The 142935-nt window shown below is 44.1% G+C and overlaps 1 protein-coding gene across 2 annotated transcripts; it reads right to left on the minus strand.

Moving 5' to 3' along the window:
• Nucleotides 1-50790: 50790 nt before the first annotated feature.
• REEP2 (receptor accessory protein 2) lies at nucleotides 50791-121280 on the minus strand. Of its 2 annotated transcripts, none has more exons than XM_069764315.1 (8): nucleotides 121118-121262; nucleotides 87641-87713; nucleotides 85811-85887; nucleotides 81846-81966; nucleotides 80749-80862; nucleotides 68984-69131; nucleotides 53347-53486; nucleotides 50791-52245 (listed from the first exon to the last, which is right to left on the minus strand). In XM_069764315.1, exons 1-8 carry the CDS (start codon nucleotides 121147-121149, stop codon nucleotides 52171-52173), a joined length of 780 nt encoding a protein of 259 aa, XP_069620416.1. In that variant the 5' UTR covers nucleotides 121150-121262; the 3' UTR covers nucleotides 50791-52170. The 2 variants fall into 2 exon arrangements, with proteins under 2 accessions (XP_069620416.1, XP_069620417.1); XM_069764316.1 differs by having other exon boundaries at nucleotides 52088-52245; nucleotides 53347-53504; nucleotides 121118-121280.
• Nucleotides 121281-142935: the final 21655 nt, after the last annotated feature.

Raw genomic sequence — 142935 nt, forward strand, 5'->3', positions numbered from 1 at the left:
ATTTGCTACTGAGCTGCCAGGTCGTGTGTTTCCTGTCTCAGTGGGCTGCACTATTGCAGGCCTTCATCTGTGTTCTGTTTGTGTATTCGTGTCCGTTCCTGTCTGTACTCTGGTCTATGTTCGTCCCTGCTCCTTCTTTGTCATTAGTCATTTCCCACTCTGCTGTGTGTACCTCTGCCTTATCTTTCTGCTCTGTTCGCCACTGTCTGTGGCTCTGCTTCTCTCTGCTCAGTTCTACCACAACCTGTGGTTCTGTGTCTCTCAGCTTTTCTCTCAGCTCTGCTCTCTGACCTTGCTCCGCTCTCTGTGGCTTTGCTCTACGGCTCCGCTCCTTGCGGTTCCTCCTGGCACCGCTCCTTGCGGTTCTACGTCTTTAGCTCTTGGCGGTCTCCAGCGTCTCAGCTCTTGGCTCCGCCTCCAGCGTCTCCGCTCTTGGCTCCGACTCCAGCGTCTCCGCTCTTGGCTCCGCCTCCAGCGACTCTGCTCTTGGCTCCGCCTCCAGCGACTCCGCTCTTGGCTCTGCCTCCAGCATCTCCGCTCTTGGCTCCGCCTCCAGCGTCTCTGCTCTTGGCTCCGCCTCCTCCTTCTCTACTCTCTGCTCTGCCTTCTCCTTCTCTGCTCATAGCTCCACCTTCTACTCGTACTCCGCCTCCTGCGATTCAGCTTTGCTTCCACTCTTGCTCTATCTTTATTCTGCAACTTTCCATACAGGTCTCTACCTATTCCTTTATATTCTCCAGTCTGAACAGGTTCTTACCTGTTTCCACACATCCATCTGAATACCAGTTCCTACCAGAGTATTAGTCCTGTCTACCAGTGCCAGCCGCACCCATCTGCCTGTCTGTATCTCCGTCAAGCCAGTCCGCCCGTCAGGGCCTCTGCCATACCTGTCTGTCAGCCAGTATCACAGCCGTGCCTGCCCGTTTCTTGTCCCCGGTGGGATCAGCATCCACAGTCCGACTCCACCCTGGAGTGGTACCTGGTAGCTTCCTATTGCACAAGTCTGACCTCACCATCAGAGGCTCCAGCGAACACCTAGGAAGCTACTTAGTTACGCCCCTTCCAGGGAAGTTCGGTCTGTGGTCCAGTGGGGCCACACCCCCAGGTGCCCATGCCAACCAGTCTCGGCGCGAGCGTTACAGGTACCATGTGACCGCTGAACACAGGAAGAAGCTGCCCGGCGACCATCGGACATGCAGGGACAGCGCCAGGAGCAGGTGAGTATGTCACCGCGCCGCTCCCCCGCCGCTCCCCCCCCCCCGCTTACAATGACTCGAGTATAAGCCGAGAGGGTCACTTTCAGCCCAAAAAAGTGGGCTGAAAATCTCGGCTTATACTTGAGTATATACGATATATATATAAATAAATATATATATATATATATATATATATATATATATAATTGTCTAAGGTCCACTTCCGTCTGTTTGTATGTTTGCCTGTAACGGAAATCCCACGTCGCTGATTGGTTGCTCCCAGGATTTAAACACTGCTTCACTTTTCACTTTTTACTATTGATGCTGCCTATGCAGCATAAATAGTAAAAAGATATAATGTTAAAAATAATTTTTTTAAAAATTGTGATATTCTCACCTCCGGCGTCCCCGGCAGCTTTTCCCGCTCCTTGCGATGCTCCGGTCCCAGTAATGCTTTGCGGTAATGACCCCAGAGACCGCTACGTCATCACGGGTTATTGTCGCAAAGTATCAGTGGGAACGGACCTGGTGGGAGCTGGATCCGGGCGGCTTCCGGAAGGTGAGTAGATAACTATTTTTTATTTTAATTCTTTTTTTTAACAGGGATATGGTGCCCACACTGCTATATACTATGTGGCTGTGTTATATACTACGTGGGCTGTGCTATATACTATGTGGCTGCTATATACTATGTGGCTGTGCTATCTACTGTGTGGCTGTGCTATATACTATGTGGCTGTGCTATATACTACGTGGCTGTGCTATATACTACGTGAGCTGTGTTATATACTACGTGGCTGTGCTATATACTACATGGGCTGTGTTATATACTACGTGGGCTGTGCTATGTACTACGTGGGCTGTGTTATATATATACTAGCTGAAGAGCCTGGTGCTGCCTGGGCATAGTAAATATCTGTAGTTAGTTATAGCACCTCACTGACCTCACTGACTATATTTGACCATAGGATGAATAGTATATACATGATCTCATTTATATGGTACAAATAAGTGGTGCTTATAAGAAAGGATGTTATACCCATACATGTTATTGTGACTTACTTGGGCAAGTGGAGGACATATCCTATGGGCAAGTATAGTCATTTTGCTATCAGGTCAGATTAATATTGAGGATCTGAGAGGCCAGTAGTACCTTTTTGTCACCCCAAAAATCGTATATAACTGACTAGATGACTGGAGGGGAGTATGGAGCGTGGCACTGACTGCGGGGAGGAAAGAGCGGCCATATTGCCATCGGACTGTGGCCGTTGCTGATTGGTCGTGGGCGTTTTGCCACGACCAATCAGCGACTTGGATTCCATGACAGACAGAGGCCGTGACCAATGAATATCCGTGACAGAAGGACAGACAGACAGAAAGACGGAAGTGACCGTTAGACAATTATATAGTATATATATATATATATATATATATATACCTTTTTTTCTAGAGATTTAATAACAGTGTTGACACATCAAAGTTGCATCTTTTCTTCCCATTTGAGGCTATGTCAGAATTGAGTTTTTTTTTGCTTTTCTTAATCTAAAATTGGATTTTGTAAAAAGAAAATATATATATATATATAATTACACATTTCACAAATTTTTCAACAAATTTTTCAGTATTTTACATAAAGCAATTGTCATCCACACACTGGACAATGAGCTTAGGTGCACACTAGGCTAAACCAGACTCGTTAAAGAGGCATTTGTTCCATTCCTTTACCTGTTGATAGTTCAAGTACAGAATATGTGGGAATAAAAATAGAAAAAGTTAATTGACTAACTGTTCTGCTTCTGCCATCTAGTGGCTGAAAATAACATTGACAGACAGAATACAATTACACCAACAAATAAATAGCTAACTACTGAAAAATAGGAAAATAGTGATACATACTTGCAATAGATAATATATAAAAAAAATATATATAAAAAAGTCCATTAGTGCTAGAGCTCCTTTTACTGTAGTTTATAAAGAAACCACATATTCTACACAGAAACAGCTGATTTTGGAGGTATCTCCTAACATAGTGAGATGATAAAAGAATAATCTAGCAGGGTCACGTGAGAGGCCTCAAATAGCCAGAATTGTAAGCTGATATGGGCTAACATGAACTCTCCGTGCATTAAATGGACTATCATTCATCTGAATTGCTTCTTTTTGATACTACATTTATCCCACTAAATTGTCCAATATTGTTGGTTTAGAAGCTTTATGGTCATATTGGGGCATTACTGGAGGAGGGTGAGTGTTAAATGAACTCTAATCAGTCACATTATCATTCTCCCCACTCATACCTTGCAATCAGCATATTGTTGAGGACCATATATAGAAATAGAGGTTCTCTAAACCAAATAACCCCCTTAAGGGGAATAATTTCTTCATGACTCCACATTTGGCAATCAGACTAGTTCACTGTCTAGTTCAATGTCTCATCACAGAATCTAGTTCTCATAATCTGTAATGATATTTTTTTAAGAAAAGCATCCAGGCCCTCGTTCTACTTTTGTAGTGAATCAACCATTACATCAGATAGCAGTGAGTCCCATAGTCTTACTGCTCTTAGAGTAAAAAGTCACCATCACTGATGATTAAACCTTTTTTACTCAAGACGTTTCTGGTCATGGTTGCATACCTTGGTGTAAAAAGTTCATCAGAAAGAGCTGGGCACTATCCCTTCATATATATTTGTACATTATAATAGGTTCGCCCCTATGTCTTTGTTTTTTCCAAACTGAATAACCCCAAGTTTAATAACTCAGGTCTCAGGGGTCCTGGCTTGTCAGTGCGGTCACCGGGGCTGCGCGCTCAGGTCACTGTAAGGGGATATGTCTTCTCTGATTACGGAGGCTTCCAAGTCCACACTCTCACATCCAGCCTTCACAACGGCTAGCATCTCAGCCTCAGTGCCCTCACGGGGAGCACTCTCTTTCGGGGAGCGCGACGCTGCAGCCTGCTCTCTCTCTGGCACGCTGTCCCCTCTGTCCCGCGCACTCTGCTGTCCCGCTCTTTTCTGACCACACCCCTCTCTCTTCCTCTCTGCCCCCAGCAGTCACATGGTCCCTTCTGTCCAGGGCAGAAAGTCTTCCCCCCAACAACCCAGTTGTCTGACTAAAGGTACCTTCACACATAACGATTTCGTTAACGATATCGTTGCAACGTCATGCTTTTTGTGACGTAGCAACGATATCGTTAACAAAATCGTTATGTGTGACAGCGACCAACGATCAGGCCCCTGCTGGGAGATCGTTGGTCGCTGGGGAATGATCAGGACCTTTTTTTTGTCACTGATCACCCCCTGTCATCACTGGATCGGCGTGTGTGACGCCGATCCAGCGATGTGTTCACTTGTAACCAGGGTAAACATCGGGTTACTAAGCGCAGGGCCGCGCTTAGTAACCCGATATTTACCCTGGTTACCATTGTAAAAGTTAAAAAAAAAAAAACAGTACATACTCACATTCCGATGTCTGTCACGTCCCCCGCCGTCAGCTTCCCTGCACTGACTGTCAGCGCCGGTCGTAAAGCAGAGCACAGCGGTGATGTTAGGTCAAAATGGCCATGTGAGGGCTTGTTTTTGCGGGACAAGTTGTACTTTCGAACAACATTATTGGTTTTAACATATAGTGTGCTGAAAAATGGGAAAAAATCCAAGTGTGATGAAATTGAAAAAAAAAGTGCAATTCCACAGTTTTCTTTTTTTTTACCATGTTCACTAAAGGCTAACACTGGCCTGCCATTATGATTCTCCAGGTCTCCAAACATTTCTAAGTTCTTCTTTATTTAAATGGTGAAAAAAAAATTCCAAAGTTTGTAAAAAAAAAAGGCGCCATTTTCTGAGACCTGTAGCGTCATTTTTCGTGATCTGGGTGAAGGCTTATTTTTTGCCCACCAAACTGATATTTTTATTGATACCATTTTGGTATAGAGCTTATCATTTGATCGCCCGTTATTGCATTTTATCGCAATGTAGCGGAGACCAATAAAAACCTAATTCTGGCGCTTTTAATTTTTTTCTCGTTACGCCATTTAGCGATTGAGTTATTTTTTTATATTGATAGATCAGGCGATTGTAAATACAGTGATACCAAATATATGTATTTTTTTATTGCTTTAGTTTGAATGATGCGAAAGGAGGTTGATTTAAGCTTTTATATTTTTTTAAATATATTTAACCCCTTCAAGACCCAGCCTATTTTGACCTTAAAGACCTTGCCGTTTTTTGCAATTCTGACCAGTGTCCCTTTATGAGGTAATAACTCAGGAACGCTTCAACGGATCCTAGCGGTTCTGAGATTGTTTTTTCGTGACATATTGGGCTTCATGTTAGTGGTAAATTTAGGTCAATAAATTCTGCATTTATTTGTGATAAACACGGAAATTTGGCGAAAATTTTGAAAATTTCGCAATTTTCACATTTTGAATTTTTATTCTGTTAAACCAGAGAGATATGTGACACAAAATAGTTAATAAATAACATTTCCCACATGTTTACTTTACATCAGCACAATTTTGGAAACAAAATTTTTTTTTGTTAGGAAGTTATAAGGGTTAAAATTCGACCAGCGATTTGTCATTTTTACAACGAAATTTACAAAACCATTTTTTTTAGGGACCACCTCACATTTGAAGTCAGTTTGAGGGGTCTATATGGCTGAAAATACCCAAAAGTGACACCATTCTAAAAACTGCACCCCTCAAGGTACTCAAAACCACATTCAAGAAGTTTATTAACCCTTCAGGTGCTTCACAGCAGCAGAAGCAACATGGAAGGAAAAAATGAACATTTAACTTTTTAGTCACAAAAATTATCTTTTAGCAACAATTTTTTTATTTTCCCAATGGTAAAAGGAGAAACTGAACCACGAAAGTTGTTGTCCAATTTGTCCTGAGTACGCTGATACCTCATATGTGGGGGTAAACCACTGTTTGGGCGCACGGCAGGGCTTGGAAGGGAAGGAGCGCCATTTGACTTTTTGAATCAAAAATTGGCTCCACTCTTTAGCGGACACCATGTCACGTTTGGAGAGCCCCCGTGTGCCTAAAAATTGGAGCTCCCCCACAAGTGACCCCATTTTGGAAACTAGACGCCCCAAGGAACTTATCTAGATGCATAGTGAGCACTTTGAACCCCCAGGTGCTTCACAAATTGATCCGTAAAAATGAAAAAGTACTTTTTTTTCACAAAAAAATTCTTTTAGCCTCAATTTTTTCATTTTCACATGGGCAACAGGATAAAATGGATCCTAAAATGTGTTGGGCAATTTCTCCTGAGTACACCAATACCTCACATGTGGAGGTAAACCACTGTTTGGGCACATGGTAAGGCTCGGAAGGGAAGGAGCGCCATTTGACTTTTTGAATGAAAAATTATTTCCATCGTTAGCGGACACCATGTCGCGTTTGGATAGCTCCTGTGTGCCTAAACATTGGCGCTCCCCCACAAGTGACCCCATTTTGGAAACTAGACCCCCCAAGGAACTAATTTAGATGCCTAGTGAGCACTTTAAACCCTCAGGTGCTTCACAAATTGATCTGTAAAAATGAAAAAGTACTTTTTTTTCACAAAAAAATTCTTTTCGCCTCAATTTTTTCATTTTCACATGGGCAGTAGGATAAAATGGATCATAAAATTTGTTGGGCAATTTCTCCTGAGTACGCCGATACCTCATATGTGGGGGTAAACCACTGTTTGGGCACTCGGCAGGGCTCGGAAGAGAAGGCGCGCCATTTGACTTTTTGAATGGAAAATTAGCTCCAATTGTTAGCGGACACCATGTCGCGTTTGGAGAGCCCCTGTGTGCCTAAACATTGGAGCTCCCGCACAAGTGACCCCATTTTGGAAACTAGACCCCCCAAGGAACTTATCTAGATGCATATTGAGCACTTTAAACCCCCAGGTGCTTCACAGAAGTTTATAACGCAGAGCCATGAAAATAAAAAATAATTTTTCTTTCCTCAAAAATGATTTTTTAGCCTGGAATTTCCTATTTTGCCAAGGATAATAGGAGAAATTGGACCCCAAATATTGTTGTCCAGTTTGTCCTGAGTACGCTGATACCCCATATGTGGGGGTAAACCACTGTTTGGGCGCACGGCAGGGCTCGGAAGGGATGGCACGCCATTTGGCTTTTTAAATGGAAAATTAGCTCCAATCATTAGCGGACACCATGTCACGTTTGGAGAGCCCCTGTGTGCCTAAACATTGGAGATCCCCCAGAAATGACACCATTTTAGAAACTAGACCCCCAAAGGAACTAATCTAGATGTGTGGTGAGGACTTTGAACCCCCAAGTGCTTCACAGAAGTTTATAACGCAGAGCCATGAAAAAAAAAAAAAAAATTATTTTCTCAAAAATGATCTTTTAGCCTGCAATTTTTTATTTTCCCAAGGGTAACAGGAGAAATTTGACCCCAAAAGTTGTTGTCCAGTTTCTCCTGAGTACGCTGATACCCCATATGTGGGGGTAAATCACTGTTTGGGCACATGCCGGGGCTCGGAAGTGAAGTAGTGACGTTTTGAAATGCAGACTTTGATGGAATGCTCTGTGGGCGTCACGTTGCGTTTGCAGAGCCCCTGATGTGGCTTAACAGTAGAAACCCCCCACAAGTGACCCCATTTTGGAAACTAGACCCCCAAAGGAACTTATCTAGATGTGTGGTGAGCACTTTGAACCCCCAAGTGCTTCATAGAAGTTTATAATGCAGAGCCGTGAAAATAATAAATACGTTTTCTTTCCTCAAAAATAATTATTTAGCCCAGAGTTTTTTAATTTTCCCAAGGGTAACAGGAGAAATTTGACCCCAATATTTGTTGTCCAGTTTCTCCTGAGTACGGTGATACCCGATATGTGGGGGTAAACTACTGTTTGGGCACATGCCGGGGCTTGGAATTGAAGTAGTGACGTTTTGAAATGCAGACTTTGATGGAATGCTCTGCGGGCGTCACGTTGCGTTTGCAGAGCCCCTGATGTGCCTAAACAGTAGAAACCCCCCACAAGTGACCCCATTTTGGAAACTAGACCCTGAAAGGAACTTATCTAGATGTGTGGTGAGCACTTTGAACCCCCAAGTGCTTCATAGAAGTTTATAATGCAGAGCCGTGAAAATAATAAATACGTTTTCTTTCCTCAAAAATAATTATTTAGCCCAGAATTTTTTATTTTCCCAAGGGTTACAGGAGAAATTGGACCCCAAAAGTTGTTGTCCAGTTTCTCCTGAGTACGCTGATACCCCATATGTGGGGGTAAACCACTGTTTGGGCACACGTCGGGGCTCAGAAGGGAAGTAGTGACTTTTGAAATGCAGACTTTGATGGAATGGTCTGCGGGTGTCACGTTGCGTTTGCAGAGCCCCTGGTGTGCCTAAACAGTAGAAACCCCCCACAAGTGACCCCATTTTAGAAACTAGACCCCCCAAGGAACTTATCTAGATATGTGGTGAGCACTTTGAACCCCCAAGTGCTTCACAGACGTTTACAACACAGAGCCGTGAAAATAAAAAATCATTTTTCTTTCCTCAAAAATTATGTTTTAGCAAGCATTTTTTTAGATTCACAAGGGTAACAGGAGAAATTGGACCCCAGTAATTGTTGCGCAGTTTGTCCTGAGTATGCTGGTACCCCATATGTGGGGGTAAACCACTGTTTGGGCACACGTCAGGGCTCGGAAGTGAGGGAGCACCATTTGACTTTTTGAATACGAGATTGGCTGGAATCAATGGTGGCGCCATGTTGCGTTTGGAGACCCCTGATGTGCCTAAACAGTGGTAACCCCTCAATTCTAACTCCAACACTAACCCCAACACACCCCTAACCCTAATCCCAACTGTAGCCATAATCCTAATCACAACCCTAACCCCAACACACCCCTAACCCTAATCCCAACTGTAGCCATAATCCTAATCACAACCCTAACCCCAACACACCCCTAACCACAACACTAATTCCAACCCTAACCCTAAGGCTATGTGCCCACGTTGCGGATTCGTGTGAGATATTTCCGCACCATTTTTGAAAAATCTGCGGGTAAAAGGCACTGTGTTTTACCTGCGGATTTTCCGCGGATTTCCAGTGTTTTTTGTGCGGATTTCACCTGCGGATTCCTATTGAGGAACAGGTGTAAAACGCTGCGGAATCCGCACAAAGAATTCACATGCTGCGGAAAATACAACGCAGCGTTCCCGCGCGGTATTTTCCGCATCACGGGCACAGCGGATTTGGTTTTTCATATGTTTACATGGTACTGTAAACCTGATGGAACACTGCTGCGAATCCGCAGCCAAATCCGCACCGTGTGCACATAGCCTAATTCTAAAGGTATGTGCACACGCTGCGGATCCGCAGCAGTTTCCCATGAGTGTACAGTTCAATGTAAACCTATGGGAAACAAAAATCGCTGTACACATGCTGCGGAAAAACTGCACGGAAACGCAGCGGTTTACATTCCGCAGCATGTCACTTCTTTGTGCGGATTCCGCAGCGGTTTTACAACTGCTCCAATAGAAAATCGCAATTGTAAAACCGCAGTGAAATGCGCAGAAAAAAACGCGGTAAATCCGCCATAAATCCGCAGCGGTTTAGCACTGCGGATTTATCAAATCCGCAGCGGAAAAATCCGCAGAGGACCAGAATACGTGTGCACATTCCTAACCCTAACCCTAGCCCTAACCCTAGCCCTAACCCTACCCCTAACCCTACCCCTAACCCTAACCCTACCCCTACCCCTAACCCTAACCCTAACCCTAACCCTACCCCTAACCCTACCCCTACCCCTAACCCTACCCCTAACCCTACCCCTAACCCTACCCCTAACCCTAACCCTATTCTAACATTAGTGGAAAAAAAAAAATTTCTTTATTTTTTTATTGTCCCTACCTATGGGGGTGACAAAGGGGGGGGGTCATTTATTATTTTTTTTATTTTGATCACTGAGATAGATTATATCTCAGTGATCAAAATGCACTTTGGAACGAATCTGCCGGCCGGCAGATTCGGCGGGCGCACTGCACATGCGCCCGCCATTTTGGAAGATGGCGGCGCCCGGGAGAAGACGGACGGGACCACGGCTGGATCGGTAAGTATGATAGGGTGGGGGGGGACCACGGGGGGGGGGATCGGAGCACGGGGGGGGGGATCGGAGCACGGGGGGGGAATCGGAGCGCGGGAGGGGTGGAACGGAGCGCGGGGGGCGTGGAACGGAGCACGGGGGGGCTGGAACGGAGCACGGGGGGGTGGAACGGAGCACGGGGGGGGGTGGATCGGAGTGCAGGGGGGGTGATTGGAGCACGGGGGGGTGATTGGAGCACGGGGGGAGCGGACACGAGCACGGGGGGGAGCGGAGCACAGGGCGGAGGGGAGCCGGAGCAGTGTACCGGCCAGATCGGGGGGGTGGGGGGGCGATCGGAGGGGTGGGGTGGGGGCACACTAGTATTTCCAGCCATGGCCGATGATATTGCAGCATCGGCCATGGCTGGATTGTAATATTTCACCCGTTATAATGGGTGAAATATTACAAATCGCTCTGATTGGCAGTTTCACTTTCAACAGCCAATCAGAGCGATCGTAGCCACGAGGGGGTGAAGCCACCCCCCCTGGGCTAAACTACCACTCCCCCTGTCCCTGCAGATCGGGTGAAATGGGAGTTAACCCTTTCACCCGATCTGCAGGGACGCGATCTTTCCATGACGCCGCATAGGCGTCATGGGTCGGATTGGCACCGACTTTCATGACGCCTACGTGGCGTCAAAGGTCGGGAAGGGGTTAAAAAAAAATTTTTTTTTACTTTTTGCATGCTTCAATTGTCTCCATAGGAGACTAGAAGCTGCAATACTTCAATCGCTTCTGCTACATACAATCGATGATCAGATCACCTGTGTGTAGCAGAAATGCTCACTTGCTATGAGCGCTGACCACCAGGCAGCGCTCATAGCAATCTGGCAATGACAACCACAGAGGTCTGCTGCAGACCTCTGGTTGTCATTCCGACCCATCGGTGACTTGCGATCATGCAACAGGGTCATCGATGGGCAGGATTAATGATGAACTTCCAGTAAGCACGAGTTAAATGCCGCATTCAAGAGGTGGACAGCGTCATTTAAATAGCTGACAGCTGTGGGTAGATCGTGATTCCACCCGCGGCTGTTGTAGACACATGTCAGCTGTATAGATCAGCTGTCATGTACCCAGAAAGATGCGGGCTCTGGCGCTGAGCAGGGCAGTTGTCCGACGTGGGCACACTATTACACCCAATGTTGCAAAGGGATTAAGATCACTCCACAGGTGTTCAATTGGATTTAGCTCTGGACTCGCTTCAGACCTCTCCAGCACTTTGCTTCAATCCATTCCTGGATGCTTCTTGAAGTATTGGGGTCACTGTCCTGCTGGAAGACCCATGACGTAAAACACAAAGCCAGCTGTCTGACACTGGACACTATATTAAGACTCAAAATTATTTGGTATTCATCAAATTTCATAATGCCTTGCATACAGGCAAGGCACCCAGTGCCAGAGGCAGCAAAACAACTCCAAAACATCTTTGAACCTCCACTGTATTTGACTGTAGGTACTGTGTTCTTTTCTTTGTATGCAAATTGCCTCTTCAGAGAAAAAGAGGATCTTGAACTCTATAGCGACACCTGCTGGAAGTAGCAATCCTACAAGTCACACTCAACCCTTTACCGAGTCTTGCAATATGACTTAGGCCTCATTCCATTTTCGATAACCAGTAGAATGATGTGCTTTACCAAAAAGTTCTCTCTTGGTCTCATCTGTTTACAAGACGCTTTTTCAGACGAATTTAGGCTTACTCAGGTACAGTGGGGTCCTCCTGGGTCTCCTGCCTTTGCGTTTCATTTCATTCAAATGTTGACAGATAGGGTGCATCAGTGTCAGCGCAAATTGAGCCTACATAATAGCTTGACTTTCTTTGGAACTTGAATGGTGCTGCTTATCAACCACCTGGACTATCCTGCGTTGCAACTTTTCATCAATTTTTCTCTGCCATACACGTCCAAAGAGATTAATTACAGTGCCATTGGACAATGGAACATCAAGATCTCTGAAGATAGACTTGAAAAATATCAACAACCTCAATGTTACAAGTCCCAAGTCCTCAGACAGTTTTCTTCTCCTCTTTCTGTTCTCCATTCTTAGTGTGAAACACAATTCAAAGATTGAGTCAACTTCTCCCCTTTTTAACTGGTTTCAGTGTGATTTTTATATTGCTCACACCAGTTTGAACAAGCATCACATGCTTGAAACAAAGTTTTTTTTATCCACTATTTTGGAATACTCCCAACAATTTTATTAAGGCCATTTTGAGGTTTTGTGTGAAATTGTGTCCAGTTTGCCTTCTTTTCTCTTTTTTGTGTTGCTAAAATACATAAAAAGGATATAAACATGTGTATAATAAAACATGTGTAAATGCAATAATTTTCTGGAACAATGTCAAGGTTAACAACACTTTCGTCCATGACTGTATAACATATCCACGGCCTTACCAAGCTAAAGTCTGGAACAGGACAGGAGAAATCCCTCATAAACCCATATCGATACTGGGTTATGAGGTTATGTTTAGCACGCTACTCCAGGATTGCATCTCCCCGAAAACACTCAAAGATTTTGCCCACATTAAAGGTTAAACTTAACAGTCTATAATTTTCAGGCTCAGATTTTGTCCCCTTTTTGAATTTTGGCACATTTACTATGTGTCCGCACTGTGGTACAGATGCTGTTATTACTGAACCCTTAAATATTAGAAACAATTGTCTTTCTACTTACAGTATTTAATTTCTGTAGTACACTGGGGTGTATGTGTGGCACCCCTAGGGGTATTTGCCACAAAAATAGTTACTGACAGTAAGTACAAATACTAAAATAGCAAGACTGCACTACCACCTCCGGCCAGAAGGGGGAGCTCCAGAGACTCCCCTTGATCCATTCTGGTCTGAGAGAAGAAATGGCAGTTGGGCTAAGGAGCTGAAAGTGAGAGGTCATACAGTTGAATCTCTAACAGCCCTGTGACTGTTACCAGGCCTAAATCACCGGCCTGAGGAGAAGAGGGATAGAGAAAAAGGACATTGTGAGAACCGGGTAGCATTAATCACTACCCAGAACAGGCGCAAAGACGGATACCGGATCCGTGGCTGTATTCATTATATATAATACAGCAACCGGAAAAACGTGAGGTGATATCAGCTTCACTAGGGCCGGACGCAGCAACAGACACAGAGTTCAGCGGTACTCCCAGAGGGGGTAAACCGATAAAAGGACTCGGGTTGCCCGTCGAACCAGGACCCGGAGGGGACAGATTGGGCCGGCAGCCAGTTCACATACAGCAGCAGGGCCACACAGAAATTGCGCACAATAAGAGGCGAAGACCCCGGCAGGGTCAAAGTAACTCAGAGTTCCCATACAGACTCCGGTGACAGGACTGGTTGTAAATCCTTTTATGTTAAAGTAAACTGGTTAAACGTTTCAGTGCCTCAGTCTTTCATTTGGACAATAGCCATCTATCCAGGATCGGGATCGTCACCGCTGGGAGAACCTGCTGCTGATCAAGTAAGTGCCTGTCCCCTCATGATACCCCTTACACTGTGCATTGCCTGAGGCCACAGCACCGGGTCAAGCCACCCGTGACATCCCCCTCAAGAGACAGACTCCTTTGGTCCGGTGCTGGGTATCCCGGTCTCCTGGGCGTCACAATTGGCGTCACGAACAGGATCTAGCCAGCCCGTATACCGGGTATTGTGTGCCGTGATTGGAGCCCAAAACTGTGAAAACTGGGATGAAAAATCTTGAAAATTGACTTTATTAAAGAAAAATCCATTCCCCATTGAAAACTATTGAAAGTGACTTTTCCCCATTGGTTATAATGGAGTAAAGATGGCCGCCATCCCCTGAGGTAATCACTTCATAACCGTTAGGCACGAGACTGTTAATTGAGCTACGCCATCACCTGAGCCCCAGTCTAACTGAAAAACTTCAGAATCCGCCATTACAGAGCGCGGTGGGTGGGAGCAGCAGGGGGCGTGTCATTGTGGGCGGCACCAAGCTGAGCGCTCTGACATCAGAGCAAGGGGAAAATCGATCCTGCTGCATAGCGGAACGAATCTACACTATCCCGACGGAAGCGGAGGACCGGAAGGGTCCGGATTAACTAAGGGGGCACAGTATGTCGCAGCACGGAGACGCCGCAGCACCCGGCAACGCTAATGCAGCTAAAAGACAGAGTGTCAATAGAGAGTCCAGCAGCGCAGCGGTGCAAGGAGTGGCGCCCATCATGCCGGTGCTGATGCCATATACCCCGGGTGGCCCATGGCTTCCAATGTATGAAGGTGAGCCTAATACCCTTGACGATTTCAGAGAAAAGATGCTGGCCCATTTTGACATGTTCCCTGTGGGTGAAGTTCAGCGTGTTAGTCTCCTGATGATGCAGTTAAGTGGCCATGCTAAGCGAGAAGTCACAGCATGGGCAGCTGATCTAAAAGGCACTGTTGAACGCATATTTGCTGGATTAAAAGCTACATTTGAAACCACGGCCAGCAGCAAAGCTAAAATACGATTCTTTAATTGCAAACAAAAAGCTAATGAGGGCGTGAGAGACTTTGCCTTAAACCTGCAGGAAGCCCTTAAATCACTTACACTGGCTGAACCCATTTTTAACACCGGAGCGGATAAACTGCTAAGAGATCAATTTATTGAGGGACTCTACACCCCTTCTCACCGGGGGCATGTGAGCATGCTTGTTTTTAAGAACCCTGAATTGACATTTGCCCAATTAAAGGAGAGCGCTATACGTCTCCAGCTGGCAGAGGCATCTCGGGATCAGGATCCTGCGCAACCCATGGCAGAGGCACCTCAACAACAGGGAGTGCCAGTGACATCAGCTATGTCTGGGGCCATTGCTAAGCCCCTGGGGCCCAGTACTAATGAGGCTCTTCAACAAAAGCTTGACTCTTTATCTGATGTTGTTGCTTCAATGGCTAAAACCATGCAGGAGATGAGAGGACACAAGATGGAGTTGGCAAACTGTAGAGAGGATGTTCCATGGATGAGACCCCGGAGATACCCGACATGGAGAGGACGACCCCGCGACCGCTACCAACCGGATGGACAGCCCATTTGCCGCCGTTGCCAGCAGCCGGGCCACTTTGCACGAGATTGTGATTTAAACGGGAATCCCCTGGGAATGCGGGCCGCTTCGCAGGAATGAACTTTCAAGGCCCAACACCCTGGCACGACAGGTACATCGGAGGACGACCCATTATCCCTATCGTGCTGGACGGAATTCCCCTCAACGCTTTGCTGGACACAGGTTCCCAGATTTCATCTATACCGTATATCCTTTATAAGAGGTACTGGGCTGATGCAGATATTGATAAAGGGCCCTCTGATGTTGAACTAGATATATGGGCCAGTAATGGTAAGTTGGTACCGAAACTAGGATTCAGGGAGATGACCATAAAGATTGGTAAAGTAGAACTGAAGAAACAGGGTATAATTGTTGTTGATGTTGACCGGCGGAACTGTGAACCAACTGTATTGATAGGAATGAATGTGTTAGAGAACTGCTTTTCCGAAGTCATTTCTGTCTTACAGCAAATTGCTGAAACTGCCCAATCCTGCCAGCAGAGAGTTCTCCGGAGGGAAATAAAAGTATTGATGTTAAGGCAACAGGTAGAAGTTGCAGGTGGAGAAATCGGCAGTGTGAGGGTAAGTGATCCAACGTCTATTGTAATCCCACCAAAAACAGAAATGCTGGTATGGTGTAGAGCAGCCATTGGTACTAAGGGACGAGATTATCAAGCCTTAATAGAACCAGTGTACACCGACAGCAGGCCCACTATACTCACAGCACGAGGGATAGTCGAGGTACACCGGGGACGAGTGCCGGTACGACTTTTGAACTGTGGAGAGGAAGAGGTCACTTTGCCAAGGTATGCTACAATGGCAAAGCTATATACTGTTGACAACAATGCCATCACAACCATTGAGCCCTTAGAACCAACCTGTCAGGTGGAAGGCAATGGCTCAGATGGAGAAATGGAGGATTGGTGCCAACAGCTACACGTGGGCATAAATTCAACACCTACCCATCAAAAACAAGGGGTGTATAGGCTAGTGACGGAATATGAACAAGTCTTCAGTAAACACCCATTGGACTTCGGACGGATAGAAGGGGTAGAACACACAATCCCCACAGGGGACCATCCCCCAATAAAAGAAAGATATAGACCCATACCGCCCGCTCACTATCAATGTGCAAAAGATATGCTGAGGGAAATGAAACAGGCCGGGGTAATAAGAGACAGCTGTAGCCCCTGGGCGGCCCCTCTAGTGATTGTCAAAAAAAAGGACGGAACCATGAGAATGTGCGTAGACTACCGGAAGATTAATAACATCACCCATAAAGACGCCTACCCCTTGCCTAGGATAGAAGAGTCCTTAACTGCTTTGAAATCTGCTAATTATTTTTCCACCTTAGACTTAACAAGCGGGTATTGGCAAGTCCCTGTGGCTGAGAGAGATAAGGAAAAGACGGCATTCACCACACCAATGGGTCTATGTGAATTTAATCGCATGCCGTTCGGACTCTGCAATGCATCCGGTACCTTCCAGCGGCTGATGGAATGCTGCCTCGGACACAAGAACTTCGAGACCGTCCTCCTGTACCTAGATGATGTGATCGTCTACTCAAAGACTTACGAACAACACTTAATAGACCTGGCAGAAGTGTTCGAAGCCTTATCCAGGTATGGCATGAAAGTCAAGCCATCCAAATGTCACCTTCTCAAGCCAAAGGTACAGTACCTGGGACACATCGTGAGTTCGGAGGGAGTAGCACCAGATCCCGAGAAAATAAGCGCCATAAGGGATTGGCCAAGACCTACCAGCGCAAAAGAAGTGAGACAATTCCTGGGATTGGTGGGTTACTATCGCAGATTTATAAAAGGATTTACCAAGTTGGCAGCACCCTTGCAAGACACCTTGGTAGGGCAGACGAAGAAACCTTCAAACCGAAACCCTCCTTTTCAGTGGAACGACGAAAGGGAAGACTCCTTTGAACAACTAAAGAAGGCACTAACTGGAGAAGAGGTTCTGGCATACCCAGATTACCATCAACCTTTCATCCTCTACACCGATGCCAGTAATGTGGGACTAGGAGCGGTGCTGTCACAAAAGCAAGAAGGTCGGGAGAAAGTCATCGCCTTTGCAAGTAGAAAGCTCCGGCCTACTGAAAGAAATTCAGAAAATTACAGCTCCTTCAAATTGGAACTACTGGCAGTAGTTTGGGCTGTGACGGAGCGTTTCAAACACTATCTGGCCGCTGCAGAATTTATTGTCTATACTGACAACAATCCGTTGACCCACCTGGACACAGCCAAATTAGGTGCGTTAGAACAGCGATGGATAGCCCGGTTATCTAATTACAACTTCATAATCAAGTATCGAGCAGGTCGCAAGAATGGAAATGCCGATGCCCTATCCCGGATGCCACACTTGAGAGATGTAGAAGAGGAAACGGGGGAGCTTGAAGAAATTGAACTACCAGCCTTCCATCGTCCCAAGGCAAAACATCATCAGTCAAGTACCTATCAGAAACAACAAGAGGTGAATTTTAATCCGTTAGCACACCATAGATGGGCTGACACCCAAGACAGCAATCCGGCTGTGAAGTTGGTGAAGGAACTGTTGACTGAGCAAAGTGCATATCCCGATGAGGATGCCCCAGAAGAGACGCATCAACTCTGGAAAGAGAGAGGCAAAATGTTCCTGTATCAAGGGAAGCTCTGTAGAAGATACACCAATCCGAAAACACATGAATTGGTTTGGCAGATTATTGTGCCTAAACAAGATGTGAAGATGGTCCTCGAAGCTTACCATAATGGTGCTGGTCACTTCGGTTGGAAAAAGTTAGAAGTACTTCTAAGAGAAAGATTTTATTGGGTCGGGATGAGAAAATCAATCGAACAGTGGTGCAGAAATTGTGGCCCGTGCAACCTCAGAAGAAACGATCAAAAGAACCAAAGAGCACCACTGCAGCCCATAATCACCAAACAACCACTTGAACTTGTAGCCATGGACCACGTGAAGTTGACACCAAGCCGGTCCGGCTATGTCTATGCCTTGACCATCGTGGACCATTATTCACGTTTCTTGGTAGTAGTACCCGTAAAAGATCTGACAGCAAAAACAGCAGCCAAAGCGTTCCAAACGTACTTTTGTAGACCCCATGGATATCCGGAACAGGTTCTCACCGACCAAGGTACAGCCTTTGAATCAGAGATCTTCAGAGAATTCTGTAATATGTATGGTTGCAAAAAGATCCGGACGACGGCCTATCATCCACAAACAAACGGCTTATGCGAGAAGATGAACCATATTGTAATAGACCTACTAAAGACTTTACCTGAGACAGAAAGGAATCAATGGCCAGAGAAATTGCCTGACTTGGTGGATCTGTATAATCATGTCCCGGTGAGCTCCACCAACTGCACCCCAGCTTACCTTATGCGTGCAAGACCCGGCCAATTACCAATCGATCTAGAAATGGGAATTCTGAAACCAGACGCAGAAGTTCAAGACTCCAATTGGGATATCATACGGCAAAAGCAGTATCGCCAAGTGCAAGAGAGTGTGGAAAGAAGCCTTCAGCAAACTAGAGAAAGACAAGAGCGAACTTTCAACCAGAATGCTCTAGCGACCCCATTAAGACCGGGTGACCAAGTGCTCAAGAGAAATCGTCGAACCAATAAACTGGACAATCAGTGGGAAGCCGTACCCTACACAGTTTTACCAACAAGAGTGGATAATCCTAAAATGTGTCTCATTAGCAAAAACGGAGGCTTAACATCTGTACTAGTGTCAAGAGACAATCTTAAATTGTGTCCGGAAGCATTGAAAGAGCCAGACGTTGTCCAGCCAGAACCAGAAGTTATTCAACCCATACAGGTTCAACCAGTAAAGGAAAAAGAAGAGGAAGTGTATCACACCTGTATAGGAGACTTTCCCAAAACCCTACTAACATACCATGGTGCAGTAGTGGTTCCCATGGTGGCCTTTTACCCAACACCGAACCCAATACCAGAAGTCCCAAGACAGGAAGAGGCTGACCCCGTACTACAGGAGGTTCCAGGCCAGGAAGAACAGATTCCTGGTCAGAGTAATCCCATTCACGGTGGACTTGCCAACTCCATAGTCGTGGAATTATCTTTAGCAGAGCGGGCAGATACTACATCCGCAGTAGACAGTAGTACACCACATGAAGAGACACCGCTATTACGTAGATCACAGCGTAGTACCCAGGGTCAATTACCGGCCAGGTATGCAGATTACCAACTATAAAGCTCATAATGTGAATTGTATATATGTTATGCCGTATATAGTTAAACAGAAAATGTAGTATAGTCATTGTTATCAGTCTGCAACGTTTAAGCCCAGTGCCTACAGAGACTTGTCTGTATGAACTTATTGCATATTCTTGAACTTTTTATCAGCCCGGAGGCACTAAATCAAAGCTCCGGAAAGACGGCTTTTTGAACTTTGCTTTTTGCTCTTTTTGAACTTTCTTTAGACTTTATATTGATAACTCCGTTGGAAAAATGGAACTAAATTCCTGGACACAAAGTGCAGTGCCTTTCCTAGTACCTTCAAGGATAGAACTGTATTAATAGACGCTATTTGAAGTGACTTTTTACAGAACTCTATTTTTGTTTCCTTGAGTGGTTTTTGTAACTTTTCATTTTTAAGACTCTGTACATATTAATTGTTATTTCAAAATGTTATCGTCCCACAGTCCCGGAGTACTGTTCTTAACTAAGGGGGAATGTGGCACCCCTAGGGGTATTTGCCACAAAAATAGTTACTGACAGTAAGTACAAATACTAAAATAGCAAGACTGCACTACCACCTCCGGCCAGAAGGGGGAGCTCCAGAGACTCCCCTTGATCCATTCTGGTCTGAGAGAAGAAATGGCAGTTGGGCTAAGGAGCTGAAAGTGAGAGGTCATACAGTTGAATCTCTAACAGCCCTGTGACTGTTACCAGGCCTAAATCACCGGCCTGAGGAGAAGAGGGATAGAGAAAAAGGACATTGTGAGAACCGGGTAGCATTAATCACTACCCAGAACAGGCGCAAAGACGGATACCGGATCCGTGGCTGTATTCATTATATATAATACAGCAACCGGAAAAACGTGAGGTGATATCAGCTTCACTAGGGCCGGACGCAGCAACAGACACAGAGTTCAGCGGTACTCCCAGAGGGGGTAAACCGATAAAAGGACTCGGGTTGCCCGTCGAACCAGGACCCGGAGGGGACAGATTGGGCCGGCAGCCAGTTCACATACAGCAGCAGGGCCACACAGAAATTGCGCACAATAAGAGGCGAAGACCCCGGCAGGGTCAAAGTAACTCAGAGTTCCCATACAGACTCCGGTGACAGGACTGGTTGTAAATCCTTTTATGTTAAAGTAAACTGGTTAAACGTTTCAGTGCCTCAGTCTTTCATTTGGACAATAGCCATCTATCCAGGATCGGGATCGTCACCGCTGGGAGAACCTGCTGCTGATCAAGTAAGTGCCTGTCCCCTCATGATACCCCTTACACTGTGCATTGCCTGAGGCCACAGCACCGGGTCAAGCCACCCGTGACATCCCCCTCAAGAGACAGACTCCATTGGTCCGGTGCTGGGTATCCCGGTCTCCTGGGCGTCACATATGACATTCATGCTGGGTGATTTGTCTAGTTCAATGTTTTTTGAGGTGGTGCTATACTTCCTTCTGAGTTAAGTAGGATACATTTAATTGAGAATTTATGGTATCCCTGATCAAGTCATGTGTCATGGGATTTTACTATATACTGTAGAGAAAAAGACATTTAGTAGATTGATCTTTCCTTCATCATCTTCCATAAATTCTCCCAAACTATTTTTGAGCAGACCAACACTCATTTTTGAGTCTCTTGCTGTATATGTATAATTGAAGAATATGTTTGGTTTATTTTTACTTTCTTTGGCAGTGAATCTGTCTTAGAATTTGCAGCATTTTATTATACACAATTAATCTTTTTTTCTGCAATTATTAAATGCCTTGTCATTGCTACCCTCGTGCTTTAACTCTCTACACAATTTTTTTTGCCATTTATTGCACCCTTTACAGCGCTTTTTAGGCAAAGTGTTTTTTCCCTATTCATAGCTTGTGTATACCCATAGGGTATATCTTGGGCACAGATCTTGTTCATGATGGTTCTAAAAGTGTCCAATTTTTGTTTGCGTATTTTTATTTTTAAGGACATTGTCCCAGTTTATGGCACTAAGATTACCTCTAGTCCAATGGAAATTTACCCTCCTGAAGTTTAGCATCCTTGTAGCCACTGTGCTGTACATCTTATTATAAAAGAACACTTATTGTTTATTTTTTCTGTCTGACCATGTGATGAAAATTAGGTCCAAATATGCCCCTTATTTTTGGGTTCTGCCCTGGTTGTGAAAGGTAATTGCATTTTATTATTGCAAGCAACCTGTTTTCTTTGCTGGACCTGCAGGTTTTTGCTCCCTTATATACATCAGTGTACTTGAAGTCCCCCATAATTAAACATCCATGAGTTATATTTTCTGCTTCTTCCATTATACTTGGAGACTTCTAACAAACCCCTATCAGTATTTTATTATTCTTTCTCCCTCCTCTTATCTCTACAGGATGGGTTTTAGGGAAGATTTCACAAACAAACCCCTTCCGCTTGCTTATTTGTACAGTCATTGTTAAACAACCTGCATCCCTATAAATTAACAACTCAGTCACAGCTGATGTCCAGATTCCTCCATCTTGTTGGTGAAGCTTCTGGCATTAGTGTACATGCATCTTATGTAATTTTTCTGTTTCACAGCCACCCCTACTTGCATTACTTTGGCCCAGGTCACTGACTACACTTCCTTCCCCTCATGTACTGTACAGTAATTGCCCTCCCCCAGTCCTTCCTTTAAACATTCCTACCTTCTTGCAATTCTTTACCCAAGCCCAGCTGTAGCCTCGCCATTGAGGTGCAGCACCTAGAACTGGTAACCAACAGAGAAGTCAGCCCAGTTGCCCAGGAACCCAAAACCTTCCTTCTGACTCCAATTCCTGAGTTTATTCACCTCCATAATCTCCCACTGCCTCCCTCCCATGGAACAGGTAGTATTTCAGAGATTATCATCTTAGATCATTGGTTCTGATGTGCACCATGACCACTGGGTCCTCCCCAGCCCCTCCTGTCAACTTTTAAGCCAATTGCCATGAAGACAACACAGCTTGACGATCCCGTTCTTTGTGGCAGATTGCTCCATCTATTCCTCTAAAAATTGAATTTCCCACTACCAGGACCTTTCTGACCTGCCCTGTGCTCCTGTTCTTCTCCTTACTGGAGCAGACACTCCCCTGACTTTTAGAAGGTTATTTGGTTGGCAAACATTATGACCAAGCACTTGGTCCCTTCACTAATGAGCAGTTTCAGGTACTGATACATCATCCTACATGGGTGAGAAGAGTTATAAATATCCTTGTTTCTTTAGTAAATTAAGTAATCAGTTCATTCTGATGATAATACCTTGATTGGATTTGAAAGCCAACACTCCTTCCACTTTTATTAAAGGGAACCTGTCACCCCGAAAATCGCGGGTGAGGTAATTCCACCGGCATCAGGGGCTTATCTGCAGCATTCTGTAATGCTGTAGATAAGCCCCCGATGTTACCTGAAAGAGGAGAAAAAGACGTTAGATTATACTCACCCAGGGGCGGTCCCGCTGCTGGTCAGGTCAGATGGGTGTCTCTGGTCCGCTGCGGCGCCTCCCATCTTCATTACAAGACGTCCTCTTCTGATCTTCAGCCACGGCTCCGGCGCAGGCGTACTTTGCTCTGCCCTCTTGAGGGCAGAGGATAGTACTGCAGTGCGCAGGCGCCGGAAAGGTCAGAGGCCCGGCGCCTGCGCACTGCAGTACTTTGTCTGCCCTCAACAGGGCAGAGCAAAGTACGCCTGCGCCGGAGCCGTGGCTGAAGATCAGAAGAGGACGTCTTGTAATGAAGATGGGAGGCGCCGGAGCGGACCGGAGACGCCCATCCGACCTGACCAGCAGCGGGACCGCCCCTGGGTGACTATAATATAATGTCTTTTTCTCCTTTTTCAGGTAACATCGGGGGCTTATCTACAACATTACAGAATGCTGCAGATAAGCCCCTGATGCCGGTGGACTTACCTCACCCGCGATTTTCAGGGTGACAGGTTCCCTTTAAAGAGATTATGCACTACTTTATCACTGAACAAAGACTGATCAGTGCCTGTGCTGCATTCCATAAAGGAATATATAACCCCCTGACATCCCTTGTATAACATCAAAAACCTTTTGAAACTCTCCCATGCTCTATGTAAATCCTGCCAGTCCGGTCTGGTCAGTGTTCTTGCTGTGGCGTCTATCCCTCCCCCGGCTTCTAATCGCCATCTCAGTCCTTTGATCAATCAGGAATGCCAGAATAACTGCTAATCTCACCTCTACAGGGTGCAATTGATACCAACATACATTATTTGGAGTAGATGGCAACATTTTTCCATTCAAATAATAATGGATGTCCCGATTGTTAGCAGCATGCTAAAGTATAATGAGTGCACATATATCTGGCTGTATGCATTAATAACTTTCACATAACACAAACAGCATTAGCCGGATTTTATTTCTCCCAATACCACAAGCTAGTCTATGCAATCACCCTCACTCTGCTTGATCCGAGGCAGAATTCTTCCCTGTCCATGGTACTGAAGCATAAAAACTACTGTCTATTGTCATTGTATCACGGTTTTTAATCTTTCTGGCACAGTTATTCTCAATAAAATACTAAAAATAAATCTACTTATTGGGTAATTTCCTCTAAAGTGCTGCTGTTCTCGTGGTGTCGGCACTTGCAGTCCCAGTGCTTACGTCCGGTTGCTGTGGCACATGAGGTGAGCGCCCAATCAGCACTGCTGTCTGTGAACCCACCTTCAGATAAATCGAAAATGAAGAGGAAGTCCTGGCTGCAGCTGATCCCTTGCATCTTCTTCCTACTTACTCAATTCGATAGGAGCTGGGTACAGTGATGCCAGTGCTGATTGGGCACCGGCATCATGTGTCACAACAACAGCACAGGAACAAAGGGAGACAGAGTGCCGACAACGTTGGAATGGTGCAGGCACGGGAGGAGAGTATAAGCTTTATTATTTTATAGGGGCCAAGCATGGCAAACGAGAAGTAGAGAACAACTTCTTTAACTGAACTAGGAATGGAAAGGAAGGGAGGGAACGTGCCAGATGACTATTCCCCTCCCCCATTCCCTTATCTCTTTTAAACTAGGTTTTCGCAGAAATATCAAAGCATTCCAGAGTAAAAAAAAGTATGAAGAAATAGAAAGGTCCAACTTCCGTGACAAAGGACACTATAGTGTTCGAAAAGTGTTGCTGCATTCACTGATGTGTTCACTGATGTGCTACATCAGTGCGTTACCAGTGCGCATGTTTCTGACATGGGTTTTGGCCGCAGCATTGTTTCCGGTGCCTAGCTGTGATGGATGCGGGTCAGTGACGTCATTGGAGATTTCCCCATGACCCACGCCGCCATGTTGGCGCCAGATGTGTTGTGATTTGCAGTGCCCATTCTGTTGATTACATGCGCCACCACATGGGAACACCTAGAGGGATATAAAAGCTGGATATCTGGGACATTTAGCTCATATTGGCCCAAGGAAGCTGAAAGCGAAACGCGCGTCGGGGCATGTGTGCACCTATGGAAAAGGATATGGGTAAGAATATATAATTGGAACACTGGTTCTTTTTACATGAGGTTGTTGTTTACTATGGGGCCTGTGACCGGCTCTGAACTGAGGGATATACTCAGTAGGGGAGTATTACCGTTTTGGATATTATGCACTGGCACTTTACTGTTGTAATATTGTTGGTTATATTGAAAAACCTCCCCCTGCTTTATTACCTCTGTGCCCATACCCTGCTTCTGTGGTGCAACACTTTTCCTCATGGGTGCACCTCTACCGTATATTCAAATAGCTGTTTGTGATATTTTGACATTGCCATTTGACTGTATTTTATGGTAATTTTGTATTATAATTAAAATATACTCTTTTCTCTAGTACATTTTCTGTGATTTATATGCTTCAATTTATGTATTCTACGCTCACTGATGCCATGTAATTTTTATTGTCACTAATAAATTGAAGCCTTCACGGAAGCTGTACCTATCTATTTCTTCTTTGTTCTCTTCAAGTAGCCCCTTGGAGTCCATTCTTCAACACGCTAGACGGGGTGAGCTGTTTTTTCTAAAAAAAAAAAATGCATGTTGCATATAGTAATTTTGATTCTCCATTTTGAATTGACTCATATGGTGCTTATTCCATATTTTTTCTTCAATTTCACAGCTAGCACTTTTCGCATCCTGTACCTGGTACAGATGGACATATTATTTACATGCACCCTCGTTTATTAGGAGCTAACAATATTTCGGGAAATTTGGTATGCGTGCATAGAGACTCAAGATGTTCCAAGGGATGAAAATTAGGTGCATGCCATCACACGAGGCTCTTATGACTTAGACTTGTAAAGGATCCCCTCGATCATTGATTTTATTGGTACATTTGGCACAAGGGCTCAATGGACTTTAACTCTCCAAGATTTGATACACAGTCAAGTGACTACTTTTATTCTGTTTTTTCTTACTTATACATACAGTATATAGTTATTCATCAATGGGAACACTGTTAGCGTAAAAGAAAATTTTGTATATTTGGATAATATTTAGTAAAGTCACTTGTTTCACTTGGTTCTGTTCTTTTAATCTACTGTAAAACAGATTGCCACAATCAGGGAACCAGTTCTTAAAGCACCACTCCTGTGGTTTTGCTTTTTTAATTGCAGTGCTGGAGTGGAGCATCTAATCTAAGGTTCCTGTCCCTACTCTCCTACTTACCTGCCGCTGTATTCATCTATTGCCGCCACTCCCATCAGTCTCCAGCAGGTTGTGAGCTACCAGATCACTCCAGTGTTTCTGGGCGAGAGCTGGAGGTTAGTACTCAATATACAGGTCCTTCTCAAAAAATTAGCATATAGTGTTAAATTTCATTATTTACCATAATGTAATGATTACAATTAAACTTTCATATATTATAGATTCATTATCCACCAACTGAAATTTGTCAGGTCTTTTATTGTTTTAATACTGATGATTTTGGCATACAACTCCTGATAACCCAAAAAACCTGTCTCAATAAATTAGCATATCAAGAAAAGTTTCTCTAAATGACCTATTACCCTAATCTTCTGAATCAACTAATTAACTCTAAACACATGCAAAAGATACCTGAGGCTTTTATAAACTCCCTGCCTGGTTCATTACTCAAAACCCCCATCATGGGTAAGACTAGCGACCTGACAGATGTCAAGAAGGCCATCATTGACACCCTCAAGCAAGAGGGTAAGACCCAGAAAGAAATTTCTCAACAAATAGGCTGTTCCCAGAGTGCTGTATCAAGGCACCTCAATGGTAAGTCTGTTGGAAGGAAACAATGTGGCAGAAAACGCTGTACAACGAGAAGACGAGACCGGACCCTGAGGAAGATTGTGGAGAAGGACCGATTCCAGACCTTGGGGAACCTGAGGAAGCAGTGGACTGAGTCTGGTGTGGAAACATCCAGAGCCACCGTGCACAGGCGTGTGCAGGAAATGGGCTACAGGTGCCGCATTCCCCAGGTAAAGCCACTTTTGAGCTACAGAGAAGCAGCACTGGACTGTTGCTAAGTGGTCCCAAGTACTTTTTTCTGATGAAAGCAAATTTTGCATGTCATTCGGAAATCAAGGTGCCAGAGTCTGGAGGAAGACTGGGGAGAAGGAAATGCCAAAATGCCTGAAGTCCAGTGTCAAGTACCCACAGTCAGTGATGGTGTGGGGTGCCATGTCAGCTGCTGGTGTTGGTCCACTGTGTTTCATCAAGGGCAGGGTCAATGCAGCTAGCTATCAGGAGATTTTGGAGCACTTCATGCTTCCATCGGCTGAAATGCTTTATGGAGATGAAGATTTCATTTTTCAGCACGACCTGGCACCTGCTCACAGTGCCAAAACCACTGGTAAATGGTTTACTGACCATGGTATTACTGTGCTCAATTGGCCTGCCAACTCTCCTGACCTGAACCCCATAGAGAATCTGTGGGATATTGTGAAGAGAAAGTTGAGAGACGCAAGACCCAACACTCTGGATGAGCTTAAGGCCGCTATTGAAGCATACTGGGCCTCCATAACATCTCAGCAGTGTCACAGGCTGATTGCCTCCATGCCACGCCGCATTGAAGCAGTCATTTCTGCCAAAGGATTCCCGACCAAGTATTGAGTGCATAACTGAACATTATTATTTGTTGGTTTTTTTGTTTGTTATTAAAAAACACTTTTATTTGATTGGATGGGTGAAATATGCTAATTTATTGAGACAGGTTTTTTGGGTTATCAGGAGTTGTATGCCAAAATCATCAGTATTAAAACAATAAAAGACCTGACAAATTTCAGTTGGTGGATAATGAATCTATAATATATGAAAGTTTAATTGTAATCATTACATTATGGTAAATAATGAAATTTAACACTATATGCTAATTTTTTGAGAAGGACCTGTAAATCTATGATAACCATGTTCTGGCTCTCATAGACTTGCATTGAGAGCTTGTGACGTAACTTCTGATTTCCAGTGAGATGTTGCGTCCACAAAATGGTGCCACGGGACCAAAATGGTACCACGAAAAGGAGAAGATAGCGATGGGTAAGTATAATAGTAGGGGAAGGGACTTTACATTAGAAGCACCACTCCAGCGCTGAAAAAAAATGCTGGAGTGTTTTAATTCATGTTGCTCTTAGATCCCTATTTTTTTTTTATAATTAAGCCTACTAAATAACCGAGTGTCCTTAAAAAGCTTAAGATCAAAAACGAAAAGGATCACATTCTGAGATGACATAACCTTTACTTACAAAGGTCTTATTCCTTTTTATAGATTGGCTTCTTGTATCCGTTCAAGCAATTCCATCTCTTGTTATAGTCAAACATATAGCTTACAGATATCCAGAACACAATACAGTTATGGCACAATTTTTTGCTCTCTCCATCACCTCAAACCCTAGAAGATAAGACTTAACATAATCCTCTTAAAAGAGTGAATTTTCCTGGCTAAAATATCCAAAGATTCTACATTATAGCAATATTAAACTGAACTCACAACTTACATGGGTTTTATAAGACCATCACAAGGGGCCAAATTTCCCAAGAGTCAGATTTGAGGAAACAAAAGAAAGCCATTACTCAGCTAGCATTAGAGACACAGCTGTCTATATTAAGCTGGGAACACAGCCAATGGCCTGGTCATTCTGGGCCCTCTTCTATTTTGAGGACTGCTGGTACATAGCGAGGTGAGATACTAGAGTTAGCTACCATTGTCGCAGTGAGATTACCTTTACGCTTTTTTGATAAAAATATCATTTTACATGTATTGCTACTTCCTTTTTACTTGCTGCAGGATATCTATTCATAGTTTTTATTAAAGGTTATATGGGTACACACACTAATATGATATTGGACTTAGGAATACGTTCTTATGCCCTCTGAAAAGATGAATATCACCATCAAGGAAAACAAAAGGCGTCCATTTGAACTGCATTTGTCTCAGTTTAACGAATGGCTCCGTCAGGGACATGTCTAAATTCTGACTGATGAATGCAGTATGTAACAAGCCTTAAGGTACCGTCACATTAAGCGACGCTGCAGCGATATAGACGATGCCGATCGCTGGAGCGTCGCTGTTTAGGTTGCTATAGAGACGTCAAACACTGTAACAGCAGAACGATGCAGGAGCGATCCAGTGACGTACTTATCGTTCTCGCTGGTTGTTCGCTCCATGGAAAACCATTGCAGGCATCGTTGCTTTTGCTGTCAAACATGACGAATCACGCCGACCTGACGACCAAATAAAGTTCCGGACTTTCAGCAACGACCAGCGATGTCACAGCAGGATCCTGATCGCTGCTGCGTGTCAAACACAACGAGATCACTATCCAGGACGCTGCAACATCACGGATCGTTGTCGTTCTCGTTGGTAAGTTGCTTAATGTGACGGTACCTTTAGAGGTTGTGAACCAGAACAGACCCTGCAGTACACTGATTAGGGAAAAAAAAGAGCTCATCATACAGCTTAATCTTCTCTTTACTTCAACCACAGAAACAGCTCTCCAAATTGGCTTAATCCACTTACTTCAAACTGGCTAAAAGCTGGACAAGCTTCTATTGGCAAAACAGAGCAAGAGCTAAAGGTTAAACATAGTTCGTTCCTTTAGATCCAATATTGGATCTTTTACTTCAAATCCTATTAAAAGGTTTCAAATCTTCACAGATTTTATAGTTGCCTATACCGAATCCAGACTTTCTAAAATCATTAAATCTTCTGGAACTTACCACAACACAAAAACAGGTATATGTGCATTAAAAATCTCAAATATCCTTTGTATTACAGAAAAAAATGTTTATCTACCCTGGTCTATCCCCAAAATGTTTTCTGTAATGACATTTTAACTAACAAGACGATAGCAAACTAATTTATAAGTGCCCCTAAGCCAAAAATGACCATAAAAATTACACTGTTCTACAGCCAAATTGGATCAGAGACAAAAACAGTTGAATTGAATTAATTTTGTGGTGCTGAAAACAAACATTATGCTTAAATTTAACTGGCTCTAATTTTCAAGATCCAGAAAAGGTTATAATTACTTTCTTGAGGCCTATAGACAAATTGTTTCTTTATTATTTCATCATCATTATTGCATTGTTAGTAGCGAGCCTATTACATCTATTGAGCCTTCAGTATTCTATCATCTTATTGTGACCTATTAAAAAATGGCAACTTCGCTCCAATTACGCAATCTTAAACTTGACTGCCATGATAAGGAAAGCCTACAACCTGTATTTTGGCTGCAGAACAGGAGATCATCACAATGGTTGGGCTCCACACATGCTGCAATAGATGATATACATATCATCTTACTCAGTGGGAAGAGGCAAGGATCTGGAGAGAGCCAACCAATCACAGCCAATTGTCATTTCTCCATGATGCCCCCTTCCCCCCATTAGAAAGAAGTTTCAAGGAAGAAGTGGACTTTACAGGATCCATACCTTCCATCTACAATATACCCAGTACCAAATACAGAAAACTGCTGGCTCCAAAAGCATCACAAACATTTTCAGTAAAGTGCGAAAGAAGTGTGCTTGGTGTCATGAAACATTTGTCTCTCAAGACCCCGACTTTCAACCTCAACTGAACCACCCCTTATAACACATACTGAATAGAATGATTGTGTTAGAGATTTGGATCTGCCCAGGAGTAAAGGTACCTTCACACATAACGATTTCGTTAACGATATCGTTGCTTTTTGTGACGTAGCAACGATATTGTTAACGAAATCGTTATGCGTGACAGCGACCAACGATCAGGCTCCTGCTGGGAGATCGTTGGTCGCTGGGAATGATCAGGACCTTTTTTTTGGTCGCTGATCACCCGCTGTCATCGCTGAATCGGCGTGTGTGACGCCGATCCAGCGATGTGTTCACTGGTAACCAGGGTAAACATCGGGTTACTAAGCGCAGGGCCGCGCTTAGTAACCCGATATTTACCCTGGTTACCATTGTAAAAGTAAAAAAAAAAAAAAAACAGTACATACTCACATTCCTGCCAAGTCTCCCGGCGTCAGCTTCCCGCACTGTGTCAGCGCCGGCCGGCCGTAAAGCAGAGCACAGCGGTGACGTCACCGCTCTGCTTTACGGCCGGCACTGACAGTGCAGGGAAGCTGACGCTGGGGGACATGACAGGAATGTGAGTATGTAGTGTTTTTTTTTTTTACTTTTACAATGGTAACCAGGGTAAACATCCCTTTGCTAATCGCGGTCCTGCGCTTAGTAACCCAATGTTTACCCTGGTTACCCGGGGACTTCGGCATCGTTGGTCGCTGGAGAGCTGTCTGTGTGACAGCTCTCCAGCGACCACACAACGACTTACCAACGATCACGGCCAGGTCGTATCGCTGGTCGTGATCGTTGGTAAATCGATTAGTGCAACGGTACCTTTAGGCTGAGCTCTTAGGTTCCAGACTACAGCAGTGGAATATCTTAGCGGGAGTTCAGATTTCTTTGTTCTGCATCTGTGATAAAGAGTTTGTCCCATACTTCTTCATGGAAGGCATTCTTGTGGCATGCAACAACATCCATCAACAATTTAATAGTAGCTCTGAAAAAAAGTCATATTGGACAGCATGTGACTTAAATATGAGTGTCTGAGCAAAGGGTCTGAATACTTATAACCATGTGATTTTTTTTTTTTCTTTATTAAATTTGCAAACATGTCTACATTTCTGTTTTTTTCAGTCAATATGGGGTGCAGAGTGTACATTAATGAGAAAAAGTGAACATTTTTGAATTTACAAAATGGCTGCAATGAAACTAAGAAAGAAAAGTTTAAAGGGGTCTGAATACTGTCCGTACCCAATGTATATTCAGAGTAACATTTGCTGTGGATTCAGACGGGTTCACACTTTCCTTTAGCTTTATTTGTAATGCAACTTGTATTCTATAAAGTCTTTGTAAGGCTACATGCCCACGATCAGAAATAGCGTTCGGATTACTGCACTTGTGTTTAGGTACATGCGGGTTTACCCAATGTAATGACATTCTATTATTAACTATACGCAATTTGTATAAATCCCATCACTGTGTTTGCAATATAGAATGCAGCGAAAATATGCCACGTCGAAAACGCTGCTATTCCTGATCGTGGGCACATAGCCTAACATCTCATCACATTTATCCCTAACATCTTAGGAATCAATAGAATATAGAAATTAGTATATTCAGAGAAGAAATTCTTCTTGGCCTTACCAAACCCATAACCTACCGTTCCAATAACAGCTTAAGTCTTTTGCAGTTGTTTTTGGATTCTAGAATGGTCGTCAAAATAATTAAAACAACCATTTTTTTGCAACAGGGAAGGTACCTTCACACTAAACGACGCTGCAGCGATCCAGACAACGATCCCGATCGCTGCAGCGTCGCTGTTTGGTCGCTGGAGAGCTGTCACACAGACAGCTCTCCAGCGACCAACGATGCCGGTAACCAGGGTAAACATTGGGTTACTAAACGCACGGCCGCGCTTAGTAACCCGATGTTTACCATGGTTACCATCCTAAAAGTTAAAAAAAACAAACGTTTCATACTTACCTTCAGCTGTCTGTCCCCGGCGCTCTGCTTCTCTGTACTGGCTGTGAGCACAGCGGCCAGAAAGCAGAGCGGTGACGTCACCGCTCTGCTTTCCGGCCGCTGTGCTCACAGCCAGTGCAGGAGGAGTGCAGAGAAGCTGAGCGCCGGGGACAGACAGCGGTAGGTCAGTATGTACTGTTTGTTTTTTTTTACTTTTACGCTGGTAACCAGGGTAAACATCGGGTTACTAAGTGCGGCCCTGCGCTTAGTAACCCGATGTTTACCCTGGTTACCAGTGAAGACATCGCTGGATCGGTGTCACACACGCCGATCCAGCGATGTCAGCGGGAGATCCAGCGACGAAATAAAGTTCTGGACTTTCTTCAGCGACCAACGATCTCCCAGCAGGGGCCTGATTGTTGGTCGCTGTCACACATAACGATTTCCTTAACGATATCGTTGTTACGTCACAAAAAGCAACGATATCGTTATGTGTGAAGGTACCTTAAAGGGAGGGTGCCGTGATTTTAGTTTTTGTATTAATAATTATTGATTATATAATCAATTATTTTTAATACAAAAGTAAATGTAGTACTTTAATACTTTTTTATTTATTCATTTTTACTTTTGCCACTGGAGGCCGCCATTTTCATTAGTGTGGGTGTAAGTGTCTGGACACGACACTTGCACACCTCACTTACGGCAGCCATGGGCATAGGCGCCAACAGTCGGGCTCCGACCGCTCCTCCTGCCTCTCAGCTGTGACTTGGGCACGCCCACTGGGCTGCTACGTCACAGCTGTGAGAGGAGATCGCGGCCATTTTGTTTTTTCCCTCTGTCATCGCACACACAGCTCAGTGTGTGCGATCATAGCAGGAGCTGCCAGGGAGAAGCTGCTGCTGGGAGCGAGGGTCGGGGTGAGTATCTGCAGCCAGGAGATGTGATTGCAGCCTGTACTTAGTATTACAGCACAGGCTGCAATCACTGCTCACTGCCGACCTGTTCTGAGCAGGGAGATGTCACACTGCTCTGCCCTGAACATGACTCAGCACTTCCTGGAAGAGGACTGAAGGTACGTACAGAGTTGTTATTTTCTTATGCATCTTCCACTGCTACCTGTCCCTATATACCACTGCTACCAGCCCCTATATACCACTGCTACCTGCCCCTATATACCACTGCTACCTGCCCCTATATACCACTGCTACTAGCCCCTATATACCACTGCTACTAGCCCCTATATACCACTGCTACTAGCCCCTATATACCACTGCTACTAGCCCCTATATACCACTGCTACTAGCCCCTATATACCACTGCTACCTGCTCCTATATACCACTGCTACCTGTCCCTATATACCACTGCTACCAGCCCCTATATACCACTGCTACCAGCCCCTATATACCACTGCTACTAGCCCCTATATACCACTGCTACCTGCTCCTATATACCACTGCTACTAGCCCCTATATACCACTGCTACTAGCCCCTATATACCACTGCTACTAGCCCCTATATACCACTGCTACCTGCTCCTATATACCACTGCTACTAGCCCCTATATACCACTGCTACTAGCCCCTATATACCACTGCTACCAGCCCCTATATACCACTGCTGCCTGCCTCTATATACCATCTACCACTGCTGCCTGCCTCTATATACCATCTACCACTGCTGCCTGCCTCTATATACCATCTACCACTGCTGCCTGCCTCTATATACCATCTACGACTGCTGCCTGCCTCTATATACCATCTACCACTGCTACCTCTGTCCTGTGTAGCTAATCTAGTCCTGTGTAGCTAATCCTGTCCTGTGTACAGTATCACACAAGATAGGATTAGATACACGGCGCAGCACAGTATCACACAGGACAGGATTAGATACACGGCTCAGCAGTCAGTATCTAATCCTCTCCTATGCACTCCTCTCCTCCCTGCGTGTCTTTCCCCATTGTGGTTTATTATTTTTGTTGTGAGAGATGAAGGAGTCGAGGATTATGCGTTCGGTATGGTATAAAAAAGATTAATAAAGGACTTTATTCTGGCCGAGTCTTTATTTACAATACATGTGAGATCTATGTGGCGGCATTATGGGTGATCTATATGGCGGTATTATGTGAGAAGCATATGGTGGTATGTGAGAACACTGGCGGTATTATGTGTGATCTATATGGTGGTATGTGAGAACACTAGCGGTATTATGTGTGATCTATATGGTGGTATGTGAGAACACTGGCGGTATTATGTGTGATCTATATGGCGGTATGTGAGAACACTGGCAGTATTATGTGTGATCTATATGGCGGTATGTGAGAACACTGGTGGTATTATGTGTGATCTATATGGTGGTATTATGTGAGAACACTGGTGGTATTATGTGTGATCTATATGGTGGTATTATGTGAGAACTGTATGACAGTATTGTATGATCTATTTGATAGTATTGTGTGTGATCTATATGGCGGTATTATGCGAGAACACTATGGCAGTATTATCTTCAGAAAGCGGACCCATTCTATGGTGGTTCTGGCTGAGCACCTGCACGTGGGTCTGGGGTAATAGAGGGGACAGCATGACCTCCAGTTAGGTGTAGTCAGGGGAAGGCTGGTGAGGTAGCTGAAGAGAGGGGTCTCATTTTTATCGTTACTATATGGCTACATTTCCTTCCCAGCGTCACCCCGACTGCGCTTGTCACCTCGCTTTCACATATTGTCAGGACAGGATGGAGAAGACAGGATCTGAGGAGGGGAATGGGGTCTGCATGCAAAGTCTGGATCAGACCAGGCCATCAATCCGCAGAAATGTTTCCTGGATTTCTGTGGAGCAGACGGTCCATCCATGTGTATAAAAGACAGCGCTCTATGTACAATCCCTGGCTGCTCCGCGCACCAAACAGGGGGCCCCTATAGACCAGCACACTGCTCTCCTGAAATACTTTGTGCTGCTGTCACCCTGCTCCCTCCACCACATATCTCCCAGAATCCTTTTGCTGCCTGCCATCCTCGGTGACTGTCTACTTGTCAGTATAAGGCTGCCTTCACACTATCATTATTTGGTTTGTATTTTACCTCAGTATTTGTAGCCAAAACCAGGAGTGGGTGATAAATACAGAAGTGGTGCATATGTTTCTATTATACTTTTCCTCTATTTGTTCCACTCCTGGTTTTTGCTTACAAATACTGAGGTAAAATACTGACCAAATACTGATAGTGTGACGGCAGCCATACTCTGCAGTCACCAACAAAATGGCTGCTCACTGGGTTCCTGAATATCATCCTCTCTTATCCTTTAGCAAACACCCAGAAGGGGAGGAGAGGAGACATCACACACGTCAGCAGACTCCGCCCATAATTACTGCAGTGCAGTAATGTGAGCTAGTTGTACACTAGGTTTTTCTGAAATTTCAGCAGCTGCTCCCCCTAGTGTTAAAAAGTGGAAATTCCAAAACTTTTCAAATTATTTTTCATATTTTACTAAATTATAAACAAATGATAATATTTTTTAAGAAAATGTAATCATTAATTCTTTACATTTTTACAATTTCTGAAAAAAAATTTTTTTTGATGGCACCTTCCCTTTAACTCCTACCTAAAAGTTAGATTAGATTTCAAGCAAATCCTTTCCTATCCACATAAAAAACTACCAAGTATTAAAATGTTTACAAGCGGATTTACTCATGTCCCCTTTTTATCTTTTAGCAAAATGTAAACAGACTTGAAAATGTAAAATGTCAATACTATCCTAAATTCTGTTTCTTTTCATACGCCTCCGATTTACCATTTACCCTCAGATATGAAGGACCTACAGAAAAGGTCTTTTGAAGTATTAACCCCTTAGTGACAGAGCCAATTTGGTACTTAATGACCGAGCCAATTTTTACAATTCTGACCACTGTCACTTTATGAGGTTATAACTCTGGAACGCTTGAACGGATCCCGCTGATTCTGAGATTGTTTTTTCGTGACATATTGTACTTCATGTTAGTGGTAACATTTCTTCGATATTTCTTGCGATTATTTATGAAAAAAATGGAAATATGGCAAAAAAATTTAAAATTTTGCAATTTTCAAACTTTGTATTTTTATGCCCTTAAATCAGAGAGATATGTCACGAAAAATAGTTAATAAATAACATTTCCCACATGTCTACTTTACATCAGCACAATTTTGGAAACAAAATTTTTTTTTGTTAGGGAGTTATAAGGGTTAAAAGTTGACCAGCAATTTCTCATTTTTACAACACCATTTTTTTTTTAGGGACCACATCACATTTGAAGTCATTTTGAGGGGTCTATATGATAGAAAATACCCAAGTGTGACACCATTCTAAAAACTACACCCCTCAAGGTTCTCAAAACCACATTCAAGAAGTTTATTAACCCTTTACGTGCTTCACAGGAACTGAAACAATGTGGAAGGAAAAAATGAACATTTAACTTTTTTTTGCAAACATCTTAATTCAGAACCATTTTTTTTATTTTCACAAGTGTAAAAACAGAAATGTAACCATAAATTTTGTTATGCAATTTCTCCTGAATACGCCAATACCCCATATGTGGGGGTAAACCACTTTTTGGGCGCACCGCAGAACTTAGAAGTGAAGGAGCGCCGTTTGACTTTTTCAATGCAGAATTGGCTGGAATTGAGATCGGACGCCATGTCACGTTTAGAGAGCCCCTGATGTGCCTAAACAGTGGAAACTCCCCACAAGTGACACCATTTTGCAAACTAGACCCCTTAAGGAACTTATCTAGATGTGTGGTGAGCACTTTGAACCCCCAAGTGCTTCACAGAAGTTTATAATGTAGAGCCGTAAAAATAAAAATAAAAAATTGCATTTGTTTACACAAAAATGATCTTTTTGCCCACAAATTCTTATTTTCACAAGGGTAATAGGAGAAAGTAGACCACAAAAGTTGTTGTGCAATTTCTCCTGAATACGTCGATACCCCATATGTGGGGGTAAACCACTTTTTGGGCGCACCGCAGAGCTTGGAATTGAAGGAGCGCCGTTTTACTTTTTCAATGTAGAATTGGCTGGAATTGAAATCGGACGCCATGTCGCGTTTGGAGAGCCCCTGATGTGCCTAAACAGTAGAAACCCTCCACAAGTGACCCCATTTTGGAAACTAGACCCCCCATGGAACTTATCTAGATGTGTGGTGAGAACTTTGAATGCCCAAGTGCTTCACAGAAGTTTAGAATGCAGAGTCATGAAAATAAAAAATATTTCTTTTTTGCACAAAAAAGATTTTTTAGCCCCCAAGTTTTTATTTTCACAAGGGTAACAAGAGAAATTGGACCCCAAAAGTTGTTGTCCAATTTATCCCGAGTAGGCTGATGCACCATATATGGGGGTAAACCACTGTTTGGGCGCACGGCAGAGCTCGGAAGGGAAGGAGCGCCTTTTGGAATGCATACTTTGATAGAATGGACTGTGGGCGTTATGTTGCGATTGCAGAGCCCCTGATGTACCTAAACAGTAGTAACCCCCCACAAGTGACCCCATTTTGGAAACTAGACCCCCAAAGGAACTTATCTAGATGTGTGGTGAGAACTTTGAATGCCCAAGTGCTTCACAGAAGTTTAGAATGCAGAGTCATGAAAATAAAAAATATTTTTTTTCCACAAAGATTTTGTAGCCCCCAAGTTTTTATTTTCACAAGGGTAATAGGAGAAATTGGACCCCAAAAGTTGTTGTCCAATTTATCCAGAGTACGCTGATGCCCCATATGTGTGGGTAACCCACTGTTTGGGCGCATGGCAGAGCTCAGAGGGGAGGGAGCACCATTTGACTTTTTGAGCGCAAAATTGGCTGTCGTGTTTGGAAACCCCCTGATGTACCTAAACAGTGGAAACCCCCCAATTCTAACTCCAACCCTAACCCCAACACACCCCTAACCCTAATCCCAACCCGATCCATAATCCTAATCACAACCCTAACGATAATCACAACCCTTACCCCAAAACAACCCTAATGTCAAACCTAACCATAGTAACGAAAAAGAAAATCCAGCTCACCATAGTAACAGTTCCACTCGGAGCACGGAAACGCTGTGTCAAGGCGTGGGGAATCCAAAAAGCAAAAAAAGAATATCCAGCTCAACGAGACAGTGAAAAGTAAAAACTTGGTACTTTATTCACTTCATATAGAAGCAGAGGATAAAAACATCAGCACAATAAGGATAAAAACACTATCTATCTACGCGTTTCAGGTGGCTGATTAAGGGTGCTTTGCCACCTGAAACGCGTAGATAGATAGTGTTTTTATCCTTATTGTGCTGATGTTTTTATCCTCTGCTTCTATATGAAGTGAATAAAGTACCAAGTTTTTACTTTTCACTGTCTCGTTGAGCTGGATATTCTTTTTTGGTTTTTAAACCTAACCATAACCCTAATCAAAACCCTAAATCCAACACACCCCTAATCCTAATCTCAACCCTAACCTCAAACCTAACCCTAATCCCAATACACCCCTAATCCCAAACCTATCCCTAATCCCATGCGTAACCCTAATGCCAACCCTAACCCCAATACCAAACCCTAATCCCAACTCTAACCCTAACTTTAGCCGCAACCCTAGCCCTAAATTTAGCCCCAACCCTAAGGCTACTTTCACACTTGCGTCGTTTGGCATCCGTCGCAATCCGTCGTTTTGGACAAAAAAACGGATCAGGCAAATGTGCCCGCAGGATGCGTTTTTTGCCCATAGACTTGTATTGCTGACGGATCGCAACGGATGGCCACACGTCGCGTCCATCGTGCACTGGATCAGTTGTGTTTTGGCGGACTGTCGGCACAAAAAAAGTTCAATGTAACGGTTTTTTTTGTACGTCGCGTCCGCCACTTCCGACCGCACATGCGTGGCTGTAACTCCGCCCCCTCCTCCCCAGGACATAGATTGGGCAGCGGATGTGTTGAAAAACTGCATCTGCTGCCCACGTTGTGCACAATTTTCACGTGCGTCGGTATGTCGAGCCGACGCATTGCGACGGCCTCGTACCGATGCAAGTGTGAAAGAAGCCTAACCCTAAATTTAGCCCCAACCCTAACCCTAAATTTAGCCCCAACCCTAACCCTAAATTTAGCCCCAACCCCAACCCTAAATTTAGCCCTAACCCTAAACCTAAATTTAGCCCCAACCCTAACCCTAATTTTAGCCCCAACTGCTTTCTCCTGCCGGCCGGCAGATGGCGGGCGCACTGCGCATGCGCCCGCTATTTTGTTTCCAAAAGAAGACGCCGGCGGCCAGAAGAAGCAGGAGGACCCAGGGACATCGGTGAGTATAATAGGGTCCCCGAATCCCCCTATTTCTCTGTCCTCTGATGTGCGATCACATCAGAGGACAGAGAATTACACATCGCTTTTTTTTTTGCGACCACTGGTTAACAGTTAATTACCGGCGATTACAAAACAGGGGTCGGTATAACCGACCCCGATCATGTTCTTTGGGGTCTCGGCTACCCCCGGCAGCCGAGACCCCAAATATCCTCCCGGTGCCGGCCGGCGGGGGCACTGCGCATGCGCCCATTTTTTTGCCAGAAAAAGATGGCGGCGCCCATCGGGAGCCACGAGGAGCACCGGGGGAGACAGGTGAGTATCGGGGGGTTATCGGGGACCCCTTTTCTCTGTCCTCTGATGTACGATCATATCGGAGGACAGAGAAACTAAAAGGGCATTTTTTTTTTTTTGCGATCGCCGGTAAACGGTTAATTACTGGCGATAGCAAAAGCGGGGTCGGTAAAAACCCCGAATCATGTTCTCTGGGGTCTCGGCTACCCCCAGCAGCCGAGACCCCGGAGAAAATCGGACTCTGGGGGGCGCTATTTACTTTTTCCACAGTGCCGTTAATTAACGGCGCTGTGGTTTAAGTACCCTTAACTGCCGCCGTTAAAAGGCGTATCGGCGGTCGTTAAGGGGTTAAAAAACAAAACAAAAAAACTTTACTTTATTCACCTGCTCGCTGGTTATTTTTTTCGTTTCCAGTCTCGAAGAGCCATAACTTTTTATTTTTTCTAGAATGGCCATACTAAAGCATGTTTTGGTGGAACGAGCTGTATTTATGACCATATCATTTTCCATGTAACATTTACTAGCTCTCATAAAAACTTATTGGCAATTCATGATTGCCTGATGGGGAGGGGTAATAAATGGTCCTCCCCCTTTTGACTGCTTGAATGCCAAGTACTTTACTGACAGTGGCATCAGAGGGGTTAGATTTAGAGAATCTAAGTTCTCTCTGATTCAGACAGTTGCAGGCAGGTTTTGGCTGTATAACATTTCTTTATACACTCTGTGTGACATGTAAAGTACATAATGTACATGTAAGTCACATGTTGGGAAGCAAACATGTTGTTTCACAGTCTGATGCTTCATTAGTGAAGAATTGGAATCCACCCTCCTCTCACCTGTCAATATGACTGCATTATTCTGGGATAACCCACCTCTACCATGCCTACCACTCCCCTGGATCAATATATTTTCCTAATTTGAAGAAAATCCTGATTCGCATATACAATGCTGCCCACATTTCATCTGTTATTACCTATAATCCATTATCAGTCTTTCCTCCTGGTAACTTTACCTATTTGTAAAGTCAACCTCCTTGAAAAGGACAATCTCATTGTTATTTGCCACCATTAATCAACTGATCCCCATCTGCTCTATGCTACCATTCATGCAAGGATGGGAACAGTACTGCAACATACATGGGTCCCTTTCCAGATTGCACCATTGCTACACAATTATTACTAAAGGAAGGAATCAAGTAATCATTGCAGAAGCTTCTGTTAAAATTCTTCATAGAACCTACTTAGTTATTTTTTATAGCGCCATTTATTCCATGGTGCTTTACATGTGTGGAGGGGTATACATAATAAAAACAAGTACAATAATCTTGAACAATACAAGTCACGACTGGTACATTAGTGGAGAGGACCCTACTCGCAAGGGCTCACAATCTACTGTACAAGGGATGGGTGAGGATACAGTAGGCGAGGGTTGAACTGGTCGTGCAGTGGCTTTAGTCGACCTGTGGTTGCATATACATGGGTAGTTCCCATACACTAATTCTTATCTAACGCCTCTCAAGCTTTAGTCACACTAAACGACTTACCAACGATCACGACCAGTGATACGACCTAGCCGTGATCGTTGGTAAGTCGTTGTGTGGTCGCTGGGGAGCTGTCACACAGCTCTCTCCAGCGACCAACGATCAGGGGAACAACTTCGGCATCGTTGAAACTGTCTTCAACGATGCCGAAGTCCCCCTGCAGCACCCGGGTAATCAAGGTAAACATCGGGTCAGTAAGTGCAGGGCCACGCTTAGTAACCCGATATTTACCCTGGTTACCATTGTAAAAGTAAAAAAAAAAAAAAAAGAAAACGCTACATACTCACATTCCGATGTCTGTCACGTCCCCCGCCGGCGTCCACAGGGTTAAAACTACTTTCGGCAAGAGCGCTGCTAATGCACGCGCTGCTGCCGAGAGCTTCCCTGCACTGACTGTGTCAGCGCCGGCAGTAACAGCGGTGACGTCACCGCTGTGCTCTGCTTTACGGCCGGCGCTGACACAGTCAGTGCAGGGAAGCTCTCGGCCGGAGCGCGTGCATTAGCAGCGCTCCTGCCGAAAGCAGTTTTAACCCTGTGGACGCTGGGGGACGTGACAGACATCAGAATGTGAGTATGTAGTGTTTGTTTTTTTTTACTTTTACAATGGTAACCAGGGTAAATATCGGGTTACTAAGCGCGGCCCTGCGCTTAGTAACTCGATATTTACCTTGGTTACAGGTGAACACATCGCTAGATCGGCGTCACACACGCCGATCCAGCGATGACAGCGGGTGATCAGCGACCAAAAAACGGTCCTGATCATTCCCCAACGACCAATGATCTCCCAGCAGGAGCCTGATAGTTGGTCGCTGTCACAAATAACGAGATCGTTAGCGGGATCGTTGCTACGTCACCAAAAGCGTTGCCGTTGCAACGATATCGTTAATGATATCGTTATGTGTGACTCCAGCTTCACAGTTGTTTTAGGAGTGTGTAAATACAAGCTCTTTGGTGCATGTGCAGTGCCTATAACCCAAAGAGACATGTTACAAAAGACCTAGGAGGCTCTTGTTGGAGGATTAGCAAAAATTGTTACCTATTTGACCTCTGAGAAGTATTTGAATCTAAAGCTTAGGAGAATTAGAATCGGAAATGCTCAGATAAGAGAAGAGGTAATCTAACCAGCAATAAGGTGCAGTTAAGGCTGAAGAAAAGTACGGTAAGTCATGGAATACTTATATAATTAAAATTAAAAGACTGTTTATAAAACAGATTCTTGGCCATTTAATTTTTTAACTGTCCATACAGAAAATGTGACGGCTGCAAATATGAAATATCTTCTATCTTAATATAAAGGAGTAAAATATAATTCTAATTATATGTGGTTCGTCATTGATGTCAAAAGTGCACATTAAGCAGCTGGAAAGCAAATGTATAAATGAGATTTCAGAGTTCAACTTGTGTCACCTACCCATAGGATAGATGATAATGTCTAATCACTGGGGGTCTGGCTGCAGAGACCCACACCGATTATGAGAATGGAGTGGTAGTGAGCATGTGCAACCACCACTTTTATAAACAACGAATGGTGCAGTGGCCTCATATGCTCACTAGCATTCTGTTCACACACAGGAATTTGGAGACCACATTCTCATGATCCACCTATTCTGTGGATAAGCGATATACGATATTGTATAGGCTGAGGAAACTGAAGGAAAAAGAGCATTTAAGAAATCATTTTGACATGAAGACTCAAATTCTCCTGATCTATAGTACATATAATCTGAACTAGTGATTGACGAACCCTTGGATGTTCATGTCCGACTGACCATAGGCACCATAGCAGTACTCAAACCTGGACCCCATTCAGATGAATAGGGGGAGCCGAATATCCGCTGTTTGCCATGCTGTCATTTGCATGCAATATGGCCACTGATTGGCGGAAAGATTAGGACCGTTACGTGAGAACTTTTTCAAGCAGCGAGCAGTGCCGTAAGTTCATCCGGGTTCAGCTATGAACTCCATCAAACTTTCTCACAGGAGCTCAGCGCTAGAAACTGACAGGAGCGATAACGCCCCTGTCAGTGTAAGCCGCATGATGGGGTGAGCAGTCACTAATGTAACTGCTCTCCAAATCATCCATATCGTCATGGGACAGTATGGATTAGCTGCATTTTAGACAGGTGTTTTAACAGAGGACATGGACTTTAGTGGATTAGGTGTAAGGCAAGTATATGGTTGTTTATTTTTTTTATTTATTTATTTTTTAGAGGTGACAATGGCTTCAATGGAATGGGTATAAGGGGAATATAACTACCATATGTTATTTTTCAATACATTTGTAAAACAGGGTGCGAATTTTTAGACTTTATTCTGGGTGTTTATTTACAATATGACTATGGGGTTCGTAATGGAGAGCTGTCTTATAGACGCCTCTCCATTACACACCCCTGGGCTTGATGTCACCTGACAATACAAAGGTGACATCAACCCCACAAATATTATCCCACTTGCCACCGCCATAGGGCAAGTGGGAAGAGCCAGGCAAAGCGCCAAAATTTGCGCATCTAATAGATGTGCCTTTTCTGAGGCGCCTGGGGAATGCTATTTTTAGGCTGCAGGGCGAATATCAATGGCCCCTTATTAGCCTGAGATTGCTAGCCCCCAGCTGTCTGCTTTACCTTTGCTGGTTATCAAAATCACGGGGTACCCCAAGCCATTTTAAATATTTAAATAATTTAATACATTTAAAAAAAAATTAAAAACAAAAAGCATGGGGACCCCCCTCTATCCTCGACATCCAGCCATGATAAAGCTGACAGCTGAGGATTGCAGCCTGCAGCTATCAGTTTTGCCATGCTAATTATCAAAACAAGAACAGACCCCACACCATTTTTTTATTATTATTTAGCGCAGGCTGATAAATACTCCCTTCAGCAGCGCCTGCTCTCGCTGTTATCAGTGACAACAGGCGTAGGTTGATGGGAGTAGTACCACCATCAGGCGACTCTTCTGTGACCGGCTCACCGCAGCGCTCTGACTGCGCCGATCAGAGACGGCGGTGTCTCTCGCACTGTCATACAGACGACAGCGTGGGAAACATCCGATGTTCAGTGTACCGAACCCCGAGAGTAACATGGACTTCCTGGAGAATTTTGTGCTTGGAGTCCATGCCAGAACAGTAGGTGTTCGGTACGGACACCAAACATTACTGTTCAGGTTTGCGCCCATTACTATCTGCTACGTTTTAGCACTGAATCATTTTTTTTGTAATTTCTCTAGTTTAAAAAATAAAAGAGCACTCATCAAAACTCATGTTGTACCTAATGCAGGGCCTACAGCTTATATAAACCTGAAACCTCGACCATAATGCATATTTGGCCCACTTTTGAAGATTAGTTCTCCACAGGGATATAGAGGTAACAGTTAGAATTGAATAATAAGCAAATATCATCTTGGAAATAGGAGCAAACAGCTACCAAACAGCTAGATTCAAAAATCAGAATACTGTGCATTTATAGAGGTGCAGGAATCAAAAGCAGTAGGAGAGCTTGGTAGGAGTGGTGCTTAGGCAGTGGAAAAGGTTCTGTTGGTATGTGAGGTAGAAATCAAATAGGTAAACACCACTGTTACATTATGGTGGTCCCTTCCAAATACGACCTGGAAGGAAAATGTGGTGAACATAAATGGCTGAATACAAGAGTGTTGTCTAATTTCCATTTTTCCAACGGAGACATAGCGCACTGACACACAGAATGTATTTACAATTAGGAAACACAACAATACTAAAATGTAACAGTTGTTCATCATTTTATTGTTTACATTCTTCAGTTTTTTCACTTCTGATTGCTCGTAATGCATTCAATATGCACACATTCCTTTATTATACCAAGAAATTATTGGAATCACAAAAGGAAGAAAGTATCATTTTCACAGTAACATCAGTGCATGAAAAGAGCTCTGTGTTCATAGCAGTCATAGTGATATCAGTGTCAGCATATATCATATCCACCCTGGCGAACCATCTTTTATACATGCATCAATAACACGTGAACTACGGTCATCTCTTCGGTAGTGCTGAAGTTACAATCAAGTAACATGAAAAAAAGAAACAAACAGCACATTCAGTGTGATGTTTTTAGAGGTCACAAAATACATTAAGTGATGGTGGGGGAGTGACCCCATAACACCAAGTCTTGGCACAATATCCAAAATGACAATAGCTGCTTGGAACATATCCAGTTTTTTATAGATGGATTCTTGTGACTCCCTGACGTTTATTGTGTTACTCTATAATAGGCTATTGTTAGATCATCTACTTAATCTAAAGCACAATGGACTATTAAATATCAGTTCCCTACCATCCATTTCTGTCACTCTTTGTCACCACGAACTCTCAGTCCATTTTTTTTTAGGCACCAGCTTAATGTAGATAAGAAAGAAAGGTCTTCCAGAATTCATTATGTGTTTTGTCATTATTCATACCAATATGTTTCACTGGCCTAAGTAAAAAATAAAATACCTTGAAGATGTCAGTTAGCAAACCTTTCTTTTTTTGTTCAGATACATGGGTCTTGGTCTTGTGGCAATAGTTCAAACATCATTAGCTGTTAAAGGGGTTGTCTACTCCTAAAGAAATTTCTGTCAAGCACCGCTGCTTGCTGAATGCTAACACTGCGTAACGTACACACTGTTAGGATTCAGCTCCATTTGCTGGTTCGAGTGCTCAAGTGACTGCAAGTGTGGGATTTGCTTACTTACGGTCATGTGCCAACTAGACTGTCATCTGCTTCTCAGAAGAGACTCTAGTGGGCACATGACAGCAAGTAAGCAAATCTCTTTTTGAGAGATACTACAAGTATCCTACTTGCATGTGACGGCTGCTTGAATCAGTAAACGGTGCCCAATCCTAACATGGTGTATATTACTGTACATGCGGTTAGGATTCGGCAAGCTGCAGTGCTTATTGGAAATGTCCCTAGAGCTGGACAATCCCTTTAAATTTTCAGGACATTCTGTGCCCTGTTGTGAAAGGTAATTCAGTACCACAATGGACATAGAGGTCAGAACACATACAGTGACCTGACAATAACCCAAAAACATAGAACGAGCTCTGAGACGTGGGAACTCTGCTGACCGCAATCCCTAATCCTCTCCAATCACACTAGAAGCAGCCGTGGATTGCGCCTAACGCTACCTATGCAACTCGGCACAGCCTGAGAAACTAGATAACCTGAAGAAAGAAAATAAGCCTACCTTGCCTCAGAGAAATACCCCAAAGGAAAAGGCAGCCCCCACATATAATGACTGTGAGTAAAGATGAAAAGACAAACGTAGAGATGAAATAGATTTAGCAAAGTGAGGCCCGACTTTCTGAACAGAGCGAGGATAGGAAAGGTAACTTTGCGGTCAACACAAAACCCTACAAAAACCACGCAAAGGGGGCAAAAAGACCCTCCGTACCGAACTAACGGCACGGAGGTACACCCTCTGCGTCCCAGAGCTTCCAGCAAGCAGGAAAAAACAAATAGACAAGCTGGACAGAAAAAACAGCAAACAAAATAGCAAAGCGGAACTTAGCTATGCAGAGCAGCAGGCCACAGGAACGATCCAGGAGGAAACAGGTCCAATACTAGAACATTGACTGGAGGCCAGGATCAAAGCACTAGGTGGAGTTAAATAGAGCAGCACCTAACGACTTCGCCACATCACCTGAGGAAGGAAACTCAGAAGCCGCAGTACCACTTTCCTCCACCAACGGAAGCTCACAGAGAGAATCAGCCGAAGTACCACTTGTGACCACAGGAGGGAGCTCTGCCACAGAATTCACAACAGTGCCCCCGAAAACACTACCAATATATACGTACATATTTTTTTATTAGCACGTATTTTTTGTTGCTATATTATATAATAAAAGAAATGCAAACATAGCACACAGTGCAAATTACCAGTGAATAGTCATGGGGAGTGGCGCCAATCCTCTGAAGAGTAGGTCCAATCAGTCCCATTTCAGGCCCTTAAGCAAGGAATGCTGGCTTTCTCAATCACCCAAAAAGAATTAGGAACAGCCAGTGTAAGTCTTCAGGACACGAGCACCATCCCAATGTCCCTATAGTGGTAATTTGCATACAGCGCATGTTATGTTACCTCAAATCCTGGCCATTAGAGCGGAATATCAGTGGGATCATTCAGCCGGCACACACACAGTAAAAGTACACCAGCTCATGAGAACCATGTAGTTCTCCGAACATACTGTAGTCAACACCATTGGTGGGCAGAGATCTGGCCATGTGGCTGCACCCTATAACACAGGGTATTACGGGGTGCAACATCTTTTAGTATACAGTACAGCAATAAAGAAAATATTTAGGGGTGGAAATTTCCTTACAGGTTGTGTGTGATGATCTGGATGTATAAAGGTCAGGGATTTGTTCACTGTACGTGTGGCTGAGATGGTGATCTCACAGCTCTGCTCATTCAATCCACCAACTTTTCCCTGGTAATGATCCAGCAGTACTCTCATATACATTGTGAGTCACAAGGCATTAGAGTGAAGGGGACATCAGTTGCTTCGAAATGTTCATCCAGGGAGACTAGTGTGATCAGCTTACTATTGCTAGTTACTGGAAGAAACTTCTACCTCAGCGGTGGTATATCAATGGGAGTAGGCATCAACAGCTAATAGTCATATCATACCAAGTGTCATGGCAAATGTCTGGATTGGAATGGTGGTGACTTACATAATGCATGGGTTGCATCATTGGTATATCTGCAGTCCGGCTCGGATACTCAGTGTGTCGTGACCACATATTCAGACAATGACCGCATCATGAATACAGAATGAAATTAAAATGTGCTGTATATTGCATACAATGTATGAGAAGAATGAACATCAGGAAGAAGAAAAGTTCCCCATCGCCTCCTCCTGGAGTTTCGGGGTTTCTCCTTTTATCAAAACCCCATCTTGGTCTCCCATCACGCCAATACTAAATGTAAACTAAAAAATCAAAATACTAGCAACACTGCAGTGAATAGCTGTCGTTTAGTAAAGCCTTTCTATAAAAAGAAAAAAAAATTAGAAAAACATTTCTGGAATGTTAAAAAGAGTGACTCTGGAAACACAAATAATAAGAACTCCCTATCTACCCATTAATGCCTATGTATAATGACCATATGATAATCCAAAACCTAGTCAAAATAAAAAGCGTTAATAAATTAAAAAAAAAAAATCAATAAATACACAGTAAAATTACTTTATACAATCAAAAGTGCAACTAATCAAATCAAATATCGTGACCCAGCTACTGAATCCGGTAAACATCTTGACAGCAAATTTGCAGAGCAGAGGAATCAGCAGCAGGTGGGCTCCAAGGAGCTTAACAATCAAGGGCTTACCGGCCCTTCTTACTCATGTAAGACTATATATGTGATTGCACAACCTCTAAGAACAGAAGTGACCGTACTCAGCATCTGTGGTATATTGGACAACGTACTGAACTGACAGATCTAGTAACAAGTGAACGGCAAGCGGTCAGTGTGTAAGGATTGCGGAAGTCATGTATTAAGGCTTTTATAGATGTACATATGAAGTGAAGCAACTAAGTGCACATTTGTGACTAGGGAAGAGAGGGGAAATCCAGCCTCCAAGTTATTCTGAAAAAAATCCAAAAAGGTTTCCTGTAGTAAAAACAAACTGCTGCAACTATACAACAGCACAATGAGGGACGCAAACGCATTTCAGACAGGGTATAAGTCAATACAATAAATATTGCATGGCTGCGACAGTTTTTCATGTTTTTTTCTACAACAAAAATTGTTGGATTTTATCAGAATATCTTGGAGGCTGGACTTCCAGTCTTCCATCTTCATTGTTGCATCACGAGTTTTCATGCCTCTGGATTGTGGGTGCGTGGATTCTCCTCCTCTTCTACATATTTGTGAATAGTGTGTGGAACGGACAATCTGCTTATCTGTTCCGTTTCAGGAACAAATGGAATAAGTGCACACAGGAGCAGTGATTATTATGGGTTCTGCTTGGTGTCTATTTTTTACAAGGGGGAAGAAAAAAAAAAAAAAAAAGGATTCATCCATGCAGAACTTTTTCTTCCATTCTAAAAGACGGAACCCAGATGGACCCATAATAATCAATGAGGCCCCTACTCTGTTTGGATAATTGACCCAACACATCACTTATTCTGCTTGTGAGCACAGTCTAAAGGTACCGTCACATTTAGCGACGCTGCAGCGATCTAGACAACGATCCCGATCGCTGCAGCGTCGCTGTGTGGTCGCTGGAGAGCTGTCACACAGACAGCTCTCCAGCGACCAACGATGCCGAAGTCCCCGGGTAACCAGGATAAACATCGGGTTACTAAGCGCAGGGCCGCGCTTAGTAACCCGATGTTTACCCTGGTTACCAGTGTAAATGTAAAAAAAAAAACCAAACACTACATACTTACATTCCGGTGTCTGTCCTCCGGCGCTGTGCATCTCTGCACTGACTGTGAGCGCCAGCCGGAAAGCACAGCGGTGACGTCACCGCTGTGCTCTGCTTTCCGGCCGGCGCTTACACAGTGCAGAGAAGCACAGCGCCGGGGGACAGACACCGGAATGTAAGTATGTAGCCTTTGTTTTTTTTTACGTTTACGCTGGTAACCAGGGTAAACGTCGGGTTACTTAGCGCGGCCCTGCGCTTAGTAACCCGATGTTTACCCTGGTTACCAGTGAAGACATCGCTGAATCGGCATCACACATGCCGATTCAGCGATGTCTGCGGGAGATCCAGCGACGAAATAAAGTTCTGGACTTTCTGCTCCGACCAACGATGTCACAGCAGGATCCAGATCGCTGCTGCGTGTCAAACACAACGATATCGCTAGCCAGGACGCTGCAACGTCACGGATCGCTAGCAATATCGTTCAGTGTGAAGGTACCTTAAGTATCACCTCTACGCCATCTTATTTTCTTGAGCAAAGATGGGAGATTAATGGGCATGACAACAATACGTGTATATACCATGTCCCAGACTCTCAACTCACGATTTACAGAATAATGAGGCATGGCAATACATCTTGTAGACTAGGAACAGGTATGGACATACTGCGGTAACATCTGCTTTTCAATGCTCGGCTGATCCATCTCACGCCATTATACCGGTAGAATGTGGCACTGCCTGGATTATTCCAAAAGTAACTAAAAGCAAAGTATTGATTCTTTGTCTTAATCCACACTACATATTAAGGTTTTTTTTTCGCTTTCATTTTCAGTATAAAATATAGTGTTTACTTCCAATCAGGCTGCATACAAAGGCAAGTGGCAAGCTGTCATTTCTAACCAGGCATACCTACAATCTAGCAACTAATTTAGGAGGAGCAGTGTCGGTCCAGCTTCACAAAGACTATGTAACTATTGGTGGCAGCATTATTTTAAGCAACGTGGAAAATGGAGAAGTGCGGGACATTTTATAAACCGTATAAAGTGAATGTAAACACTAATGCAATTGTCAAAGATCAGTGAAAGACTTCTCAAGCGCAGTTTTGGAAAAAACTGTTCTTTGAAGTATGAACATCAGCAACCTTTGAACAGTACTGCCCCCATAGGCCTGCTCACCACCTGAAAAATCACCTTATCGTAGATGTCATCTAATCTAGTAAGAGTAAAAATATTTATATTTACACTTTTTTTTAATTAAGTTCTCTCAACATTCATAGGTTTCCATCCACCAGAAACCAAGGATTCTGTAGACCAACAACCCTGCAATGTTTAGGGCTTTCATGCCATATTCTCCGATGTTCTCGTTGGTCGCCTATTTAATATACTGTATGTACCTGTGGTTTCTCAACATTGGATGCTGACACAGCCATCCTTGTTGACCTGCAATGTAGTTATTTATCAGAATTAATTTATTTTCTGACCACAATATTGAGTCTTCTATAAGTCACCAACCTTGCTGTACCTGCCATGTTGGTAGGAAATAGACCCCTGATTCTGTCACTTGCTATAATCCAGCATAAAAGGATTCCAGTTCATTGAAAACTATTAAGTATTCATGTATAAATGACTGCCAGGGTCGTTTAGTCTCATCTATACTCTTCTCACTATTTCTTGTGTAGGAACACACTAAAAGCTTTAAGGATAGGTAAGGGATAGAGACAAAATGGCTATCATTTCTAGAAGAAAAAAAAAGTGGCTACTTATTATTTGCACAATTGAGGCCACTGTAAACTGTAACTGTTAGCAGAATACTGAGCACCTATTGCAGTCGTTCACACAAGCCCCATAGATAATTCAGCAGCCTGGGGAGACAGAGTTACAAGTTTGTCTTTTATACGATGCATTATTACTATTTTTCTCGCTAATTTTTATGTACAGATTTTTGTCCATTGAGAAGTCAGTACTGGATGTGAATCTCAGCATAATTAAAAATATCTCAAGACTTGCACATTCTAGAGTGGCTCGATCAAATATATAATTATATGATTTTAATAAACAACCCATGTTGTCTTTTGCGAAATACTGACCCCTGGATGTGGAGAGCTCCTATAAGTAGTCGCCGTTGCTACTAAAGCAAACAGTCCTCCAAAGAGTTTTAAATCAGCAGCGTAAAGGTAAAATCTGGACAGAGACAGGTGTTCATGCCGACTCTCCAGGCACAGCGGTTCCGGTAGTTTTCTTCTTGGGGCGCACCTTTACAGTCTTGGCTTGTGGCTGTTTCAGAAACACAGATGTTTGACTCATCATTTGCAGCAATACATCACACAGGCAGTCCAAAAACATACAAAGTGTATATAGGTTTTGTTTCTATTGTTCATCTGCTTCCTAAAAGCAAAGTTACCCAATTTCTAAATAAAAGTCATTAAAAGTTGCTTTTTGTTTGTTTTGTTTTTTACAATATTACTGCTGTTGAATTTATGGCAAGTCCTTTATTTAGCCAAGTGGTTTGCAAACATGTTACAGGTCTGTCAGAGCTCCTGAAAACTCAATGTGCTCGTCCTCACCTTTCTCTCAGTGTTTAAGATAGCAGCAGAGAGGGAGGACAGGGGTAGTAGATAGGAAGGGTGGAGAAAAAAGGCCACAGAAAAGAGGAAATCAAAGCAAATAGCATGCTAGAAGCTATAATGATATATTTTTGCTACCGAAAACCTCAATACCCTTCAGCCACAGACTTCATATCCAGCCTATATTACTGGGAGAAAAACTCCAACAAGAGAAATATCTCCCACAGTCAGGCGGCAAACTGGAGATCAGGGGGTCTAAAAATGAACGAAGGATTGAAGATTGCAGACTTAAACTTAGTGATAATCTTTAGTTAATAAAATTGCACTAACATGTAAAAATGTTTGTGTCAACAGGAGCCCAAAGTCTTTAAGGCTTGAAAAATCAATTAGATAACCTTGGGTTCTTTCAACCAGTTTCCAGAAGCCTCCTTATCTTTCCCTACAGAATGTTAATATGCATAGCAGGAACACCGTGATCTAAAAGGTCCTCAGCAATTACATCTAGGGGCAGCGAGCCAACAGCAGTGTTTCCTGCCTCCATAAAAATCTGCGCACCAAAATTGACAGAGCACGCATCCATACTGCTAAAGGGCGATGGGGTAAAAGAGTGCACCTTGGGCACAAGAGATTGAACAGGGCGAAATGCAATCAGGCTCATCCTTCTTTCTCCTGGGGAGAGATGGAAAAGGGACTTTGGGACAGTTAAAAATCTTTCTTCTCTAAAATAGAACACAAAGCCTTTGCTTTGTGCAGCAGGTAGCTATAAGATCTAGGACATGCACAAGAATACAAAGTTTTGCAACACACACACCTCGACTTTTGTAGCTTTCTTGACACTTTTGACGCTTGCGGTACGTTTTGGTGCTTTTTCAACAGGATCTTCATCTGATGGTTCTGATTTCACATCTGAATGGTCTACATCTGACTTTACTTGTCGTTGTTCTTCAGTAACTAAACAGGTGGAGGGGGCTGCACACAAAAAGAAAACGTCAGGTCTGGCGTACAGCTAGTGTAAAAACACAACTTTGGGTACATGAATGACTTCGAGGATGGAACTACATGGAACACATCTGCTGAACCTTAAAGGAAGTAAAAGGGAAATGACTGAACTCTAAATGTAAGTCTTTGGCCTCTAAACGAGGTTTACAGGCCATAAGTGACAGTCACAATGTACTATACATGACTAAGTGTTATGCTATAGATAGCATCTAACTTACATCACTGTTCAGCCTGTGACATTATCGTGTAGGACATAGAATGGTAAAGTGTTAAAACAACTGGAACAGAAACTTCAAAATGTCAATAAGGCCAAACAAGTGTTCCTAGAAGAAAAATATGAGGTTTTTTTTAGAAGGGAATAAAGTACCGTAAGCAGAACATCTATTTTCTAAAATATAAGCCGTGCTATGGAGGTATGCCAATGGTAGTAATAGGGAGAGGAGATGATCTCTAAATTATATGAAAGGTCATTTAACTTCTGTCCCCCCAACCTCCCATAGAAAAGGAGTTAATATTGGCAGCTGTTATGGCAATAAAAGATTATTTTCAGCAGTGAACTTCCTGTGATCACTTAATAGTAGTGATGAACGAGTATGCTCTTTGCTTGGGTGTTCTCCAAGTATTTCGGAGAGCTCGGGGATTTAGTTTATGTCAACGCAGCTGCACGATTTGTGGCTGCTAGACAGCCTGAACACATGTGGGAATTCTCTAACAAACAGGCAACCCCCACATGTATTCAGGCTGTCTAGCAGCCACAAATCGTGCAGCTGCGTTGACAAACTAAATCCCCGAGCGCGCCAAAATATTTGGAGACCACCCGAGCACGCTCGGAAAAACCCGAGCAATGAGCATACTCGTTCATTACTACTTAATAGTTGATAATATTTGTTTGGAATAATATGAATGTAGCACACCAGCATTTTTTGTTATCTCCTCCTTTAGCCATATATCTATCAAAAGCACACAGTGCATTAAAATACTTTCCCATTGCTGCCCTCTTCTGTTTCTAGAGCTGCTCCGGTCCTCCACCAGTTCTGACCAGTCGGCTCACACTGTGCCTTCAGGGTGGTCTGGACGTCACTTTGTCAATGTAAGCCTATAAGTGACGGGCCTTCATAGACTTACATCATAAAGGCAATTAACAGACTTAGGTGTGAGCCAGCTAGTCAGAACAGGGGTCAGATGATGTAGAAGAGGACCAAAAAGGTGCTGGAAGCGGTAGAAGACCACAAGCAGGTATGTATGGCTAAGTATTTTGTATGCATGCACTGTTCACATAAAGGATGAGATAAAAAGTAAAAATGTTGGAGGGCTACTTTAATTATTTTCCACATTATGTGGCACCAGGATTCCTGAGCATCGCTACATGTTGCATTATAGGGTAAAGGGTCTTAAGTTAAAAAACAAACACTAAAGACTCCCATATACATTAGACTAAGGTTGGCCTGACCCACAAATATTGGCTGTATCGGCCGAAGTGTGTGAGGAATTCCAGACTCTTTGCTGGCAGATGAAGTCAAGGGAGAGAAGGATTGGGCAGTTTGAATTTTAAAGGGGTATTCCCATCTACAAGATCATATTCAAATATGTAGTAGGTGTAATAATAATATTAGCAAATACCTCCAATTAGAAATGTAGTATAGCTTTTCTGATTCCATATGTCTCTTATGCAGGGCATTGCAGGACCTTAGATGTCCATGGTTATGACCAATAGCAACTAGCTAACTAATTGTAACTATATCAGTGGTCGTAACCATGGATACCCAAGGTCCTGCAATGACTGCACATGAGGAAAGAGACATAGCAAATAAGAAAAACTATACTACATTTCTAATTGCAGGTATTTGCTAATATTTTTATTATTACACCTAACACATATTGGGATAGGATCTTGGAGATGGGAATACCCCTTTAAAGCGTATTGTTATTCAGCAGGTAAGTCACTATCCACTTTAAAAACACATGAACATTCCGGCCACATTCATGTGTAGGGGAGTTAGGATAGTTGTAGTAATGGGGTGCTCACTGTTTAGGAGTTTGGTGCTCTGAAGAAAAATTGAGGTTCAGGAGATTCATCTACCTTCTCCTTTCAGCAGACTTTCACCCATACATATACCTACTAAGCCCTTTGTCCTCAACTCTCATGCAATTATTCAGCTAGATAGGTGTGACTTCCACCTCCTCATTGCACAATACTTCAGGATTATAAGCACTAATGAAATGACAGAGGTTTTCTTGAACTTATATTATCAGGATTATTAATGTCAATTAATCACTAGCATTTCTTCACTGTCTATTTATTTTGGACCCATCTACAATTTGTCTTATTCATTATTTTATGATTTATTACTGATAATATCGCATATGATTGCATGCAGATACATCTTGAAAAAGGCAACTAGATGCGGAAACGTCGATGAAAATTATCTGTATTCATATGGGTCTGAACATTTTTTTCCTGTTATCTTTTGTGTGAATAAACCTTAATTTTTTGAGTGCCGAAGATTTCTACTTTCTAGGGGAGTTAAGAGAGATATCTGATGGCCAAATGAGAGCTCAGCCATCAGCTATCATATGTGTATAGCCAGCTATTGTGCATAGACCTGTTGGGGGACAGACAGGTCCTGTTGTACTGCATCTCCATGGCCAGATTTTCTTTCCTAGAAAAAATTCTAACATATGGTTCCACAACAGCCAATGGGCATGGGAGAAGGCCACCAAAAGGAATGGAAAAATAAGGAATTAATTTTTTACTTTACATCTCCAAGAAATGAGGACAGTCAATCATCTTCCTATCTTGGACACTAGTATCCAGATACTCCTCTAGTTCTATGACATAGATGGATTGTGTGCAGAGCTTAGAGTGTGAGAAATAAGCCAATAAAAAATATAACCTTTATTACTATTTATTTAAAAAGTAACAAACGTCAAATGGAATAAAAAGATGTCTTTTGCAAGTGCTGTAACAGACACCTCACACATGATAAAAAGATGGACGGTACCAGCATGTTATGCAATAGACATCAATGGACAAGCCTAGCTACACTACCATTCTAAATTTTAGGGTCACCCAGACAATTTTGTGTTTTCCATGAAAACTCATACTTTTATTAATCAAATGAGTTGCCAAATGAATTTCAAATCTAGTCCAGACATTGACAAGGTTAAAAAAAAAGATTTTTATTTGAAATTAAAAATTTCTCCTTCGAACTTTGCTTTCGTCAAAGAATGCTCCCTTTGCAGCAATTACAGCATTGCAGTCCTTTGGCATTCTAGCAGTTGATTTGCTGAGGTAATCTGGGGAAATTTCACCCCATGCATCCAGAAGCCCCTCTCACAAGTTGGTTTGGCTTGATGGCCACTTTTTGCGTACCATACAGTCAAACTGCTCCCACAACATCTCAATGGGTTTAAGATCTGGTGACTGCGCTGGCCACTCCATTGCAGATAGAATACCAGCTGCCTGCTTCTTCCCTAAATAGTTCCTACATAATTTGGAGGTGTGCTTTGGGTCATTGTCCTGTTGTAGGATGAAATTGGCTCCAATCAAGTGCTGTCCACAGGGTATGGCATTGCAAAATGGAGTGATAGCCTTCCTTATTCAAAATCCTGTTTACATTGTACAAATCTCCCACTTTACCAGCACCAAACCCACCCCAGACCATCACATTACCTCCACCATGCTTGAAAGATAGTGTTAGGCACTCTTCCAGCATCTTTTCAGTTGTTCTGTGTCTCACAAATGTTCTTCTGTGTGATCCAAACACCTCAAACTTGGATTAGTCTGTCCATAACACTTTTTTCCAATCTTCCTCTGTCCAATGTCTGTGTTCTTTTGCCCATATTAATCTTTTCCTTTTATTAGCCAGTCTCAGATATGGCTTTTTCTTTGCCACTCTGCCCTGAAGGCCAGCAACCCAGAGTCACCTCTTCACTGTAGACGTTGACACTGGCGTTTTGAAGGTACTATTTAATGAAGCTGCCAGTTGAGGACCTGTGACGCGTCGATTTCTCAAACTATAGACTCTAATGTATTTGTCTTGTTGCTCGGTTGTGCAGCGGGGCCACCCACTTCTCTTTCTACTCTGGTTAGAGCCTGTTTGTGCTCTCCTCTGAAGGGAGTAGTACACACTTTTGGAGGAAATCTTCAGTTTCTTGGCAATTTCTCACATCGAATAGCCTTCATTTCTAAGAACAAGAATAGACTGTCGAGTTTCACATGAAAATTCTTTTTTTCTGGCCATTTTGAGAGTTTAATGGAACCAACAAATGTAATGCTCCAGATTCTCAACTAGCTCAAAGGAAGGTCAGGTTTATAGGTTCTCGAATCAGCCAAACTGTTTTCAGCTGTGCTAACATACTTGCACAAGGTTTTTCAAGGGTATTCTAACCATCCATTAGCCTTCTAACACAGTTCACAAACACAAAGTACCATAAGAACACTGGAGTGATGGTTGTTGGAAATGGGCCTCTATACACCTATGAACATATTGTATTACAAACCAAACGTTTGCAGCTATCATATACATTGTTAATGTGGTAAATGACTAGAGTGCATTTCTGAATCATTTAATGTTAGCTTCATTGGAAAAAACTGTGCTTTTCTTTCACAAATAAGGAAATTTCTAAGTGACCCTAAACTTTTACACGGTAGTGTAAGTCACCTCCCCCTCTCAGGTCAATAGAGAGCAATGAGGCACTAAAGTTGTACAAACATGTTTAAAGTGTGTTAATAGTTAAAGGGAATGACAAGTTTCGGAGGGGTTCTTAAACCAAATAGGCAACGGTGGTCAGACAAAAACTCAGTAATGAATAAACGTCCCTAATAAAACATCAGAAGGCCATGACTACCATAATCTGATGTAATAGACACATAAAACACACAGATTATACACATTTCTCACTAAACAGAGAGAGAAAAGGGGATTGACAGTGGTCAGAAGTCCCTTAGAGATTATACTCAATATTTAGTGACCATGCAGCATGAAAATAAACAGGTTTATTTTATTATCACACGTTTGTACATCAAATTTGTTCCCTACTCCCCTTGGGAAGGGGGAGACTCAAGTAAGGTTGTCCATAAATACCAAATGCAGCATATGCAGGTACATCTTTTTATCGTATGTGAGGTGTCTGTTGCAACACTAACAAAAGACATCTTTTTATGGTAAGAGGTTCAATTGCAGCTCTTGCAAAAAAAAGTTTGGCATTTGTTACGTTTTAATTAGGAATAAAAGTTACATTTTATTGGGTTATTTATCACACTCTCTGCTGCGCCGTAACGGAATAATGAGATTTACCATGTGAGTATCACAAATTTACTACTGCTATCTATGACATAGCTGGATTGGTGCACAAGCTGGCAGGGCCACAAGTTCCCATGTTGAGCTTGTGGTTAGTCAATCAATCAAACATAAATGAACTTTGCGAACACATTTTCATCAGGATGAAGGAATTCCCCCCCCTTTTTTTTTGTTTACTATAAAGCTTATTCTCATTTAAGAATATTTAATTATTCATGACTAGCTTAATATTCAAGTAGAATAAATCAGATTAGCTCAAACATATTAACAAATAAATTTACACAGATTCCAAGGATGCGGAGAAGACAAAAGAAAAAGGGTAATGTTGCATCTGTTCAACAAATGTCCACATACCATAACTAGTATATAAATATTCGCCTTTCAAAACGTCTTATATGTTAAAGCATTTCAAAGTCATACATATGATCATTAAGATGTATGGGGACAGCAAAGCAAGATATTAAAGGCTATTCCCATCTCCAAGATCCTATCCCAATATTTAGTGGGTGTAATGATATTAGCAAATGCTTCCAATTAGAAATGTAGTATTGTTCTTCTGATAAGCTATGTGGCTTACCTCATGCCCAAGACATTGCAGTAGCTTAGAAATGTCACTTACCCCAATGCCCTACACATGGTGTAAGCAGCACAGCGAATCAGAAGAACTATACTACATTCCTAATTGGAGGCATTTGCTAACATTATTGTTACATGTTACGGAACCCCACAGCACCTAGAATATGTTGAGTTATATGTATGTATAATAGGTTCCATGTGAGATGCATCAGCCCACAGGCTGCGCCCCTGAGCAGAGGGGACAAGATATCCCGCTTCTGTCCTCCCCCCACCTTTGTAATTCCCACAGTAAATATCGGCAGGCTCCGGCCCCCTGCGGCTATTGTAATGTATGTCTGGCCTGCTGCTTTTCTATTGGTCTGCCCTCTATATCTGTGTGATATAATCTGTGTCCTGTGAATAAAGTGTTGTCAGACTGGAAATACGTGGAGAAGCAGTGAGATTTTATATGCGCCCATGTAACCATGCAATTCCAGCCAGCGTCCTTCATTCAGACTCCAGCCAAAGCAGAGTGGACTTCCTGAAACACGGGGTGGTACTGAAAGAGGTACCCCAGCACAGTTTTCCCCGTTACAATTATTATTAATAAGAATAAATATTATTACTATTATTACATCATTTACATATTGGGATAGGATCTTGGAGATGGGAATACCCCTTTAATGGTTCAGAATACCATTGTTCCAGGTGCAGGATAACATATATTGGTGCCCAAAACAGAGATGGCAAAATTCATCATGAACCTTTTCCCAGCAGAAATTAATTGCTTTCATACACTTAGATATCTGGGAAACGCATACGCAGCAATTTCCTTGTATATTTCTACCATCAGAATTATTCAATTTTCAACCCGATGTGAGGAAGTAACACTCTACACTTAATATACTAGACTTTTCCACAACATCAATCTGGCTATAGAAAAGGCTTGAGACACAAAATCCATAGCGTCCTGCAATGGGCAATGACATTGGATTTTACATTCACTGGTTATTTTTGTGCAGAAATTCTTTATTCATTATTGAAATATGGAAAGCAGAATGGCTTACAATAGATTTTGTAACACAGGGAGTGCACAGTACGTGAGGGAAGACTCCACACACACACACACATATATGCACTCCTCAACATGGATATGGCCACAATAAAAAGCAATGGTTGAGGAACTTTTGGAATCGCAGGACCGAGAGACACATTAACGATATGGAAATAGTGTAAAAAAAATGGAACCAATATTTTCAAAATACGGTATCTTGATTTACTCAGCACAGAGTACAGTAGAGTTCAAAATAACAGCGGTGTGTTCAAATACATGACTTACTCACAAAATCTTTCTACCAGTTTTTATTTCCAGCATTGGGAACATTGCACGCCGTTTTCTAATTCAAAACATGAGGAGAAATGTATTTAATTTTTAACTACTTTGCAGAAAATAAAAAATGAACATTGGGCTGTTCTATAAAAAAAAAATAGTGTCTGCATTTGTCTTTACAAACTCATAATATGTACTTTTATTGAGGATTTCAGATTCCTGTGAATCACTAACCTAATATTTAGTTGCATACCCACAGGTTTTTTTTAGACCTGCTTCACATCTATGTTGCATAGAGTCAACAAACTTCTGGCACCTGTTACCTGTTATTCCAGCCCAGGATGCTTTGACAATATCCACCAATTTTCTGGCATTTGTTGGCTTTGCCTCAGAAACTGAATTTTTTATGTCACCCCACAAATGTTCTATCGGATTAAAGGGAACCTGTCACCCCCAAAATGGAAGGTGAGCTAAGCCCACCGGCATCAGGGGCTTATCTACAGCATTCTGTAATGCTGTAGATAAGCCCCCGATGTAACCTGAAAGATGAGAAAAAGAGGTTATTATACTCACCCAGGGGCGGTCCCGCTGCGGTCTGGTCTGATGGGTGCCACAGTCCAGGGCCTCCCATCTTCTTACGATGACGTCCTCTTCTGGTCTTCACGCTGCGGCTCTGGCGCAGGCGTACTTTGTCTGCCCTGTTGAGGGCAGAGCAAAGTACTGCAGTGTGCAGGCACTGGGCCTCTCTGACCTTTCCGATGCCTGCGCACTGCTGTACTTTGCTCTGCCCTCAACAGGGCAGACAAAGTACGCCTGCACTTGAGCCGCAGCGTGAAGACAAGAAGAGGACGTCATCCTATGAAGATGGGAGGCCCCAGACCACAACGCCCATCGGATTGGACCGCCCGCCCAGGTGAGTATAATCTAACCTCTTTTTCTCATCTTTCAGGTTATATCGGGGGCTTATCTACAGCATTCCAGAATGCTGTAGATAAGCCCCTGATTCCGGTGTGCTTAGCTCACCTTCGATTTTGATGTTGACAGGTTCCCTTTAAGGTCTGGAGATTGGACCATAACCTCAGCTTTGTTGGACTGGAACCAAGATTTTGCTCGTTTACTGATGTGTTTAGGGTTGTTGTCTTGATGAAACACCTATTTCAAGGGCAAATCTTCAGCATAAAGGTACCGTCACACTCAGCGACGCTGCAGCGATATAGACAACGAGCCGATCGCTGCAGCGTCGCTGTTTAGGTCGCTGTAGAGACGTCAAACACAGCAGCTCCAGAACGATGCAGGAGCGATCCAGTGACGTAACGGTGACTCACTTATTGTTTTCGCTGGTTGTTCGCTCCATGTAAAACATTGCTGGCATTGTTGCTTCTGAGGTCAAACATGACGATACACGCCGACCTGACGACCAAATAAAGTTCTGGACTTCTAGCTCCGACCAGCGATGGCACAGAGGGATCCAGATCGCTGCTGCATGTCAAACACAACAAGATCGCTATCCAGGACGCTGCAACGTCACGGATCGTTGTCGTTCTCGTTGTAAAGTTGCTGAGTGTCAAGGTACCTTTAGACAACATGACCTCTTCAAGTATTTTAATATATGCAAACTGGTCCATGATCCCTGGTATGTGGTAAATAGGTCCGGCACCGTAGTAAGAGAAACATGCCCATATCATGATGCATGTTTCTTCATTTCTCTTTAGGTCAGTTTATTTATTTTTTGGCAAATTGTATCCGCTTCAGTACGTCTTTTTTTTTTTTACCGTGGGACTTTGCGGGGACTTCTTGCTAAGTTTAGCGTCACACAGGAGTCTTCTGTCACAGTACTCACAGGTAACTTGAGACTGTCTTTGACCATCCTGGAGCTGACCATTGGCTGAACCTTGCAATTCTGGCTATTCTTCCATCCATTCGAATGGTAGTCTTCTGTTTTCTTCCACGTCTCTCTGGTTTGGCTTTCCATGTTAAAGTATTGGAGATCATTTTAGCCGAACAGCCTATCATTGTCTGCATTTATAAGTTTTACCCTCTCCACAACTATTTAGTCAAAGTACACTGTTCTTCTGAACACCGTCTCGAACGACCCATATTTCTCATGCTTTCATGGAGAAATGCATGTTAAAGGTGTCCTTGCTTCACCATTAAATAAAGGCCTCCTGACTCACATCTGTTTCTTCACAGAATGATTGACCTCACTAAATGAACTCCACGCTGCTATTATTTTAACCCCTTTATGACCGGGGGATTTTTCGTTTTTCCGTGTTCGTTTTTCGCTCCCCTCCTTCCCAGAGCCATAACTTTATTTTTCTGTCAATTTGGCCATGTGACGGCTTATTTTTTGCGGGACGAGTTGTACTTTTGAACAACATCATTGGTTTTAGCATGTCGTGTACTAGAAAACGGGAAAAAAATTCCAAGTGCGGTGAAATTGCAAAAAAAGTGCAATCCCACATTGGTTTTTTGTTTGGCTTTTTTGCTAGGTTCACTAAATGCTAAAACTGACCTGCCATTATGATTCTCCAGGTCATTACGAGTTCATAGACACCAAACATGACTAGGTTATTTTTTATCTAAGTGGTGAAAAAAAATTCCGAACTTTGCTAAAAAAAAAAAAAATTGCGCCATTTTCCGATACTCGTAGCGTCTCCATTTTTCATCATCTGGGGTCGGTTGAGGGCTTATTTTTTGCGTGCCGAGATGACGTTTTTAATGATAGCATTTCGGTGCAGATACGTTCTTTTGATCGCCCGTTATTGCATTTTAATGCAATGTCGCGGCGACCAAAAAAACGTAATTCTGGCGTTTCGAATTTTTTTCCCGCTACGCTGTTTAGCGATCAGGTTAATACTTTTTTTTAATTGATAGATCGGGCGATTCTGAGCGCGGCGATACCAAATATGCGTAGATTTGATATTTTTTTTATTGATTTATTTTGATTGGGGCGAAAGGGGGGTGATTTAAACTTTTATGTTTTTTTTATTTTTTTCACATTTTTTTAAACTTTTTTTTTTTAACTTTTGCCATGCTTCAATAGCCTCCATGAGAGGCTAGAAGCAGGCATAGCACGATCGGCTCTGCTACATAGCAGCGATCTGCTGATCGCTGCTATGTAGCAGAATTGCACGTGTGCTGTGAGCGCCGACCACAGAGTGGCGCTCACAGCGACGGGCAATCAGTAACCATAGAGGTCTCAAGGACCTCTATGGTTACCATTCACAAGCATCGCCGACCCCCGATCATGTGACGGGGGTCGGCGATGACGTCATTTCCGGCCGCCCGGCCGGAAGCGGTAGTTAAATGCCGCTGTCTGCGTTTGACAGCGGCATTTAACTAGTTAATAGGTGCGGGCAGATCGCGATTCTGCCCGCGCCTATTACGGGCACATGTCAGCTGTTCAAAACAGCTGACATGTCCCGGCTTTGGTGCGGGCTCACCGCGGAGCCCTGCATCAAAGCAGGGGAGCCGGCATCGGACGGTATAGTACGTCCGATGCCGGTAAGGGGTTAAACACCTCCCCTCTTTCAATTAATTATTCTAATACCCAGACTCAAAAACCAGCGGATCATGAATGCCGAGTCTGTTTGGTTTTCTTAAAATCTACTGCATCAAATGGTAAATTGTTTGACATGTGGTAATATAATTTATACCAAAAACAATGATTAATCTGGTTAGTCATATTGGACTGCTATTATTTTGAACACTACTGTATGAGCACCACGTGCAGAAATACATGCATTTACACCAGGGCCATATTTGCCACTAGGCACTTGAGGGCACGTGCCTAGGGTGGGGACGATGCAGGGGGGCGGCACCTGAGCAAGGTTTTTTTTTAAAGTTCTGGGTCACCTCCCGCCTTTCCCCCCGCCCTGCCTGCCTCCCACCCACCCTCCTTGAAGACGATACTCACCCTGCTCCAGCGATGCCTGGTCTCAGCATCTGTAGCGCGTCCTGAGTGAGAGGTCACGTGGTACCGCTCATTAAGGTCATGAATATGTGCATATTCATGACCTTAATGAGCGGTACCACATGACCGCTCACTCAGGAAGAAGGTGCTGCCGCGCGGTGTGAGACAGGTGAGTATTAGGGACGGGGGGGGTGAAAGAGGACGGGGAGCCCGGGGCAGAGCCATGGGAGAGGGAGCGTGGGGGGTGGAGAGGTGAGCCATGCATACAGGGGGGGGGGGGGGAGGGGGGAATTATGAGCCATGTATACAAGAGGTGGGGGGGAATTATGAGCCATGCATGCAGGAGGGGGACTGTGGTGGAATATGAGCCATGCATACAGGGGGGGGGGGGAATTATGAGCCATGCATACAGGAGGGGGGGAGAATTATGAGCCATGCATACAGGAGGGGGGGGGGGATTATGAGCCATGCATACAGGGGGGGTGGAATATGAGCCATGCATACAGGAGGGGGGGGGGAATTATGAGCCATGCATACAGGAGGGGGTGGTGGAATATGAGCCATGCATACAGGAGGGGGGGGGGATTATGAGCCATGCATACAGGGGGGGATTATGAGCCATGCATACAGGGGGGAAATATGAGCCATCATACAGGAGGGGGGGGGGGAATATGAGCCATGCATACAGGAGGGGGAGGGGGGAATATGAGCCATGCATACAGGAGGAGGGGAGGAATATGAGCCATGCATATGGGATGGGAGGGAGATGAGCCACGTATTCAAGATGGGAGGGGGGCATTATACAGTATTGAGCATCATGTGGGGTCATTATACAGTATGGAGCATCATGTGGTGTCATACAGTATGGAGCATCATGTGGGGTCATTATACAGTATGGAGCATCATGTGGGGTCATTATACAGTATGGAGCATCATGCGGGGTCATTATACAGTATGGAGCATCATGCGGGGTCATTATACAGTATGGAGCATCATGCGGGGTCATTATACAGTATGGAGCATCATGCGGGGGTCATTATACAGTATGGAGCATCATGTGGGGTCATTATATAGTATGGAGCATCATGTGTGGCCATTATACAGTATGGAGCACTGTGTGGTCATATTTATTTTTGTTTATAATTATTGTATATGAAACAGTGTGATCAGCAGTGCTAAATGGGTGTGGTTGGGACGTGGATATGGGTGTGACTAGTTGTGAAATGGGTGTGCGCCGCAAACTTTATACCTCTTTCCCTTCTTCAAAAGTTGGGAGGTATGGTACCACATTTGCCAGATCACGGCAAGTGCCACAAATCCCATGGGGAATGAATGAGGCCAAACACAGTGTTGCCGTAAGTGATCCGTTACACGGCAGATGCAGAAAGACTGCCCGATCTGCTGCAAAAGGCTACTGTCACATCAGCGATTCTTGCCAAAGTCTATGCCGATAGTGTCATACTCACCAATGGGGGAGGCAGCACTAAAAGTGCCTAGGGCAGTAGAAACTCTAAATACGGCCCTGATTTACACACCTTGGCTGCTTTGAATGAGGTTATTAACGGTTGTCTGAAGAATACCCTTGGGCACGCAAATGATTTTTTTTTTTACTTTCTTATTTAATGCCATTAATTTACACAGCACTTTACAGACTTTATCATCCCTGTCTTCACTGTTGATCACAACCTAATTTCCCTATCAGTATAGGGAATGTCAGAGGAACCCAACACAAACATGGGGAGAACATACAAACTCCTTGCAGATGTTGTCATGGGTGGGATTTAAACTCAGGACCCCAGTGCTGCAAACCAACAGTGCTAACCAATGAGCTACCTTGCTATCCATCAAGAACTACTGCTTGCAGCTCCCTTTTCAACTACCGACCAATGTTGTCCCAGATGTGTTTGATGGGAGACAAGTCCAGAGACGCTGTAGGACTTGTAGGCCAGGCAAGCTGCTCACAGTAGTATGAGCAACATGTGTCCTGGTATTGCCGTGTTGAAAAAAAAAAAAAAATGGCTCCTGGGTCACTATTAAGTTCCCTGTGAATGCTCTTCATGTTATTGCCCACATGACAGAGCGGTTTTAAACCTGTAACTTCCATTTTTCCCTTTAATATCATTAACATGTCTTTTGATTCTGTGATTTCAATAATTCCACAACTTTTCCTTTTTGGTGTTGCAATTTCAATAAATACACAAATATATGCAGATTTTTTTTGTTAATGTGTACAGGTCAGCAGGATTGTGCTCAGTAAACTACATACACTGTCAGGTTAGCGCTGTTATACTGACTAAAGGGAACCTGTCAACAGATTTTGCCGCTATAAGGTGCGGCCACTGACTTTCAGGGTTTATCTACAGCATTCTATAATACTGTAGATAGGCCCCCGGTCAGCCCTGCAAGTGAAGAAAAATAGTTTATATTATACTCACCCGGGGGAGCGGTCCGGTCCGATGGGTGTCGCAGGTCCGGGTCCGGCACCTCCCATCTTCTTGCAACACCGCCCTCCTGCTTCTTCATCGCTCCACAGTATCGTGCTACTGTGCAGGTGTAATTCTCTACCCTGTTGGGGCAGACCAAAGTGCTGCAGTGCACAGGCGTCTGGAAAGGTCAGAGAGACCCAGCACCTGTGCTCTGCAGCACTTTACTCTGCCCTCAACAGAGTAGAGAAGTACGCCTGCGCAGGAGCACGATGCCGAGGAGCGATAAAGAAGCAGGAGGGCGTCATCGCAAGAAGATGGGAGGCACTGGACCCGGACCTGTGACACCCATCGAACCGGACCGCCCCCCAGGTGAGTATAATATAACTTATTTTTCTTCACTTGCAGGTCCGACCGGGGGCTTATCTACATCATTATAGAATGCTGTAAATAAGCACCTTATAGCGGCAAAATCTGCTGACAGGTTCCATTTAAGGTGATACCTGGGTTGATGAAAACCAACTTGTGGTTGTTGTTTAATCTTTATTTGCAGTTTTAAGTTAATGAGATGCTCATTGTCATGACTCAGCTGTCGGGTGACCCGGGACCAGGGCACCCTAGCACGCCTTATTTTCTGGGATACTTCTCAAGGTGAAGATGCCAGGGCCTCCACCATTGCCTTATCTCCTGAATCAGCCCTCTGTCTGTTCCCTTCCCCCACCCAGGAAAGAGGGGAGCTGCCGTGCACCGCAGTGCACCAACCCGACGAACAAGGCAACACGAACAAGGGTAACTGAAAATACCAGGCATACAAATTTTCACTCACATATAACAAAGGAATGCACTGGGGAGTGGAGGACGGGGAAATACCTAAGTACAAGGAGGGAAGAGAATTATCACACTTACAAACCCACGCAACAGTCACAGATAACTCCTCCAAACTCCTCATATAACCACCAAAACACCTCTCCTCCAAGCCATGCAGCACAAGCCAGCTCTGACGATGTATTTCAATCAAGACCCAGATTATATAGGGGATAGGAATCGCTAACCAAGCTCAGCTAAGAGCTTAGACACACCAGAGATCTCAACATGGCCGATTAACCCCTGTTCTGCCAAAATACATTAACACCATTTAAAAAGAAGGTGAAATGCTTTTCAGAGCAGGAGTAGGAGCAATCAAATGCTGCGGTCTTGTGGCTTTTCTCTGTTGCGGTAACCCCATGACACTCATGCTTCGCTATAGATGCTCCTGCACAGGCGCCATTTTGATGAGACAATTTTTTTTTCTTTCAAAATGGCTCCGGCGTTAACGAAGTAACGCGATAGATGCTACTGCACAGACCTCGCCATTTGTGAAAATAGTAGTATGACGTTCCGATGGATGCTACTGTGCAGGCACCGACACCATTTAGCTAGGGAGAAAAAAATTGGCTCCATCAAAATGGAACATGTGCAGTAGCATCTATAGGACGATTCTATGTAGATAGATGGGGGAGGAAGAGGATGGAGCCGTCTATAGCTCCTACTCCTCTTTACATAGAATCTTATCAGTAGTACCTGCCATCTCCTATCTCAGTAATGGGAGAATCTGTCTTCACTGAACACAGATTTTGCCTCAGAACTGAGAATTTTGATAATGACTGATTAATTTTGCTAGAGAATCAAGATTTCTCAGCTAATATGTTAAACAGTTGATTATTTTCCTGTGTATTGAGTATTGTGTATTTATGAAATATTAAAAAAAAGGTAACTCTTTAGGCAAACCACCATCAAGTGACAATCACACTGTATATTTTGTAAGCTTCTATGTTGTGAAGGTAAAAGTGATGACTACCAGAAGACTCTTTTTTCCAAGCAAAATAATGGGGTCATGCATTTCCCCAAACAAGTAATGCATTTCAGTTAACCCATTAGGTTTCTACCTTGATCCATAATGGTCTCCACTAGTCCGCTGGAAGCACTGCGTAACCGAGGTTCTGGACTCTGCAAGTGCACAGCATCATCATCTTGTATCAGAGTTAAATCCTGCATGCTGAAACTCCGCAACTTCTCTGACAACACCCCTTGACCCTGGAAAGAATTCAGAAAAGTCCAATCAATCAACTTCCATGTCCAAACTATTGACATAAAGCTACGAGGGTGATGTATTACAAAAATGTCTCAACATGTAATTTGGAAACATAAAAACAGTTATTTTAAATTTTCCTAAAGTCATTAACACATTATGTTTACAGGGAACCTGTCACCAGTTTTGGAGCCTATGAAGAAACGGCACCACCTTTAACTGCTCCTGTGCTGCATCCCATAAACGTGTCTATCAGCACCCAACTCCCCCAGGATACACCCAAAAATACCATTTGATATTATTTAAGTAAAAGGTGGTCCGGTCCGATGGGCATCCTCACTGTGGTGTCTGTCCCTCTTTGCTCCTAATCACATCTCAGCACTGTGCAAGTGCCTACCTTTGATTGATGTGAATGTCGCTGATCATGTCGCTACGCACTTGCGCAGTGCTTTTTTTATACCCTGCTCACAGTATGGCAGAGCAGAGTGCCCCTGTGTGTTCCTGTGAAGCTACTGCACAGGCACGATATCTAGGTTCGCAATGTGGATGTCCACATCAATCAAAGCAGGAGAACGCGATTAGGAGCAGAGAGGAGGGACAGACGCATCAGTGAGGACGCCCATCGGACCGGCTCACCCTTATTTACATACAGCGTGTGACCATATCATATGGTGCTTTTTGGGGTATACAGGGGAAATTGGGAGCGGATAGACATATTTGTGGGATGCAGCACAGGAGCAGTTAAAGGTGGTGCCATTTGTTTATAGGCTCAAAAACTAGTGAGAGGTCCCCTTTAATCTCTTAAAACTATCCTGTGTACATAATTATTAGGTATGTGAGTTATTTGACCGTATCATCATTTTTATGTATATTTTCCAACCCCAAGCTGTACAGACTTAAATGCTTATTGGATGAAGCAGCTCAGGAGATGTGTAATGAATTACAGTGAAGCCTAAAGAGATCTCCTTAGGGTTTTCTCTAAAACGCTGCATCAAACCTAACTTAATGGAGTCTGACAGCCTTTGAGTCAGCGCATAGAACTTATATAGGCCTCCAAACTATGGAGCCATACTGTGTACATGCTCTGTGCACAGAACTCTGCTATATGCAATGGGGTGTATATTTCTTTCAAATGTGTTATACGCAATTCCTACTTTTTAGATCCCTTTCTCGTCCACAGTTTTAGGGTAAGTTCACACAGGGCGTTTTTGCTGCATTTTTTATGCTAATTTTCAGCTGCTTTTTACAGTATCAGCAAAGCCTATGAGATTTCAGAAATCTCATGCACACACATTGATTTTTTGTGTGATCAGTATTTTGTGCTTTGCTGCGTTTTTTGGACATAGAGCATGTCACTTCTTTCAGCATTTTTTCAGCGTTTTTCACCCATTGACTTGAATGGGTGTTGAAAGAACACAGCAAAAATGCATGTATCATTATTTGCTGTGTTTTTGCTGCTGAAAATTCAAGGACATTAGCATGGACAAAGAAAAAAAAATGCACCAAAAAAAACGCACCTAAACCTGCGTTTTTGACGCAGCGTCTTTCCTGCCAAGAAGATCAGGTTTTGCGGCAGAAAAAAAAAAAAAAAAAAAACAGCAAAAACGCCCTGTGTGAACTTACCTTTACTCACCATCTCCATATTCTCTCAAAGCTACCAAGCTCAAATCTTCCTAGCTTTTTCTTTTCCAACAATTTTATTAATTATAAACTATTTTGGGGGAAGGGAAGCAAGGGAGGGAAGAATGAGGGAAAAGGGAAAATGGATGGCCAAGGATAACCAGGGAATAAAGAGGACTTGGGAGGTATCAAGGTTCACCATGGAACAAAGTGAAAAAGAAAATTACAATTAAAATCACATTTACAAATTATCAAAAAGCAAACAACAAACAATAACGGTACAACAAGGTATAAATTGTACAATGTATAATCTAAAGTCCTCTTGAAGGAGTCCTCGGTTGTGGACTCTACTTCTCCTATGGGGAAAGTTCGTGTGTGAGACTTTAACCCCTTCATGACCCAGCCTATTTTGACCTTAAAGACCTTGCCCTTTTTTGCAATTCTGACCAGTGTCCCTTTATGAGGTAATAACTCAGGAACGCTTCAACGGATCCTAGCGGTTCTGAGATTGTTTTTTCATGACATATTGGGCTTCATGTTAGTGGTAAATTTAGGTCAATAAATTATGCGTTTATTTGTGATAAAAACGGAAATTTGGCGAAAATTTTGAAAATTTCGCAATTTTCACATTTTGAATTTTTATTCTGTTAAACCAGAGAGTTATGTGACACAAAATAGTTAATAAATAACATTTCCCACATGTTTACTTTACATCAGCACAATTTTGGAAACAAAATTTTTTTTTGCTAGGAAGTTATAAGGGTTAAAATTTGACCAGCGATTTCTCATTTTTACAACGAAATTTACAAAACCATTTTTTTAGGGACCACCTCACATTTGAAGTCCGTTTGAGGGGTCTATATGGCTGAAAATACCCAAAAGTGACACCATTCTAAAAACTGCACCCCTCAAGGTACTCAAAACCACATTCCAGAAGTTTATTAACCCTTCAGGTGCTTCACAGCAGCAGAAGCAACATGGAAGGAAAAAATGAACATTTAACTTTTTAGTCACAAAAATTATCTTTTAGCAACAATTTTTTTATTTTCACAATGTTAAAAGGAGAAACTGAACCACATAAGTTGTTGTCCAATTTGTCCTGAGTACGCTGATACCTCATATGTGGGGGTAAACCACTGTTTGGGCGCACGGCAGGGCTTGGAAGGGAAGGAGCGCCATTTGACTTTTTGAATCAAAAATTGGCTCCACTCTTTAGCGGACACCATGTCACGTTTGGAGAGCCCCCGTGTGCCTAAAAATTGGAGCTCCCCCACAAGTGACCCCATTTTGGAAACTAGACCCCCCAAGGAACTTATCTAGATGCATAGTGAGCACTTTGAACCCCCAGGTGCTTCACAAATTGATCCGTAAAAATGAAAAAGTAATTTTTTGTCACAAAAAAATTATTTTCGCCTTAATTTTTTCATTATCACATAGGATAAAATGGATCATAAAATTTGTTGGGCAATTTCTCCCGAGTACGCCGATACCTCATATGTGGGGGTAAACCACTGTTTGAGCACACGGCAGGGCTCGGAAGGGAAGGCGCGCCTTTTGACTTTTTGAAAGGAAAATTAGCTCCAATTGTTAGCGGACACCATGTCGCGTTTGGAGAGCCCCTGTGTGCCTAAACATTGGAGCTCCCCCACAAGTGACCCCATTTTGGAAACTAGATCCCCCAAGGAACTTATCTAGATGCATATTGAGCACTTTAAACCCGCAGGTGCTTCACAGAAGTTTATAACGCAGAGCCATGAAAATAAAAAATAATTTTTCTTTCCTCAAAAATGATTTTTTAGCCTGGAATTTCCTATTTTGCCAAGGGTAATAGGAGAAATTGGACCCCAAATGTTGTTGTCCAGTTTGTCCTGAGTACGCTGATACCCCATATGTGGCGGTAAACCACTGTTTGGGCGCACGGCAGGGCTCGGAAGGGAAGGCACGCCATTTGGCTTTTTAAATGGAAAATTAGCTCCAATCATTAGCGGACACCATGTCACGTTTGGAGAGCCCCCGTGTGCCTAAAAATTGGAGATCCCCCAGAAATGACCCCATTTTGGAAACTAGTCCACCAAAGGAACTAATCTAGATGTGTGGTGAGGACTTTGAACCCCCAAGTGCTTCACAGAAGTTTATAACGCAGAGCCATGAAAATAAAAAAAAAAAAATATTTTCTCAAAAATGATCTTTTAGCCTGCAATTTTTTATTTTCCCAAGGGTATCAGGAGAAATTTGACCCCAAAATTTGTTGTCCAGTTTCTCCTGAGTACGCTGATACCCCATATGTGGGGGTAAACCACTGTTTGGGCACATGCCGGGGCTCGGAAGTGAAGTAGTGACGTTTTGAAATGCAGAATTTGATGGAATGCTCTGTGGGCGTCACGTTGCGTTTGCAGAGCCCCTGATGTGCCTAAACAGTAGAAACCCCCCACAAGTGACCCCATTTTGGAAACTAGACCCCGAAAGGAACTTATCTAGATGTGTGGTGAGCACTTTGAACCCCCAAGTGCTTCACAGAAGTTTATAATGCAGAGCCGTGAAAATAATAAATACGTTTTCTTTCCTCAAAAATAATTATTTAACCCATAATTTTTTAATTTTCCCAAGGGTAACAGGAGAAATTTGACCCCAATATTTGTTGTCCAGTTTCTCCCGAGTACGGTGATACCCCATATGTGGGGGTAAACTACTGTTTGGGCTCATGCCGGGGCTCGGAATTGAAGTAGTGACGTTTTGAAATGCAGACTTTGATGGAATGCTCTGCGGGCGTCACGTTGCGTTTGCAGAGCCCCTGGTGTGCCTAAACAGTAGAAACCCCCCACAAGTGACCCCATTTTAGAAACTAGACCCCCCAAGGAACTTATCTAGATATGTGGTGAGCACTTTGAACCCCCAAGTGCTTCACAGACATTTACGTAGAGCCGTGAAAATAATAAATCATTTTTCTTTCCTCAAAAATGATGTTTTAGCAAGCATTTTTTTATTTTCACAAGGGTAACAGGAGAAATTGGACCCCAGTAATTGTTGCGCAGTTTATCCTGAGTACACTGATACCCCATATGTGGGGGTAAACCACTGTTTGGGCGCACGTCGGGGCTCGGAATTGAGGGAGCACCATTTGACTTTTTGAATACAAGATTGGCTGGAATCAATGGTGGCGCCATGTTGCGTTTGGAGACCCCTGATGTGCCTAAACAGTGGAAACCCCTCAATTCTACCTCCAACACTAACCCCAACACACCCCTAACCCTAATCCCAACTGTAGCCATAACCCTAATCACAACCCTAACCCCAACACATCCCTAACCACAACCCTAACCCCAACACACCCCTAACCCTAACCACAACCTTAATTCTAACCCTAACCCTAACCACAACCCTAATTCCAACTGTAGCCATAACCCTAACCCTAACCCCAACACATCCCTAACCCTAATCCCAACTGTAGCCATAACCCTAATCACAGCCCTAACCCTAACCCCAATACACCCCTAACCCTAATCCCAACTGTAGCCATAACCCTAATCACAACCCTAACCACAACACACCCCTAACCACAACCCTAATTCCAACCCTAACCCTAAGGTTATGTGCCCACGTTGCGGATTCGTGTGAGATTTTTCAGCATCATTTTTTAAAAATCCGCAGGTAAAAGGCACTGCGTTTTACCTGCGGATTTTCCGCGGATTTCCAGTGTTTTTTGTGCGGATTTCACCTGCGGATTCCTATTGAGGAACAGGTGTAAAACGCTGCGGAATCCGCACAAAGAATTGACATGCTGCGGAAAATACAACGCAGCGTTTCCGCACGGTATTTTCCGCACCATGGGCACAGCGGATTTGGTTTCCATATGTTTACATGGTACTGTACACCTGATGGAACACTGCTGCGAATCCGCAGCGGCCAATCCACTGCGGATCCGCAGCCAAATCCGCACCGTGTGCACATGGCCTAATTCTAAAGGTATGTGCACACGCTGCGGAAAACGCTGCGGATCCGCAGCAGTTTCCCATGAGTTTACAGTTCAATGTAAACCTATGGGAAACAAAAATCGCTGTACACATGCTGCAGAAAAACTGCACGGAAACGCAGCGGTTTACATTCCGCAGCATGTCACTTCTTTGTGCGGATTCCGCAGCGGTTTTACAACTGCTCAAATAGAAAATCGCAGTTGTAAAACCGCAGTGAAATGCGCAGAAAAAACGCGGTAAATCCGCCATAAATCCGCAGCGGTTTAGCACTGCGGATTTATCAAATCCGCAGCGGAAAAATCCGCAGAGGACCAGAATACGTGTGCGCATACCGAAACCCTAACCCTACCCCTACCCCTAACCCTAGCCCTATTCTAACATTAGTGGAAAAAAAAAAAATTCTTTATTTTTTTATTGTCCCTACCTATGGGGGTGACAAAGGGGGGGGGGGGTCATTTATTATTTTTTTTATTTTGATCACTGAGATATAATCTATCTCAGTGATCAAAATGCACTTTGGAACGAATCTGCCGGCCGATTCGGCGGGCGCACTGCGCATGCACCCGCCATTTTGGAAGATGGCGGCGCCCGGGGAGAAGACGGACGGACCCCGGCAGGATCGGTAAGTATGATAGGGTGAGGGGGAGCACGGGGGGTGGGGGGGAAATCGGAGCATGGGGGGGTGAATCGGAGCGCGGGAGGGGTGGAACGGAGCACGGGGGGGGGGGTAGAACGGAGCACGGGGGGGTGGAACGGAGCACGGAGGGGGGTGGATCGGAGTGCAGGGGGGGGTGATCGGAGCACAGGGGGGTGATTGAAGCACGGGGGGGTGATTGAAGCACGGGGGGAGCGGACAAGAGCACGGGGGGGAGCGGAGCACAGGACAGAGGGGAGCCGGAGCAGTGTACCGGCCAGATCGGGGGGCTGGGGGGGGATCGGTGGGGTGGGGGCACATTAGTATTTCCAGCCATGGCCGATGATATTGCAGCATCGGCCATGGCTGGATTGTAATATTTCACCCGTTATAATAGGTGAAATATTACAAATCGCTCTGATTGGCTGTTGAAAGTGAAACTGCCAATCAGAGCGATCGTAGCCACGAGGGGGTGAAGCCACCCCCCCTGGGCTAAACTACCACTCCCCCTGTCCCTGCAGATCGGGTGAAATGGGAGTTAACCCTTTCACCCGATCTGCAGGGACGCGATCTGTCCATGACGCCACATAGGCGTCATGGGTCGGATTGGCACCGACTTTCATGACGCCTACGTGGCGTCAAAGGTCGGGAAGGGGTTAAGGTGACATCCTCTTAGTAACAAAATATTTCGTAAAACATTAAAACTAATTAGCAATGTACAGTGCTAATGTACAGTGTCTTGCGAAAGTATTCGGCTCCCTGGAACTTTTCAACCTTTTCCCACATATCATGCTTCAAAGATACCAAATGTAAATTTTTAGTGAAGATTCAACAAGTGGAACACAATATTTTGACCTTAAAAAAAAATAAAATAAAATAAAAAACAGATGCTTTTGACAAATCAGCATAAAATCTCAAATGACTAAGGCTCATGGAATTTTTTTTTTCCCTTAATATAATTTTGAATTAATTCCTTGATATGGTAAAAATGGATGGGGAGAATAGTGTCTCTAGGGGAATCTGAAGGAATATTCGGTGGTTTGGGTAAACGATGAATCCTGTCTATTAGGTCAGATTCTAAAAGGGATGGGATTATCTTTTTAAATAATCTTTTCACATAGTCAAGTAATTTGTTGGGAGTAACATTTTCGGGAATGCCACGTATCTTAATGTTATTTCTCCTGCTGCGGTCTTCAATATCAGCCAGTTTGATTTTCAATTTGTGCAGTCCTGAACTAAGTTCTCGTTCTTTGGACAAAGTGTCAGTTTGTTACTCTACTACCACAATTGTAGCATAGTGAGTCTCTAGCTTTTTACTTAGAACAAGGTCAAATGTATCTTGAAATAACTTTGTCTGTTTCTCAATATTTAGCAGCATATTTTCATTAATCCTATGGGCAAGACTCAACATGTAGGATTCTATGTCGGATTTGTCTGATGTTGGGGGCAAATCATCCTTTCTCAAACGACTCTTCCCTGGATTAGGATTAGAATCGGCGTCTGAAGCTTCGTGAGAAAGGATACATTTTTCCCCCCAATCCCCTGGACTCTTCCTTTTAGGCCGGTTTCACACGTCAGTGGCTCCTGGTACGTGAGGTGACAGTTTCCTCACGTACTGGAGACACTGATTACGTAGACACATTAAAATCAATGTGTCTCTGCACACGTCAGCGTGTTTTCACGGACAGTGTGTCCGTGTGCAAAACACGGAGACATGTCAGTGTTCGTGGGAGCGCACGGATTACACGGACCCATTAAAGTCAATGGGTCCGTGTAAAACAAGTACCGCACACGGACCTTGTCCGTGTGCAGTCCGTGTGCCGTGCAGGAGACAGCGCTACAGTAAGCGCTGTCCCCCCCACATGGTGCTGAAGCCGCGATTCATATCTTCTCTGCGGCAGCATTTGCTGTAGAGAAGATATGAAAAAATCCTTTTTTTTTTTTTTTTTTTTTTTCTCGTGTTTAAAATAAAGATCCCTGTCCCCACCCCCTGTGCGCCCGCCCGCTGTTATTAAAATACTCACCCGGCTCCCTCGCAGTGTCGTGTCCTGGCCGCAGCTTCTCCTGTATGCGGTCACGTGGGGCCGCCCATTACAGAAATGAATATGCGGCTCCACCTCCCATAGAGGTGGAGCCGCATATTCATTTCTGTAATGGGCGGCCCCACGTGACCGCATACAGGAGAAGCTGCGGCCAGGACACGACACTGCGAGGGAGACGGGTGAGTATTTTAATAACAGCGGGCGGGCGCACAGGGGGTGGGGACAGGGATCTTTATTTTAAACACGAGAAACAAAAAAAAAAAAAAAAAGGATTTTTCATATCCTCTCTACAGCAAACGCTGCTGCAGAGAAGATATGAATCGCGGCTTCAGCACCAGATGCAGGGGACAGCGCTTATCTCTAGCGCTGTCTCCTGCACGGTGCGTGTGGTACCCAGTCGGCACACGTGTGCCACACTGATGTGCCACAGAAACGCACGGGCACACGGACAATTCCGGTACCGATTTTTCCGGTACCAGAATTATCTGGACGTGTGGGACTGCCCTCAGAGGATAATGAAAGGTCAATTTCCTCTCAATTTTAGGGAGTCTTTTTTGGTTTAGCAGGTTTAACGGATTTGGTATTTTTATCCAGTGGGATGGACAGAGCAGTTTTACCATCTTGTTTGTTTTCTCCTTTGTGGGGAGATCTGGATTTCAGTGGACTCACAAAGTTAAAAGAGTCTTCTGATGTGTTATGGCAAGAGCCCCTAACCTTCTTGGGTCTCTGTGGTAGAGATGTTGGTGTGATAACGGGTTTACTTTCAGTATTACCATGACTCATTTTATATTATTTGAGATGATTAGTGATGAGCGAATATACTCGTTACTCGAGATTTCTCGAGCATGCTCGGGGGTCCTCAGAGTATTTTTTAGTGCTCGGAGATTTAGTTTTTCTTGCTGCAGCTGAACGATTTACATCTCTAATTAGCCAGCTTGATTACATGTGGGGATTCCCTAGCAACCAGGCAACCCCCACATGTACTTATGCTGGCTAACAGATGTAAATCATTCAGCTGTGGCAAGAAAAACTAAATCTCCGAGGACTAAAAAAATACTCGGAGGACCCCCGAGCATGCTCGAGAAATCTCGAGTTACGAGTATATTCGCTCATCACTAGAGATGATATCTAACTGTTCAGTGCAGAGTGGATAAAGATTCCTACTAAATGCGGCAACAGACTATCAATCTGTATCGAAAAGTAGTAAGCAATAGTTAGTAGATTTTACCATTAAAAGTGAGCATATGTGTTAAACACCCTAGTGTTAGAGTGATAGAATTTTTTAAGCAATAGATAATGATTTATCACTCAATGTAGACACAGGTGGAGAATGTCCTGATGTGGTCGGATTGGAGTGAATAAAGATTCCCACCAAAGTGGTCCCAGGACATAGATCAGAAGACGAGAATTAAAGATAATAGACAGTAAATAGAAAATAGGAAATAAATTTCACTACTTGGGTAATCACACGTAGATTCTAACCAAATAATAGTATGTAAGAGAGACCCCCACACTGTGTGGTCTCAAAGCAACAATTTGTATCCAAGAAAAGCGGTATATCACCAACCCCTTAAATTGGCAGTACTGGAAGACTAATCACAGTACGTGGACCCAGGCTGCAGATTTAGAGCAGAGAATATGTGCCATAGCTTAAACCTATAGTTAATATTTAAATAAACAAAACATTTAAAGGTAATCCTGCAATGGAAATAAGAGCAGAGAATAAATCAAAGGAATTACATATAACATTCCAAAAGAGTTGACAATATCAAAAACTCTAAGCAGATAAGAGTGGGATACTTCAAAAATGCTACTGCAGCCTGTTATAAAGACTGAATAGCCTTGTGTTAGGTTGCTAGTTCTATATTCCTCTGTCCAATAATGATGACAGAGCATGGGCCACAGAAAAATCAACTGAATCCGTGGTGGTCTTGATTACCGATAACTTCTTCCTCTTCTTGCCTAACAATTAAATTTTGTCCATGGCGCTAAACAGGGCTGTGACACTACGACGCGAGGAATAGAAAAACTTGAGTACTGTCAGACACACCGGAGGATTCCGCGAGTATCTGAAGGAGCGCTAGTGCAGCAGCACTCTCGGGGTGGTCAGCCACGTTGTGAGTTAGGCGGTGACTCTCCAGAGCACCCACTGCAGCTTCCCTGGTCTCCTGCAATATAAGTGATTACCTGGCTGCTGTGAAGATGACAGGGGAGGTCACGGTTTCAGACTGGCAAAGATTGGAGCGTTGCTATGGCTCCGGTCTAAAATGGATGGCGTTCAGGACTTCCGGTCTCCTCCCCTTGCAGTGAGGCGTGAACCTCAATGCCTGCACAAGTGTCTGACGAAATAACCACTGTGTGGAGAGGGTCCTGGTCTTCTTCAAATCGACACTCTCCTGCAATCCAGCGAGGTCGTGGTCCGTTGATGGAAAGCTATTGCCGCAACACTCCCGGTGTTGTCAGCTGCCAAGTACAGCAAAGCTAATGGAAGCTCACCTATGTACTGGTCGTAGCTCCCTCAAATTCCCAGACAGTTCCGATCTGTCAGGTGTGTTCACAGGTGTCTAAGAAGGTGAGGGATTTGTGTAACAAGGGCTAAAATAATTGCCCAGTCTCTAGGATAAATAGCCCGCAAGTCTCTAGGCTTGTGTGTTGCTATGGGGAAACAGCCTCCGTTGCCCAAGTGTGGAGCTCTGGGACAGAGAATCGGAAAAGCCCCGAAATGGGCTTAAAATAGTCCCGATATAATAAAAATCTGTCTATGTAACACAAATGTCGGGGTAAGTGAAGGATAACAAAGGCTGAGGTAAAGTTATTGCTCCAATCCCTGGTTGCTATGAGGAGATGGTCTCGTTGCTATGAGGAGATGGCCTCCGTTATACAGGTGTATAACACTGGTACGAAGAGTCAGAAAACCCCCAAAATAGACTCAAAATGTTCCTGGTATAATTAAGAGTCGGTCTCTTGAAAATAAATATGGCAAAAAAAAAAAAAAAACGCTTTTAAAATCGCGATTGTTGTTGATATGGAGGATATTACCTCAGAGCTCCGGACCGCCCCCAAATCTTCCTAGCTTTTTCAACATAGGGACAGTTCTTTCTACATAAACCATAAATTTGCTTCATTTTATGCAAATTATTCCTATATTTCAACTATAAAGTGCAACAAGAAGGTGAATACAGTTATTGCCAATTTTATTCTCTAAACCTATTGTTTTTTCACTAGAAATCTTCCAAAGTAAAATGAGAAGGATCACAAATTCTAGAATACAGATAATAATGCTATTATGGAAGGGACAGAGCAAAATAGTGAAATTTCAAATAAGTGATGCATTTCTGTAATAAACTTATTTTACCTTTGTAGCTGCTGTCACAGCGGCATTTGCAGCAAGATTTAGGCCCCTTTTCCCCACACGCATCATTGTTTCATAGCTCTTGTCTCTCGCCTGAGCAATGTACTCATCAATCTCCTATAGGAGCACATACAAGAATTTTAATAATTTGAAGTCAATTTTCCAGAAACTAGTAAACATGATTTTAAGGTACCATAAAGCTTTATTTGATGTGGTACAATAGGTCTTATTTCTAAATTCAATGATATACGATATCTTAAAACTGCAGCAGCCTCAAAATGATTGTAATGGTAGCATGTTGCATTAACCAGTGATTTGTAGTTTAAAAGAATGATATCATTCCCATTATTCTATGCAACAGCATAGCCATGCATTACATGTTCTCCCTTTTATTCAATGACCGCTATATCGTTCCATATTTAGAAACTATTATTTGATCCATACTATGATCAACGCAATTTAAAGAGGTATTTTTAAGGTTGGGACAGGGCTAAGGGATAAGTTCTTGAATCGCTTAGGGTCCAACCCTTGGGACCTTTGCTGATTCCGAGAACCAGGGCTCTAAGGAATTAATGGAGTGGTGGTTGGTCATGTGCGCTACCACTCCATTCTTACTGCCCTCAGCTATATCTGGACGTCCCGTGAGGAATGAATGGAGCGGCAGTGCACATGATCAACCACCGCTCTATTCACACAGGGCTCTTCAGTTCCCTGGTTGGATCCCAAACAATTGGGGAGTTATTCTTTAGCCCTATTCTCGGGATGGGTGCGGGTCAGAGCGGTCTTATCCCCAGCAATTAGGAAGCTATCCACTATCCAATGAAAACATTTATGGATCTACCTCATATCAAGTACCAAAAGCAATTCTGGCTCTTAGCCACTGAAAGTGTTCAATAAGTATGAGGCACTAAACCTTTTCCATGGACAATCTGGTAGTTATAGGCCTTTTCTAATTTGTATATTTATTTTAATGCAATTTTTATTATATGTTACATTTTGTAAGTTGTCAAATATCTAGTGCCCCATGAACTGATACAAACAAAACCAATATTTCTAGTGAAATAAATCAACAAAACATACAGGATAGCAAGTAAACATACCTTTTCCTTACTAGATAGTGTTGGATGCACAAACTTTCTATACAACACACTAGAGCCTTTGGTGTAAGGTGAAAGAAGCCAAATTACAAATGCAATTTTTAGCTCAAAATAAAAAGGAAACCTGAAAAGAGAAATAACTAAAATTAGCACTGAATAAACACGTCTTTGTTAATAAAGAAAAAAAAAAAACTTGTAAAGGCTCACGCCCAACTCCAGAACTTGTTCAAGAAAAAGGGACATTTTACTATATGAAAAGAGCAGGTGAAGAAAAGGAATACGCAGGAGAAACAAAAAAAAAAAGGATAAGAATTCTTTTACTTGGAAATAATTAATAGAATGGGGTTTTTCACGTCCATTATATATTTTTAAGCTTACGGCTTTGACAAAAATAATCTTAGAATCTGTCTAGTAGTGGCACACTATTATATCAAATGTTCCCATGTGGGTTATATACAGGAGTTGTGGCTTTCTGCACCCTTATACCTAAGCCCTAGTTAGAAAATCAAAAGGTTATTAGCATTAAATTACACACAAGTTAAATTATTTTGCTAAACCTGAAAGAATTTTCAACCTGGGGAGATCATGATGGCAGTGTCCTATCCAAGATGGCTCTTGTTGAAAAAAAAAGTCATGGTGTCTGTGTGAACAGAGCTTAACTACATATCTTTAACATAATGTTCAGCTATACTTTACAGTTAATAATCATAATCTTCATAATTGTATATTATTTATTTTCAATACTTTATTTTATTTACTTTCATAGCGCCATCATATTGCAGCGCTTTACAGACATCACTGTCCTCACAATCTAAATTGCTTTGAAGCGTGTGAGGAACCCCACGAAACATGTGGAGACCATACAAACACCTTGCAGTTGTTAGCCTTGCCCCTTTGAATCCAGGACACCAGCACTACAAGACTATTATAGGGTGTGCTGGACTTGATTTCTTCTAAACACGCAATAGGCTTTAAAGAAACCAATTCCCTTTGATCATGTGACTGATGCCGTCAATCAAGGGCCGCAATAGTAACCAACTCGTAGAAGAGTAGTACATGTGGGAGGGTTAATGCATAGTATGTAAAACAAAATAGCAATTAAAAACATGGTTTTAGGGTAGGTGAACACGGTCAGTAAAAGCTGCGGGTTGGACGATGCGTACTTGTGCAGCGTCCAACCCGCAGCGGCCAGATGTTACAGCATAGTGGATGGGATTTCAAGAAATCCTATGTCCACTATGCGTGCACGGATGCCCGCAGCTCACCCGCAAAGACGGACATGCGGCGCATCTTTTCAGACCGCAGCATATCTATTATCTTGCGGAGACGCGAGCCCCTGCAAGATACATTTCACCTGTACAATATATTGGGCATGGTGATTCCACAAGGTTTAGTGATCGCATGCGGAATCACCTGCGTTCAATAGCCGGCAGCGCTTTGGACAGAGCGGACATGTGCTGCATCCAAAGTGATGTCAATTACTGACAGTGTGCACCTACCCTTAAAGGGACACGGTCACCTGAATTTGGAGGGAACAATCTTCAGCCATGGAGGCGGGGTTTTTGATTCACCCTTTCCTTACCCGCTGGCTGCATGCTGGCTGCAATATTGGATTGAAGTTCATTCTCTGTCCTCTGTAGTACACGCCTGCACAAGGTGCAATCTTGCCTTGCACAGGCGTGTCCTATGGAGGACAGAGAATGAACTTCAATCCAATATTGCAGCCAGCATGCAGCCAGCGGGTAAGGAAAGGGTGAATCAAACACACAAAAACCCCGCCTCCATGGCTAAAGATTGTTCCCTCCAAATTCAGGTGACAGTGTCCCTTTAAGGACCAAGGGACATATCGGTCCCATAGTTTGAAACTGCCGATCAATGTGACTGAATAAACTTATGGCCATGAAAGAGTTAACTGCTTTGCCACTTGTAAAATTATTCATTGCTTAAAAATCAGCTTTTTGTGTTCTATACATTATTTTTGCCATTTTTTGCTTTCTTTACATACCACAATTTGCAATTTTAAAAATAAACTATAGATCGTACAACTTTCCCATTAGCCACTGTTTTATTTAAGACTAACTTCATGTTGTTTCAGGAGCTAAAACACATGTACATGGCGTCAGGATCTGACCAGTGGATCCTGTGTTATCAGCGGTGTATATAGGCATTTAGTAATCGGATAGAGGCTGTCATTGTAGTTCTGCCTCTGGCAAGATGGAACCCTGCTGAAAACTCTTACTAATCACAGGAAGGAGTCTACAAAAGCCCCAGGGCTTAGTTTGAAAATTGCAACATTACAAATGTTTTTTTCTTCGATATAAAGAAAAAAAAAGTAACCTTAAAAAAAAAAAAAAAAACTAATAAAATACTGGTACATGTAAAAAAATCATGATTTAAACAATACATTAATTCCTGATGCTAGCTTCCCTTTAAACAGAACGTTGCAGGTTATTTCTGACTCCTTCAAAAGTGTTCTCTCTACCTGCCTATCACTGAAAACATGTATCCCCTTTGTTCCAATATCCACGTTTAACTGAATGGAGATTATTGATGAGAAGGCAATTATCATAACAGCACCATTCTGGCATTTTTTTTTATTTCACCACCAGAGTGGCATCACTAATATATATTTTCCTTACCCCTAGTAATATTCTTACCAGTCTCTGTGTTCTGCTCGTCTTGGCACTGCTCCGGTCCTGCTCAGCCATCTTGTGACCGCAGTTTCTGAATGGAAGTCAGAGGTAACCGCCACAAGCTTCCAATATAAGTCTATGAGAGTCTGGTTCTGGCCTTGTTCGGGCTCTTATAGACTTACATTGAGTATTGACTTCCGGCAGGCCACACAAGGCAGAAGACAGCTGGAGCTGCACCGAGAACAGAAGAAGACAGTGGCTGGTAACAATTTTACTAGGGTGAAAGAACGTGCATTAATAATACCACTCCAGGGGAGAAATTAACAAAAATACGCTGAAGTGGTGCTTTAAAATTGTGCACAGTTCTTCTGAACAAGCAAAGCTGCCTCATTATAGCAGCATCGAAGAGCGCATAGATTAGACCATCATTGCCGCTGGTCTGAACTGCCAATATGCCGGAAAGCCTGACCTCCAGCTACAGGAAACTGGGAGGCTCGGGAGCAGTGCTCTCCTGCCAAAAGTTGATTGGAAACCCATTCGAGTAGAAAAAAAGGCCAGTCAATGGTAGACATATGCAACTGTAAATATAACATGTAGAGTTTTGCTTTCAGCATTTTTCTTCAGACTACTTGGGCATGACTTCATGACTTACCAAAGCAGCCACTTAGACGTGGCCTTTTGGCTCAGGAGAAATACACTACTATTATACAAGTCATAGAGAGTTGTATTTCACTACAACTTCTGAAAACCATAAACAGGAGCACGGCACAACCAGGAGAAATGGTGTCCTGTCCTGATCTTATTTATACAACTACGTGTACCAAGGGCTAAAACCAGCTTTATGTGCCGACATGGTTAACGCTTTGGCTGTGGAATATTCTAGGAGACGTCTTTAGCTGTTTACTTCTGGATGTCTGTTTTCCAGTCCTTAATAAAAGCATCTTCAATGATCCATGAAGTAGTAACACGACCTTGTGCACATATCTTATCACAGAGAATTCATTTTCCATCTGCTCTCGGAAAATATCAGCCTGTTACACTCATTTATGCAGTCAGGAGTAGTGACCTTTCCCATCAAAATAATGCACCACACTGGCTTGCCTTTTTCCCAGAACTCACTACAAAAGCAAAGCTCACACCTATCAACGATTGATTTTCCGCTAGATTTTTTGTGTGTATTATATCAGTATTAAATAAGTTTTAAATATTAACTTAAATTCTAACCTCCTTTTCATCAACGTGTACGAAGGTAAATATGAGTGTGAATGTTACAATGTTATAAATAATGGCAATGCTGACATCCCCAATGTAGATAGAAGGCTTTCTGCTACTTACCAGGAAAGAATAATGTCAGTTAAAGTTTCTGCAGTGGAGAAAAAGGCAAACACAATCCAATACATCATCCATTTTACCTGCAAGAAGTCATACATTATTCGTCAGCTTCCATTTAATGCTCTGAAACCCACTGCTCCATACAAAAAGTATTGACATGACAAGACAAAGTTAAAAAGACTAGGGGCACTTTTAGGGTATGTTCCCATAGGGCATTTCTGTGGATATCGCTATGTAGGGGTGTGGTACATGGTGCATATTTCAATTTGCATGTGCACAACATTTCTTAAAATCTCATACAGTCACTCCATGAAAGAAGAGACACTTAGCCACACATATTTATCAATCAAGACCTTGAACTAAGGCCTCTGGGGTCAATTTCATTACATTGGGGTTTATTACGCCAGTCTTAAAAAAGGTATCCATAATAATTATGTATCCATTGGTATGTAAGCAAGTTCCCCTATTTCGTCCATAGATTGGAAGCTTGCGAGCAGGGCCCTCACTCCTCTTGGTATTTGTTGATTTATGCGATTTCTGTTATGCTGTAATGTCTTTTATTGTCTGCACAAGTCCCCTCCAAAATATAGAGTGCTGCAGAATATGTTGGCGCCATAGAAATAAAAATAAATAATAATTATATTATTATGTGCACTAAAATAGATACCAATCTACATCTTCCCCAGTTTCCGCTACCGCTTTGGTCACTTTCTCAATGTAAGTCTATGGAAATTGGTTCGAAGTCTTATAGACTTACATTGTAGAAAGTCTCACAAGTTTATATTAGAGTTGGAAAAGCTGCAGAGCGTACACAAGGGACCGGAGTGGCACTGGAAATCAGAGCAAATGGTGTAAGTACCGTATTCTGAAACATTTATACTATATTACAGAGATTATAAGGACAGTTTATGGAATTCTAAATGTTCAGAGACCTTTTCTTTAAAGAGCAAGATAAGCCAAAATTGGCACATCATTGACTGCCTTTGTGCCAGAAACTGGTATCTATGGCAGCTAGGAGGTGAGAAGTTTGGTTACAATCTGTGACCATTTCTGGCACAAATTGTAATAAATCCATCAGATTATGTGGCACAACTGTCCCCAGTCTTTTTCATCACTTATGAAAAGAAGCTGAAACTGGTTCACGTGTTGGTACGGTGTGTCTCAAAGTTTGTGACTACTTTATGCCACAAAGGCAATAACTCTCCCCAATATATGAAAACTAAGGCCTCATTCACACTTCCAGTATACTCAGAGAGTCGCATATCCGTGTATTTTTTGTTAACTGGGTGTCTGCAAAAGAAAATAAAAAAAAAATCACAGACACTCCTATGTTTTTAATCTGAGTCACGGCTCAAGCTCATCCATGTGTGTTTATAATGACCACCGACAGCACGAAGAGGTCATCTGTGTGCAATACAAGTGCTACACTGTATCGAGTAATCTAGGGGATAAATAACACCTGCAGAAATTATTGCTACAAATTCTATACAATAATGCTATGATGCATCCATGTTCAATGTTCACTTGTTGCCATACAAGTGCTTCTCACTAAATAGAACACCAACATTAACAGAAATAAGCACTTGAAATAGATCACTCTGTAATGACTCTGTATAATATAGGAGTTTCACTCCATGTATTGAAGAACTGAAATAAATTAACTTTTTGATGATATTATAAATTTTGTGAGAAGCACCTGTATATTCCATCCCTTGGCAAGTACCATAATATTGTATTTACTTCACTTGTTAGTGGTTTTACTGTTACGGCTGATAATAAATAAATACATAATTGTTCATCATCAAACACGTAACATCACATACAAAAACTTACATATTCTTTAACATTTTTTGTCTTGACAGCCTTATATGATGAGTATGCTGGATATAATGTGCCAAATAGCAACCTGAAGCATAAAAAGACAGAAATATAGGTAAGAGGAGAGTATGGCAGAATATATCAATCGCCGCTCATCAGAATTGACTCAGATTTCACCATGTCTTATCAAATGTAAGCTTGTTATTATTATTATTATTATTATTACTACATACTATTTCTCACTAAACAGAGAAACAACTAAAAGGTAAAAATACCAAATGTTTATTCATTACAATTACATAACCGACTATATTATTCTATTGAGAAGTAATAAGAAGTCATGAAGTTGAGAACAGATCTTATTTATACAAATATTGTGCATAGAATCATTATGATGAGTTCAATGACGAGATCTGGCAAATCATATTAAGTAAAGACCTATAAGGAGGACTGTTGCTGACAATGAAGTATGCGCCTTAAGCTTTCTTTTGTTTCTGGAATAGAGTTCATTTTGATCGAGCTATATTTTCTGCTGACCTGACAAACAGAAAATAAATTAAAAAAAAAAAAAAAATGTATTGCTTTTTTGCAAGTAATATGTATACAGACAAACACGCTATAGAATGTGCTTACAACTAAATCAACAAGTTATAAATACGGAATTGTAAGGGAAGCTTGGATATGTAGTTCAATATTTGAGAATGGGTCCTTCACGCTACATCTTAGACCCCTTTCAGTACTCTACTTTAGGGGTTCCATTTGAATATCTCAAAAAAGGTTTTCAGTCGGTTCTCGCGCCCCCAGGAAGAAGCTGTCGCGAAACGCGCGTCGGGGTTTGCGGCACGGTGGAGTACGCCACGCGGCTATACACAGAGTGCATCACGCTTATCAGGTAATATGTATTGTTGAGTTTCGTTAGTTTCCATTTATATATTCCAGCGATATTTAGCGGCATTACCATTGGGCTGCAAGGGCTGTGCTGAGGAGAGGTAGATGTTAGATTACTGATACAACCACGGTATCTAGGTTGCACATTGATCAGAGGCCTGGGAAATTTAGTATGTAACGTTGGTATTGTTTGGATGATTGGCATTTTGTGAGGGGCATTTGGCTTAGTTTATACGGCCACGGATACCAGGCAAAACATGGATGCGGTTGCATTACATTGATCATCCCTAAATAATCCCGCAGCACCAAACGTATTGCAAACTACCTCGTAAGCCCACATATGAGGATACTAATCTGGTATTATTGTACAATATCTTCTTAGGACATCAATATGATATAAATGAGCACAAGTGTGAGCCAATTCCTTTAGTAATCTGGGCTACCAGGTGATGATTCATGCCATGGCCCTATTTTTGGCGTGAACTGTGGTGGAAGTATTTTCTCAGCATGCTTTATGCTTGAAGCACAGTATAGTGTATAGATATCTTCTGTGGAAATTTTTCCCTAGTCTAAATTTAGGCTTAAGTCTTCTATGGACTTTTAAGATGTCTGTTATGCAGTAATGGTTTTTACCTAATATTTTTGCCTATAATACGTCTAACTATCTTGAAACTTGCATATTTGGAATTCTATTTTGTGCGTGTTGCATGTACTTACCTGCCGGTATTACGATTTTTGTGGTTCAGAGGCACTATTTTATTATATGTTGTTTGTCTGATTTAAATAAAGTTATAACTTTTTATCAAAAAAATAATCACACTTTTTTGAGTCGACTTAGTTTAATTACTCATGGTTGACTTATATGTTGATAGAATTATAAAAGTGTTACCCGTTCCAGTGTATAGGAAATGGGTTTGGGTTATATGTTGACAAATCATATTAAAGGGACTCTGTCACCTGAATTTGGCGGGACTGGTTTTGGGTCATATGGGCGGAGTTTTCGGGTGTTTGATTCACCCTTTCCTTACCCGCTGGCTGCATGCTGGCTGCAATATTGGATTGAAGTTCATTCTCTGTCCTCCATAGTACACGCCTGCGCAAGGCAAGATTGCTTTGCGCAGGCATGTACTATGGAGGACAGAGAATGAACTTCAATCCAATATTGCAGCCAGCATGCACCCAGTGGGTAAGGAAAGGGTGAATCAAACACCCAAAAACTCCGCTCATATGACCCAAAACCAGTCCCGCCAAATTCAGGTGACAGGTTCCCTTTAAGTAAAGACCTATAAGGAGGACTGTTGCTGACAATGAAGTGTGCGCCTTAAGCTTTCTTTTGTTTCTGGAATAGAGTTCATTTTGATCGAGCTATATTTTCTGCTGACCTGACAAACAGAAAATAAATTTAAAAAAAAAAAAAAATGTATTGCTTTTTTGCAAGTAATATGTATACAGACAAACAAGCTATACAATGTGCTTACAACTAAATTAACAAGTTATAAATACGGAATTGTAAGGGAAGCTTGGATATGTAGTTCAATATTTGAGAATGGAGCCTTCACGCTACATCTTAGACCCCTTTCAGTACTCTACTTTAGGGGTTCCATTTGAATATCTCAAAAAAGGTTTTCAGTCGGTCCTCGGATGGAGAACACAGATGTGTGAAGGATTCCTTAGGCTACGTTCCCACGATGGGTTTTTGATGCTGCATATTTTTGCGGCTTTAGAAAAGGAGCATCTTACAGTTCCAGCAAAGTACATGGGATTTATAGAAATCTCATGCCCACTGTGCTTTTTAAACACACCATGAACTGATCTGTGGTGTGTGTTTCAAGTCTGCAGCATGTCAATTTTTTGTGTGGGTACGCTGAGTTTTACGTGTGGATTTTTTCCATTGACTTACATTAGATGCAGAAATTCTGCAGGTAAAAAAATATGGTTTTTTTTTATGCGTTTCCGCTGCGGAAACCCATCAAAACCGCTTATCAACTGCACCTAAATATTTCAGTAATGTCGTGTCAAAGCAAAATACCAGTATCAAAAACAAAGCAGATTTAAAGCATGACACACTAAACAAAAAACAGCGATAAAATACATTTAAAAAAATGAACAGAAAAACATAATGTCCCCACCCGCATCCTTAAAATATCCAGCTACGACAACCACTTTGTATTCATTCCCTTCTCAGTCTGAAAGTGTATTATATTTTATGAGCATATACATTATATATTAAAGCGGTTTTCTGGAATTCAGTGCAATAACAGCCTGAAGTAAAAGTGGGTCAGTTACAGTAAATTAATTCTACGCACTTCTTCCCAATTCAAGAAAGTAAGAAATACTTGACCCCATGTCAGTGGATTTTAAATATTTTTTTGTGACATGTAAGCCTTTGACATTTGGTGAAACCAAAAGGCAATATACGCTTATATTGGAATAATATTTTTCAAGACACAACATTTAATTCATATGATTAAAAAGAAAAATAAACGATTACATAAAAATAAAGTATAATATGTTATCCAATGTATTATTATACACTGTATATTTCTTAGTGCTATATATGCTTTGGAGTAGTCACTGCTAAGACTCTACACCTCACACCGGACAGCAAAAGGGCAAGTGTTAAGCATTCGATATGTGTAGTTTTTTCAGTGCAAAAACTGCTTCGAGAAACTCTTTTTTGGGGGAGTTTTTGGAAGTTTTTCTTTTCTGAAAAATTTTCTAAAGTTTTTCTGGAAAACTTTTTTTTTCCCCCTGAAGCATTTTTTTTTGCAGCCTTTTAATTGGACAGAACCTACTTTGGAGGAGGTATTTTTCCAGGATCTACTTCAGGTGTTCGTCTATGTAGCCAACGAGTTTTTGGAGGATTTTTTTATTTTGTATACTGCTTAAGTGCACACGGAATCTTTCAAGGAGTTTTTGGGGAAGAAACGCTTCATATCCTCCTAAAAACATGCAAAACTCCTCAAAAACTTGTCGGTTCCGCTCAGTTTCCTCAACAACAAAAAACTTTGCAAAAAGACTGTGTGCTTCAAAACTCTTGGAAAATTATTTCAATTCATTGCAAAGGGAAACTCACTTCTTTTTTTAACCAAAAAACCTTGGTGTGCACAGGCCTTATTTGCACACATTCTCTCTTTTGAGCTAGGCAGCATTTGAAAACCAGAAGTGGGGAAAAAATTGTTTAAGAAACGCCTCATATGAACAGAAATTTGGATTTTTCACCGAAAACAACGGGAAAAAAGTATTTTAGCCTACATTATGTGCACACACTTTTTCAAGGAGTTTTTGAAGCAGAAACGCTTCAAATCTCAAATCCGCTCTGTTTTTGCTGTGAAAATTCAACAAAAAGACTCTATGTGCACATAGCCTTAGAGCAGTTTCTAAAGAAGATTCACTTAAAAAAAATTCTTCAAAAAACTCAAGTGTGACCAAAGCCTTAGGGAGGGAATGTGCAGCAATTTGGATGTGTTATGATTTGCTAAATTAAAACTTGCTATCAAGTAAATGATTTACAATGCTGGCAAAATTATGAGCAACTTGCAATGGAAAATCTATCAAATCTGAGATTTTGTTTGTGACTATCACAGTATAGGCAATACATCACCAAGATCCTTATGAGCTGTCAGCGACAAACTGCTTTTGCAGCCTAAAGGCCACATTCACACGTTGAGCCTTTGCTCAGTATTTTACCTCAGTATTTGTAAGCCAAAACCAGGCGTGGGTGATAAATACAGAAGTGGTGACGTGTTTCTATTATACTTTTCCTCTGAAGACTCCACTCCTTAATTTTGGCTTACAAACTCTGAGGTAAAAACTCACCAAATACTTAACCTTAATGTACATGGCCTTAGGTTGTGTTCCCATGATGAACTTTTAATGCTGCAAAATTTCTGTGCCAGTTCTGCACCTATTATGTACAGTGGGGCAAAAAAGTATTTAGTCAGTCAGCAATAGTGCAAGTTCCACCACTTAAAAAGATGAGAGGCGTCTGTAATTTACATCATAGGTAGACCTCAACTATGGGAGACAAACTGAGAAAAAAAATCCAGAAAATCACATTGTCTGTTTTTTTAACAATTTATTTGCATATTATGGTGGAAAATAAGTATTTGGTCAGAAACAAACAATCAAGATTTCTGGCTCTCACAGACCTGTAACTTCTTCTTTAAGAGTCTCCTCTTTCCTCCACTCATTACCTGTAGTAATGGCACCTGTTTAAACTTGTTATCAGTATAAAAAGAAACCTGTGCACACCCTCAAACTTTTTTTTTCTATTTTAAAGTGTATGTGAAGAACGGAACAATAGAGATAGCTACAATATGGGGAACTGGATGGGGACATAACTAAAATAAAGGGGCCAGAATGGGGCAGCATTACAAGATGAGGACGAGGTCACATTACTGCAAAATGGAGACCAGGATGGGGACATTACTACAATAAGGGGGCCAGAATGGGGCAGCACAACAAGATGAAGATTAGGTCACATTACTGCAAGAAGGCGGCCAGGATGGGGACATTACTACAAGATGGAGACCAGGATGGGGACATTACTACAAGATTTTTGCCAGAATTACTATGTGGTGCTAATTGCAAGATAATATTACAGTATGTGGCCAACTGGTGGAAACTGTAAGAATATTAAAAAAGTCACCATCCCCCCCCCCCAGGCGTTTGTAACTAAAAGAGCCATCTTGTGCATCACTAATGCTGCATTTGGACAAGGTGGCTCTTTTAGTTCTGCTCCTTGCACACGCTGAAAGAAACACTTACAAAATGTGCCCCCTCATACCGTGAAATCGCCAGGGAGGCGGGACTTTCCTTCCTAATCAGACGCAGCACAGCGCTAACTGAACATGCCCAAGGGATAGCATAACAGCGCAGGCTCTGGGACAGATTCAAACAACGCTGAGGAGGCGGCGCCTGGCGCCAAGGGGGTATGAATGAGGGCTGTGCTGCATCTGATTAGGAAGGAAAGTCCCGCCTCCCTGGTGATTTCACGGTATGAGGGGACACATTTTATATGTGTTTATTTCAGCGTGTGCAAGGAGCATAACTAAGAGAGCCACCTTGTCAGAAGGCAGCATTAGTGCTGCACAAGGTGGCTCTTTTAGTTACAAACACCTGGGGGGGGGGGGGGGGGGGTGACAGGTTCCCTTTAACAAAAAAATAGGGATTTTTGTGTACTCACCGTAAAATCCTTTTCTCCGAGCCATTCATTGGGGGACACAGACCGTGGGTGTATGCTGCTGCCAATAGGAGGCTGACACTAAGTGATACAAAAAAAGTTAGCTCCTCCCCTGCAGTATACACCCTCCTGCTGGCTCTCAGCTAACCAGTTCGGTGCAAAAGCAGTAGGAGATCAATAACAATATATGAGCGTATAGCATGTCATATTATAAAAAACAAGCATAAGCTAATAACAGGGTGGGAGCTGTGTCCCCCAATGAATGGCTCGGAGAAAAGGATTTAACGGTGAGTACACAAAAATCCCTATTTCTCCTTCGCCTCATTGGGGGACACAGACCGTGGGACGTCCCAAAGCAGTCCCTGGGTGGGGACAACAATAGATCAGGCCCTGTGTAACCACTACTTACAAGTGCGCCACCGCGGCCTGCAGAGTCCGCCTGCCCAGACTCACATCTGTGGAAGTGTGGGAATTATAGTGCTTCAAGAATGCATGCGGACTGGACGAATCCGCAAGCTTGCAGGCGTGCCTTGCCGACGCCTGGTGCCTAGAACCCGTGATAGAGAGGGAGATAGGCTGACATCTAGCACGGAAGGACTCCTGGATGGTGAAACGAATTCACCATGTTATCATGGTCGATGAAACGGCTAAACCCTTCCTGAAAATGTCAGGAAGCCTTCCTCTACCGTCAGGAAGCCCAAATAAAGCGTCCAACCTTCAGAAGGACGCCGTCCTCAAGACGTACCTACCCAGAGCACTCACTTCGTCCAGAATATGGGGGATCTTATTCCATTTTGTGGACTGGAGCCAAAAGAGATGAGGGAAGAACTATGCCCGCATAACGGTGGTAATACAGTACCATCTTGGTAACAAGGGATGGAGATGGCCTGAGGACAACCTTGCCTCGAAGGTAATAAGGGAAAAAAAAAAAAAAAGTCTGAAAGAGCAGAGAAGCTAGCTCCGAAGACTCGTCAGAGTGAGAATATCGCAGAGGAGAAGGGGGCGACTTTCCCTGATAATAAAGTCTGCCCGGATGAAAAAGGAGCCTACTGTAAGGCTCCTAGGAATAATAAGGTCCCAATGATCTAACGGTATGCGATAGGGAAGAACTACGTGTGAAAACTCCCTGTGAGAAAGTCCCTACTTGCAGTTGTGCTGCGATAAGGCGAGAAGATACTAGCTCCGCAAACAAAAAATGGACGTGGTCAGTGCGGATCTCTGAGGATCACTGGGGCCCCTTTCTGCTTCCGAAAGGCTTTCGGAAGCAGTGGAAGGGGAGTTATGGAAACTGGTACCACGGCAGAACCAGAGCATGGAGAGCGATGGCTCTTGGATCTCGAGGCCGAACCACGAACTCGAGTACATTGGCCTTCAGTCTGGATGTCATCCCACCTACAACTGGAGAGCTCCAGTAAGGACAGATCTGATGGAAGACTTCGGGGTGAAGTTCCCACTGACTTGAGGCGGAACCCTGATGGCTGAATTTGTTTGCCGTTCAGAGTTCTACTTCTGGGATATATACTGCCGAGATCACCGAATAATAGACTTCGGCCCATCAGAGAAAGTGAGGTACCTCGGTCATGGCGCCTGACCATGGGTACCTGCTAGATGACTGACGTAAGGCACCGCCGTGGCATTATCCAATTGAATTCGGATAGGGTGACCCGCCAGAAGGCAGTGGACCTGCTGTAAGACTACCGTTCGGATCTCCAGAACAATGATGGGGAGAAGAAGACTGGCATTGGTAGTTACTAATAACCATTGAACCGGGAGAAAGGCCCTGGATGAAGAAGGAGCTCAGAGACTATTGTCTGAAAGTCTGTTTGACTTGCTGAAAACGAGTGGAGCGAAGGAAACCGCTTCCATTGTCGTCACCATTTTTCCTCAGAACTCTCTTAGCAAATCGAATGAAATGAGGGGGTGAGTAATCAGGTCCTCAGAACTCTCCTTGCGCGAGCTCCCTGTTGAAGGGCCATGACCTTGTCTCGAGGAAGAATTACCATCCTTCTAAAAGTGTGCAGGATCATCCACAAAAAGGATATCTGCTGGGCTGGAAATGAGGAGAACTTGTCTAAGGGTACCGTCACACAGTGCAATTTTGATCGCTACGACGGCACGATTTGTGACGTTCGAGCGATATAGGTACGATATCGCAGTGTGTGACACGCTCTTGCGATCAGGGACCCCGCTGTGAATCGTACGTCGTAGCGCATCGTTTGAAACTTTCTTTCGTCGTCTAGTGTCCCGCTGTGGCGGCATGATCGCATGGTGTAACAAAGGTGTGCACGATATTGTATACGATGTAAAGGGCGGAGGAGCTGGCTACGTAGGAGCGCTGAATTCTCCACCTCCCGTGTGCTGATTGGGCGGTACAATACTGTGCATTCATTCGACAGACAAAGGACTATTGTTCACAGCGGATAAAACCGGAGCTCTCGAGCGCGCTATTCATTTCTCTCTGTAGCACGTGCTGTAAACAGAACTCCTAAATTCGCTGGATTCCCTGGACTTTTCTAACTACTAGACTTTTACCGCAAAAGGTATGTATAACGCTACAGCGTAGCATATGTTGCGCTTCAACGGGGATAAACGCTGGAGTGTGGTCGATTGTTCCTTTATGGAGAGTACGGTAGGCCTGAGAACCTCAGGTACACAGCTGTAGCGTGGCCCAATTAATTAATCCTTTTACAGATCGGGATGGTTGACTGCCCCATTTAATACCAGTAGTAACATATATAGTTATTAGATCAACGGTCAGAACATTGTTTTGTAAGCACGTGTATTTATTGTACGTTTGTTTTCTTTTTAGGAACTATGCTCACTTCCGATGAGAGTTCTGTTGTTGCTGCTGCCCTGGTGTTTGAGGCAGCACGTCTTCAAGAGGAGAGACGTCCTAAACGAAAACGTCGCATGTGGACCCGGAGCTGGCTGCAGAAAAGATCCACATTGTCACACATGGGTCTCATAAGAGAGTTAAGGTACCTTCACACATAACGATATTGTTAACGATATCGTTGCTATTTGTGACGTAGCAACGATATCGTTAATGAAATCCTTATGTGTGACAGCGACCAACGATCAGGCCCCTGCTGGGAGATCGTTGGTCGCTGAATAAAGTCCAGAACTTTATTTCGTCGCTGGACTCCCTGCTGACATCGCTGGATCGGCGTGTGTGACACCGATCCAGCGATGTCTTCACTGGTAACCAGGGTAAACATCGGGTAACTAAGCGCAGGGCCGCGCTTAGTAACCCGATGTTTACCCTGGTTACCATGCTAAAAGTAAAAAAAAACAAACACTACATACTTACCTACCGCTGTCTGTCCTCCAGCGCTGTGCTCTGCACTCCTCCTGCACTGGCTGTGAGCCGGAAAGCAGAGCGGTGACGTCACCGCTCTGCTTTCCGGCTCACAGACAGTACAGGAGGAGAGCAGAGAAGCAGAGCGCAGCGCTGGAGGACAGACAGCGGTAGGTAAGTATGTAGTGTTTGTTTTTTTTTTTACTTTTAGCATGGTAACCAGGGTAAAAATCGGGTTACTAAGCGCGGCCCTGCGCTTAGTTACCCGATGTTTACCCTGGTTACCGGCATCGTTGGTCACTGGAGAGCGGTCTGTGTGACAGCTCTCCAGCGACCAAACAGCGACGCTGCAGCGATCCGGATCGTTGTCGGTATCGCTGCAGCGTCGCTTAATGTGAAGGGGCCTTTACGTGACAATAACCCTCATGATTTCCGAAACTACCTTCGGATGTCCGAGGAATCCTTCAAGATAATACTGTCTGCTGTTACGCCACTCATACAAAGGCGTGATACGCCGATGCGTGCAGCCGTGCCCGTGGATGAAAGGTTGGCAGTGACACTGCGGTTCCTGGCAACAGGAAGGTCTCTTCAGGATTTGCAGTTTTCCGCAGCTGTTTCCAGACCTTTCCTGAGCGTTATGATTCCGGAGACATGCGAGGCCATTGTGCACAGCTTAAGGCATTATATGGAGGTACTACTATATTTTTTTGGCTGCTGTGTTATGTCGATATATTATACTAGCTATGGTGCCAACAAGCGAAAACACGTGGAAGTCCGTGGCACCTCTTGGTCCCTCAGAAAATTCAGATGTTCAAAATACCAAAGCTTTGGCACATAAACATCTTCGGTGGAAGCCCCGGACTTTGTAGTGTGAAGAACCTTGTTAAGCTCCTTCCTCCACACCGTGCGGAGCGCCTGAATTTTCTTTTTAATAACCGCTTCGTTTGCTGGCTCTTCTGGTGCATGACGATTGTAAAGCTCAATGAGCTTTAAATAACCCTCCTGCCTCTTTTCCCTGTTACAATACTCTGGAGATTTGATTTTCCAGAGGCAGGGAAAAGACTGGTATATTTCGATGAATTCCCTGATGAATTCCACACGATTTGACATCTGAAAAATAATTATAAAAAAAAAAAAATTACACGGTTGACAAAGAGTCCTTTAAACAATACTTTTGCCAGTGTGCCAAACGCTTAACAACAACAGCCACACAAAGAGCTCATGCCTACCATCCATTGTTCCATCTGCCACGCCATAGGCCACCATAACCCAAAACAGTGTACCGCCTGCTTCACTACAGCAGCCACACAAATCGCTCATGGTGACCATACATTGTACCATCTGCCACGCTGTAGCTCACCAGACACAACCAGTCACAACAGCGTACCATCCGCATCGCTTCAGCGGCGGAACGAAGCGGTCATGCCGACCAAACAGCGTTCCATCTACCACGCTCTAGCCCACCAGTCACAACCAGTCACAACCAGTCACAACAGCGTACCATCCGCATCGCTTCAGCGGCGGAACGAAGCGGTCATGCCGACCAAACAGCATAGTTACATAGTTACATAGTTATTAAGGTTGAAGGAAGACTATATGTCCATCTAGTTCAACCCATAGCCTAACCTAACATGCCCTAACATGTTGATCCAGAGGAAGGCAAAAAAAACCCATGTGCAAAGAGTAAGCTCCACATTGGGGAAAAAAATTCCTTCCCGACTCCACATACGGCAATCAGACTAGTTCCCTGGATCAACGCCCTATCAAGGAATCTAGTGTATATACCCTGTAACATTATACTTTTCCAGAAAGGTATCCAGTCCCCTCTTAAATTTAAGTAACGAATCACTCATTACAACATCACATGGCAGAGAGTTCCATAGTCTCACTGCTCTTACAGTAAAGAATCCATGTCCGTTATTATGCTTAAACCTTTTTTCCTCCAACCGCAGAGGATGCCCCCTTGTCCCTGTTTCAGGTCTATGATTAAAAAGATCATCAGAAAGGTCTTTGTACTGTCCCCTCATATATTTATACATTAAAATGAGATCACCCCTTAGTCTTCGTTTTTCCAAACTAAATAGCCCCAAGTGTAATAACCTATCTTGGTATTGCAGACCCCCCAGTCCTCTAATAACCTTGGTCGCTCTTCTCTGCACCCGCTCCAGTTCAGCTATGTCTTTCTTATACACCGGAGACCAGAACTGTGCACAGTATTCTAAGTGTGGTCGAACTAGTGACTTGTATAGAGGTAAAATTATATTCTCCTCATGAGCATCTATGCCTCTTTTAATGCATCCCATTATTTTATTTGCCTTTGTAGCAGCTGCCTGACACTGGCCACTGAATTTAAGTTTGTCATCCACCCATACACCCAGGTCTTTTTCATTGACGGTTTTGCCCAGAGTTTTAGAATTAAGCACATAATTATACATCTTATTACTTCTACCCAAGTGCATGACCTTACATTTATCCCCATTAAAGCTCATTTGCCATTTATCAGCCCAAGCTTCTAGTTTACATAAATCATCCTGTAGTATAAAATTGTCCTCCTCTGTATTGATTACCCTGCAGAGTTTAGTGTCATCTGCAAATATTGAAATTCTACTCTGAATGCCCCCTACAAGGTCATTAATAAATATGTTAAAAAGAAGAGGGCCCAATACTGACCCCTGTGGTACCCCACTGCTAACCGCTACCCAGTCCGAGTGTGCTCCATTAATAACCACCCTTTGTTTCCTATCCCTGAGCCAGCTCTCAACCCACTTGCACATATTTTCCCCTATCCCCATTATTCTCATTTTATGTATCAACCTTTTGTGTGGCACCGTATCAAAAGCTTTTGAAAAGTCCATATACACTACATCCACTGGGTTCCCTTGGTCCAATCCGGAACTTACCTCTTCATAGAAACTGATCAAATTAGTCTGACATGAACGGTCCCTAGTAAACCCGTGCTGATACTGGGTCATGAGGTTATTCCTCTTCAGATACTCCAGTATAGCGTCCCTTAGAATGCCCTCCAGGATTTTACCCACAGTAGAGGTTAAGCTTACTGGCCTATAGTTTCCGAGTTCAGTTTTTGTTCCCTTTTTGAATATTGGCACCACATTTGCTATACGCCAGTCCTGTGGCACAAACCCTGTTATTATGGAGTCTTTAAAGATTAAAAATAATGGTCTATCAATGACTGTACTTAATTCCTGCAGTACTCGAGGGTGTATCCCATCCGGGCCCGGAGATTTGTCAATTTTAGTGATTTTTAGACGCCGCCGCACTTCCTGCTGGGTTAAGCAGGTGACATTTAATTGGGAATTTTTATCACTAGACATTTTGTCTGCCATGGGATTTTCTTGTGTAAATACTGATGAAAAAAAGTCATTTAGCATATTGGCTTTTTCCTCATCCTCATCCACCATCTCACCCAGACTATTTTTAAGGGGGCCAACACTATCATTTTTTAGTTTCTTACTATTTATGTAGTTAAAGAATATTTTAGGATTATTTTTACTCTCTCTGGCAATGAGTCTCTCTGTCTCAATCTTTGCTGCCTTGATTTGCTTTTTACAGAATTTATTTAATTTTCTGTATTTATTTAATGCCTCCTCGCTACCTACTTCCTTTAATTCTCTAAATGCTTTCTTTTTGTCCCTTATTGCGCCCCTTACAGCTCTATTTAGCCATATTGGTTTCCTCCTATTTCTAATATGTTTATTCCCATACGGTATATACTGTGCACAGGTCCTATCCAGGATGCTAATAAACGTCTCCCATTTTCTCTGTGTATTTTTGTGTCTCAGGATATCGTCCCAGTTAATTGCACCAAGATCCTCTCTCATCCGTTTGAAATTTGCCCTCCTGAAGTTTAGTGTCCTTGTAACCCCTCTACTACACATCTTTTTAAAGGATACATGAAAACTTATTATTTTGTGATCGCTATTTCCCAAGTAACCCCCAACCCTTATATTTGATATGCGGTCTGGCCTGTTGGTTAATATTAGGTCTAGCAGTGCCCCCCTTCTTGTTGGGTCCTGAACCAGTTGTGAAAGGTAATTGTCTCTCATAATTGTCAAAAACCGATTACCTTTGCTGGAACTGCAGGTTTCTGTTCCCCAATCTATTTCAGGGTAGTTGAAGTCCCCCATAATAATGACTTCTCCTTGAGTCGCAGCTTCATCTATTTGCTTTACTAGGATATTCTCCATTGCTTCCATTATTTTTGGAGATTTATAACAAACCCCTATCAGTAATTTATTATTTTTTCCCCCTCCCCTTATCTCCACCCACAGGGATTCTACATTTTCATTAAATTCACCTATATTATCGCGCAGGATGGGTTTTAAGGATGATTTTACATATAGACACACCCCTCCCCCTCGCTTATCTGTACGGTCATTTCTGAACAGGCTATAGCCCTGCAAGTTAACAGCCCAGTCATGGCTCTCATCCAGCCACGTTTCAGATATCCCCACCATGTCATAATTATGCTCCAACAACATTAGTTCTAATTCGTCCATTTTGTTGGCGAGGCTTCTGGCATTAGTATACATGCACTTTATGTTCCTCTCTGTACTTCTATTTCTTAAATTATTAACTGTTCTGACCCCACCCCCCATGTCACCGCCACCCCCAACTTCCTTATTTGTGCCCAGGACTCTGTCTGCACTATCTTCCCCTCCTATAAAATGAATACCCTCCCCCCCAATTCCTAGTTTAAACACTCCTCCAACCTTCTAGCCATTCTCTCCCCCAGCACAGCTGCACCCTCCCCATTGAGGTGCAGCCCGTCCCTAGCGTAGAGCCTGTAGCCAACTGAGAAGTCGGCCCAGTTCTGCAGGAACCCAAACCCCTCTTTCCTACACCAATTCTTGAGCCACTTATTAACCTCCCTAATCTCCCGTTGCCTCTCTGGCGTGGCACGTGGTACCGGCAGTATTTCGGAAAATACCACGTTGGAGGTCCTTGCTTTCAGCTTGCAGCCTAATTCCCTGAAATCATCTTTAAGGACCTTCCACCTACCTCTAACTTTGTCATTAGTGCCAATGTGCACCATGACCGCTGGGTCCTCACCAGCCCCTCCCAATAATCTGTCCACCCGATCAGCGATGTGTCGGACTCGAGCGCCAGGTAGGCAGCACACCGTTCGACGATCCCTGTCTTTGTGACAGATTGCCCTATCTGTTCCCCTAATAATTGAGTCTCCCACTACCAGCACCTGTCTGGCCTGCCCTGCTCTCCTATTTCCCTCCTTACTGGAGCAGTCACTCCTCCGGCTTTCAGAGGACATGCCTGGCTGCAGCAGTGCTACCCCTGTACTGGCACCCCCCTCATCTGCCAACTTAGCAAACTTATTGGGGTGTTCCAGATCAGGACTAGCCTCCCTGGCACTCTTCCCTCTACCCCGCTTCCTAACTGTCACCCAGCTTGCTACTTCATTGTCCTGCAGCTCCATCCCACCATCCCCCCCCTCATCTGTCCCATTGAGCGTCTGCTCCGTGAGCAGAAGACTCCTCTCCATGTTGTCTATGGATCTCAGTGTTGCCAGCTGCACATTTAGAGTCAAAATCTGGGTTTCCAAATGCACAACGTGCTCACATCTCGCACAGCAGTATGCACCCTCGATCGGCTGCTCAAGGACTGCATACATGTGGCAAGATGTGCACTGGATGGCATTAACAATCGTGGAGCACATTTCCTAATGGGGATTGCACCAGACAGAACAGTTCAATAAAAAAAATAAATAAATACAAAGTATTGATAAAAATCAGACAGCAATTCAGTAATTCCTCCCCTGAAAACTCCCTGACTCCAAAGTCACTGAATCACAAGTCACACTTACCGGCGTCCACACTTACGCTCTGGTCACACTCAGCTCGCTCACACTCGCTCTGCTGAAGATTTATAGAGATTTTTTTTTTTTTTTTTCCTAGTTCCCCTCAACAGCAATCAACCTTGCTGTTCAAATGCACTTTCAAAAAGGACTTGAGCCCCAAACAGCTGCCCCTTATAAACCCTTAACTATGAGCCCCCACCCTAAGTTAACCCTTATGAATATAGCTACCCCCAATTCAGCAACTCACACCAATTCACACAGGTATTTGTTAAAGGCTTTCCAAATACCTCTTCACTGAATCACAAGTCACACTTACCGGCGTCCACACTTACGCTCTGGTCACACTCAGCTCGCTCACACTCGCTCTGCTGAAGATTTATAGAGATTTTTTTTTTTTTTTTCCTAGTTCCCCTCAACAGCAATCAACCTTGCTGTTCAAATGCACTTTCAAAAAGGACTTGAGCCCCAAACAGCTGCCCCTTATAAACCCTTAACTATGAGCCCCCACCCTAAGTTAACCCTTATGAATATAGCTACCCCCAATTCAGCAACTCACACCAATTCACACAGGTATTTGTTAAAGGCTTTCCAAATACCTCTTCACTGAATCACAAGTCACACTTACCGGCGTCCACACTTACGCTCTGGTCACACTCAGCTCGCTCACACTCGCTCTGCTGAAGATTTATAGAGATTTTTTTTTTTTTTTTTTTTTTTTCCTAGTTCCCCTCAACAGCAATCAACCTTGCTGTTCAAATGCACTTTCAAAAAGGACTTGAGCCCCAAACAGCTGCCCCTTATAAACCCTTAACTATGAGCCCCCACCCTAAGTTAACCCTTATGAATATAGCTACCCCCAATTCAGCAACTCACACCAATTCACACAGGTATTTGTTAAAGGCTTTCCAAATACCTCTTCACTGAATCACAAGTCACACTTACCGCCGTCCACACTTACGCTCTGGTCACACTCAGCTCGCTCACACTCGCTCTGCTGAAGATTTATAGAGATTTTTTTTTTTTTTTTTTTTTTTTTTCCTAGTTCCCCTCAACAGCAATCAACCTTGCTGTTCAAATGCACTTTCAAAAAGGACTTGAGCCCCAAACAGCTGCCCCTTATAAACCCTTAACTATGAGCCCCCACCCTAAGTTAACCCTTATGAATATAGCTACCCCCAATTCAGCAACTCACACCAATTCACACAGGTATTTGTTAAAGGCTTTCCAAATACCTCTTCACTGAATCACAAGTCACACTTACCGCCGTCCACACTTACGCTCTGGTCACTCAGCTCGCTCACACTCGCTCTGCTGAAGATTTATAGAGATTTTTTTTTTTTTTTTTTTTTTTTTTTCCTAGTTCCCCTCAACAGCAATCAACCTTGCTGTTCAAATGCACTTTCAAAAAGGGAAAGTGGGCTAGAGCGTTCCATCTACCACGCTCTAGCCCACCAGTCACAACCAGTCACAACCAGTCACAACAGCGTAACATCCGCATCGCTTGTTTCATCTGCCACGCCATAGGCCACCATAACCCAGAACAGTGTACCGCCCGCTTCCCTACAGCAGCCACACAAAGCGCTCATGGTGACCATACATTGTACCATCTGCCACGCTGTAGCTCACCAGACACAACCAGTCACAACCAGTCACAACAGCGTACCATCCGCATCGCTTCAGCGGCGGAACGAAGCGGTCATGCCGACCAAACAGCGTTCCATCTACCACGCTCTAGCCCACCAGTCACAACCAGTCACAACCAGTCACAACAGCGTAACATCCGCATCGCTTGTTTCATCTGCCACGCCATAGGCCACCATAACCCAGAACAGTGTACCGCCCGCTTCCCTACAGCAGCCACACAAAGCGCTCATGGTGACCATACATTGTACCATCTGCCACGCTGTAGCTCACCAGACACAACCAGTCACAACCAGTCACAACAGCGTACCATCCGCATCGCTTCAGCGGCGGAACGAAGCGGTCATGCCGACCAAACAGCGTTCCATCTACCACGCTCTAGCCCACCAGTCACAACCAGTCACAACAGCATACCATCGGCATCGCTTCAGCGACGGAACGAAGCGCTCATGACGACAGTACATCGTTCCATCCACTATGCCCAAGCGGTCTAACATACCTCGAAGCTGCGGTGCAAAGCGTGGAATATTCTGTGAAATACTGAATCCGATGTCCTAGTCCAACAAGTGTCCAAGTACAAAGTGAAGAAAGGAAATTTTGAAACCGGTGAGGTGGCTTGGAAACAATAGCGCTCAGGTGACAAATTTTCCAACCAATTGTGTGCACAGAACCTGTGGCCTATCAGCACATAGCTAGCAGCTCGACACGCCCCCTAGTGAACAACGTCACGCACAGATTATGCAAAATTTGCTCTGAATCGTCTTGTGTGACACGACCGTACGACTGTCCCATACGACTTCTACATCGCAAATACGTCATGAAATTATCGCTCCAGCGCCGTACATCGTGAAGTGTGACCGCAGTGGAGCGATAATTAAGCGACGATGTAACGTCACAAATCGTGCCGTCGTAGCGATCAAAATTGCACTGTGTGACGGTACCCTTAGTGTAGCTGCCAGCCCAGGTGAGAAGGCATCGCAAGAGATATAGACGACTCAGCGTAGTCCTGGAAGGGCGGCTAGACAAACCAAACAGGGCAGGACGAGCACGCCTCTAGAGTGCAAGAGAAACATGACATCCGCCATGACCCGTGCGAACACTCTGGGTGCGGAAGCAAGGCCGAAGGACAAGGTTGTGACTTGAAAATGCTGTTGACGAATGGAAAGGTGAAGGAATTTTTGCAGGGGGTAAGCAACCCGAAAGTCGATGGATGCCAGAAACTGCACCTTTTTCTGTTGAAGTAATGGCTGAGCGGAGGAACTCCATCCAAAGAAGGAGGACCATGTCAAAGGTTGTTAGAAGTTTGAGGTCCAGGGTCGATCTTACTTTTCGTTCCCCTGTTTGGAACCAAGATCCCTTAGATCTAGACTGTGCTGGACAATCCTTATACAATCCTTTATCAGTCTCCCACTCAAAGGATTTGATTGGTCAGTTGTTGCTGGTGTGAATCAAGGTAGTTAAGGTCTCCAGCCAGGAGACCATTGTTCTAGCAATCCATGCGGCCGATAGGGAGGATAGAGCGCTAGACCCGAAGCCGCAAGACGGAACGAACCAGATTTGCTATCTGACAGTCCGTGGTATTTTTAATTGATGACCCATCGGGTAGGAATACTGGTAGATATACCACAGGAGATTCTACCCGGTTAATCTGCCCCATGGCAGAATGTGCGGCTGCATCCAGCAGGTCATAGTCTCTTGCCATCTCCTCTTTTTCATGGTGCAGAGATAAAAATTAGGAACCCTCGATCCATCAACCTCTTCACAGGGAAGTGGAGAGGAATTGTCCGCCTTCTTGCATCATCCGCTAAATAGTGGTGATGCAGAGGGGGGAGCTCGTACGCCAAAAAGGGTGCCTCTATATGTCCACAGAGTTCAGGTCTCCGGGTGGACAGGACAGGTTGTCTGGCGTTAGGCCTGGATGCAGAAGAGGAAACATGGAGGCGACACTCCGTGTGCTCGTCTGTTGATGGTGTGGGGAGATCGGTGCCCTTTAAAGGACCCGTCACCCTTAAAAAACAGGCCAGGCATCGCATCCCACGTAGAGGCTTCTGTCCAGTGAATCGCTTATCCGAATTGAATGGCAAATGCTCTCGAGGGAGTTTAGTCTCTGAAGCTCTGGCAAGCTCAGGCAATATCCAATCCATATTCAGAGCCTTGTTGTCATCAAATCATTGGTGAGGGAGCAGGAAAAAAACTTCCGTTTTCTAGATGCCTGTATGTTTCTAGACGCCTGCACGTTTCTAGAATACTTGCGGCCCCTGCTAGCCGACGGCTCCCAAGTAGGATAGGGACCATGTATATTGGTCCTGCGAGCACTCCAAACACAGAGGGTACACAGAGGGATTCAATCTCTTGGTCAGAGAACCATGGATTGGTCAGTGAAGAAGTCCACTGAGGGGAACTAGAGGATAAAGCTGGGGTCGGCGGCGGAGGGCTCCTCGGATTGATCAAGCGCCTTTAAGACCAGGGAATACTGGTCATGCGCCTTCAAGACCAGGGAATACTGGTCATGCACCTTTAAGACCAGAGAATACTGGTCATGCACCTTTAAAGACCAGAGAATACTGGTCATGCACCTTTTGAGACCAGAGAATACTGGTCATGCACCTTTAAGACCAGGGAATACTGGTCATGCACCTTTAAGACCAGGGAATACTGGTCATGAACCTTTAAGACCAGGGAATACTGGTCATGCACCTTTAAGACCAGGGAATACTGGTCATGAACCTTTAAGACCAGGGAATACTGGTCTTGCGCCTTTAAGTCCAGGGAATACTGGTCATGCGCCTTTAAGACCAGAGAATACTGGACATGCGCTTTAAAAGATCAAGGAATACTTGTCATACGCCTTTAAGACTGGGAATACTGGTCATGCGCCTTTAAGACTGGCGGAGCCACAGACACGATGTTGAATAGGCCTAAGCCGGGGGCTAAATTTCTGTAGCCGGCGGACGTCACCAGTGGGTCGTTCCAGGCAAGACTTCCAGGATGCGGCCTACAAATCGGCTGAAGCCGGGGACTAAATTTTTGCAGCCATCCAGAGCGTTACCTCAGAGAGGTGGGCCACAGGGAAGTGGCTGAGGCTGCCTGTCAGCATGTGGATATCCCTCTGAAGATGGATCCACTCACCATTGGTGCGCGTCCCGGCATGGAGCCGCCGCGGATGTGGGTTTCAGCGCTGTTCTGTGCAGCGTGGACGGTGCAGGGATAAGCCTCAATCCATCATCCGTTTGTTAGGGAGGTGGAGAGGACCCGTCCGCCTCCTTGTGCCGTCCGCTTTCACAGTGGTGGGACAGTGGGGGCTGCTCGGACGCCATAGAGAGGGGCCTCTGTACAGCCACGGAGTTCAGTCTGGGTGGACAGGGCCAGTTGTCCGGCATTAGGCCTGGCTCCAGGAGAGGATACATGGAGGCGACACTCCATGTGGTCGCCTGCTGCTGGTGTGGGGAGATCGGGACCATGAAAGGAACCGTCGCCCCTGAAGTGAGCTCAGGCATGGCTTCCCACGTCGCAGGAAAGGGTACGGGGAGGAATACTCGCCGTGCTCGCCTGTTGATGGTTCGGGGGAGATCGGAACCTTGAAAGGAACCGTCGCCCCCTTCACTCCGTTAATTAATCCCTGACAGAGCCAATTTGGTACTTAATGACCAGGCCAATTTTTGCAATTCTGACCACTGTCACTTTATGAGGTTATAACTCTGGAACGCTTCAACGGATCCCGCTGATTCTGAGATTGTTTTTTCGTGACATATTGTACTTCATGTTAGTGGTAACATTTCTTCGATATTTCTTGCGATTATTTATGAAAAAAACGGAAATATGGCGAAAATTTTGCAATTTTCAAACTTTGTATTTTTATGCCCTTAAATCAGAGAGATATGTCACGAAAAATAGTTAATAAATAACATTTCCCACATGTCTACTTTACATCAGCACAATTTTGGAAACAAAATTTTTTTTTGTTAGGGAGTTATAAGGGTTAAAAGTTGACCAGCAAGTTCTCATTTTTACAACACCATTTTTTTTTTAGGGACCACATCACATTTAAAGTCATTTTGAGGGGTCTATATGATAGAAAATACCCAAGTGTGACACCATTCTAACTACACCCCTCAAGGTTCTCAAAACCACATTCAAGAAGTTTATTAACCCTTTACGTGCTTCACAGGAACTGAAACAATGTGGAAGGAAAAAAAATGAACATTTAACTTTTTTTTGCAAACATCTTAATTCAGAACCATTTTTTTTATTTTCACAAGTGTAAAAACAGAAATGTAACCATAAATTTTGTTATGCAATTTCTCCTGAATACGCCAATACCCCATACGTGGGGGTAAACCACTTTTTGGGCGCATCGCAGAACTTAGAAGTGAAGGAGCGCCGTTTGACTTTTTCAATGCAGAATTGGCTGGAATTGAGATCGGACGCCATGTCACGTTTAGAGAGCCCCTGATGTGCCTAAACAGTGGAAACCCCTCAAGTGACACCATTTTGGAAACTAGACCCCTTAAAGAACTTATCTAGATGTGTGGTGAGCACTTTGAACCCCCAAGTGCTTCACAGAAGTTTATAACGTAGAGCCGTGAAAAAAAAAAAAAAAAAAAAAATCACATTTTTTCTACAAAAATGATCTTTTTGCCCACAAATTTTTATTTTCACAAGGGTAACAGGAGAAATTAGACCACAAAAGTTGTTGTGCAATTTCTCCTGAGTACGCTGATACCCAATATGTGGGGGTAAACCACTGTTTGGGCGCACCGCAAAGCTTGGAAGTGAAGGAGCGCCGTTTTACTTTTTCAATGTAGAATTGGCTGGAATTGAGATTGGACGCCATGTCGCGTTTGGAGAGCCTCTGATGTGCCTAAACAGTGGAAACCCCCCACAAGTGACCCCATTTTGGAAACTAGACCCCCCTTGGAACTTATCTAGATGTGTGGTGAGAACCTTGAATGCCCAAGTGCTTCACAGAAGTTTAGAATGCAGAGTCGTGAAAATAAAAAATATTTTTTTTTTCCTCACAAAAATGATATTGTAGCCCCCAAGTTTTTATTTTCACAAGGGTAACAGGAGAAATTGGACTGCAATAGTTGTTGTCCAATTTATCCTGAGTACGCTGATGCGCCATATGTGGGGGTAACCCACTGTTTGGGCGCACGGCAGAGCTCAGAAGGGAGGGAGCACCATTTGACTTTTTGAGCGCAAAATTGGCTGTCGTGTTTGGAGACCCCCTGGTGTACCTAAACAGTGGAAACCCCCCAATTCTAGCTCCAACCCTAACCCCAACACACCCCTAACCCTAATCCCAACCTGATCCATAATCCTAATCACTAACCCTAACCATAATCACAACCCTTACCCCAAAACAACCCTAATGTCAACCCTAACCATAACCCTAATCAAAACACTAAATCCAACACACCCCTAATCCTAATCTCAACCCTAACCTCAAACCTAACCCTAATCCCAATACACCCCTAATCACAACCCTAACCCTAATCCCAAGCGTAACCCTAATCCCAATACACCCCTAATCCCAAACCTAACCCTAATCCCAAGCGTTACCCTAATCCCAACTCTAACCCTAACTTTAGCCCCAACCCTAGCCCTAACTTTAGCCCCAACCCTAACCCTAAGGCTACTTTCACACTTGCGTCGTTTGGCATTCCGTCGCAATCCGTCGTTTTGGACAAGAAACGGATCCTGCAAATGTGCCCGCAGGATGCGTTTTTTGCCCATAGACTTGTATTGCCGACGGATCGTGACGGATGGCCACATGTCGCGTCCGTCGTGCACTGGATCAGTTGTGTTTTGGCGGACCGTCGGCACAAAAAAAGTTCAATGAAACGTTTTTTTGTACGTCGCATCCGCCATTTCTGACCGCGCATGCGTGGCCGTAACTCCGCCCCCTCCTCCTCAGGACATAGATTGGGCAGCGGATGCGTTGAAAAACTACAGCTGCTGCCCACGTTGTGCACAATTTTCACAACGTGCGTCGGTATGTCGGGCCGACGCATTGCGACGGCCCCGTACCGACGTAAGTGTGAAAGAAGCCTAACCCTAAATTTAGCCCCAACCCTAACCCTAAATTTAGCCCCAACCCTAGCCCTAACCCTAACCTAACCCTACCCCTAACCCTACCCCTAACCCTACCCCTAACCCTACCCCTAACCCTACCCCTAACCCTAATTTTAGCCCCAACTGCTGTGCTCCTGCCGGCCGGCAGATGGAGACAGATGGCGGGCGCACTGCGCATGCGCCCGCCATTTTCTTCTGCCGGCGGCCAGGAGGAGCAGCAAGAGGATCCAGGGACACAGGTGAGTATTGTAGGGTCCCCGAATCCCCCTATTTCTCTGTCCTCTGATGTGCGATCACATCAGAGGACAGAGAATTACACTTTACTTTTTTTTTTTTTTTTTGCGGTCGCCGGTAAACAGTTAATTACCGGCGATCGCAAAACAGGGGTCGGTAAAACCGACCCCGATCATGCTCTTTGGGGTCTCGGCTACCCCTGGCAGCCGAGACCCCAAAGATTCTCGCGGGGCCGGCCGGCGGGCGCACTGCGCATGCGCCTGCCATTTTGAAGATGGCGGCGCCCACCGGGAGACACGAGGAGCATCGGGGGAGATAGGTGAGTATTGGGGGGCTACCTGGGACCCCTTTTCTCTGTCTTCCGATGTGCGATCACATCGGAGGACAGAGAAATTAAAAAGAGATCGCGTTTTTTTGTTTTTTTTGCGATCGCTGGTAAACAGTTAATTACCGGCGATCGCAAATGCGGGGTGGGTTAAAAAACCCCCGAATCATGTTCTCTGGGGTCTCGGCTACCCCCGGCAGCCGAGACCCCGGAGAAAATCGGCCTCTGGGGGGCGCTATTCACTTTTTCCACAGCGCCGTTAATTAACGGCGCTGTGGTTTAAGTACCCTTAGCGGCCGCCGTTAAAAGGCGTATCGGCGGTCGCTAAGGGGTTAAGAAATAAAAATTTACAGAAAAGTAAACAATAAAATAAAAACGTTGGGGTCTGAAACAGACCCATGTGCCTCGTACAGACACTAAGCAAGAACTGGTTAGCTGAGAGCCAGCAGGAGGGTGTATACTGCAGGGGAGGAGCTGAGAGCCAGCAGGAGGGTGTATACTGCAGGGGAGGAGCTAACTTTTTTGTATCACTTAGTGTCAGCCTCCTATTGGCAGCAGCTTACACCCACGGTCTGTGTCCCCCAATGAGGCGAAGGAGAAAGTCCAGATTAGTTATTGCCACATCCATAACGACCGAAGCTGTAACAAAATTAAATAAACACGGCAAAAATTTTCAAAAGGTGTATGCACAAGAAAAAAAAATGGCATCACTAAAAATGTCACTTTGTCCTGCAAAGAATGCGGACCCCCAATTTCAATTTTTTTTCTATGTGCAGCCCATAAAGTTTGAGACCCCTGGGCTACTGTTATCTGCAGAATGAGTTAACTGAGAATTTGTCAGCCAGCTGGTTCCAACACAGAGTTGATAACTTTTTTGTCTTTTTCTATGATCTTCCCAGCTTATTTAATAACACAAGCCACATTGTAGGGATTGTCCGGCCTTGGGGTAAAAGGGATTGCAGACTTTTCAAGCCTCACATCGCACTCACTGCACACTGTGAGGATTCTTCGGTGCCGGGAGCGTGACCGCAAGTTTATGTTTTGCATACGTGTGGTCACGTGCAGACTAGATGTGTGCTGCATCGCTCAATGCAAGTGTATTGAGCGAGGGTGGACACATCTTGTCGAAATATGGTTGGAAATATGCAAATCGCATACTCTTGGTCACTTGACCGCCCGCAGCTGGCACCGGAGAATCCATCACAGTATGCAGTGCAAGATGTGTGGATTCACAGTTCTGCAGTACCCCAAGGCTGGGCAATCCTTTAAAGTTGAGCTGATCTTTATGGCAATAAATCATGTGTGAGGAGCTCAGTAAAAGATTGAGAAATTCCCCATCAGAACAAGCTCAGTGAAGGATTCCCATCTAACCCATTTGTGAAGGAAGACAAAGAGCTTGTAGCATTGCAGAATTTGAAATGAAACCCAATTGTAAAAAAATTATCTTTTTAGCCCAAACTTCATACATAAGTAAAAAGAAAAAAAATAGTTGCCAATTGTGTTAGGTAATGTGCACACAGCATCTTTTGGATGCAAATTCAGCGGTCGGATTTTTCCAGACAAAGCTACTTTAGGAAAACGCAAACAATCGGCTTTGCTGGCAGTTTTACTATCATTTTAGTGGCGTAGTTTACTCACAACTGTAAAGGATGAAGAGCTTGGAAGCCCCCTGAACCCTTCCATACCCTGAATTGGTTAAAGGGAGTGACATGAAGAAAAGTGTGCACAGAAGTGTCGTTTTGCCATTGCTGTGCATGATGTTCATTTTAGGCCGGTTTCACACGTCCTGATATTTCTGGTACTGGAAAACCAGTACCAGAGATATCAGTGGCCGTGTGTGTAATACTTGTGGTATATGTGTGGAAACCATGTGCCGCATCAGTACCACACGGACCAGTGCCTTGGAAGCAGCGGTTCAGCTAATGCTGTTTCCAGGCGCTGACGATGGCTCTCTTCATTCTCCCCTGCTCTCCCGGCGATCAGCGTGAGCAGGGGAGAATGTTGAAAGTTACCGTATATTCAACTGATAAGAGTGAGAGCAGACTACTCCTCACATAAGCCTACACCTGTCGCCGAAAATAACACTGAGAGCAGGCGGTGGCTGATGGGAGTATTCATCAGCTGCCGCATGCGCTATAAATAAATATAAAAGAAATGGCGTGGGTTCCCCTGCATTTTGATAACCAGCCAGACAAAACTGACAGCTGCAGCTGTCAGCTTCAGCAAGACTGGTTATCAAAAATTCAGGGGAACCCACGCCATTTTTTTATAGCAAAGGCAGCAACTCTCATGTTATTCCTGTTATCAGTTGAATATAACTCAACATTCTCTCCTGCTCACAATGATCGCCGGCAGAGCTGGGGAGAATGATGAGAGACGTCTTCCGCATCTGGCGCTGGGGAACAGAGCTTTCTGTACCGCTGCTTCCCAGGTGCCGATGCGTGTCACACTGATGACACACAGATGTCATCTGAGTGCACATGTGTGGGACATTTTGCGGCCCGTGCTGCTGTTAAAAAAAAAATGGACATGTCAGCGTATTTTGCCCGCGGGCACACGGTCCGTGGAAATACACTGACATGTGCACAAACCCATTCACTTGCAGAATCCACCTGAGCTAAACATTGCGTGCACATACCCTTAAAGTGTTTTGTTTCTTCAATGTACATACTGTCGGGAATCTCATCCATTTCTCTCACGTTAGAAATAGAGGGGAATCCTGACGGTGTGCACGCTGTGACAATTCAGCAATATACAGTCATACACAGCGACTGCAGTAATTCCTCTTGATCCATGAAAACCACCTAGAAAGTATAAGAATGTACATGGAAAATTAGGATTTTTTTATAATTTTATTCTTATAAGTATTTGGCTCCTTTAAAACACAAGGTTCTCACAAAAACTTCCAGGTCTGAGATCTGGAGGTTCATACCTCGGACATCTCACAAACTCACATGTATACGTGTAGACATAAAATATACCTATGATGGCATAAACCTGCAGATCTCCGTGCTGCAGCAGCATGTCTTTATATGGGCACAATAGACAAAGCTGCAGGCTCTTAAATGAGGGTCTGGATCCCAAGGGGTACTTACAAAAGATTATCAAAAATGTACTAAATACATTAGATCTGCTAGAAAATAAACACATTTTAATAATATTATTTACTAGCTGAAGAGCCCGGCGTTGCCTGGGCATAGTAAATATCTGTGGTTAGTTACAGCACCTTACGTCTCTTATTTTCCCATCATGCCTCTCATTTTCTCCCTTACACCTCTCATTTTCTCCCTCACTCCTCTTATTCCCCCCTAACACTTGTCATTTTGACCTCACATCTGTCATTTTCCGATCACTCCAGTATTTTCCCTCACTCCTCTCATTTTGCACTCACACCTTTTCATTTTCACCTCACACCCCTCATTTTCACCTCAGTATATACATGTTTGTCATCTCCCTTATATATAGTATACACCTGGATGTTAGCTCTTGTATATAGTATATACCTGTATGTCATCTCCCCTGTAAATAGTATATACCTGCTGTATGTCATCTCCTCCTGTATATTGTATATACCCATGTGTCATCTCCTCCTGTATATAGTATATACCTGTATGTCATCTCTTCTGTATATACTATATACCTGTAGGTCATCTCCTCCTGTATATAGTATATACCTGTATGTCATCTCCTCTAGTATATACCTGCGTGTCATCTCCCCTGTATATAGTATATACCTGCTGTATGTCATCTCCTCCTCTATATACCTATGTGTCACCTCTTTTATATAGTATATACCTGTATGTCATCTCCTCCTGTATATAGTATATACGTGTGTCATCTCCTCCTGTATATAGTATGTACCTGTAAGTCATTTCCTCCTGTATATAGTATATACCTGTGTATCATCTGCTCCTGTATATAGTATATACCTGTGTGTCATCTCCTCCTGTATATAGTATATACCTGTATGTCATCTCCTCCTGTATATAGTATATACCTGTATGTCATCTCCTCCTGTATATAGTATATACCTGCATGTCATCGCCACTGTATATAGTATGTACCTGTATGTCATCTCCCCTGTATATAGTATATACCAGGTTGTCATCTCCTGTATATACCTGTATGTCATGTCCTCCTGTATATAGTATATATCTGTATGTCATCTCCTATTGTATATACCTGTGTCATCTCCCCTGTATATAGTATATATGTGTGTGTCATCTCCTCCTGTATATAGTATATACCTGTAAGTCACCTCCTCCTGTATATAGTATATACCTGTGTGTCATCTGCTTCTGTATATAGTATATACAGTGGGGCAAAAAAGTATTTAGTCAGTCAGCAATAGTGCAAGTTCCACCACTTAAAAAGATGAGAGGCGTCTGTAATTTATATCATAGGTAGACCTCAACTATGGGAGACAAACTGAGAAAAAAAAATCCAGAAAATCACATTGTCTGTTTTTTTAACATTTTATTTGCATATTATGGTGGAAAATAAGTATTTGGTCAGAAACAAACAATCAAGATTTCTGGCTCTCACAGACCTGTAACTTCTTCTTTAAGAGTCTCCTCTTTCCTCCACTTATTACCTGTAGTAATGGCACCTGTTTAAACTTGTTATCAGTATAAAAAGACACCTGTGCACACCCTCAAACAGTCTAACACCAAACTCCACTATGGTGAAGACCAAAGAGCTGTCAAAGGACACCAGAAACAAAATTGTAGCCCTGCACCAGGCTAGGAAGACTGAATCTGCAATAGCCAACCAGCTTGGAGTGAAGAAATCAACGGTAGGAGCAATAATTAGAAAATGGAAGACATACAAGACCACTGATAATCTCCCTCGATCTGGGGCTCCACGCAAAATCCCACCCTGTGGGGTCAGAATGATCACAAGAACGGTGAGCAAAAATCCCAGAACCACACGGGGGGACCTAGTGAATGAACTGCAGAGAGCTGGGACCAATGTAACAAGGCCTACCATAAGTAACACACTACGCCACCATGGACTCAGATCCTGCAGTGCCAAACGTGTCCCCCTGCTTAAGCCAGTACATGTCCGGGCCCGTCTGAAGTTTGCTAGAGAGCATTTGGATGATCCAGAGGAGTTCGGGGAGAATGTCCTATGGTCTGATGAAACCAAACTGGAACTGTTTGGTAGAAACACAACTTGTCGTGTTTGGAGGAAAAAGAATACTGAGTTGCATCCATCAAACACCATACCTACTGTAAAGCATGGTGGCGGAAACATCATGCTTTGGGGCTGTTTCTCTGCAAAGGGGCCAGGACGACTGATCCGGGTACATGAAAGAATGAATGGGGCCATGTATCGTGAGATTTTGAGTGCAAACCTCCTTCCATCAGCAAGGGCATTGAAGATGAAACGTGGCTGGGTCTTTCAACATGACAATGATCCAAAGCACACCGCCAGGGCAACGAAGGAGTGGCTTCGTAAGAAGCATTTCAAGGTCCTGGAGTGGCCTAGCCAGTCTCCAGATCTCAACCCAATAGAAAACCTTTGGAGGGAGTTGAAAGTCCGTGTTGCCAAGCGAAAAGCCAAAAACATCACTGCTCTAGAGGAGATCTGCATGGAGGAATGGGCCAACATACCAACAACAGTGTGTGGCAACCTTGTGAAGACTTACAGAAAACGTTTGACTTCTGTCATTGCCAACAAAGGATAGATTACAAAGTATTGAGATGAAACTTGGTTTCTGACCAAATACTTATTTTCCACCATAATATGCAAATAAAATGTTAAAAAAACAGACAATGTGATTTTCTGGATTTTTTTTCTCAGTTTGTCTCCCATAGTTGAGGTCTACCTATGATGTAAATTACAGACGCCTCTCATCTTTTTAAGTGGTGGAACTTGCACTATTGCTGACTGACTAAATACTTTTTTGCCCCACTGTACCTGTGTGTCATCTCCTCCTGTATATACTATATATCTCTGTGTCATCTCCTCCTGTATTAGACCGCGTTCACACATTATTTGGTCAGTATTTTTACCTCAGCATTTGTAAGCTAAATTGGCAGCCTGATAAATCCCCAGCCAACAGGAAGTCCTCCCCCGGCAGTATATATTAGCTCACACATACACATGATAGACAGGTCATGTCACTGACAGCTGCCGTATTTCCTATCTGGTACAGTTGTTGCTCTTGTAGTTTGTTTGATTATTAATCAGATTTTTATTTTTGAAGGATAATACCAGACTTGTGTGTGTTTTAGGGCGAGTTTCATGTGTCAAGTTGTGTGTGTTGAGTTGCATGTGGCGACATGCATGTAGCGACTTTTGTGAGATGAGTTTTGTGTGGCGACATGCGTGTAGCAACTTTTTGTGTGTCGAGTTGCATGTGACAGGTTAGTGTAGCAAGTTGTGTGCAGCAAGTTTTGCGCATGGCGAGTTTTGCGCGTGGCGAGTTTTATGTGTGGTGCGTTTTGAGTATGTGCAAGTTTTGTGTGAGGCAACTTTTGCATGTGTTGAAACTTTTGTGCATGTGGCAATTTTTCCGCGTGTGCAAGTTTTGCGTGTGGCGAGTTTTCCATGAGGTGAGTTTTGCACGTGTGGCGAGTTTTGCATGAGCCTAGTTTTGCATGTGGCGAGTATTACGCGTGGCGAGTTTTGAGCTGCGACTTTTGTGCTTCGACTTTTATGTGGCGAGGTTGGTGTATGTGTGGTGAAATGTGTGCTGAGGGTGGTATATGTGTTCAAGCACGTGGTAGTGTGTGGCGCATTTTGTGTGTGTGGTGAGTATCCCATGTCGGGGCCCCACCTTAGCAATTGTATGGTATATACTCTTTGGCGCCATCGCTCTCATTCTTTAAGTTGTTCACATCTGGCAGCTGTCAATTTGCCTCCAACACTTTTCCATTCACTTTTTCCCCATTATGCAGATAGGGGCAAAATTGTTTGGTGAATTGGAATGTGCGGGGTTAAAATTTCGCCTCACAACATAGCCTATGATGCTCTCGGGGTCCAGACGTGTGACTGTGCAAAATTTTGTGGCTGTAGCTGCGACGGTGCAGATGCCAATCCCGGACATACACACACACATACATACATTCAGCTTTATATATTAGATCAGTGATTTCATGGAAAAAAAAACTGCTTACATGTGTATTGTTAATGACAGTTGTCAGATAACTGCACAATGCAGAAAAAAAAATTCAGGAACTGTATCCAGCGCAGACACGCGAACCACGTGTATCCAGCGAAGACCCGCGGACCAGGTGCATCCAGCGCAGACCCGCGGACCAGGTGCATCCAGCGCAGACACATGGACCAGGTGCATCCAGCGCAGACACATGGTCTACGTCTATCCTGCACAGACACGCGGACCAGGCTCATCCAGCGCAGACACATGGTCCACGTCCATCCAGCGCAGACACGCGGACCAGGTGCAACCAGCGCAGACACGCGGACCAGGTGCATCCAGCGCAGACCCGCGAACCAGGTGCATCCAGCGCAGACCCGCGGACCAGGTGCATCCAGCGCAGACCCGCGGACCAGGTGCATCCAGCGCAGACCCGCGGACCAGGTGCATCCAGCGCAGACCAGGTGCATCCAGCGCAGACACATGGACCAGGTGCATCCAGCGCAGACACATGGACCAGGTGCATCCAGCGCAGACACATGGACCAGGTGCATCCAGCGCAGACACATGGACCAGGTGCATCCAGCGCAGACACATGGACCAGGTGCATCCAGCGCAGACACATGGACCAGGTGCATCCAGCGCAGACACATGGACCAGGTGCATCCAGCGCAGACACATGGACCAGGTGCATCCAGCGCAGACACATGGACCAGGTGCATCCAGCGCAGACACATGGACCAGGTGCATCCAGCGCAGACACATGGACCAGGTGCATCCAGCGCAGACACATGGACCAGGTGCATCCAGCGCAGACACATGGTCTACGTCTATCCTGCACAGACACGCGGACCAGGCTCATCCAGCGCAGACCCGCGGACCAGGTGCATCCAGCGCAGACCCGCGGACCAGGTGCATCCAGCGCAGACCCGCGGACCAGGTGCATCCAGCGCAGACCCGCGGACCAGGTGCATCCAGCGCAGACCCGCGGACCAGGTGCATCCAGCGCAGACCCGCGGACCAGGTGCATCCAGTGCAGACCCGCGGACCAGGTGCATCCAGCGCAGACCCGCGGACCAGGTGCATCCAGCGCAGACCCGCGGACCAGGTGCATCCAGCGCAGACACATGGACCAGGTGCATCCAGCGCAGACACATGGACCAGGTGCATCCAGCGCAGACCCGCGGACCAGGTGCATCCAGCGCAGACCCATGGACCAGGTGCATCCAGCGCAGACACATGGACCAGGTGCATCCAGCGCAGACACATGGACCAGGTGCATCCAGCGCAGACACATGGACCAGGTGCATCCAGCGCAGACACATGGACCAGGTGCATCCAGCGCAGACACATGGTCTACGTCTATCCTGCACAGACACGCGGACCAGGCTCATCCAGCGCAGACCCGCGGACCAGGTGCATCCAGCGCAGACCCGCGGACCAGGTGCATCCAGCGCAGACCCGCGGACCAGGTGCATCCAGCGAAACCCGCGGACCAGGTGCATCCAGCGCAGACACGTGGACCAGGTGCATCCAGCGCAGACAAGGTGCATCCAGCGCAGACCCACGGACCAGGTGCATCCAGCGCAGACCCGCGGACCAGGTGCATCCAGCGCAGACACATGGACCAGGTGCATCCAGCGCAGACACATGGACCAGGTGCATCCAGCGCAGACCCGCGGACCAGGTGCATCCAGCGCAGACACGTGGACCAGGTGCATCCAGCGCAGACAAGGTGCATCCAGCGCAGACCCACGGACCAGGTGCATCCAGCGCAGACACATGGACCAGGTGCATCCAGCGCAGACCCGCGGACCAGGTGCATCCAGCGCAGACACGTGGACCAGGTGCATCCAGCGCAGACAAGGTGCATCCAGCGCAGACCCACGGACCAGGTGCATCCAGCGCAGACCCGCGGACCAGGTGCATCCAGCGCAGACACGCGGACCAGGTGCAACCAGCGCAGACACGCGGACCAGGTGCAACCAGCGCAGACACGCGGACCAGGTGCAACCAGCGCAGACACGCGGACCAGGTGCAACCAGCGCAGACACGCGGACCAGGTGCATCCAGCGCAGACAAGGTGCATCCAGCGCAGACCCACGGACCAGGTGCATCCAGCGCAGACCCGCGGACCAGGTGCATCCAGCGCAGACACGCGGACCAGGTGCAACCAGCGCAGACACGCGGACCAGGTGCAACCAGCGCAGACCCGCGGACCACCTGGAACCTTCTGCCACCTCCACTACTTACACTACACCACAGATGAATGTACAGCAGTAAAGTGTCCTCTAATGAACACCGGACATGACACATTACATCTACAAGACTGACAGCACACCATTTATAGAGTTTAATTGTCATATCTACAAAGGCACCCATGTTATAGCAGCAGCACGTCTTGTGTTGTATCGCCATGTGCTAGAAGCAGGCGCAGTGGACATTCTGGGAGATCACAAGGTCATTGAACCGACACAGGAACTATTAATGAAGTGGACGCTGTGGCGGACGTATCATTGGGGCAACCGCACTCGGCCCAAGAGGTAAGGAGGCCACTACTACCCCCACAGCAGGTGTGCATGATGAGGCCCATGGATGGTTCTTGCACAGGGCCCCTCTGTCTGTGCCCACCAGCATGCTGTGGGATGGCATTTCTACATGGGGCTTACAAAATATAGAGGATGCAAGGAAGATCACCAGTGTAGCATGATGGCTGCAATAATGGGACTTATGGAGCAGTGCTGGGAAGACTAAGTAGCCACATCCATGTGTGATGAGATTCCTGATTGTATAGCATAATATTATATACACACACAGATTATTATATATATGCTGCCTGCCTCCCCCACATCACAGCCCAGTACATGGCTAATATGAGAGCTGTCGCCCCTCCCCCATGGCTACTTACACCACCAGTCTGGAGATGATCCAGGACACCATCCTGCCTGTGCCCAGCGGGGTCTCCGGGCAGAGCTCAGCACAGGATGCCCGGGACGTCTCCCGTTCAGGGATGCTGGGAGCACGATCCCGGCCCCAATCTGTGGAGGCACAGTCTCTGCAGCAATCCGGGAGGTGTGGCTATGTGTTAAAAGGCGCGGTGCGATGAGGTACTTCTTGTCGGAGGGCAAAAACCCCCGGATGCTGCTAATAGCTGACTCAGATCAGTGGAAGCAGGACCCGTGTTCAGAGGATGGGCCGGGCACCTGGCGGCGCTCCCGCTGGGGGGCGCTATATTGGCTGCACTGATGAGGGCCAGAATAGCCCTGGAGCCTATGGAAGCCCCTACTTCTATCCTTTGTGCAGTAATGATGACAGACTTTATTTTTTTTTTTAGGACCATCGCTATTGACCTAATGTAACCCCTGACTGACCAGACAGATTTGGACTTTAACCCATCAATGACAATTTTTCGTTTATTCCTTTTCTTTTTCCAAGAGCCATAGTTTTTTGTATTGTTTTTGTTGTAGTTTTGAATGGTCCCATTCACATTACCACATAAGGTCCTGAAAAATGGGGAGAAACTTCTGAGCATTATGACGATACCAAACTTTTATAGTTTCATTATTACTCATAACTTCTTACCATTGTTCTCTACAGCCCGAGCTGTACATTTTATTGGTACCATTTGGAGAACATAATATCTATTAACCGCTTTGTTTTGCTTTTTTTTGGTTGAAGGTGCTGACAATTCTGGTTTTGAAACTTTTTTACAGCGTCTACATAATGGGTTAAATAGTTTTATATTTTGATGCATCAGGGCATTACAGAATCAGCAATAACGGTTATGCTTATTTTTTATATACAGTTCGTCCGTAAAGTCATGGTGCACTTTTATAGTTTACATTTTGGCGCCTTTTCTCTGGCCCAATCATATCAGACCTGTTCATGAGGAGAGATAACAAGAACCAATCAAACAACAAACTCATTTAACCCCTTCATGACCGGGGGATTTTTCGTTTTTCCGTGTTCGTTTTTCGCTCCCCTCCTTCCCAGAGCCATAACTTTTTTATTTTTCTGTCAATTTGGCCATGTGAGGGCTTATTTTTTGCGGGACGAGTTGTACTTTTGAACGACATCATTGGTTTTAGCATGTCGTGTACTAGAAAACGGGAAAAAAATTCCAAGTGCGGTGAAATTGCAAAAAAAATGCAATCCCACACTTGTTTTTTGTTTGGCTTTTTTGCTAGGTTCACTAAATGCTAAAACTGACCTGCCATTATGATTATCCAGGTCATTACGAGTTCATAGACACCAAACATGACTAGGTTATTTTTATCTAAGTGGTGAAAAAAAATTCCAAACTTTGCTAAAAAAAAAAAAAAATTGCGCCATTTTCCGATACTCGTAGCGTCTCCATTTTTCATGATCTGGGGTCGGTTGAGGGCTTATTTTTTGCGTGCCGAGATGACGTTTTTAATGATAGCATTTCGGTGCAGATACGTTCTTTTGATCGCCCGTTATTGCATTTTAATGCAATGTCGCGGCGACCAAAAAAACGTAATTCTGGCGTTTCGAATTTTTTTCCCGCTACGCTGTTTAGCAATCAGGTTAATACTTTATTTTAATTGATAGATCGGGCGATTCTCAGCGCGGCGATACCAAATATGCGTAGATTTGATATTTTTTTAATTGATTTATTTTGATTGGGGTGAAAGGGGGGTGATTTAAACTTTTATGTTTTTTTTATTTTTTTCACATTTTTTTAAACTTTTTTTTTTAACTTTTGCCATGCTTCAATAGCCTCCATGGGAGGCTAGAAGCAGGCACAACGCGATCGGCTCTGCTACATAGCAGCGATCTGCTGATCGCAGCTATGTAGCAGAAATGGAGGTGTGCTGTGAGCGCCGACCACAGGGTGGCGCTCACAGCGACGGGCAATCAGTAACCATAGAGGTCTCAAGGACCTCTATGGTTACAATGGAGACGCATCGCCGACCCCCGATCATGTGACGGGGGTCGGCGATGACGTCATTTCCGGCCGCCCGGCCGGAAGCGGTAGTTAAATGCCGCTGTCTGCGTTTGACAGCGGCATTTAACTAGTTAATAGGTGCGGGCAGATCGCGATTCTGCCCGCACCTATTACGGGCACATGTCAGCTGTTCAAAACAGCTGACATGTCCCGGCTTTGGTGCGGGCTCACCGCGGAGCCCTGCATCAAAGCAGGGGAGCCGGCATCGGACGGTATAGTACGTCCGATGCCGGTAAGGGGTTAAGGTACCGTCACACTAGACGATATCGCTAGCGATCCGTGACGTTGCAGCGTCCTCGCTAGCGATATCGTCCAGTGTGACAGGTAGCAGCAATCAGGCCCATGCTGTGCTGTCGCTGGTCGGGTAAGAAAGTCCAGAACTTTATTTGGTCGCTGGACTCCCCGTAGACATCGCTGAATCGGCGTGTGTGACACCGATTCAGCGATGTCTTCGCTGGTAACCAGGGTAAACATCGGGTTACTAAGCGCAGGGCCGCGCTTAGTAACCCGATGTTTACCCTGGTTACCATCGTTAAAGTAAAAAAAACAACCACTACATAATTACCTACCGCTGTCTGTCCCCGGCGCTCTGCTTCCTGCACTCCTCCTGTACTGGCTGTGAGCACAGCGGCCGGAAAGCAGAGCGGTGACGTCACCGCTCTGCTTTCCGGCTGCCCGGTGCTGACAGTGCATAGGAAAGCAGAGCGCCGGGGACAGACAGCTGAAGGTAAGTATGTAGTGGTTGTTTTTTTTACTTTAACGATGGTAACCAGGGTAAACATCGGGTTACTAAGCGCGGCCCTGCGCTTAGTAACCCGATGTTTACCCTGGTTACCGGCATCGTTGGTCGCTGGAGAGCTGTCTGTGTGACAGCTCTCCAGCGACCAAACAGCGACGCTGCAGCGATCCGGATCGTTGTCGGTATCGCTGCAGCGTCGCTCAGTGTGACGGTACCTTTAGGCGACGTTCACATGTTCAGTATTTTACCTCAGTATGTGTAAGCCAAAACCAGGAGTGGAACAATTAGAGGAAAAGTATAATAGAAACATATGCACCACTTCTGTATTTATCACCCACTCCTGGTTTTGGCTTACAGATATTGAGGTAAAAAACTCACAAAATACTGAGCGTGTGAACGTGGCTTTAGGGTTTGTGCACAGAGGTTTTTGTTTTTTTTCTCTCTCCAAAATTTGCTTCATAACTCTTACAAAACGCTTTCTTGGCACACAAAGGGCCCTATTCATCAAGAATGATGTTGTTCACACCGGTCTTGATAAAGGTGCTTTCTGGAGTCAGACACTCCTTATTTATGAAGCGGCGTACGCCATATCTGAGTGGCATGCGCCTCTGTGTGTTAAACTATTAGGCCGGGATCACACATGCAAGAAACACGTCCGTGTCTCGCATGTGAAATCCAAGCTCTGGCGCCGGCACTCCAGAGCGGAGCGTGCAGCTCCATGTGTTGCTATACGGCCGCACGCTCTGCTCTGGAGTGCTGGCGCCAGAGCTTGGATTTCACATGCGAGACACGGACGTGTTTCTTGCATGTGTGATCCCGGCCTTAATCTTACTCCAGTCAGGTACTAGAGTGAGATTTCTCTTGTGGGGAACACCCCGGCTCATCATGAATTAGACGAGCGGTGGCATCCCGCCTCAGTCCCAATCGAGCTCCAACCATTTTGTCGGAGCTATCCGCAGTTAACGCGCATGCAATTTTAGTGCGTTTCCACCACATCAAAAACAGGAAGTATGAAAAACTGCGCAGCTTTATTTAAAACATGACATACCAACAGGAGACAAAAAAACGCATGTAAAAAAAAAAGCACACAAAAACGCAAGAAAATAATTTACATAATAGGTGTAGAAATGGTGCAGAAAATCGGCAACATCAATACTCACCAAACGTTCATTGTGGGAACGTAGCGTTGGAGTACACCCCAACAAGACAGTTGAAATGAGTCAGACCTAGTTGGATGGCGGTACCCTAGGGGTCCCAATACCCTGCATTAATTATGCTGTACTGTAGCAGCGGCAGTTTGGTTGCACAACCATGGCCAAAGTCACCGTCTAGCCCCCGCCTTATCGTTTTACAGCCCAAAGATAGGAGATAATTACGGTAAGTCAGCTCACCTTATTGTAAAGGGAATGTGTTATCTGAAAATGACCTATTGTTTAACCCCTTAGTGACAGAGCCAATTTGGTACTTAATGACCAAGGCAATTTTTGCAATTCTGACCACTGTCACTTTATGAGGTTATAACTCTGGAACGCTTCAATGGATCCCGCTGATTCTGAGATTGTTTTCTTGTGACATATTGTTCTTCATGTTAGTGGTAACAATTTCTTCGATAATACTTGCTTTTATTTATGAAAAAAACGGAAATATGGCGAAAATGTTTAAAATTTTGCAATTTTCAAACTTTGAATTTTTATGTCCTTAAATCACAGAGATACATCACACAAAATTATTAATAAGTAACATTTCCCACATGTCTACTTTACTTCAGCACAATTTTGGAAACAATTTTTTTTTCTGTTAGGAAGTTATAAGGGTTAAAAGATGACCAGCGATTTCTCATTTTTACAACAAAATTTACAAAACTATTTTTTTAGGGACCACATCACATTAAGGCTATGTGCCCACGTTCCGTATTTTTAACTTTTTTTAGCGTTTTTGCTGTGGTTTTCCGCTGCAAAAACGCTTACATTAAACCCTTAGCGACCGCCGATACGCCTTTTAACGGCGGCCGCTAAGGGTACTTAAACCACAGCGCCGTTAATTAACGGCGCTGTGGAAAAAGTCAATAGCGCCCCCCAGAGGCCGATTTTCTCCGGGGTCTCGGCTGCCGGGGGTAGCCGAGACCCCAGAGAACATGATTTGGGGTTTTTTTAACCCACCCCGCATTTGCGATCGCCGGTAATTAACCGTTTACCGGCGATCGCAAAAAAAAAAGCGATCTCTTTTTAATTTCTCTGTCCTCCGATGTGATCGCACATCGGAGGACAGAGAAAAGGGGTCCCAGGTGGCCCCCCAATACTCACCTAGCTCCCCCGATGCTCCTCGTGTCTCCCGGTGGGCGCCGCCATCTTCAAAATGGCAGGCGCATGCGCAGTGCGCCCGCCGGCCGGCACCGGGAGAATCTTTGGGGTCTCGGCTGCCGGAGGTAGCCGAGACCCCAAAGAGCATGATCGGGGTCGGTTTTACCGACCCCTGTTTTGCGATCGCCGGTAATTAACTGTTTACCGGCGACCGCAAAAAAAAAAAAAAAAAAAGTAAAGTGTAATTCTCTGTCCTCTGATGTGATCGCACATCAGAGGACAGAGAAATAGGGGGATTCGGGGACCCTACAATACTCACCTGTGTCCCTGGATCCTCTTGCTGCTCCTCCTGGCCGCCGGCAGAAGAACATGGCGGACGCATGCCCAGTGCGCCCGCCATCTGTCTCCATCGGCCGGCAGGAGAACAGCAGTTGGGGCTAAAATTAGGGTTAGGGGTAGGGTTAGGTTAGGGGTAGGGTTAGGGCTAGGGTTGGGGCTAAATTTAGGGTTGGGGTTGGGGCTAAATTTAGGGTTAGGCTTCTTTCACACTTACGTCGGTACCGACGCACGTTGTGAAAATTGTGCACAACGTGGGCAGCAGCTGTAGTTTTTCAACGCATCCGCTGCCCAATCTATGTCCTGGGGAGGAGGGGGCGGAGTTACGGCCACGCATGCGCGGTCAGAAATGGCGGATGCGACGTACAAAAAAACGTTTCATTGAACGTTTTTTTGTGCCGACGGTCAGCCAAAACACAACTGATCCAGTGCACGACGGACGCGACGTGTGGCCATCCGTCACGATCCGTCGGCAATACAAGTCTATGGGCAAAAAACGCATCCTGCGGGCACATTTGCAGGATCCGTTTCTTGTCCAAAACGACGGATTGCGACGGAATGCCAAACGACGCAAGTGTGAAAGTAGCCTTAGGGCTAGGGTTAGGGTTGGGGCTAAAGTTAGGGCTAGGGTTGGGGCTAAAGTTAGGGTTAGAGCTGGGATTAGGGTTAGGGTTTGGATTAGGGTTGGTATTAGGGTAAGGGTTGGCATTAGGGTTACGCTTGGGATTAGGGTTAGGTTTGGGATTAGGGTTAAGGTTAGGGTTGTGATTAGGGGTGTATTGGGATTAGGGTTAGGTTTGAGGTTAGGGTTGAGATTAGGATTAGGGGTGTGTTGGATTTAGGGTTTTGATTAGGGTTATGGTTAGGGTTGACATTAGGGTTGTTTTGGGGTAAGGGTTGTGATTATGGTTAGGGTTAGTGATTAGGATTATGGATCAGGTTGGGATTAGGGTTAGGGGTGTGTTGGGGTTAGGGTTGGAGCTAGAATTGGGGGGTTTCCACTGTTTAGGTACATCAGGGGGTCTCCAAACACGACAGCCAATTTTGCGCTCAAAAAGTCAAATGGTGCTCCCTCCCTTCTGAGCTCTGCCGTGCGCCCAAACAGTGGGTTACCCCCACATATGGGGCATCAGCGTACTCGGGATAAATTGGACAACAACTTCTGGGGTCCAATTTATCTTGTTACCCTTGTGAAAATAAAAACTTGGGGGCTACAATATCTTTTTTGTGAAAAAAAAAATATTTTTTATTTTCACGACTCTGCATTCTAAACTTCTGTGAAGCACTTGGGCATTCAAAGTTCTCACCACACATCTAGATAAGTTCCTTGGGGGGTCTAGTTTCCAAAATGGGGTCACTTGTGGGGGGTTACTACAGTTTAGGTACATCAGGGGCTCTGCAATCGCAACATAATGCCCACAGACCATTCTATCAAAGTCTGCATTCCAAAAAGGCGCTCCTTCCCTTCCGAGCTCTGCCGTGCGCCCAAACAGTGGTTTACCCTCACATATGGGGTACCAGCATACTCAGGACAAATTGGACAACAACTTTTGGGGTCCAATTTCTCTTGTTACCCTTGTGAAAATAAAAACTTGGGGGCTAAAAAATCTTTTTTGTGGAAAAAAAAAATATTTTTTATTTTCACGGCTCTGCATTATAAACTTTTGTGAAGCACATGGGGGTTCAAAGTGCTCACCACACATCTAGATATGTTCCTTAAGGGGTCTAGTTTCCAAAATGGTGTCACTTGTGGGGGGTTTCCACTGTTTAGGCACATCAGAGGCTCTCCAAACGCGACATGGCGTCCAATCTCAATTCCAGCCAATTCTACATTGAAAAAGTAAAACGGCGCTCCTTCACTTCCAAGCTCTGCGGTGCGCCCAAACAGTGGTTTACCCTCACATATGGGGTATCGACGTATTCAGGAGAAATCGCACAACAACTTTTGTGGTCTAATTTCTCCTGTTACCCTTGTGAAAATAAGAATTTGTGGGCGAAAAGATCATTTTTGTGTAAACAAAAGCGATTTTTTTATTTTCACGGCTCTACGTTATAAACTTCTGTGAAGCACTTGGGGGTTCAAAGTGCTCACCACACATCTAGATAAGTTCCTTAAGGGGTCTAGTTTCCAAAATGGTGTCACTTGAGGGGTTTCCACTGTTTAAGCACATCAGGGGCTCTCTAAACGTGACATGGCGTCCGATCTCAATTCCAGCCAATTCTGCATTGAAAAAGTCAAACGGCGCTCCTTCACTTCTAAGTTCTGCGATGCGCCCAAAAAGTGGTTTACCCCCACATATGGGGTATTGGCGTATTCAGGAGAAATTGCATAACAAAATTTATGGTTACATTTCTGTGTTTACACTTGTGAAAATAAAAAAAATGGTTCTGAATTAAGATGTTTGCAAAAAAAAGTTAAATGTTCATTTTTTCCTTCCACATTGTTTCAGTTCCTGTGAAGCACGTAAAGGGTTAATAAACTTCTTGAATGTGGTTTTGAGAACCTTGAGGGGTGTAGTTTTTAGAATGGTGTCACACTTGCTTATTTTCTATCATATAGACCCCTAATAATGACTTCACATGTGATGTGGTCCCTAAAAAAAAAATGGTGTTGTAAAAATGAGAAATTGCTGGTCAACTTTTAACCCTTATAACTCCCTAACAAAAAAAAATTTTGTTTCCAAAATTGTGCTGATGTAAAGTAGACATGTGGGAAATGTTATTTATTAACTATTTTTCATGACATATCTCTCTGATTTAAGGGCATAAAAATACAAAGTTTGAAAATTGCAAAATTTTAAAAATTTTTGCCATATTTCAGTTTTTTTCATAAATATTCGCAAGTAATATCGAAGAAATGTTACCACTAACATGAAGTACAATATGTCACGAAAAAACAATCTCAGAATCAGCGGGATCCGTTGAAACGTTCCAGAGTTATAACCTCATAAAGTGACAGTGGTCAGAATTGCAAAAATTGGCCTGGTCATTAAGTACCAAATTGGCTCTGTCACTAAGGGGTTAAGCATCCCATTATTTTAATGCATTCCGCAATTGTTGTGCCCATGCTGCGTTTTTTCAGCAAAAAAATGCATCGCGGAAAAAAACGCAGCATGTCCATTAATTTTGAGGAAATTCTGCGGATTTGCCGCTATATTATTGTATTGGGACGCTCCAGAAAAAACGTGAGAAAAACCCGAACAGATTTCCTGCGACAGGAGTCCAGTTTTGATCAGGAAAATTCTGCGAACTTTCTGCAACCTGGGCACATAGCCTTAAAGGGACACTGTCACCTGAATTTGGAGGGAACAATCTTCAGCCATAGAGGTGGGGTTTTTGATTCACCCTTTCCTTACCCGCTGGCTGCATGCTGGCTCCAATATTGGATTGAAGTTCATTCTCTGTCCTCCATAGTACACGCCTGCGCAAGGCAATCTTGCACAGCGCAGGCATCTACTACGGAGGACAGAGAATGAACTTCAATCCAATATTGCAGCCAGCATGCAGCCAGCGGGTAAGGAAAGGGTGAATCAAACACCCAAAAACCCCGCCTCCATGGCTGAAGATTGTTCCCTCCAAATTCAGGTGACAGTGTCCCTTTAAGGAACTTATCTAGATGTGTGGTGAGCACTTTGACCCACCAAGTGCTTCACAGAAGTTTTTAACGTAGAGCCGTGAAAATAAAAAAAATCGTATTTTTTCCACAAAAATGATCTTTTTGCCCCAAATTTTTATTTTCACAATGGTAACAGGAGAAATTAGACCACCAATGATGTGCAATTTCTTCTGAGTAGACCGATACCCCATATGTGGGGGTAAACCACTGTTTGGGCCCATGGCAGAGCTTGGAAGAGGAGGAGCGCCTTTTGACTTTTTCAATGCAGAATTGGCTGGAATTGAGATCGGATGCCATGTTGCGTTTACTGTTATGATTCGGTGACCTTGGAGCTCCATGAGAACTTTCACTGGACCGCAACCCTGAACTTAACACCGCAACTAGAAGTAGCCGTGGAGTGCACCCAACACACCTAGACACCTCGTCACAGCCGGAGGACTAAATACCCCTAAAGATGGAAATCCCCAAAGGATAGACAGCTGTTGTGAATTCTGTTGTCGGGCTCCCTCCTGTGGTCATGAATGGCACTTCGGCTGGTTCTGTCCATGGACTTCCTCTGGTGGGTGTTTCTGAGTTTCCTTTCACAGGTGACGAGGTTAATTCGTTAGCTGCTGCTCTATTTAACTTCACTTACATCTTTGCTCCATGCCACCTGTCAATGTTCCAGTATTGGTCTAGTTCACTCCTGGATCGTTCTTGTGACCTGTCTTCCCATCAGAAGCTAAGTTCCAGCTTGTATTTCTTTGGTTTGCTATTTTTCTGTCCAGCTTGCTATTTAAATTGTTGTCTTGCTTGCTGGAAGCTCTGGGACGCAGAGGGAGCGCCTCCGCACCGTGAGTCGGTGCGGAGGGTCTTTTTGCGCCCTCTGCGTGGTCTTTTTGTAGGTTTTTGTGCTGACCGCAAAGTAACCTTTCCTATCCTCGGTCTGTTCAGTAAGTCGGGCCTCACTTTGCTAAATCTATTTCATCTCTGTGTTTGTATTTTCATCTTTACTCACAGTCATTATATGTGGGGGGCTGCCTTTTCCTTTGGGGAATTTCTCTGAGGCAAGGTAGGCTTTATTTTTCTGTCTTCAGGGCTAGCTAGTTTCTTAGGCTGTGCCGAGTTGCATAGGGAGCGTTAGGCGCAATCCACGGCTATTTCTAGTGTGGTTGATAGGTTTAGGGATTGCGGTCAGCAGAGTTCCCACGTCCCAGAGCTCGTCCTTTATTATCAGTGACTATCAGGTCATTCCGTGTGCTCTTAACCACCAGGTCCATTATTGTCCTGACCACCAGGTCATAACAGACAGCCCCCCACAAATATTGGCGGTGAGCCGGAGAGGAAAAAACCATACACAGGCAGAAAAAAACAGGATTTAGCACAGGAGGCCACTCTAGCTTGATAGGACAGAATAGGACAGAGTTCTGTGCGGTCAGTATTAAAACCCTTCAAAAAATCCACAGCAGAATATACAAAAACCTTCCTACATCTAACTAAAGATGTAGGAGCGTATATCTGCAACTCCAGTGAAACCAACCAGACTGAGAAAACACAGACACAGTCTAATCTGGACAAAAGAAAAACGAACAGTACTGAAAATAAGCACACTGCATGTGTGCCACAGGAAAAGAAACAGACACTTATCTTTGCTGAACTGGCAGATAAGCAGGAGAGGCCAGGCAGAGATCCAACACTTCCAAAGAAACATTGACAACTGGCAAGGGCTAAAGGATCCTGCACACCTAAATATTCCAGTCAGAATTGTAACTATCCGATACACCTGGCCAGGACTGCGAGTCAGAGACAACTGCATTCCCACCAACAACCACTGGAGGGAACCCAAGAGCAGAATTCACAACAGTTTACAGAGCCCCTGATGTGCCTAAACAGTGGAAACCCCCCACAAGTGACACCATTTTGAAAACTAGACCCCCTAAGGAACTTATCTAGATGTGTGGTGTGCACTTTGAAACCCCAAGTGCTTTACAGAAGTTTATAACGTAGAGCCATGAAAATAAAAAATATTTTTTTCCTCAAAAATTATTTTTTAGCCCGCATTTTTTTTTACTTTCACAAGGGTAACAGGAGTTGAACCCCAAAAGTTGTTGTCCAGTTTGTCCTGAGTATGCTAATACCCCATATGTGGGGGGGGACCACTGTTTGGGCACACAGCGGGGCTCGGAAGGGAAGTGACGTTTTAAAATGCAGACTTTGATGGAATGGTCTGCGGGTGTCATGTTGCGTTTGCAGAGCCCCTGATGTACCTAAACAGTAGAAACCCTCCACAAGTGACCCCATTTTGGAAACTAGACCTCCAAGGAGCTTATCTAGATGTGTGGTGAGCACTATGAACCCCCAAGTGCTTCACAGAAGTTTATAACGTAGAGCCGTGAAAATAAAAAATCATATTTTTTCCACAAAAATGATATTTTCACCCCAAGGGTAACAGGAGAAATTGGACCATGAAAGTTGTTGTGCAATTTTTCCTGAGTACGTTGATACCCCATATGTGGGGGGGACCACTGTTTGGGCACATGGCAGAGCTCGGAAGGGAAAGAGCGCCATTTTGGAATGCAGACTTTGATAGAATGGTCTGCGAGCGTCATGTTGCGTTTGCAGAGCCCCTCATGTGTGTAAACAGTAGAAACCCCCAAGTGACCCCATTTTGGAAACTAGACCCCCCCCCCCAAGAATCTTATCTAGATGTGTGGTGAGCACTTTGAATGCCCAAGTGCTTCACAGAAGTTTATAACGCAGAGCCTTGAAAATAAAATATCTTTTTTTTTCCACAAAAATGATTTTTTAGCCCCCAATCTTTTTTATTTTCCCAACGGTAGCAAGTGAAACTGGACCCCAAAAGTTGTCCAATTTGTCCTGAGTACGCTGAAGCCCCATATGTGGCAGTAAACCACTGTTTGGGTGCACGGCAGAGCTCAAAAGGGAGGGAGCACCATTTGACCTTTTCAACGCAAAATTGGCTGGAATCAATGGTGGAGCCATGTCGTGTTTGGAGACCCCCTGATGTACCTAAACAGTGGAAACCCCCAATTCTAACTCCAACCCTAACTCCAACACACACCTAACCCTAATCCCAACCCTAACCATAATCCTAATCATAACCCTAACCCCAACACACCCCTAACCCTAATCCCAACCCTAACCCTAAAACACCCATAACCCTAATCCCAACCCTAACCCTAATCTCAAACCTAACCCTAATCCCATCCCTAACCCTAATCCCAAACCTAAAGTTCTTTTACACCTACCGCGATTTTTGCAGCCCGCTATTGCGGACCTTTTTTGCAGGCTGTATTGCTACAATTTTCACGGTCTGCCGCAATAACGGACCGCAAAAAACTTGCGGATCGCCGTTTTTCGGGTTTGCAATACCATGGCAAAAGTATTGGAAAAAAAATGGCGGACCACAAAACCGGAAGTCATGGTGCACCGCAAAAACAACCTTCCGTTGTTTTTGGGGCCCCATTGAATTACAATGAGATCCGTGTCCGTAAGCCATGAAAAATATCGAGCAGGCTCGATATTTTTTCACAGCCGTAAATTCGGCCCTCACGGCCATACAGCGTATAACGCTCTGTGGAATTATTGCAGCCCATTTTTGCAGCTCCATAGAAATCTATTGGGACCGCAAAAATGGGATGCAAAACAACGATAAGTGTAAAAGAAGCCTTACCCTAATCCTAACCCTAATTTTAGCCCCAACCCTAACAGGAAAATGGAAATAAATTTTCTTTATTTTATTATTTTTTCCTAACTAAGGGGGGTGATAAAGGGGGGGGGGGGATATTTACTATTTATTTTATTTTTTTTTATTTTGATCACTGTGATAGGTTTTATCACAGTGACCAAAATGAACCAATAGGAAAAATCTTCCGGCAGGCACACTGCACCCGCCATTTTTCTTGGATGAAGATGGCGGGGCCCATCGGAGGAAGCAGGAGGGCCGAGGAGCATCGGGAGGTACGGGGGGGGTTGGGGGGTCGGGGACCCTATTTCTCTCTCCTCTGATGTGCGATCACCTCAGAGGAGAGAGAAATTAAATGGCACATTGGACTTTTTTTTTTGCCGCCGCTACTAACCGTGTAGAGATCGCGGAGAAAATCTGACTCTGGGGGGCACTATACACTTTTTCCACAGCGCCGTTACGGCGCTGTGGTTTAAGTACCCTTAACCGTTGCCGTTAAAAGGCGTATCGACGGTCGTTAAGGGGTTAAATCAGGTTTTAGTGTTAGTAGGTTTTTTTTATTCATTTAAAGGGAACCTGTCACCCCTCCAGGCATTTGTAACTAAAAGAGCCACCTTGTGCTGCACTAATGCTGCATTCTGACAAGGTGGCTCTTTTAGTTCTTGTTCCTGGCACTGCTGCAATAATCATTTTTAAAATTTGTCCCTCATACCTCGAAATTGCCACGGGTGCAGGTCTTTCCCCTCTAATCCAGACGCAGCACAGCCGTCACTCATGGCCTCTGCGCATCGGGCGCCGCCTCCTCTTCCTTCATTAGCGTCCCCGGCGCCGTTTTTTTTCGGGCATGCGCAGTTGCGCTGCACTTCGAACTTACCGTGCAGGCGCCGGGGACGCTAATGAAGGAAGAGGAGGCAGCACTCGGAGGTTACAAACGCCTGGGGGGGGAGGGGGCAGGTTCCCTTTAATAATTTGTATTAAAAATGAGAAATCTTGGGGATTGGGGAAATCTTGGATATTTTAGACAGATAATTATAATTCATGTTGTGTCAGGAAATCCATGTACATTAGCAACAATAGACTTAGACCTCATTCAGACTTCCATGTTGCATGTAGATGTTGTAGCAGTGTTTTTCACGGATACAACACGTACCCATTATAATGTATGGAGCAGTTCACATGTGTTTTTTCATAGAACTTATGTCATGCAAAATAAATGGAGACATGTCCATGTCCATTTTCCTCTGGTATCACGGATGACAAGGACCAATACAGCAAGTTTATGGGTCCATGAAAAACACGTAAAGCGCACTGTAACACACATTGCAAAAGATAGGAGAAGCTGTGTAATTAATTTATTTATCCATCCATGAAAAAGGATATATGGGACCATATACCGATGACACTAATGCAAAACACTAATGACACCGGTACCATGTTTAAACACGGACGTATCAATGAGGTCTTGCTCAGACCTTATCTTTTGTATTCAGGCATCTAGGCAGCACGGTGGCGCAGTGGTTAGCACTGCAGCCTTGCAGCGCTGGGGTCCTGGGTTCTAATCCCACTCAGGACAACATCTGCAAAGAGTTTGTATGTTCTCTCTGTGTTTGCGTGGGTTTCCTCCGGGCACTCCGGTTTCCTCCCACATTCCAAAGGAATTTAGATTGTGAGCCCCATCAGGGACAGCGATGATAATGTGTGCAACCTGTAAAGCGCTGCGGAATATGTTAGCGCTATATAAAAATAAAGATTATTATTATCTAGTGAGCTTGTGCAATGGTCACTGTAAGGGCTTATACTCATCTGCATTTAAAACGGAGAAGTGCAATCCGATAAAAAAAATCAGATTGCTCTCTGAGTAGTGTTAGTCAATGATTCTGTGTTCATCTGTGATTTTTTTTTTTTCAGCTCAGAAGGGACTGAGAAAAAAAATCGCAGCATTTTGTGAGTGTCTGGCCGCATTTATCAGATGAGAAAGGCACCTTGCCGAAACGCGCGTTGGGGGGGACGGGTCCTGGATGCACATACACACCCACTCTTAAACTGCTGGTATGTATATACTTGGATATTGCAATTGTTTGCTATGACATATTTATTAGTGTCTTATACATACTCGGCGTATATATGGTGATGATACGGATGATATGGGTTAATGTGCATTAGTTCCTGTCCATCTGTATGTGCTGTTGTTTGCACGGGTGGTTGTCCCACTTTTACTGTACACCTATTATGTAGTATTTAATAAAGTTTGTATATTTATATTTATTTGGACTTTTGACTGCGTTTCTTTTGGTTTGTGCGTTCGTTATCAGATGAGACTGGACAATGGAAGTCAATGGGTGCGGGAAAAAAAAAATCACAGCACACGTATCATACTTGTGCCGTGCAATTTTTACGCACCCATCTCATAGGAAACCCAACATTTCATCAGCCATGTACAGTAAATTCACAGCTTGAACTGTCAGAATAGAATTATAAATAGAATTTTTTAAAATGGCGTGGTTGTCACCCTTATTTTTATTGTCCAGCTGAGGGAAAGCAGACAGCGGAGAGCTGATCTTAATAACCTGGGAAGAGGGTAATGAACATGGAGCTTCTAGGGAAAGTGGGAAGAAGGGAGGCTAAGCACCAGAACTCGCACAGTAGTAGGAGAAGTAGTAGCAGTAAACAGCTGTGAACTGATATTAACCCCTTCATGACCAGAGCTTTTTTCGGTTTTGCGTTTTCGCTCCCCTACTTCCCAGAGCCATAACTTTTTTATTTTTCCGTCAATATGGCCATGTGAGGGCTTATTTTTCGTGGGACAAGTTATACTTTTGAATGACACTATTGGTTTTAGCATGTCGTATACTAGAAAACGGGAAAAAAAAATTCCAAGTGTGGTGAAATTGAAATAAGTGCAATCCCACACTTGTTTTTTGTTTGGATTTTTTGCTAGGTTCACTAAATGCTAAAACTGACCTGCCATTATGATTGTCCAGGTCATTACGAGTTCATAGACACCAAACATCGCTATGTTCTTTTTTTATCTAAGTAGTGAAAAGAAATTCCCCCCCAAAAAACAAATTGCACAATTTTCCGATACCCGTAGTGTTTCCATTTTTCGTGATCTTGGGTTGGGTGAGGGCTTATTTTTTGCGCGCCGAGCTGACATTTTTAATGATACCATATTGGTGCAAATACGATCTTTTGACCGCCTGTTATTGCATTTTAATGCAATCTCGTGGCGACCAAAAAAAGTAATTCTGGCATTTTGACTTTATCACTACGCCGTTTAGCAATCAGGTTATTATTATTATTATTTATTTATATAGCACCATTGATTCCATGGTGCTGTACATGAGAAGGGGTTACATACAAGTTACAAATATCACATACAGTAAACAAACTAACAATGACGGACTGATACAGAGGGGCGAGGACCCTGCCCTTGCGGGCTTACATTCTACAGGATTATGGGGAAGGAGACAGTAGGTTGAGGGTTACTGTTGTGAGTTCTGTTTTTGGGCTCCCTCTGGTGGTTACTGATGGTACTGGGTGACTTGTCTTTCCTGGGTTTCTGGGTTCCACCTGTTCCATCAGCATATGGGAGTTTCCTATTTAACCTGGCTTTGCTGGCATTTCCTCGCCGGTTATCAATGTATCCAGTGTGTCTTGTTACCTCTGCTCCCTGCTCCTAGAACCTTCTGGACAAGCTAAGTTTGGATTTTCCTGTTTTGTGTTTTGCTTAATTTGGTTTTTAGTCCAGCCTGCAGATATGTGATTCTCTGCTGCTGGTTGCTCTAGTGGGCTGAAATTGCTTTTCATGTACCATGAGTTGGCACATGAGTTCAAGTAATTTCAGGATGGTTTTTTGAAGGGTTTTTCGCTGACCGCGCAGTTCACTTTTGTATCCTCTGCTATCTAGCTTTAGCGGGCCTCATTTTGCTGAAACTGTTTTCATACTACGTATGTGCTTTCCTCTCATTTCACCGTCATTATATGTGGGGGGCTGCTATTTGCTGTGGGGTATTTCTCTGGAGGCAAGAGAGGTCTGTGTTTCTTCTGATAGGGGAAGTTAGATCTTCGGCTGGAGCGAGACGTCTAGGATCATCGTAGGCACGTTCCCCGGCTACTTTTATTTGTGTGTTAGGTTCAGGGTCGCGGTCAGCTCAGGTTCCATCGCCCTAGAGCTTGTTTGTATCTGTGCTTGTCCTTTTTGTGATCCCCTGCCATTGGGATCATGACAGTATAACCGGCCCACAAAGTGTTAATTGTATTGGCTGAAGTAGGAGGATAAGTAGTCTGAGGAAGTTTTTTTTTTTTTTTTTTTTTTTCCCCCTCAGAGTTTGCTGCCTAGCCTTATTGCAGCCTGGCTACTTCCTCCTCCTCTTAATCTTTGAATGGCTCTGATCTCAGCTGTTTATCATGGACGTCCAGAGTTTGGCTTCCAGCCTGAATAATCTTGCCACTAAGGTTCAAAATATACAGGATTTTGTTGTACATGCTCCTATGTCTGAACCTAGAATTCCTGTCCCAGAGTTTTTTTTCTGGAGATAGATCTCGTTTTCTGAATTTTAGGAACAATTGCAAGTTGTTTCTTTCTTTGAAATCTCGCTCCTCTGGAGACCCTGCTCAGCAAGTCAAGATAATTATATCTTTCCTGCGGGGTGACCCTCAGGATTGGGCATTTGCATTGGCACCAGGGGACCCTGCGTTGCTTAATGCAGATGCGTTTTTTCTGGCATTGGGTTTGCTCTATGAGGAACCTAACCAAGAGATTCAGGCTGAAAAAGCTTTGTTGGCCCTCTCTCAGGGGCAAGATGAAGCAGAAATTTATTGTCAAAAATTTCGGAAGTGGTCGGTACTTACTCAGTGGAATAAGTGCGCTCTGGCTGCAAAGTTTAGAGATGGCCTTTCTGAGGCCATTAAAGATGTTATGGTGGGGTTCCCTGCGCCTGCTGGTCTGAATGAGTCTATGACTATGGCTGTTCAGATTGATCGGCGTTTACGGGAGCGCAAACCTGTGCATCATTTGGCGATGTCGTCTGAACCGTCACCTGAGATAATGCAATGTGATAGAATTCAGTCCAGAAGTGAACGGCAAAAGTATAGGCGGAAAAAAGGGTTGTGCTTTTATTGTGGTGATTCAGCTCATGTTATATCAGCATGCTCTAAACGCACAAAAAAGGTTGATAAGTCTGTTGCCATTAGTACTTTACAGTCTAAGTTCATTCTGTCTGTGACTCTGATTTGTTCATTATCATCCATTTCCGTCGATGCCTATGTGGATTCAGGCGCTGCCCTGAGTCTTATGGATTGGTCATTTGCCAATCGCTGTGGGTTTAGTCTGGAGCCTCTGGAAGTCCCTATTCCTTTGAAGGGAATTGACTCTGCACCTTTGGCTATGAATAAACCTCAGTACTGGACACAAGTGACCATGCGTATGACTCCCGTTCATCAGGAGGTGATTCGCTTCCTGGTACTGTATAATTTGCATGATGTTCTAGTACTTGGTCTGCCATGGTTACAAACTCATAATCCAGTCCTTGACTGGAAATCAGTGTCTGTGTTAAGCTGGGGTTGTCAGGGGGTTCATGATGATGCACCTCCGATTTCTATCGCTTCATCTACTCCTTCTGAGATTCCTGTGTTTTTGTCTGACTATCGGGATGTTTTTGAGGAGCCTAAGCTCAGTTCGCTTCCTCCTCACAGGGATTGCGATTGTGCTATAAAGTTAATTCCGGGCAGTAAATTTCCTAAAGGTCGTTTGTTCAATCTGTCAGTGCCAGAGCATACTGCTATGCGGGATTATGTTAAGGAGTCCTTGGAAAAGGGACATATCCGTCCATCTTTGTCCCCTTTGGGAGCAGGTTTTTTTTTCGTGGCCAAGAAAGATGGTTCCTTGAGGCCTTGTATAGATTATCGTCTTTTGAATAAGATTACCGTAAAATATCAGTATCCTTTGCCATTGTTGACTGATTTGTTTGCTCGCATTAAGGGGGCTAAATGGTTCACTAAGATTGATCTTCGGGGTGCGTATTATCTTATACGAATAAAGCAAGGTGATGAGTGGAAAACCACATTTAATACGCCTGAGGGCCATTTTGAGTATTTGGTAATGCCTTTTGGACTTTCTAATGCTCCTTCAGTCTTCCAGTCCTTTATGCACGATATTTTCCGTGAATATCTGGATAAATTTATGATTGTGTATTTGGATGATATTTTGTTTTTTTCTGATGACTGGGAGTCCCATGTTCAGCAGGTCAGGAAGGTGTTTCAGGTCCTGCGGGCCAATTCCTTGTTTGTAAAAGGCTCAAAGTGTCTCTTTGGAGTCCAGAAGATTTCTTTCTTGGGGTATATTTTTTCCCCTTCTACTATTGAGATGGATCCCGTCAAGGTTCAGGCTATTTGTGACTGGACGCAGCCTACATCTCTTAAGAGTCTACAGAAGTTCTTGGGCTTTGCTAATTTCTATCGTCGTTTTATAACTAATTTTTCTAGTGTTGTTAAGCCTTTGACGGATTTGACTAAGAAGGGTGCTGATGTTGCTAATTGGTCTCCTGCGGCTGTGGAGGCCTTTCAGGAACTTAAGCGCCGGTTTTCTTCTGCTCCTGTGTTGCGTCAGCCAGATGTTTCGCTCCCTTTTCAGGTTGAGGTTGATGCTTCCGAGATTGGAGCGGGGGCGGTTTTGTCACAGAGAAGCTCCGATGGCTCAGTGATGAAGCCATGCGCGTTTTTTTCTAGAAAGTTTTCGCCGGCTGAGCGGAATTATGATGTTGGTAATCGGGAACTTTTGGCCATGAAGTGGGCATTTGAGGAGTGGCGTCATTGGCTAGAGGGTGCTAGACATCGTGTGGTGGTCTTGACTGATCACAAAAATTTGATTTACCTTGAGTCTGCCAGGCGTCTGAATCCTAGACAGGCTCGTTGGTCACTGTTTTTCTCTCGTTTCAATTTTGTGGTTTCATACCTGCCAGGTTCAAAGAATGTGAAGGCGGATGCTCTTTCTAGGAGTTTTGTGCCTGACTCCCTTGGAAATTCTGAGCCCTCTGGTATCCTTAGGGATGGGGTGATTTTGTCTGCTGTCTCCCCAGACTTGCGACGTGCTTTGCAGGAGTTTCAGGTGGCTAAACCTGATCGTTGTCCGCCTGAGAGACTGTTTGTTCCGGATAATTGGACCAGTAGAGTCATCACCGAGGTCCATTCTTCTGCGTTGGCAGGTCATCCTGGAATATTTGGTACTAGAGACTTGGTGGCCAGGTCTTTTTGGTGGCCTTCCTTGTCGAGGGATGTGCGTTCTTTTGTGCAGTCTTGTGAGGTTTGTGCTCGGGCTAAGCCTTGCTGTTCTCGGGCCAGTGGATTGTTGTCACCTTTGCCTATCCCGAAGAGGCCTTGGACGCACATTTCCATGGACTTTATTTCGGATCTCCCTGTCTCTCAAAAAATGTCCGTCATCTGGGTTGTGTGTGATCGCTTTTCTAAAATGGTTCATCTGGTACCCTTGCCTAAGTTGCCTTCCTCCTCTGAGTTGGTCCCTCTGTTTTTTCAGAATGTGGTTCGTTTGCATGGGATTCCTGAGAACATCGTTTCTGACAGGGGATCCCAGTTTGTGTCTAGATTTTGGCGGACTTTCTGTGCTAAGATGGGCATTGATTTGTCCTTTTCGTCTGCATTCCATCCTCAGACGAATGGCCAGACTGAACGAACTAATCAGACCTTGGAAACTTATTTAAGGTGTTTTGTTTCTGCTGATCAGGATGACTGGGTTACCTTTTTGCCGCTGGCCGAGTTTGCGCTTAATAATCGGGCTAGTTCTGCTACCTTGGTTTCTCCTTTCTTTTGTAATTCGGGGTTTCATCCTCGTTTTTCCTCTGGTCAGGTGGAACCTTCTGATTGTCCTGGAGTGGACATGGTGGTGGATAGGTTGCATCGGATTTGGAGTCATGTGGTGGACAATTTGAAGTTGTCCCAGGAGAAGGCTCAGCAGTTTGCTAATCGCCGTCGCCGCGTGGGTCCTCGACTTCTTGTTGGTGACTTGGTGTGGTTGTCTTCTCGTTTTGTTCCTATGAAGGTCTCTTCTCCTAAGTTCAAGCCTCGGTTCATCGGTCCTTATAGGATCTTGGAAATTCTTAACCCTGTGTCGTTTCGTTTGGATCTCCCGGCATCGTTTGCTATTCATAATGTGTTTCATCGGTCGTTGTTGCGGAAGTATGAGGTACCTGTTGTTCCTTCTCTTGAGCCTCCTGCTCCAGTGCTGGTGGAGGGAGAATTGGAGTATGTTGTGGAGAAGATCTTGGATTCTCGTGTTTCCAGACGGAAACTCCAGTATTTGGTCAAGTGGAAGGGTTATGGTCAGGAGGATAATTCTTGGGTGGTTGCCTCGGATGTTCATGCTGATGATTTGGTTCGCGCTTTTCATAGGGCTCATCCTGGTCGCCCTGGTGGTTCTCGTGAGGGTTCGGTGACCCCTCCTCAAGGGGGGGGTACTGTTGTGAGTTCTGTTTTTGGGCTCCCTCTGGTGGTTACTGATGGTACTGGGTGACTTGTCTTTCCTGGGTTTCTGGGTTCCACCTGTTCCATCAGCATATGGGAGTTTCCTATTTAACCTGGCTTTGCTGGCATTTCCTCGCCGGTTATCAATGTATCCAGTGTGTCTTGTTACCTCTGCTCCCTGCTCCTAGAACCTTCTGGACAAGCTAAGTTTGGATTTTCCTGTTTTGTGTTTTGCTTAATTTGGTTTTTAGTCCAGCCTGCAGATATGTGATTCTCTGCTGCTGGTTGCTCTAGTGGGCTGAAATTGCTTTTCATGTACCATGAGTTGGCACATGAGTTCAAGTAATTTCAGGATGGTTTTTTGAAGGGTTTTTCGCTGACCGCGCAGTTCACTTTTGTATCCTCTGCTATCTAGCTTTAGCGGGCCTCATTTTGCTGAAACTGTTTTCATACTACGTATGTGCTTTCCTCTCATTTCACCGTCATTATATGTGGGGGGCTGCTATTTGCTGTGGGGTATTTCTCTGGAGGCAAGAGAGGTCTGTGTTTCTTCTGATAGGGGAAGTTAGATCTTCGGCTGGAGCGAGACGTCTAGGATCATCGTAG

Source organism: Ranitomeya imitator, chromosome 4, assembly GCF_032444005.1.
Source record: "Ranitomeya imitator isolate aRanImi1 chromosome 4, aRanImi1.pri, whole genome shotgun sequence".
Lineage (NCBI taxonomy): Eukaryota > Metazoa > Chordata > Amphibia > Anura > Dendrobatidae > Ranitomeya > Ranitomeya imitator.

Coding starts and splice junctions, on each gene's coding strand:
- REEP2 (XM_069764316.1), bottom strand. CDS start 121,149: ATGGTGTCCTGGATCATCTCCAGACTGGTGGT. Junction 81,967..85,810: donor ACTGACATTATTCTTTCCTG/GTAAGTAGCAGA, acceptor TTCTCTTTTCAG/GTTTCCTTTTTATTTTGAGC. Junction 53,505..68,983: donor GGAGACCATTATGGATCAAG/GTAGAAACCTAA, acceptor TTTTGTGTGCAG/CCCCCTCCACCTGTTTAGTT.